Below are 107,055 nucleotides of genomic sequence, written 5' to 3'. Positions count from 1 at the left end.
TTTAACGTGTTCTTATTTGATCCCATTCTCTATATCAATATTTTTTCCTCTTCAGTAAGAAAAATGTGCCCTGTCAGCCTGTCAGTGGTGGCAGGGGTGCCCCTGAGGGGACACGGGGCTGGAGCACAATACCAGGGTGGAAAGACAGCTGAACTCAGGAAACCCGTATGCTGATTCCTTGTCTGCATCTACCCCTGAGTTGTACTGTCCTGGGCAGCCACAACAGTCCAGAGAACATCTTGGCAGGTGCAGCCCCAGATCCAGGCAGCCCAGCACCCCAGTCCCAGCAGTCCCAGTTGCCTGGGGAAGAGCATGGATGGAATTCTTACAGGAATTTCCTGAGCTGGATGCTATTTGTCCCTGGAGGGGACAAATCTGAACCTTGGAGTCCAGGGCTGGTACCACCACGTGAAGATCACAGCACTCCTCTCCCTTTCCTGTCCCATTTTCTTCTGGTTTCAAGGCCAGTTCCTCTTGCTCTGTCTCATGGCCCAGGTTTGTTTCAGCAGGAGCAGGGAGGTGTGAGGCATTCGCTTTAGTTCATTCCTGGGTCTTGAGGCTGCTTCAGGGAGCTGGAGGATTTTAAGCCTGGTAAGTGGCAAGCGGTTTTTCTTCTGCTTTCTGTGCTGTTTGCCTCATTTTCCAAGCCTTTTTTTCAGAGTTGGAGAGGTCTGAACAGCTCTCCATCGAGTGCCAGTGGAGATCCTTGGGTGAATACCTGACTCCAGGAGCCAGAGGTTTCATAAAAGAGTCACATAGAGCAAGAGCCTTAATAAATCACAAAATCTGGTTGCGTAGCAACTTAAACAGCCTTTTTTCCCCCTCGATGGTGTTTTCCTCAAGTGTTCTGTCAAATATTTAGTGTGAGAAAATTAAAATGCCCCTTTAAAAGTGAATGAAGTCACCGTATTATTTTGTTGATAATTACATTAAGAGCAGAGCTGGAAATGAGCAGCCACAGCCCTGCAACAGCTCCAGAGCTGCTGGACAAGCCCCAGGGGAGAAAGCCCAGAGGGAAGGGGTGCAGGAACCCCTCAGGTGGAGGGTCCCAAATTTCTGCTGGGGTCTGATCCCTCAGCAGGGTCAGAGCCAGGTGCTGCTCCAGGGATGCAGCTGGCTGTAGTGGACGTGCAGAGGCCAGCACATGGAGTGATGAGCTGGGAATCCTGTGGGAAACAGCTCACTTGGCTTCCAGCTGAGAAGGAGCTCTGCCAGTTCTGCAAACATCGATTGAAACCAGATGCTGCAGGGATGGTGCTCCAGCTCCACCCCACCCTGCAGTCCAGCCTCTCCCAGGAGGAAGGGGACACTGGATGTCCCGAGGGCGATTCCTTGGGTGGGTTCTTTGTGTGGCCAGACCTTGAGTGTGTGTCTTTTGCTGGTGGGGGGCAGGGGATGAGGTGCCAGGATCCCCTGAAGTTGTGGTGGCATGGAAACCAAACCATTCTCCTTCTCTCCTGCCTGTCCCAGGGCCTCCCACCTCAGCAAGCACCAGACAGCAGCTTTTAAGCTCTGAAATATTTGCCAAAGCACAGGCGTGAGACAGCTGCTGACTTGGTCCCCCCTTTGCTCTCAGCCAGGAGGAGCAGTGGGATGGGAGCAGGAGACACATCCAGGAGCCACCTCGCCCTGACGTAATGCTGGGCTGGACGGGGGGGAGGGGACACACTCACATTCAGCAGCTACCAGATGTCTGGGTTGGGATTTCCACCACTTTCTGCCTTGCCAGGGACTCCTGCAAGATGCTGTGTGGCCACCCAGCCCTGGGTCCCTGGTGGTACCCTGATGGCACGGTGGCCATCTGGGCAACGTGGGGGTCTTGGTCCTGCCCTCACCTTGCAAGCCTGCCCAGGAGCCTTGAGGCTGGCTGCCAGGAAAAGGGCAGGAGGGTAAACGCCTTTGCCTTGTGTCTTCTCCCTTAACATCTGGTGATGTAAGGACCTTGACACAGCTGTCCACCCCAGATGCTCTCCAGGAAGCCTGTGGAGCCAGAGCAGTGACACCAGCTGGGATGACACTCGTAGGGCTCAGCATCCAACAGCCAAACACATCTTTTGCAGGAAGTTTCTTACTACACCAAGACCTCGATCCTGAGGGCAGGGCTGGGCTGAAGCCTATGACCACGGGATGAATCCAGCTTGTGCTCCCCCTGGGCAGCATCGGACCACGCTGTGTGTGCAGGCTCTGGGAGCTGCTCTGCTCCCAGGACCTTTCGCCCCGCATGCCTCCTGTGCCGTGTCCAGCCAGGGGTTCCCATTGGCCGCTCAGTGCCCACTGGAGGGTGCTCTCTGCCAAGGTTTGTGCCGCGGATGCTTCCGAGCAGCCCTTGGTGAGGAAAAAACCAGGTGGAGGTCGGAGTTCTGCTGGGATTTGCAGGCCAAGCCCCTTCCCAGGGAGGAGACAGGGCTGGAGCCCACCGGATGCAGGGCAGGACCCTCGCCGGAGCCACACTCCCTGCAGCTCTTGATTCCATTCCCTGTGTTTCTTGAGTCACATGTGAGATCTCCAGGACTTCATCTGACTTAGCAGGAGGTGTCCCATGCCCAGGCCCACAGCTGCCGTCTCCTGCCTGCCCCTCTCCTCCCACTGAAAACTCATCCCCCAGCCAGATAATCCAAGAGCCTCTCCTACAACCAGGTCTTCTTCAGTGCCATTCACTATCAAACCTGAGTACAGCGTCCCCGGTTCTCGGCTCACACAAGGTGCTGATCTTTATAGCAGCTCTTTTTCTCTTTAAACCATCCCCCTTCTCCCCTGGGAGGGACAGCTGGATGCTTCAGCTCTGGGCTCCATGCTCCCTGAAACTCTTCTGTGCACAGGTTTGTTCGCTGAAGAGGATGTTCAGCTGCGAGTTCATCACCCAGTTCTCTGGCTTGGGTTTCTCTGAGGTGCTTATGGGCTGTTCTGGATTCAATTAACTTCTGTGTCATCTGTGACCTGGGCTCTGCTTCCAGCTCCTTCTCCTTTCCAGATTGCTGTGGAAAACATTAACAATTGTTCTCCCACCCTCTTGCCTCTTTTTGGAGCCTCACCTTGCTCAGAACTCTGGCCAGCCCAGATCAGCCACACCTCCAGCTGGAAGCGGGAGCAGTTTCAGGGATGTATTGGAGAGACTGATGCATTTTCCTTCACAGAATATGTGTGTAATCCATGTAATCCCATCTGTGCTCCTTAAGTCTATTTTTAATCATGATTTTAAAACATTTTCCAGGAACAAATACAAAGCTCACTGGCCTGTAACTCCTCCAGTCCCAGGTGATGTTTCAGGTCCAGGTTCAGGATTTGCTGCCAGGTGGAGCAGAGGCTGCACTACAGAGCTGCATAGGTTTGCAAGCAGATCAGCAATGAAAGCCCCAGTGGCATCCACCTTGTCCTCTTCCCAACAGAAACAGGATGGTCCTGTGCTCCAGCAGGGACACAGGGAACACCCCCCCACGTGTCCTAACAAGGAGGCATAAGTTTGCCCTGAAAATGAAAATCATCATGCAGCATCCAGCTGTGCCTAGGAAATGCCCTATCATTCATGGGGCATGTTAAATGTTAATTAAAAACTTTGTAAAGCCCCACTCTTTCTTCCCCTGCATTTTGCAGGGTGTTGCTGTTTAATCTTTGGGGACACAGAACTCATTATTTGATGTGCTGGCAGTGATGAGTAAATGCTTAAATAAGCCAGTGCAAAATAATTATTATCTGACAAAACCCACTGGCAAAATTCAATCCACAGGGCAAAGAAACACAGTTCATCCAACAGAATCACTGCATGTGTTTGTGTCTGTACAGAAAGGACACTTGGATGCTGTGTGGACCCCTGCAAATGTTGAACGAACCCTGATATGGGGGTCACCCAGGTTTCAGGTGTGCTGATGCTACACAGTGCTCTCCACAGCCACCTTCTTGCTTCTTCTCTATTTCATCATTAAAGTAACTTACTCATGCAAATGAAATGAGTTGTTTGGTGGTGGTTCCTCCAGAGGAAGGGGATGGACCCCTGCTGGACCTGGCTCATGACCAGCAGCTGGAGACATTTCCCCTTCCACCCACAGCTCCAAACCCCTCAGCCTGGTTCTGAGCCCCAGCTCCTTATTCCTATGACTATGTGGTGGTGAGAGGAGTGTCCCTGGGGGGGATCAATCACTGCCACTTTTGATACAATAATAAATGTCTCCCAGCCCCTAATTTGCTTTGCTGGTTCCATCAGCCACTGCCACCTTCCCCACCCGTATTAAACGGGTGACCAACATTGTCATTATTGCTCAGGTCCTTCCCTAAGTGACTATCTGCAAGAGGGCTCCTCTTCGAGCCGGGGTGGGGGGGTCTCTGTTCCCAGTCTGCCCCCTTGTCCTCCCCCCTGGGGGATGTGTCCAGCACGGGAGCAGAGCACAGACCGGAGCTTTGCTCTCACCTCCATCCCGCTGGCTGTGCAGAGCTTGCCCGGGTCACTGTCACCATCGCCCACGGTGACAACTTTCGGGACGTGTCCTCTGGGTGTCACTGTGCCATCGCGCTCGGAATGCTCAGCATCGTCACTGGGGGAGGAATTTGGCCCAAAGGAAGGAAAATATTTCTCATCTCCTGCAACGACCGCAGCGCTGCTGATGGTCACGGGCCGGGGCTGGCCTCGGGCTCTGTCCCCCCTCTTCTCCTGCTCCCTTTCTCCCGGCCCCCTTCCTCACCCCGATAGGCATCTTTCCCCCCTTACATGTACAGGTGAGACCAGGCTGGGCTCCAGCTGCAGGTCTGCTCCTGCCCAGTAGGACCATTAAGAGGAAGGGAGCACAGGGTCAGAGCAGAGTCTGGTGCTCAGCATTCCTGGGAGCAGGGTCTCCCTGGGTCACCCCCTCCCCAGCCTTGGGAGAGCCCTGCCAGAGCCCTGTGAACAGGAGCTCAGGAGCCCAAGTCACAGCTCTCTATGACCTGCAGGGTCTCACAGGCTGGAGGCCCCTGTGGCACCTCCCATTTTCCTCTCCTGTTTTGCTTCACCTCTCTTACCTGGGAAGAGCACAAGGCAGCAGTTCCTTTTCCAGGGCTCAGGCAGTGTCCAGACCAACCTGCCAGCACAACCCTGTCATGGGTGGAAAGGGTGGGCTGGGAGGTGGGAGGAAGGTGGGGTAGAAATACTCTTCATTGCCTTTCACAATCAGCTCTACCTGAGACAAAAGCTGATGCATGTGATTGCTTCTTTTTTCTCTCTGCAGTTAAATAAATGCCTTTTACAGCCCACCATTTTCGGCCATTTCAGACTCAGAACTCCAGGTGAAAACCATCAGAAAAGGTGTTTGATGGTTTAACTCTTGACGGTTTAATTCGTGGTCCCCAGTTAACATTAGCTGGTTTTAGTTTCAAAATTAGCAATTGTAATTGATACCCGAGCAGGGGATAACTGCTTCTGGATTGAGCTCCTGACAGCCTTCGTGACAGTTCACTCAGTCACAAGATGATTTATGCAAGCTCAGGGCCTCACAAGTACGATGTTCTGTTTCCCTGCCTGTGAGCTGCTTTTATTTAATTTTCTTTGCCTCTCATTCTAACTTACAAATTGATGCTCATCTTCTGTCATTTGTTTGTCTTAGCTCTGGACTGGGTGCACACAACAGTCATTGAGGAGATGAACACAAACAGGAGACATATGGGCACACACACACATCTGGAGCTGTGGCAGGAGGCTCCATCCACGAGTAGACTGGGAATTCTTTAATCAATTCTCCCAGAGACTCCAGGGTGCAGGTGGAGTTCTGCCTGGATGGGTTCTGCTCCAGACACAGCCCCTGGACCCACAGCTGCCCCTGCACCCCAACTCCAGCCCCAGGCCCAGCCCCAGCCCCAGCCCAGGCTCACAGAGGCAGATGTTGTCTCACAGGGAGCTCAGGGGGGCTCAGCTAGCAGCACAAGAAGCCCCAAGGAAATGCTCTCCGTGGTTAACACAAAGCCAAGAAGCCAATAAAAGGCCCTTTGTGCTCCTCCTCGTTAGCCCATGTATCTCCCCAGTGCGGTAATCATCCCTCCCTTGGTGCTGCTGTGCAGGCTCCCTGGGTTTGTGCCCCAGCACCTCACTGCAGGGTGGATTTCTCCTCCCTGCTTCATCCCCTGGAAGGGCTCAGTGTTTGCTGGGAGTTGTTTTTTCCTTTTTTTCCTGCTGGTGCCCACTCAATTAACTGCTCTGGGGCAATTTTGCCTTTAGGGAAGGGATTTATTCCTCTGGCAGTGAGCAGCACTCTGCAGTGTCCCCTTCCCAGGCTGTGTGGTGCCCAAGCAGGTGTCCCCTGAAGGGCTGACCATGGGACACGCTCCTGGGACTCGTGTCTCCAGGCACAGAGATCCCCCCACACAGAGCTGGGCTCCTGGGCTCCTCTCCAGAGCAACCACCACACTCCTGTGGGCCGTATCCCCAGGAAAAGTGGCTTGGGGTTATGGAGATGAAATCCCTGTTCCCTCCCGTTGGTGGCTTTGAGCAGTTTGCCCAGGGGAGCCCAGTCCTGGTGGTTCAAAGAGCAGGGGATGGTTTCCTGGGGTGCATCTGGCAGTGGCTGATCAGCCTCTCAGCTTAGTCTTGAGCTCTTAAAAAAGCACCTTCTACCTACAGGTAATGGCTAATTTGGAAGATGCTCTTGGATTAACACTCTTGATGTCACCTCCTGAAGGTCGGGTTGGTAATAAAGTCACGGGATAGTATTTATGCTAATATTAAAATTAATTACCTGCCATTTTTATGTGTAGTGCTGACTTGTTTGTGATGCTCTTTATAGCTGTAATGGAAGGCCAGGGACTGATACACCTCTGCTCTTCATGATTGTAATTACAGAGAGAGCACTTGAAGGCATTTCCTCACAAATAACACCCACCAGAGGCTGAACCTCAGGGGTGAGACTGATCCACAACATTTACTGAATGTCACCTGCACAATTAGGGGCTTCCACACACTCTGCCACAGGGGGCTGGGGGGGGGCAGTGGTCTCTGGGCACGCTCCCGAGGGTGAGAGTCACAGTGGGGGACACAGAGGGACATAGAACCAGGCACAGCAAGGACCACGATAAAGGGATCAAGGACCTCCACCCAGCTGTGTCCTCGGTGCACTGACACACACATCCCTTCCAGTCCTGTGGCTGAAGGATGTCTTGACCTCTTAAATTCAGAAACTGAAGCCTCAGAGCAGGAAATGTCAAGCCTGCTTTCTGCTGACATCCTCCCTTCACCATCAGAGTCCACCAGCCCACGCTGGTGTTTAGGACCTGCCTCAGCCTCCGTATCCAAAAGGGACATTGAAATCCAGCAGGTTTGTGGGGGAGAACCTCTCCCATCTCTGAGCAGGGAGGTCATCTCCAGCTTCCAGCTTGTCACCAGCCACCAGGGACTGAGCTCCCCAAGGGCTCCATGCAGGACGTGTCACTCCTGGGTTTCCTTGCTTTGGGTGACAGTGCTGGAGCTGTGCAGTGATGGTTCTGCCATCAGTCCTGGCCTCAGCTGTCAGCCACCCCTTCCTGATGGCTCCTCCAGCTGCCTGACCTCCTCCTGCAGAGACCTCAGTCTGGGTGTCAGAGCTCTCTGCCCAGGTGCTGCTGCTTTTCTGTGGGTCAGTTCCTGCTGCAGGGGAACCCCTGAGCTCCCTGAGCTTCCAGCTGGAGGAGAACATTGCACAGACCTGGTTCTACCTCCCCAGCAGAACCTCCCCGGTGGTTCTCTTCATGGGACATGTCCCCATCACTCCGGGCAGCTCACCCAGGTTCTCTGCTGGGGCAGCTACAGTGCTTCCCAGTTTCCACAGAGGAATGTTCCAGGATCCCAGCGGATCTGGCCACAGGCCCCTGTGCAGCCTGGACAGAGGCATGGGGAAGCAGGAGCTGAGCTGTGGGGAATGGCTCCAGACCCTTCATTTTGAGGCAACGTGACAGTTGTCTGTGCAGAGAGGGAACAATATTCTTTGTGTCTGATTAGCATTAAATATTTCTCAGCTCACGCAGGCTCAGCGTGCATTAGCATATGGCAGAGCTGCCTCAGTTTTGGCTACTGCGAGAGGGGATGATTAATTAGTAAGACATTTTTATGTATGAAAGGAAAAACATTACAATCTTTGTGGCTGGCAGCATGCTGATGTTTTACATTTCTGCAAGGAATAGGAGGATACGGTTGCTGGCACACTGCCCTGAAATGTTTACCAGTAAACATTTATCCTTGTTTTCCTAAATTAAAAAAAAAATTAAATTGCATGTTACAAGTTAGAATGATGGCAGATTGGAGCTGGGCCCTTTGGAAGTGGGACAGTGTTAGCTCCTGCTACAGAAACTCCAGCTCTAAATGGAAACACAAATTGCTAGGAGGAAGGGAAAGCCTGGGAGAGGAAGAGAGGCAAAGAAGGGTTTGGAGTGCAGCCGGGATCCCCTGCAACTGCTGGAGGCTCTGTCCTGCAGGAACCCCACTGCAGGGATGTCTTTCCCCCCAGGTGCCCCCAGGAATGCATCAGCTCTCAAGGTCCATGTGCAAGGAGTTCTCTCCACTTGCTTCTCCCCTGTTGATGAAGTGGTGACAAATGAGGTCACGGAGCTAAACCGAGCATTAACTACTCTCCCCGCAGAACCCGGCCGCAGCCTCTCCGGGGAAATGAAAACTGCTTCAAAACCTGTTTTGGATGAGGTTGCTTCCCCTCCGGTGCTGGAAGGTACACTGGCTGGAAGGTGAGGTGGGATCAGTCCCCTCCGGAATCTCCCCAGGTGAGGAAGCTGCTGGGATGCTCCCTGCTGGGGCTGACCCCACTCGCAGCTCCCTCCGTGCTCCCCCCCGAGTCCTGGGCTCCCGGGCAGCGGCAGCACCACCTCCTCCCCAGAGCACCCTGTGTCACACAGGGCGTCCCCAGGGATGGGGTGACCCCCGGGGAGGCCGCTGTGCTCCATGGAGAGGGGCTGCAGAGCCAGAGCTGTCAGCAGCAGCTGCTCCCCTGCCTGCAGATCAGCCCATCAGCCCTTCCTCTGCGATCAGGAGCCTGTCTTTTGGGCAGAAACCCAACCTTGGCAGCCGAGGAGAAGGAGCATCTGCTAAACCAGACACATACAAAGATTCCCCTGTGCCGACGATCCAGCCCCAGGCTGGGTGCAAACGCCCCGAGCTTCAAAGGCACCTGGAGCCAGGGATGTGCAGATGGGGCAGAGTGGGACCTGTCCTCCTCCCCTGGAAGGCACTTGTGCTGGGACTGGTGCAGAGAGCCCAGGACATCCGACCAAGAACTCTGGGGTCACTATTTCCTAAGCACAGCTCAGGGGGCTGAGAACTTCTTCCTGGGACCTCCGGGGCAAGAGGTTCCATACTACAGGAAATGGCCCCAGCAGGAAGGAAAGGGTGAATCTGGGCAGAGCTGGGTGCCAGGGAATGGCTCCAGAGAGGTCAGGCTGGGTAGGATGGACCCTTTGGGTACAGGTGCCAGAGTTACTCTCTGGGCTCTCCTTTCCTTCCCACTCTTTTCCCAAGCTGCCCTCCCCAAAGGGCCTGTCCTGACGTGCGGGTTCCATGAGTTCCAGGTTAATGACACCCCAGAGCTGCTCACGCTTTGGCACGGATGAAACACCACCCCTGGGTGCAAGGCAGCAATAAACTCACCAGGGCCAGCTCAGTGTGAGACAAGCTGCTCATGCCCTTAGCAAAGCCCCACCTCTGGTGTACCTTCTTTGGGGCAATTTTTAGAGTAAAAAGGTCAAAACTCAAGGTACTGTGTGTGACTTCTCTGCTGTTTGCCCAGGCAGCTGCAGATCCTGTGCTCCAGGAACTCCACTTCTCTCCTTCAGATTCCCAGTATCCCTTTTCCCACTGCCCAATATGGACCACGCCAACCCAAACCCCCCCCCCCCTCCACTGAGACCAGCACTGATAACTGGGCTTGGACGGCTGTCAGGACTCCTGACCCTGCTCCAGCAGCCCCTCTCCCTGGTGCCCCAGCTCCCACCCCCCTGCCAGCAACACAGCCCTCCACTCCTCTGCCCTGCATGGGCAGCCAGCAGCCAGTTAACAACATGTAATTTACTGCCCGGGTGTTTATTGCCAGGGGGAATTAGTCAGATTAATCACAACTGCTATTACAAAGTTCTGTAATAAAAACCTAAATGAAATAAAAGGTGGCCAAGTGATTCATTGATGGAAATCCCTCCCTTGCTCCCCATGAAGGCTCCCTCTGTAATCTCCCTGGCGTCGTCTCTTTCAGCTCCCTAACTTTAATGCATAAAACATGGGTATGGCTCAGAAATATCTTACAGGCTGATGGAGCTGGGAAGGGGATAATTCTTGCCAGGGACATGGTGATGAGCCCTTCAGGGTCAACAACTCAGGCATGTGTCTGGTGGGCCACCTGAGACTGCCCCACCAGCTCAGCCCCCTGGGACCTCTGAGCAACTTCAGGAAAACCCTTTACATGGCTCCTGTACCTACAAGCTGAGAAAGCCACTGAAACTCAGAGGACTTCTATGCCATGCAGAGGAGAGAACCCTGAGGAAGTGGTTTCATCCTCAAGGACCTGCTGATGCCCTCTAAAAGGTGGTTTCATCTCCCCTTGATGCTACTCACCCGGTCCTCACTGCCCTGCTCAAGCACCCAGGAGCAGCAGGACCTGTGAGTGTGTTTGATGGGGGTTTGGAAGCCCCCAGAAGCATCATCCTGGTGCCAGGTTGGGTGCTCAGGCTGGTGGCTGGTGGGTTACAGACGAGGAGAGTCCCAGAGCAGGGCTTTGACCCACAGGTCAGAGCTTCCCATAGCCCTGGGGGCTTGAGGCAAATTCCTCCTTTGCCACTCAACATCTGCAGGCAGTGGGAATCTGCTGGGACTCACCCTGCTGTCCTCTGTGACAGGCAGCTGAGCCTGGGCAGCAGTGCAGGACCTCTCCTTGCCCCCAGAGCACCTCCAGGTCAGGGACATCCATTGGGTTTCCCCGGGATGCCCATCCCAGCAGCTCCAGCAGGACAAGGTGCTGGCAGAGAGAGGTCCTTCACTCCTCCTGAAACCTGGAAGCTGCAGGTACCTGGGGGGCACGACTGAGCAGTGGCCTTTTGGGAAAAACATTCCTAAAAGAGCCTCAGGGCTGAGGCTGGGGTGCAGTGCAGTGAGGAGGGAGCCTGGATCCAGCTGGTTGAGCAGATCCTTGGCACTGCCAGCAGGGCCAGGCGTGAGCAGCTCCCAAGCTTCTGCCAGCACCAAATGCCTGTTTGCAGAGCCTGGAAAGGTTACCTGCTTCCCCTCCATCTGAGATGGGTTATTTACCATAAATATGTTTGCACTGGAGTTGTGAAAATTCAGGCGTGTTGATGGAAAGCCTGGCAGCAGATGTTGTCTTGGCATCCCCCAGGAAACTGTCACCATCCTCTGCTGCTGACACTTGCTTCAGAAGCAGCTTGGCAGAGGGGGGGGGTCTGCGTCGTGCTGCCGGTGGAATATCACTGTTCCTGTTATGCATTAAGCAATGTGTAAAAAATTGATCAAAACTGCATGTATTATAGATAACAGTGCAAAGAAACTGACAGCGAGGGCTCCTGCCACTCCTGAGCTGCCTGGGAATGGCTGGAGAGAGGGGCAGTGCCTGTGCTAAGCACAGGGGCTGGACAAGGACAGGGCTGGGAAGGGCTTTACCATGGGATTTTAGGTGGGGGCATGACAGCAGCTTTCAACCACAGAAAGACAAAACCAAAACAAAACAACAAAACAAAACCAAAAAAACCCAGCAAAAATCAGCTAATGCAGAGAAAGAAGCAGGGGAGCTCTGACTGGGTAGAAAAGGGGTGAGCCTCCAGCCAAAGGGATGGGCAGAGCAGGGCAACCCCTGGGCATGCACAGGACCTTTCTGGTTTAGGGGCTGGGGTTAACAGTGCTTACAAGTGGGATAATATTTGGGAAAGGGCAAGGTACTTCAAGAGGGTTTGTTTGGTTGTTTTCCCAGCAGTAAAAATTACATGGTAACAAAAAACCGAAACAAAACAAAACAAAAAAATCCCCAAACAAAAACAACAACAAAAAACCCCAGACAAAACCAAAATACAAAACCAAAGCCAAACAAGAAGAAAAACAAAAACAAAAAAATGCAAACAAATACAAAAAAAACCAAAAACCAAAAAACCAAACAAACCCCAAATAGAAACAGAAGAGAAGAGGAAATGAAAGCAGAGAAGCTGGCGGGAGGAAAATGGATCTGGAAATCAGGTATCTCGGTATCAGGGAGAAATGGTTCTCAGAGGGAAAATGATTGCAAAATACTGCATGAAGAGGATTTTACCCTGCCAGGCAGCAAGAGAAGCTAAGGGAGGGGCTGGGCTGGCTGGAAGTGTAATAGGGTTGGAGTGCAATTTCAGTAGGGCTGGGGCTGCTGCAGCAGGGCCTGGCAAAGGCTGAAATCTCTTGCTCGAAAGAAGAGCTGGTGGCATGCTGCTGGGAAATGCCTTGGAAAATGGCTCTGAGAAAAGTTATTAAAATGCCCAAGGTAAATTGAAAAGTGTAACTGTTCAGGGAAAAGCTGTTTCATTCCAAGGTTTTTAAACCAAATAATCCCATTTTTCTTTGCAGAGTGATGATCTGAAATGTGGAATGAGTTTTGTTCAGAGTAAAATGAAACAAACATCCTCCAAATGAAATAAAATTGAAAAAAAAAAAAATCAAATTTAGTTCAATTAAAAACTGCCATGTTTTTTGACTTTGGGGAAATCCAGAATAGGTTTTGTTTATTTCCTGGGTTTAATGCCAGGCTGGAAAATAAATACCTTGCAATGCTGGGGTGTGTGTGCTGTCAGAGCACATGGGGAGCAGGGCAGGAGACCTTTTGTACTGAAGGGGAGAAAATGTGGATTACAGATGTGTCAAGCAGTTGGTGAGAGGTTGTCATTGTTGTGGGTGCTGGTTGTGCTGCCAGGGAAAATCAATAATAACTATGTCCCCCATGCCTTAGCTCCAGCCCGTCCATCTCCTGCAGCCCCATGCGGGTCAGCGGGCACCTTCACCCACCTGGATTTAAACACTGGGGAGGGTTTGGGGAAAAGGAAAAATTCATGTAAAGACAACACAAATGGCTTTGAAATGTGTTTGTCCCTGCAGTGTTTTCCCCAGAGCTGGGTGGCACTCACCATGCTGGGGTTGGTCAGTGTCCCCCGATGCTGGGGACAGCACGTGGCGGCTGCCACCTCAGGAGGTGTTTGTAGTGATATGGATCTGGAGTTGGTCTTGTTCATGGTTGATTCCCTTTGCTGCTGATCTCCTTTGCTTTTCACACCTTTGTTCCTGTTCTTCTTTCCTGTGCTTTCCCCCAGCCCTGTGCTGACACCAGAACAAGCTTCCTGACAGCTGCCGACTTCAGTGCTGCTGCCTGTCACTGTCTGCATGGCAACGGGGACAATTTCCCTCCCATCTAATTGCAGGTGATCGTGTGCCTCCACGCTTATCCTCCTGAAAAATAATAATTAAAAAATAATTATCTCGGAGATGGTGAGCTGGTCTCCAGGGGAGGGTCTTTGGTTTCATTCAGACCCCACAGGTGCCCCGGACACAACATTTTTAGGGGCTGTTGCTGGGGCACAGGAGGCAGAGCTTACCCGGATGATGGGTTCAAAAAATGATGAGCCAAACACAGCTTAAATTGGGATGAGAACACGTGGACATTCCTGGAAAATCCTATGTGGCTGGCACATCCTTGTTCAGGAGCAAAACAGATCTCATTCATCCCAAAGGTTTTCTTTCCCAGCAAAACCCCCCAGAGAATGGAGATGAGGATGTGTGAGCATCAGAGCCCTGGGAAACTCAGCCTGGCTCCAGCACACTCCTGGGCACCACTGCAGGGGCTGCAGAGGATCCCTGGATTTCCAGAGCCATGGGGCCACCTCTGCAGGGCTGTGCCAGGCAGCCTGTTACAGGCCTGGGAAGACAAGGAAGGAAAAAAAAAATTCTTAAATTAAAACCTTGCCATAAATGCTGAAAATATTAACAGAATGCTCCCAGAACTCTGTAGATATCTGCATATTTTAATGAGGAACATTACAGCAATGGCTCATATGGAAAAAATGTCTCCTAATTATTTCTGGGCAGAAAGAACACTTCCTGATCTGGGCTTTTTTTTGGCTTAAATAGCAACCCCCAGTGCAATGGCTTCGGAAGAAGCCAGACTGTTTAAAAACCATCCAAGTGCAGTGAAATCACCTGGTACCAGGTGAAATCCCTGATTTCCCAGGTTTTTTTCTGTTTGCTTTCTTTCCCCCCCGTTTGTTTCATTTATATTTCTAGGTTTGTGAGGAGCTGACAGAAGGGAGAGCTGGTCCCCACAGCTGCAGCTCCAGCTCCCCCTTGCCTGCAAGTCAATGAAAACCACGATTTTTTCATTTTATTCCTTTCTTGGTAAGGATGGAATAACCATGGGAGCAGCAGCCTCTGTTCAGAGAGCTGTGTGTGGAGCTGCAAGGGAAGGGAGGGGCAGGGAGGGAGCGGGTTCTGGACCATGCTGCTTTCCCCTTTTCTCAATTTAAAAATACAGATGCCTGAAGATGCCTGTGCAGCTTCTCTGATTCCTCCATCTGAAAAGCTGCTGAGTGGATAAATGGTTTGAAATGGTTGGTATGAAAACTGGGTCTTGGCATTTTTCAGGAGGAGGAATTCCGATGTCTTTTCATTTTAAAAAGCACTTGACAATGAGTTAAAAGACCAGCTGAGCTGAAGGGAAAATGTTTGAAGTTCCTTAAATATGTGTGTGTGTGTGTGTGTGTGTGTGTGTGTGTGTGTGTGTGTGTATAAATACACACACACATAGAGAGAGAAAAAAAGGGGTGAAAAGGAGAATTTTGATTTGAATTTTTTTCTTTTTGCCTTAGGTACATTAATTTTATTTCAGCTCTTCATCTGGTTTTGTAATAAGGCTTTTACTGTTTTTTAAAATTATTTTTTGAAGGTGTTCTGGGCTGAGGATACAGCTTTCTCCTCAGCAGCCTGGGAAGTGGGGGAAGAAGCCTGGCACAAGTACCCTAAAGCTGGCAGTGATGGAAAGTTACCTGTGCTGATTTTTATGTGCTATGGAAGGAAAATAAACCTTTGTGCCACACGAGTGTATCCAAAGCCCAGGGCTGCACTGCTGAGGGGTGATGCTCCTGTGCAATTCCCCTGCCAGGGCAGTGTTTTACAGCACCGGGCTGAAGAATTTTAGCTATATTATTTCCTTCCTGGATAATTGTTCAAGTCATTAATCTCACCAGCCTGTTCCCTGTAGCGGGAGGAGCCATTCTTGCTCCTGAAGCTCGACAAGCTGCTGGTCTCTTCCAGGACTCCAGCCACCACACAGCACTTCCAGGGTAGAAGTGTAGCAGGAAGAGCTTTTCTTGCTCCAGAGGCTCGACGAGCTGCTGACCTCTCCCTTGCCTCGCACAGGAGTGAGCTGAGCTGCCTTCTGTGGGTGTGTGTCCCACCTTTATTGGCCCCCTGGTCTTGCTCATGCCCAATAGGGGCCTGTCCTAATCAGGCACAGGTGGACTCACACCCACTCTTTGGCAACTCAAGGCACCTGGTTGACAGTGTTTCTCTACAGTTCCCATCACCTGGTGTGACCTCCTGATCAATCCTGGCTGAGCAGCTCCAGAGAGTGGGCAGGGGGATTTCAGTCCCTCCTCCTGTGGGAGGTTTGGGGTCTCTCTAAAGCACATGTCTCCCCAGGGAGCCAAGATGTGCTGATAAAACCTCATCTTGGGTTTGTTTGTTTGTTTTCTAACAGGGAAGGAGATAATAATGGCATCAGGAAGTTGCCCTGGCTGCCTCCACTGGCAGCCCCACACTCCTCACCACCCTAACACTGTGTGGAACCCCTGCCTGTTTTCCTCTGCACAATTTCATTTAAATTCCCAGCCAGAGGGTGCTGCAGGTGTGTTTAACACTCTGTGAACACTCTCTGCCTTTGGGAGCCCTGTTCTCCCTCTTAGCAGCCCCTCTCACAGCATCACAGAATGTCAGGGGTTGGAAGGGACCTGGAAATATCATTGAATCCAACCCCCTGGCAGAGCAGGATCACCTGCTGTGGGATGACCCCAAAGAGCTCACCTGGGGGTGATCCTTGATGGGAGCTGCACACCTTGGGATGGCTGGGAGGCAGGAGGTTTTCCAGGACACAACTCAGTCCTATTCCCATTTGCCATCGGCCCTGTCCACGCTTGGAGATTAAACAGAGACCAGTCTAATTAAAGCCAAGACAAATCTGAATCTCTTAAAATACAGCTGAATAATAATGTCGTACCCTCTGGCAACAAAGAGCTGCAAAGCAGTGCCAGGGACACCCAGCTCCTCAATCACCCAGCTCGGGTTCATCTCCAGCAGACCAGAAAGGCTGAATTCTCCCAGCTCCATAAATAATGTGTCTGCCTCAAGACACAGACAGTCATTCACTGCCCCCCTGTAACAAGGAGCTCCAAGCTCTTCATTTAAAGCTCTTTATAGGGAATGACTCTCAAGTGCTGGCATGGAGTCTCTTATTTCCCAATGACGGGGCGAAGCCTGGCCCTGGTTAAACCTGGCCATTAATTAGAGGAAGTAATTGCCATTCCGTGTCTCTCCAGTGACTCTAATGCAAAGGGGAAGAGTCTGGTTGGGTTGCTGGTGGACTGATGCCCGTGGCACTTGGCTCTAGGTGGGTTCCAACCCTGGAAAAGACAGACAGACAGACAGAATTTGTGTCCCCCTTTGCCAGGGGAGGGGAGAGGGCTCTGCCTGGGGAGGGGCAGTGGGAGAAGGAGGTTGGCACTCAGAAAATCAACACGTGCAGAAAAAACAGTCCAAAAATCGATGAGAGAAAATTCAATAACAACAAGTGTAAAGTGTTGCACTTGAGCAAGGAGGAAAAAAAAACCCAACCAGTGTGACCAGATTGGAGGAGGAATAATTGTCTCTGGAGCAGAAGCACAGGGCTCAGCAGGGAGGGCCCCCGGGGATGTCTGGGAGCAGAAGGCTCCATCCAAAGCTTCCCCATCACGGACTGGGTGGTCCCACGCGGCCATAGCTCCTCCTCAATGAGGCTCTGGTGGCTGGGGTGTCCTCCTGGGGACAGGCACTGGGGCAAGGCTGGGGGGACCCTTCCAGAGAGCTCTTTGAAGCTGGAGGAGAGTGTGACGGGTATGAGCAGGCACAAGAGGCTTTGCAGTTCTCCCCTGCCCAGCTGGTCCAGGCTCCCTGTCCTCAGAGGATGGCACCCAGACACTGAGCTGTGGTTCCAGCAAGCCATGGTTTCATCCAGCCTGCCTGAGCAGAGGCTGGACTTCATGAACAGCAAGCAGGATTCAGTATGCTTTAGTATCTGTTTGAAGAGTCAGGAAAAACTGGGACTATTTAAGTGAAAGTAACTGTACAAAACCCCAGAATTAATTCTAATTAAACATCCACAATGACATTTTCTTAAGTGGAAATTAAACAGGGATTAAGGTGGAGCCTCCTAAGACTCTCCCTGGTATGGCCAAGAATATTTTTAAGGCACCAGGCTGTGTTAAATTTGAAGAAATGAGCTGATCTGGACACACTCTCATACAAAGTGGAAGCAAACCCCTTCTTTCAGTCTGGGGCGTGTGGGCAGCTCTGCTGCACCAGCACCCGGACAAGGAGGACACTGCACCTCCCTAGAAAACTCTTCTGGGAGTTGTCTTGGCTCTCATAACCCTCCAGTTTCTGTCTAGGACCCACCCGCATGAGACAACACTTCCCACAAGTGGACACCCAGCTCCTCATCATCCCTGCGTGCTGAGCTCTGCCCAAGGCTGACCATGGGGGAGCCCAGCACCTCCACCCATCTCAGTAAAGGTCAGACCCCATCTGAGATGGTTGGACTTAGTGATCTTAAAGGTCTTTCCCAACCCAAATGATTTGATGTTTGAGAAAGAAAAGGGTGGAAGAGTTGCCAAGAGAGACACAGGGTCAGGGGAAGGAGCTGAGCACCTTGGAGCCTCCATCCTTCAAGTGCAAGCTGGGCAAGCTCTGGTCACTGGGGAAGAGCTGGGAGGGAGTGAAGGAAACAGAAGCAAGAAGCTCTTGACAAAGAGCAGAGCCAGCTGGAAGATGAGCATGGGGCTGGAAATCAGAAGTTAGTTCTTGCCTATCAGGGCAGGAGAGCTCCTGTGGGAGTCATACGGACAGGAAACCTAATTTTTTTAATGATGATGCTTAATAAGTTCCTACAAGAGGTTGTATGAGAGAGTGCCCAGAGCTGGAAGGAGATGACCACCACCCACAAGTACCTTTCCGCCTCACTCAGCTTCCAGGCTTGTCCATCACCTCTCCTCACACAGTGTGCTATTCAAGTAATTAAATATTCTGTCCCACAGATTGCTGGCTGAGGGTGACACACGTTTAATGAACAGCTGCAGGTCCCTAATCACATTGGCAATTAGGAATGTAATTAGAGCACTTGCAAATGGTTTTCATGCTGATAAAACATGACAGAATGGAGTGTTTTCACTCACTGTCAGCTGCCAGACAATCTGTTACCCATCTAATGGCAATTTAATTACAAATTCCTTCACTACCTTTGTTTCTGATCCCTCAGGTCCATGGCTTGACCAGCAGCTCTGGGAGCATGTGCAGTGCACCCACCATTCTTGGTCTGCAGTGGAGAATGGAGAAGCCCAAGTTCAGAAGAGAGCTTTCAGAGAAGAGGTCCAAGAAGCTCCTGGCTGCAGCTGAGCCAGGTCAGAGCCTGTCCAGAGGGGCAGTGACTTCTCACAGTGAAGTTTCTTAACAAGCTGAGCTCAAAATCACCATGGGAAGCCCTCTTGGAGGAGGTCCTGGCTGGTGTGGCAGCCAGAGAGGTGAGGACAGGGCCATCCCCTGACACCTGAAGAGGTTCTGAGCTGCCCTGGGGCACAAAGGGACTGAGGAACATCTCATGAGGCAGCACAGAGAGCACAGACAATCAGGTGTGAGAGCTGGCTCTGGAAGATTTCCATTCCAGGGCAGGTGGGAGAAGAGCTCCCTGGTCTTCTTGTGCCACATGAACCTGATCCTCACCTCCTCTCAGGCCCTGGACAGGACCTGCTCAAACCCTCCTACTCCCACTAAGCACACATCACTTTTTTTCCCCCCTCTGGCCCCATTTTTATCTTCCCAGTGCCCTGTGCCCCCTTGGCCTTTTCTCTGAAGCACAATCCCTGCATGTTGTGAACAGTGACAGCCACAGGACAGCCCTTTCCTTCCCAGACAAACCCCAGCCCAAGCTGAGATGGTGTCTGGAAGCCACCAAACTCCTGATCCAGCACATGGTGCTCCCAAACACGGCTGTGCTGGGGGCTATACCAGCTCCCACTGAATGCCATCCATGGGAGGATGTGCTCACCTGGCTGTCACCTCATCCTGGCCCAGGGGACAGTCCAGCCTGGCCGTGAGCCCTCAAGCCTGATGGGCTCCAGCTCCACCACAGTGCAAGGACCGAAGCTCGAGGGTGTCTCAGAGGATGCTGCTGTGTCCATGCTGTCACCATCCAGCTGCAATGACACCAATCTTGCTGTCAACAGCACTGTCCCTCTGCTCTCGAGGAGCTGGGTGAATGTGAAGAGTGTTTCATTCCTTGCCAGGTGGAGCAGGACTGAGAAACTGCGTTTACAACTGAAGATGCTGCTGGCGAGCAGGAAGGTCACACACTTGGACAGCAGGCACAGACCTCAGGGGTTTCAATGACAAGTGAAGGGCAAAGATCTGACAAGTGACTGCCATGCTTGTGGTACATAAAATATCAGTCAAGTCCAAGTGTCACCTAAACCCTTGGATCACGTGAAAGTGGTGATGCTTCCCCTGTGGCTGCTGGAGGAGCAGCCCGCTTGGCTCTGCAGGTAAAAAAGGCCCAAATTCCATCAGAAGGGACAGGAAAGCAGGTCAGGAGAAGGTGTTTGGCTCAGCGTGGAGGAGAAGCAGAGGAAGGACACATTTCCAGGCACAGCTGCTGGGAAGCCAGGCAGAAGCCCGCGGCCACCAAGGGCTGTCTTTGCTGGCCGTGCTCAGGAACCTGACAAGCTCTGGCTTGGTGCAGCTGGGGTGGACTTCAGGAGCATCCTCCAGAGCTGGCACAGCCTCTCCCCATCCCCCCATGGCTCAGGGAGTGCTGGGTGCCAATCCCCCAGCTCCTGGTACCTTGCTGGATGTGTGTTTACTTTCAAAACTCCTGGGAGCTCTTCCCTCCCCGCATCCCGCAGCTGACCCAGTTCTCTCTGGTTGCCATGGAGAACTGGGCTTCTTTCCATCTGACAGGCTTTGTGCTGCTCCTGCCTTGACCGGGGACCCACTCCAGGGTGGGCAAGATGCTGACAGGAGCCTTCCTCAGGAGAAGGGACCAGCTCAGCTTTGCAACCCCCACACAAGGGTGGGAGGGCAGCTCCTGGCTGCCTTTCTCCAGGAGGATCCACACAGGTTCCTGGGTGATGCTCCCTGGTTTGTTGGTCCTCTCCCGGGAGATGTTCTCCTGGGAGAGCTTGGGGATGTGGCCAGGTCCCATGGGTTCACACCTTGTCACCACTGGCCTGGTGTCCCTGGACACTGGTACCCACTGGTCTCGGTCCAGGTATCATCCACCATCCCATAACCAGGCCAGGAGAATATTTCTGTGAGCATTGCTTTGGCATGTCTAGTGATGAAGAGCAGTCAATTTTAGGGGCTGGAACTTCAGATGAGTTCAGATGAGTATTTAAAATCTCAATTAGAGTTCTATTAAGCAGGACTAATTTGGGGCTAGTTCAGACAGCATAGCACAGACACTATCAATCACTCACCCCACGCAGTCTATGGATGGCTCAGGGGGGTAATTTTGTTCTCTCCATTTCTCAAGCTGTTTTGGTGGGTTTTTTTCATCTTTTCTTTTTAAACCTGGAGTGAATTAACAAGTTAAAGGAATTTTCACTCATGAATGGAGGACTGCAGCTCTGTGCTCCTGGCTGGGATTATCACATCTCAGTGCAAGCCCTTGGCGTTGGCAGACAGGAACAGATGAGGCTGCCTCTTGATGTCACTTGTGATACACAAGAAGTAATTTGTCCTGTCTCCTTGCTTTGCAGCTTCCCAGAGAAGGGGTGAAGCCCCGGGGCTCCCATGAAATCAGTGGGATTTTTGAGCTTTGGCAAGGGTTCTTTTCTGAATTTCCTCTTTCATGTACTACAGAGGAAATACAAAGAAAAAACAACAACAACAAAAAGCCAACATCAACCTTTTCCAGAACGTGCCAGGAGCCTTCCCACAGCCACACAACAGCTTCAAACCAGCTTCCTCCTGCACCCCTGGCTCTTAGTGTGCCCCCCAGGACCGGGCCAGGCCTCAGGGACAGGCCCAGTGTCACTGTTGTCACCCCAGCAGCTGGCAGGCTGAGCCTTCCCCTCCCGGCAGGGTGAGGAAGCCATTTCCAATGTGATTTGTGGCGCTCCTGGCATCCAAGCCTCGGGTGTTTAAAGCACATTCCTGGAAAGCTCATTTCATCTCAGAGAAGTCTTTCTATGAAGCAACCTGTCACGTCAGTAATGGGTTTAAAGTGACTGTCACAGGTGCCCATCAACAAGAGAGATCGTTTCCTAGAAACCAGAGGTTAATGGGGAAAGGCACCAGAGAAAGCAAGAAGAGAAAAAAGCTCCATCCTGCTCTCTGGCCAACACCAGCTTTGTAAAAATAAAGATGAGCAGCACTTACATCCTTTTTACAGTGTAAAACCTCCCTTGCCTTCCAGGAACTGTGGCTGGAGAGCCCTGGTCCATACCTTGCTTGCCAAGGGGCTGGAAACAACCTCTCGAGCTGGGGCTGCTGCAGCCCTCCAGGGGTTGCCCTGGCTGGAAAGCAGGAGAAAGGAGGGTCTCATGATGACACTTGTTCTGCAGAGGACTCAAGAGGAGACACTGACACAGTGCTGCCTGGGGCAGCCACCTCAGCATGGGCTGATCCCTATCCACATGACCTCCCTTTGCTCCATGTCCCCCTCAGCCCTTCCCTTCTCATCCCTGGCCTGGAGTGAGCCAGGTGCTGCCCACACAGTCCTGGTGACAGCGAGCCTCCTCCCTGCTGTCCTGGTGCTCTTCATCCCACCTAGACCATTTCCTGCTCCCACGGTTTATCCCAGACATGGGGGTTCAGGGCCAGGCTGATGAAGCTCAGCTACAGGATGCAGCTCTGAGGATCCTGCGGTGCCTCCCCCCACCTCTCAGCCACATCTCATTTCCCTGATTAATGCAGTCATTACACGGACAATAAACCAATCTCCGGAGTGATGGTGTGGAGTTTCCCTTCATCAGCCCGTGGAGGGGGGACGGGGCGGGTGTGATTCACAGCCCCCGAGGACGGTGGCTTTCCAGGGGCTGTTTCCCGGCACAGCTTCTGGCCCTGCTGCTGGGCAGACACCGGGATTGAAGACCCGCCCTGTGCGGTGCTGAGCCTCGCCCTGCAGCAGGGGCAGGGACACTGTCACAGCAAGGCCCCGTCCCCATCCCCCCCACCCCTGCCCTGGTCCCCCGGCTGCACCCCCAGCCCGGCTCACACCCACCCAGGGCTTTTCCTGTTGTGCCGCTGATTTATTGCTACGCCCGGGACTCGGTCACCTTGAGGGTCACGGTCAGCGATTTTGTAAAGGAGTTTGGAAGATGCCAAGCTAAGGGCATCCCAGAGACAGGGCTGCCACACCCTGCACAGGCTCCGCCACACACAGACGTATCCAGTAACGTATATATATTATATTATATTTTATATATATATATACACATTAACAAAGAAGTTTCAAAAAAAAAAAAAAAAAATCAAACGAAAACAAAAAAGGGAAAAACCATACCAGGAAGAACAGTCCCGCCCGGGCAGAGCCCAGACAAAGATGTGACACGTGGCAGAGGAGTGGGGTGGTAACGGGGGTTCACGTCCCAAGTCCACGCAGCGGGGTCACCGGGAGCACAGGAGCCCACAGCATCCCCTCCCATCCCCCCACCCCCCCCGTGTCCTGTCCCCCCGGGGCCGTGGGAAACGCACTAATTGATCCCCAAGGGCTGCATCCCGCGGGCTGTGATTGGCTGCCAGGACCACGCGTCATCAGTCACCGGGCAGCTTTGAGGACAGAGGGGCGTCCCGGCCCCCGCAGTGACACTGGGGGGGAGAGGGGCTTCACTTCCCCAAAACCAGCGGAGGAAAACGTGGGTGAGGGGAAAGGGCTCCCCGGCCCCCACCCACCCGCTGGGAGCTGCCCGGGGGTCCCCACTTTGCCGGCGAGGGGGCGGGGGGGAGTCCCACCGCCATTAGTGCAATTTCATCAGGTGCAAATGTGACGAAAGGAGCTCGTGGGCCGGGGCAGAAGCCTCCAGCACACGGTGGCCAAAGCGGTGCCGGCACCCACCCCGACACCCACCTCAGGGCCGGGGCTGAGCTGCCCTGGATGGACCCACGAGAGGGGAAAAGACTCCAGTGACAGCCCCCCACGGGTCTGGGGAGCCACCCAGCTGGGAGCAGCTGCTGCTCTCCAAACCAGCTGTGCTTGTGTGCTGGGAGCAGCCACCACCCCACCGGGCGCTGGGGCCAGGAGGAGCCTGTGAAGCCACTCGGTCCCCCTGGCCCCACCAGCCCTGCCCAGCACCATAGGACGGCAGCTGGGATCAGAGGAACATCCCTCTCGGGTGGCAGTGCAGGTGACAGGTCCCATCCCTGCAGGTGGCATCCACCTCTCTACCCACAGCATCACCAGAAATGTCACCCAGGTCAGGTGCAGGGACACTGTGCCAGGGAACAGGATTTTTCCTGTCCCTGGACAAAGCTGTTGCCGGGCCGCTGCCACCACCGGGCTCCAGGAGGAGTGTCTGGTGAGGAGCACCTACTCTTGGACAAAGCTTCCACCAAGTCCAACCAGCCTCTGCCACAGCCCTCTGGGACAGGGCTCCAAGTGCTGTCACCCTGCCTGAGCCAGCCACCTCCCCCTGAGGCTGGGCTTTGAGGTAGTTCCCTATCAGCAAGGTCCAAAGGAAAAAAGAAAGGGAAAGGCTGGCAGAGCTCCGAGGTCTCAGCCTGACAGTCCCTGTGCAATGCCACCAAGCCATCGTGCCACACCACAGACAGAAGAGAAAATGGAGTCTTCAAACACCATGGGACACAGCTCAAGCTTGGGCCATTGTGCTGCTCGACCTCAGCATCATTCCCTGGCATCCACCCGTGCTTATAAAGCCACAGTGGAAACCGAAGCTTGGCTAGGGGACTCGGTTACTGGGAGCACTGGAGGCCACTGAAGAGCTCCCAACAACCAGGAGCAAGCAGGACAGCTCCATGCACACACCACCATGATGGAGAACAAACCAAAAGCCAAGATTTGGGGTCAGAAATTGAGATGCTGGGTCATATAGCACCGAGAGGTCTTTGGGCAGGACCTGACCCTCTGCTCAGCACGGGGAGGTGTGTTTTTTCTGCAGGGACACCAGACAAGAAGCCTGTGGAGGTCTACACACAGCCACATCTGATGGGCACATCTGGCTGGACCCTGCATCAGGAAGGAGCATCTGCCAAAGCTCTGTGTGGGGGTGAGACGCTCCTTGTTGTGATCATAAGCTCCTGAAGGAGAAGACATGGTGGGGAGGGAGTCCACAACCAGCTGCCCTCCACTGTGGGACAGCAATCCCAGCCAAGCACAGGGCCCACAGCCAGCATGCACCAGGAGAGGTGGTAGGACCACCCCCAGCACCGCCCTTGCTCTCGCAGACCATCCACTGCAGGACCACCACCCAATAAAACCATCATCCACTGCAGGACCACCACCCAACCATGAAAACACCACCCACTGTGTAACCAACGCCAACACATGCTGAGTGCCAGGGGTCTGTCCAATATCACCTCGGAGAAGCTGCCAGACTTCAGCCAAACAGAAAGTCCTCCCCGGAGGGTGAAGCTCAGGTCCCACCTGGCTCTCAGGACAAGCCACCAGCAGGCTCCAGGAAGCCAACCCAACCCCTCCTGCTCCAACCCGGGGACATGCGAGGTGTCCCCCTGACCACAGCAGCACCTCGGGAGGTCACCTGAAAGCCCATCCCAGCTTCTCCAGCACCTGAGGGATGACAAAACCATCGAGGTGACAATCAGCTGCAGGAGAGAGGGGAGCAGAGAGCCAGGGGCTGCGGAGCCACAGGCGCAAGCGGAGCCAACCGGAGTTTATTTTCGGCCATCTCAGAGGTTCCTCCTCTTCCTCCTTAAATGAAAGCACTGAGCTGTGTGCAGGATGGTACCGCTGGCTGAAGCTGCCTGGTGGTACCTTCCCAGTGGACCCCCTGGCAGGGCTGGTGGCACCACGGGGAGCCTAGTGACAGGCTTTCATCCCTGACACATACGGGGACTCCTGGGGCCTGCAGTTACACTCCTGCTGCTCTGGGTAATCTATGAAGTCCGGGGCAGGCAGACCCGAGAGGATCATCAAGGATTTGTTCCAGATGGTGAAGGTGGGACACACCGGGAGGACGAAGGAGACTTCAAAGGTGTGGAGGTGGAGGGAGTTGGCCGGGTCGTAGAAGGAGAGTGCATTGTTGTCATAATCCAGGAGGACGCCGAGGCGCTTCATCTGGGGGTGGACTTCTACCAGCATCTCCTTGTTGTTGTGCCTCACCACGAAGTTGTTGTTGCAGCGGGAGAAGACCCAAGAGGAGGAGTTCTTCCCGATCCACTCATTCTTGGGGGCTGACTTGTAAGCGACACCGATGGCGTACCTGCAGGAGAGGAGAAGCTTCACTTAGTGACCTCCAGACTTGGCACGGGATGACATCCAGCCCCAGCAGCTGCTGACCCCCTGCTTCAAGTCCACCTGACTATGGAATCAGCACGGCAACAGCTTCAGTGACTGAAAAGGCACTCACAGAGCCTTGGCAGGGGAGCAGCATCACTCCCTCCCCGCGCAACCTCCTGCTGCATCTCTGCCCCATCATCGGGTGAGATTTGACTCTGGCAGGCTCTAGCATGTTCTGCAGCTAAGGGGAATGAAGATACACGTTTCACCTTCAGCCTGACTGGATTAGACCCAAAAGCTTCTGCCAGAGAGAGGAGAAACTCATAAATCTCTTGGAAGCCACAGCCACCCAGATTTAAGGTCTTGATTGACTCTGTGCCCATGAGCAGCTCTGCCAAAACCCTGGCCTTTAACCCTGGTGTGTCCCACAACATCTCTGGATAAATCTGAGTCCTTCTAGGAGGGGGAGAGAAGGTGACAGTGCTACCTACCAGGTTGAGGAGCCCACCACCACCTCCCAGTAGTGGCAGCCACTGTCAATGAAGACGTTGCCTGCTGCCCCATAGCATCCTGTCCCACTGAACCTCTCGGGCGTGTGGCTCTTCTTCAAGGAGCTCTCATCCTTCTCCATCTGCAGCCCATCGTTGGAGATCTTCAACTTCTTGTGAGCCAGCTTAGGGTCTAGCTTAAATGGCTGACCTGTGAGAACAGGACACACGGGTTACAATTTATGATTGTTACCACCATCATGTGGGCAGAATGTGCCAGGGAATGTCTGCCCCAGGCTCTTTGGACATCCTCCAGGAGCCAAAGGTTACCTCAACTGGCTGAGGACAACAGAAGAGGGCTGCAAAATCAAGCTTGTCCCCAGATCCCCATCAGCAGCTCTTGCAGACTGCTCCCTGCAGAGCAGGGGCTGCTCGTACATGTTAGAGGAAGCACACCCAAGGTTTTCCAGCCCTTCTCGGCTGCCAAACAAGGTCTCAGCACTTGGAGCAGACAGTCTGGGCTGTGCTGGCAGAGGTGGCTGCTCTCTGATACCTGGTGGTGGCTCCTGTTGATTTTCCTTGGAGCCCAATTTGCTGGATAATTGAGCTAAGAGGCCTGAAAGTAAAGCTGCAAATTGGCAGTGACCTCCCCCCTCTGCTCCTCCAGCTATTTCACTATTTCTGCAGCAAGCTTTTTCTGGCAGTAATGCAAAGAGACAAGATCTGAGGAAGTGAGGTACAAAAATAACCAGCTGTGTGAGGAGAGAAGAAGTCACAGCGCTGCTCAGGGCCACCAGCCCTGCTGAAGGTCACCACGGGTGCAGCCCCTGCCACTGGTTTGTGCTGGATGGAGATGCAGGGTGCCAGCCTGGCTCCCCCCTGGAGCAGATGCTGCTCTTCAGGGACCCTGGGGATGGGGGGATTGGGCTGCAGGAGACAGCGTGAGCAGAGCAGCCACCACATCCCTGCTCCCTGCCCAACACCTCCTTCACCTTCCCCTTCCCTCCCAGGTCACTGCACCTCTCCAGTCCCACCCCAGAATGAGAGTGGGAGTTACTGGTTCCTCCTGTCCCTTTCCATTAACATACCCTGGGCTGGTCACTCAGGTAACTTTTATCTCATCAGTTCCTCTGAGGAGGAGCCCTCAGCAGTAGGACTCAGAGCAAACCCCCATACCCGGGGAGCTGTTGCTGCAGCCCACCCCCCTCTCCCCTTCCCTCACATCATTTCATATTTCCCAAGCCAGCACCTTGCAAAGCACGGGGAAGCACTTAGAAACAGCCACAGCAGGAGGGATACATTTTTAATCTACAAGGCAGAATTAGATTAGAGTTTATTTCTTGGCAGCTTGCCCCAGCCCCACCACCTTGCTTTAATTTCATTTGGTTTAAAGTCGTGCAAAGAAAACATGGAGGTGGAGGAGATAAACCCTTCCCAAAGCCCAGGGGTGATGGCAGCACTGGGGGAGACCTGGCCATGGAGCAAAGCCTCAACCAACCTATTTCCCCCTCTCCATTCCATGCCGTCTGCCCTGCGATGTCCCCAGGCAGCCCCGAGGTGCCCCCCCGCCCCCTCCCCACTGCCCCAGAGGCACTGCTTATCATGGCTCCCTAGAACAGCATCTCTCTGTGAGCAAAGCCCCAGCACAAAATTGCCCCAGAACTCCACACCTCAGCCCCCACAAGCCCAGTGATGTGAAGCCACCAAGCAGATGGACCTGCACCACCTCCTAAAGCCCCAGTGATCCCAGGGACCTGTGGGACGGGTGCTGATGGGAGCAGGGAGCTGAGGGGAGCCCCAGCACTGCATGGGGCAGCAGGAGATCACCCCCTGAGGCAGGGAAGGGGCTGACACACTGAGCAAGACAGGAACATTCAATAATTTAAATAACATAGGGGTCTCCATCACCCTGCCAGGACCCACAGGCTTGGGGGTGTGTGTGGCTTGGCCGTACCCCTGGGGGCTCAGGTGCTGCTGCAGCTGTTCTGCCCCCACCCACCACAGCCAGGAGCACCCAGGTACCTACTGTTGGTCTTGAGCCTGGCGGGTTCACTGTTCCTGCTGCCTGCCTGGTTGATGGCCTTGACCAGGAAGATGTAGCGGGTGCCACTCTGGAGCCCATGGACTGTGTAGTGGTTCTGCTTGATATTGGGGACAATCATCCAGCTGTCCATGGAGTTGTAGAGACCTGGGGTATGGAAGAGAGGGGAGAGGTCTGTGCCCAGGAAAGGGCAGGACACAGCGACCACGAGCTGCTAAGGCAGCACCCACCGGCTGTGCATCCCTCGTGCTGAGATTTCTGTGATAAACCCCAGCGACCCCAAGAGCCTTTTTAATCATAACATGGCTCCCACAAAGCCAGGGGTGGGGTGCTGGCATCTCGAGATGCTGTTGTGGGAAGTGGTGGGGAAAGGGCACAAAGAGAAACTCAAGCAGTGGGACCTTCCATCCAGGGCTGGGCAGTGCTCCCCATCCCCTCTGCCGAGGCTGGGGGTTTGGTTATCCCTGGGGTGGCTCAGCTGGAGGACAAGGGCAGGTTGCAGTCCTTGTCATCATGGATTTGGTCTAAAATATACATGGAGATGGCCTAGGGTGGCAGAGCAATGTCTTTTGAAGTAGAAAATAAACCAGATGTGATACTGCTCACATCCTACAGGCAGAGCTGCTCCTGTCAGAGCCAAGCACTGGTAGGTGTTACCCCCCTGCAGACACGGACCAGCTTTGGACAAGGTGATTGACAAATGACAGTCTGAGAACAATTTGGCCTTCCAAGCAGGTTTCTTTCCCAAAACAAACAAGAAGTTTTGAAGACTGAGGGCTTCTATCTTTACCAAAGCTTAAAAAAAATTATTTCTTGCAGATTTCATCATCCTTAAAAATGTCCAAGTCGTGCTGAGTTCTTGGCTTTAAAGAGAACACAAAGGGGATGGTTTCCACAGGCCAACTGTGTGCTCCTTGAGAAGATATTTCCTCCCATGGAAGCCTCCTCACGCTCTGCTACGTCAGCCCATACCATTTCCAGCATCTCCTCACATGTGAGTTCAGCCAGGATTCAAACGCTCTCATCACCCCAACCCAACTGTGTTATTGCAAGTGACAATATTTTACCCATTTTCTCCTCTGAGATGTTAACTGATGATTTCTTTACTCCTTCTATGAAGAGCTACCAAAGATGGCCAAGAAAGACACTCCTGACAGGGGACACTCCTGACCCAGAGGACACAAACCATTTGTTTGTCCCACCTGGGACAGAAGTTTTATGGGCTTTAAGTCACAAGCAGTAACTTTCTCCAGCAGCTTCCTGCATATTGCACAGTGCACCCAACAGCCTTCCTGAGCCCTGACACCAGCACTGGCATTCTTCCCACCAGGGAGGTGAACTGGCAAAAGTCCAGGGAAGCATTTTGTCAGCTCTCTGCTACTCAGGAAAACCAGGGGTGAAGTTTCCTGCAAGAGCCCTGCTCCAGGGAAAGCTGAGCTCTTCCCAAAGCATCACATCAGGATGGACAAACTGAAGCTGTATTTTGTTCTTCCATTAAAATACCTATAATTTATTCCTGCATGAAACAAGCAGTTTCCCTGGACTCTCTCCTAGCAACCAGCCCATAAGTTAACTTTCCTCTGGAATGCAAACCCACCCCAATTGTAGGAAAAAGGTGAGGGGGACAAGACTCACAACCGGGATGTATTCCTGACACCTCCAGGACTCAGTGGGTACCCCTGTGGCTGGAAAATAGCTCCGAACCAGCCCACAGTTCCCCAAACCCAGGCAGCACCCAGGGACTTACTGATGAAGTTGGCCTGGCCAGTGAAGATGGTGTACTGCAGCTCGTAGGAGCTGACACTAAACTCGTCCTCCGAGATCCAGTGGACGGTGATGGTGTCATGGGAGGCTGTGCACAGCTCCTCCCGGACCGACGGCGGGTTGGGTGCTGTGGGGCAGAGCACAGGCAGCAGTTCTGGTAAGTTTGTGCCTTCCTTTTCTGCCCGTACCCAAAGGCTTTTCTGCTCCCTGAAGGACAGGGACGGGCTCCCGCAGGGAGCAGAGTCTCTCAACAAAAACAACCATCCAAGCTTTATCTGTGATTTGTGCTTCCCTTTCACTGAACCTTTCACTGTGATGACAAAACCCCCCGGGACCAGCGTGTCCTCAGGTTGGGGGGGGTTCCACCAGGTCTCCACCCTGCAGCAAGCCAAGAAGCCACTGCCAAACCCAGCTGGTTCTTAGCACGGGTTGTGGAGTTAAGTATCACAAGTGCTTCAGAATCACAAACCTGGTTCATTCACCATTTCCTGCCTCCACTCCACCCTCTCAAATCCTCAAGGGCACCAGCCTCCTCCCCAGGGCTTGGGGGGCCAGACCCTCATTTTTGACCAGCTTTGTGGACTTTCCCACCTACCCCCCAGGCTTGCAAACAGGAGGAGAGGGACATGGTCCCTGTGCTGCTGCAGCCCACCAGGCATTTCTTAACAGTGAGAGTGAGTGGCAAAATCATTTGCTTTAAAATCCACCCAGCAGGGCCACAGAGGGGCTGCAGGGGGCTGGGGGTGGGCAGCACACCTCAACACTCACCCGTCAGGTAATCCAGCCCCTCCAGCAGCTTCTTCTCCCTGGAAAAATCTAAAGCAAAGTTTTCGAAGGCATCATTAAAATTGATATCTGGTATCAGGACTTGAGAGGATGCAGTTGCCATGGCGACCCTGGAAGAAAAGAGGAGACCATCAGTGCCTGGTGCTCCTCACACCCAGCAGCTGGGGATGGAGAAGGTGACAAGTAGTGGTGACATCAGATGACATCAGGACACTGACCATTTCTCCTGCCCCAGGAGAAGCCCCAGAGAGCTGGGGGTCCCAGTCCCCACTGCCTCCTGAGCCCCCTTTGGGTTGGCATTTCACCACCTTCCTCCCCAGGGAACAATGTCTGGTCCCCCAGCAGATGTTCAGCTTCAGGAGGACCCTCCATGCAACTCCTGTGCTGCACAGGACAGGGACACCCCTGACCCCAGCAGTTCTTTGAGGCTGCTGGGAGGGGAGTGAGGTTTTCCTGGGCAGGGAGCTGCCACCGGGGGACAACTCCAGCACCCTCCCCCCTTGTCCCAAGCCAAGGGTGCCATCCCACCTCTCAGCCACGTTCCTGGCTGTCTGCAGGAACCGTGCGTGGTCGTTCTCCTTCAGGATGTGCTCTGCCTGGTTGATGAGGACCGTGGAGCGCTCCAGGCACTGCCGGCAGTTGGCAACCTGCTGGGCCAGCTTCCGCAGCTTCATCACCTGCCGGAGGGGCAGAGGAGCTCAGGAACCAGCACCAAGCTTGGGAAGCACCGAGCAAACCCCCTCCTAAGCCAGGGGCTGCTCAGGGGAAGCCAGGACCGGTGAAACAGCACAGGAATATCCCCAGAGGCTCTGGGTAGGGAGAGCAGCAGCCCACATTCAGGGTTAAATTTGTCTTGCATGTAGGAAAGCCACGTGGGCTCCTCAGCATCTCATCTCTGGTGGGTTTCCAAAGATATGTGTCCAGGAGGTGCTCTTTTCCAGGGCTGTGAGAGGTTTTCCTACATCAAAGGTGGGTTGTCCAGGAGCAGGGCACATCTCTCCTTTGCCCAGCTGCCACTTGGTAGGAAAATGATAACACAGAGCCTCCCAGCTCCCTGCCAAGTATGGCTGGAACTGGACAATGTGATCAAAAGATGAGGGTGGGAAGTGAGAGGCAGACAGACAGATGGACCAGCAGAAGGCACTGTTACATAAAATCTGTTCCCTGAAGCAGCTGGGATAAAAGCAAGGACGGGTTTGGGAGCTGCAGCTGCTGCTGGCTCTGCAGTGCACACACTCCCCACAGCCCACCTTCTGCCTCCACAAACCCTGTGCCTGGGGTGCTGCTGCTGCTGAGCTGGACCCAGCACCTGCCCACGCTCAGCCCAACAGTGCGTGTGCCCTGTGATCCCACAGGACCACTCGGAGCTCCAGCCCATCCCTCCAGCCTCTCCCATCACATGGAAACCACTGGGGAAAGCCAAGAAACCTGGAACTGCTGGAGGAAGGGTGCAAACAGACCCACAAAGCTGCGCTGCAGTGCAGAGCCCGCAGCCTCCCCCTCCTCTGCAGTGCAGAGAATTAGCACTGTATTCTTGTCTGAGCAGCACAGGGCTGGAAAAGCCCCCAGGAAGCTGTCTGGAATGGCTGGATCCAAGGTCCTGCACCAATTTGTCATGCTAATCAACTTGCCTTCCCTCCCTCCAGCCATGGCAACTGCTGGCCTTGACCTCAGCAGAAGATGCCTGGGGACAGCAGGAGTCAGGGTCACCTGCACAGGGCAGGGAGGTGAAGCTGTGTGCCCAAAACCCTTCCATTGCCAGCAGCACCTCTGCAGGGGCTGGGACATCCCACCACCACGGGCTGCCCAACTGCTGGGCTGTGCCATGGGGGGCAGCCCCAGCAGCTCTCCTCACCTTCGTCTCCTTGATCTTGACAGCAATGACCTGCTTGCGCTGCCGGATGATCTCCATCAGCTCATCACACTCCTCCATCAGCTTGGCCTCGTGCATGGCGGTGTTGACCTGCCCAGGAACAGCAGGAGCACACGCTGTCAGGGGACACACTGCTCCCCAAGCCCCCCAGATCAGACCAGGGGAGGTACGACCCATGCCCTCCATGCTGGGCCCTGGTTCTGCTGGGTGTGAGCTGGGCAGGAGACACCATCCCTTCAACACCAACAGGGGTGAGCTGGATCCCTGCACTCCAGCCACTCCAGCTGGAGGAAGGAAAAAGGCTGGAGAAGGGCACAAAGCTCTCACAACCAAGGTCAGAGCATCACTTCCCAACACAGGTTGGGCACCCCTCGGCAGTGCTGGCCTGGGGTGCTCTGGGATCTCTGGGCATCCCTTCCCTGGGCAGGGTGCATGTTCTGGGGTGCTCTGCACAGCCTGTTCTGTGGTGTTGTGTGCCACAGCTGCCTCACTGCCCTGATTTCCAGCCAGAGAACAGTGCTCACAGTGCCTGGTGGCCACCCCTTGGGAGCACCTCTTTCAGCAAAGCCCTTTACAAACAGCCATCTTTCCCTCACATCAAAAATAATGAATAAATGCCAGATGCTGCTGCAGCACCTGCTGCTGTACAAAGCCCCATCTCCAGTGCAGGTCTGGCAGGATGTGTGCCCAGCCCATGAGAAGTCTTTATGCTTTCTCCAGCTCAAGGCAAATTTCTCACAGCACTTGCTGTTCACTTCCTAAACTGGGGCACTGTCCCCTAGAGGATTTTGCTCTGGGCTCACAACAAGGGAAGCCTGGTGATGCTCAAACCCAGAATCTCCATCCTGCACCCTCCCCTCCCATGGTGGGACACACAGCTTCACTGGAGCAGTCTCAGCAGAGTAACAGAGTGAGCATCAAACAGCCTTTTCATGATCACAGCCATCTCCAGACTCTGCTGATATTCCTCCCTCCCTAACCCCTTTCCCAGTATTTACAATTTAGTGGCAAAGAAACCCAGCACAGCACAGCCAGCTCTCCCTCTCCCCTGCCCTCCAAAATCACAGCATCAAGAGGAGGAACTTGAGCCAGGAGACGAGGAGACCTCGTGTAGACCTGGCCACCTGAGTTAGTCCCAGTGGGAGACTGCAGATGACACAATCAGACTGGCAAGAGCCTCCCAAAAGTCACCTTCAGGTCTGATGGCAAACCACCTTGGACACAACCTGGCCTCTTCCAGACCTTGCCTGGTCTCCTCGTGGCTTCTGCCATGTGGAGGGTTGGCTAGAATGGTAATTTTACTGCTCAGCATCTTCCAAAAGACAACCAGAGGAAGATGACAGATGCTCCCCCTCCACTGCTGTGTGGCTCTCAGCAAGAGAAGGCAGCAGGACACAAGGATGGGCTTGTCCCACAAGACTTTAGAGAAGAGCAGAGAAGCAAAGGAGGAGACACACTGACAATTTTCTTCTTCACAAACCTCCCCAGGCCATGGGTCCTTCTGCACAGCACACTGCCTGCCCCAGGAGGCAGAAGGAAACAGTGGCTTGGTTCTCAAAAAAATGCTGCTTGTATCCTGCTTAATTTAGGCTAATTAATCCCTGCTGGGCCCACTTTTCAAGCTTCAAATGCACACTTTGGGTTTTTTTTCCCTTTTGTTTTAAAGCTGAAAGGAAGGAATGCAGTGACAGCACAGGCAGAGGCTTCAGACCCCTGGCTCCAGGAAAGACCAACATCCTCAGGGGTCTGGACAGGGAAGGGGGGAGGCACTTCACAGAAGGGGAATTGAGCCCTGTCCCTTAAATTAAACAGTGTACTAGAGGGCATAAATGGCTTTTCTTCATTTTGTACTCTCACAGCTATGTGAAAAATGGGGAAGTCTGAAGGCAGCCCAGAGTTAAACACATTTCATACAAGATCTCATGGGCAAGTGCCTGCAGTCCCGGTGCTTGCTACTGCCAGCAGCAGGGAGCTGAAAACCTAACAGCAAGAAAGCTGCAGCCCAGCCAGCATTCTCAAGGAGACTGGCACTCTCAGATGGAGGTTCTGCATCCCTCCCCCTCAGCACCAAGGAGCTTACTGAGTAAGCCAAGAGCAAACCACTGGTGCTGCCTGCAGACATCCAGGGCTTGGGACCCTAATTCTTGTAACAGAGAGGCTTGGTCACTCTCTGGGATGTGGATGGTGAAGCACAAGCTGCAACTCTCCCTGCAAGCACATCCAGTGTGTGCCACTAAGGGCAAAGGACTGCAGTCAGCATCAGCTGCAGCCTTGCATCCCACCGATGCAGGCCGGTGTCCCAGGCCAAACTTGGGGACATCATGTGGGAAGTCACAGGGCTTGCATGTCACCACCTAGAGCTGGAGGGATCAAGGGGGAAGCAAAAAGCTCTCATGTTTCCTCAGGCACAGGCAAACTGTCCCTGAACCCCCGGCAGCAGTCCCTGCAGCAGCCTGGTGGTTTTATTCTCTGGAAAGGTGCTGGCTCACGGAACTGCTGCTGAATTTAGCAACCAAAAAATATCAATAGCTCATTAAAAGCAAACTAATTGCGACAGCCTCTCTCTGTGTATCACTTCAGCAAACAAAGCTGAAAATTAATCTGCTATTAATTGGCATGTGCAGCGTGAAACACCAGCAAGGCATTCACCGCCCTCTTCCTCTTGAACCCCTGCCACCTCAGCTCTGAGAGGCAGCATCAGGCTGCTGGCACAGGCTCCCTGCACAGCACAAACTCTGCCAAGCAAACCAAACATGCCTGATTGCACACCAGGAACACAAAGAGCCTAACAGATCAAGTGGTCACAGCAGCAAGGTCACCCGAGCCCCTCTCCTTGGGGAATTAGAGGTGATCTCTGCTCCTCCTCCCCTGCTGTAATCCCCTCCACAAAGCCTCTCCCACTTGCTGCTGCTGTGAGCCCAAGAGGTGCCACCCTGCTGTGGGGGACAGGAAGGATCCCTGCCACCATCCCTGCCAGCTCAGAGGCAAACACATGTGTTTGGGAGAAGGGGGGGAAAGTGAGGAAGATGACAGCCACTGCAAACCAGGAGAAAGGCTGGAGGTGGCTCCCTGAGCCCCCTGCAGTGTCAGGATGCTTGGTGTCACCCGGGCTTCACCCAAAAGACTACACTGTCCCAGATGTACAGCACAGCCAGCAGGTTCCTCCTCACTGAGCCAGCCTGGGTCACTCTCCAGCTGCTCCCAGTAGTGCCACCCTCTCCCTCAGACCCCTGGGAACTACCCCTGCATCCTCCATAATTTGGGACTAAACTCTCCTCCTGCCAGCCCCTCAGCACCAGTGATGCTTCCCACCACACTCAGCTCTGCTTCTGGGGACAGGACATAGGAGCAGTCCCACCCAGCCCATCCCTGGAGCTTCCTGGGGCACCTTTCATCCCCTGACCACTCTCACCAACCTCCACTTGCTGGCAGATCTGGATCAGCTTGGCCATCTGGTTTTCCAGTTCACTGTTGCGTTTGACCAGGTTGGTGAGATTTGTCTCCAGGGTTTGCTGCGAGCCCAGAAATGGCAGAGAGGAGAAAGAGAAAAAACAGATCAGCAAAGTTGGAGGATTGACCCTGGTCCCCCCCCCCCAGCAGCTGAGACCTTTTGCCACCCAACACAGTGCCAGAAGGAGAGACAGACTGGATAATTTTGGTCAAAGGCTCCTGGGTTTCTCAGCAGCTCCTGCCCATGCTGGTGGTTGTGCAAGTGCTGGGCTCATGACGGCACAGGGGTAGCCCTGAGCAGGTCACCTGCTGGAATATTCACAGAGCAGAACAGGATCCATCAGAGACAGAGCCCATTGGGAAAGGTTTCAGTATCTGTGGACACACAGTGGACTGGTAGTTTTTTGGGTATCAATAATTTAAATGACAGCACATTTCCATTAAAATACACGCTTCCACTAAGAGGAAATATTTTATAACAAAATGCTCACTACCTGTTGCAAAGCTTGTCAGGAAAATGATATCCTATTAATATTTTAAACTTCAGGGCTGGAAGAGGATCCCTGCAGTGTTTTATTCATCCCTGGTGAGAAACTGCAGCCCGAGCTTTTATCAAGACTCCAGCAGACCCATAAACACAGCCTCTCTCTGCATGCACAGATAATTTGGGGGCTAGTTAGCCAAGAGAACTTGAATCACAGTCATGGAGCACAGGCAAAGCATTCATTCCTGAGAAACCACTGACTCCTAAAATACTCCAAGCTCGTTTGCAATCCTGCAAATTGCTAGCCAACGGTGGGTGAAGCAGAACACAGGAGCAGGCTTGAAAAATGAACTAAAACCCAGAGTGCCTTCATTAAGGGAAAGTGCTGCACACAACAACACGGTATCGATAATGAAAAAGCCACCTGCCAACCCTTTCTGCCACCCTCTTCCCTTACAGCTCAATATTATTAAAAATAATTTGACTAAAGCATTGAACATTTAACTTTCTCATTGAACATTAATCTTTCTCATCACCAACTTGGCTGCACTGAAGTCGCAGCTTGAAATTGCAGCCGATTGGCTTTAATGTTCCTGGGCTGTCGATGGCAGGGAGATGAGCTCCAGAATCCCTCTTTGAAGCACAAAACACATTCGCAGCATCCCACAGTCTTCCAGGGGATGGCAACCCTCCTCCTCCACCCACAAACAAGCACAAAACCCATTCCTGAGGCCTGGTCCCTCCTCCCTGAAGCGCTTGCTGATGCTGCAGTACCTTCACTGCAGGCAGCTCGGACCCCTCAGAGAATTACAGAATTATCAGAGCTGGAAGGGATCACCTAGAGAAAACATGGTCCAACTCTCCCACTAAAGAAGGACCACCCCACACCCCAAATTTTTCAGGTTTCCTTGGGGAGGCTCCTCCAGCTGCTGAAGACCCTGGTGCAGCCCATGGAAATGCATATGGAACCATTTCCTTCTGCTTTGCTTGCTGAAACAAACAAAATGTACTAGAAGCTTTGATTACATCAGCTGGTTATTTTGTAGGTCTCCATAAATTACAGCCATTACAGGGGTTGTTCGTTAGTTGCATCAGAAGATGCTCATTTTTTTCCCAAACACTCACCCATGCTTGAGCCATTTGCCACCATTGCCCCTGGCAGTGACACATCCCTCTGAGATGATGCCTGCCATCAATTCCCAGCCCCCAGCCAAAAAACAAAAACAAACAAAGAAAGAAAGAAAGAAAGAAAAATCAGGTGGAAAATCTGCTCAGCCAGTCAGCTGTCTGCCTCTGCTCCAGAGGAATGTCCCCAGACAATAGAACAAGTGACAAGAAGACAGGACTGAGCTGCCGAGGGCTCCCACCTCGTGACACCAATGCATTTTAAGTCACTTTGGAGCAAAACATAACAAGTAAAAGCTAAAATAAACCACTGACTTTCAGTGCCTGGTGTCACCTGAACTAGCAGACCTGACCTGGAAGACCAAGCAATGTGTTACCAGGAGGTTCTGGTGGCCAAGAGGGAGGCAACTGGGCTTCTCCAAAGCCGTCACCCGAGGAGGCAGAAGGTTTTTCCACCCTTTGCATAATTGCGGTCGTTTTTACTGCTCTGGACATGGGAGCTGCAGGTGATTTTTTCAGCATTTCCCACAGGGCCTGGCTACACATCAAGGTAAAAGTCTTCACAGGAACGCAAGCTCCCTCACCCCAGCTGGGCAGGGAACACTCCTTGCTCAACACCACCCTGCCTGCTAGGAAGAAAATTAATTCTGTCCCAGCTGAAACCAGCACAAAACCTCCAGCCAGTAACCTCTGGCACTGCAGAGCAACAGAAAAAAAACATCTCATGAAACAGTTCAATGTTGCCCTTTCTCCAGAGCTGCTGATTAGTTCAGGCTGGGTCTGGAGCGTGGTTCTGGCACGATTTGCTGCCTGGTGCTGAGCGTTCACCTCCAGGACTCACAGTTCCCCGTTTGCTCTTTCTGTCCCTGAGCTACTTAACACAAATGGGGGCTTTGCTTCTGAAAATATTCCTTGGGGCCATGATCCTGTAGGAGCCCCAACACCTGCAAGCCCTTGGCCCGGGTTGTTCCCTCCTGGCAGGACAGGCTCCCCGTGGATGGAAACCTCTGGCTGCTGCAGCTCAGCCGCACTGCGCCTGGACCGAGGAACGAGCTGTTCCCTGGCAAGCCCCGTTGATCTCTTTTCTTGGGAAAAATGAGAAAAAGGAGAACAAGCCAGCTGCTTCCCCTCCCTGATACTTCTGCTGAGTCACCACAAGGCACCAGGGATCAAAAGGCACAGGGGCTCCAGCAGTGTGACAGCCTCCAGAGCACTGATAAGGTACAAATAGACCAGGAATTCAGATGAATAAGAGTTACAGCTGGTACCAAAAAATCTTTGAGGTCCAAGGTAGCCACACCTGGGGAGAAGCTGGACACAAAGCCTGGGGCAGCTCCAAGGGACAGGTTGTGTCCCAGCTTGGAACATCTCCCTGCCCTAGTGCTGGCTGCTTCCCTCACCTTCCAGCCAGAAACAATCCAGGAGCTAAGGAGGCACTGCCAACCTCCCTTAACAAACATTTCTGCAGAAATATGGCACACATTCGGGTTCTTCTGTGCTTATGGCTTTTAATCTTTCCAAAGCGGTTCTTATGCTATTGGATATTATCAAGGTTTTCTGTATCATCGCAGCAGTGTTGAAAATTGTTTAATATTTTATTAAATTCGTCCTGACTGTGACAAGCCAGTTTTCATTCCTGAAGCCATCTAACCATTATCTGCTTGTTTGAGCTCTCCTATTTAAATACTCTGAGACTTTACTCCCTGTTTCAGGCTGCATGCTTTTCAGCTTAAAAGAATTGATTTTTAGACATCTTATTAAATTTGCTACATTTGATGTTAAATTCTCAAGCTACACCAAGTCCTGAGCTTATTTGTTTATCCTCCACTACTTTTATTTCTTCCTTTAAAAAGACAGAGCAGAGGGAAAAGATTTCCACTGCTCCAAGCAATGCCTTTTTCCAGGAAATCTCCTCTAGCGAGCAGTTTCTGGTTTCTTCCAAACCAGGAGATCTGCAGAGGTTGTTTCCTGGTGCTCTCCTGCAGCCATGTCTGGCAGCCACATCCCCAGGGCTGGGGGTGCTGGGGAACAGACCTCCCCATCTTCCCCCTCCCCAATCCCCACATGGGGCTGAGAGCCAGCAGCACCCCCAGGGGTCCCTCCTCGGCCACATGCACCCACGCCAGCCCCAGAAAGCCTCAGGGCTCCTCTCAGGGACTCTGGAAGCAGCTCTGCTGTCCCCACGGCACCCCAGCATCACCCGCATCCCTGCTGCACTGACAAATCCCATCTGTCAGAAAAATGAGCCACTAATAACTATTCTGTATTATTCTGCCACAGTTACAAACCCACAAAAATGGGAGAGGACGAAAGCAGAAAGAAGATACCAGAGATGTCCACCTGCTCCCTCAGCCTTAATTCTTCAGCCCTTTCATGTTTCTGTCTCTGCATTGCTGCAAGAGCGACTCAGGACCTGAGCGTCCCTCTGGAGCGACCCTGGGACACAGCATGGAGGCAGCTGAGGAGCTGTTTCCCACTGTCACCTCATCCCCTGCACACGCCTGCAGAGGAAAAAGATGGAAACCTTCCAAATCAAGTGATTTATGATGGATCTTCTCTGTCCCAGCTCTCCCTGACCTCTGGGCACTGAAGCACACAGCCATGGCATCCCTGTCCCTGTCCCCTTCCCTGCGTGCTCACACGGGTGACAAGATGACAACTCTGACAGCTGCTAGAAACCCAGCTTCATTTAACCAGAAAGCAACAGCCTGACAGCTCTTCTTCACAACTCTCTGGAGGCTGCAAGGGAACGAGCCCCTTTCAGACTCCTGGAGATGCTGCTGCAGGTCCTCACCCTTGGGCATGGGGGATCATCTGGTGGCAGCCTTGGAGGTTCATCCCTGAGATACTTGGGGTTTCACAGACACCTGAGGTGGACAAACTGCTCCGAAGGGCACGCTGGATCTCCTGGGGTCTGCGAGACTCCAGTAGGGTGGGAGGTTGTACCCAGAGAGCTACAGCAGCAGCAGCACATGGGCCAGATGGAGGAGAAACCTTGACCCCTTAAGGTGAAGGCCAGGCAGAAGTTACACACATAGTCCCTGGAGGACACAGGGTTGAAGGATCTGCAATGAACCCCAGAATAACAGCTGCAGCCATGGAGAAAGGATGAGGACCTGGAAGGCACTGAGTGCCTGAAAGATCCCTCCTGAGCACAACGGAGCAACCAGAGGACAAAGCAAACAATGATGCAGCTCAACAGCAGATCAGACCATGAGAAAACAGCTGGCACAGCCACTGTGCCTACAGCTGAAGGACTGTCAGACATGAGCCAGGCGTGGGACTGCAGCTGGCAGCACCCTGGTATCGTCGGCTTTGAAGCCAAAAGTGAACAAAACTCCTTTCAAACTATAAAAGATCAACACCGCAGCTGTGCTCCCATAAATATGTATATCCTGGTGGAAACATCGACTGGTGGAACAGAGGATGCATCCTTTGAAGAATTTATATGAAAACATGGTAGGCAACGATGCAGAACAACAGAGAATTGCCCTTAGTAGCCGCCCTGGAAAGGATGTGAAGGGAGAAGGTGGGTGGAGACCAGCTCCAAGAACATGAGATTTCATGGGCTCCCTAATGACAGTGCAATTATGTTAACTGCTCCTGCTGCAGAGATCGGTGTGGCCATGAAGAGCCCTTAAGAATGTTCCTATGGGTAGGTGAGGATCTCACACAGAGATGGGATTTCCAGGGGAAAAAAGCCTGACAAAAACTGATCTGAGCCACACGGGGAGCATCAGAATGGCAGGAGACTAATTGTAACTGATAACGTTTGGGATCGATTGTTAAAGGCAGAAGAAAATAAACTAACTAAAAAGGCATCAAACATTTTTGCAATTAAAGCTTCCTAATGAAAAAAAATAAAGATCATAAATATCCTTGAATATGAAACACTGAAATTAATTTGGACTACGAGGAAGGACAACACGTGGAGAAGATCTGAGGAGGAACTGTAGGATGTCTGCAAAGGAACAAGCACAGGCAGTGAAGTGGGATCCCAGTGGCTCAGTGGGGCAGGACAACACCAAAGGCCTGGGCTGAGCATCCTCAGGAGCTCCTACAACCTCCAAACTGGTAGCATGCCAGACAGAAAACACAACCACAACCCATGGGAGTTTTAATGGAGGAAGAAGTAGGAAACCCTACAGTGAATTATGAGCCATAGGGGAAATGTGCCCTTGAGAAACAAAGAGACCAACAAAAGGCACGGAGGGGTACGGGCTGAGAGCAGCAAGGCTGCAGGAAGGAGATGTGGAATTTAGCATGTAATTTGTGTTTGCACTTAATAAACAATCAAGCTTCTGTTGCAGAACTGAGGAGATGAAATTCAATGAGTGCTCACTTAACAGAAAGTTCAGGAAAGTGCTAGAGAAACTCGTGGAAGATTCCTCTATTTCCAAGGAACATCTGCTTTCCATTCAACAATAAAAAAGACGCCTTACAATTTTCACCAGATAGATAACGGTTTTATCAAAGATTCACTAATTACTTCATTCAGTTTCTCTCACACCTCCCAAACCAAATTAGCAAAATTCAAACAAAAAGTAATGAAAAAGGGCAAAGAAGGTACCTGTTACACCCACCTGCCCTCGCTGCCTGGTCTGCATACCAATATTTAGATTCAGCTGTTACAAAACTGAATATGAAATGCATAACATGAATTAGAAGCAGAATTTATGCCTAAACACCAGGGAGATATATGTTTGGAGATATACGTTTGGAATTACAAATACAAAATTAGCTTGAAAGTGAAGCTCAAGCTCCTGCATTTCAAATTACTGCAGAAAATGTATTGAATTATGCAGAGATCAGAAAGATACAGCGTCAGAGGTCGATGATGAATGACGAGGGAGAAATCAATTTGAGAAGAGCTTGGCTTGTGCTATGGCCACAGCCCAGAGCTGAGCTTTACCAAGGCAGAACACCACAGAACATGATTTCAATTTAAAATACTAATTACCAATAAAACTCATAAACTGTATCTGCACCTGGCTTGCCCCCCAGCTCACTTGTTTGCCCCACCCTGTGAATTGCTGTGGTCTCCATCCTCCTTGCACCAGTGGCTTTTATTTCCTGAAAGGCCCTGTGGATGCCACCCCCTGCACACCCTGCAGCAGGAGGAGGGATGCTGGGGACAGCTCAGAGCCCAGCACAGGGCAGCAGGAAGCCCCAGAGAGCTCCCCCCCCTCACACCCTCCTTCCTGCTCCCTCTTTTGGGGTCTTCTGCTGGAGGGGGGGACACCAAGGGAGCTGCAAACAAATGATAATGAAACACAGAGCCTACTGTTTGGTGCCTTCTCTCTCTCAGCATGCCCTAAAAAACTCAGCTCCCAGCTCTGAGGATCAAACAAGCTGATCAAACGCTCCAGCAGCTGCTTTTTAATTCCCCATTGCTCCAACTCCTGCGCACACACCAGAGATGTGTGCTGTGGGTTTTTTTTTCCTTCTCCCTGTCTCTGCAGCAGCACCAAGGGGAGTTTGCAGCCGCTGAGCAGAGCAGGCTGAGAAATCAAACGCATCTCTTCCTCTGCCCATATAGTGAAGGGTTTATCTCGGCTTAAAAAACATTCTCTGGGGGTGGGATGGGTGGGCAGAGTTGAGGTGGGACCTGGCTCTTGTGTTCTCACCATCCAAGTGAGCATGGTGACTTACAGGGGAGGGAAAACACAAGGTTTCCCCAGGTTTACTTTTTTTTTTTTTTAACCAAGCCACAGCAGATCTGCAAAGTGCAAGGAAAAGGACTGGAAAGCTCGTAGGGTCGGTGCCCACCACAGCCGGGCATGGCTCGTGGTTCCCACCACTTGGTGGCATCGTTCTCAAAAGCTTCGGGACAGTTTTTGCCTAATGGGTATCGCGGCGATTAGAAACATCAAATTATCTTCCGCAGCACACAACAAATAACGCTAATGGCAGGGATAATGTCAAGCAGAATTACATTGGATTTTAAACATCACTGATAGCACATGTTAAGCAGACATATAATTAGCACTGTGGCGCCTTGATAATATTAATAATGTTGCTAATTATACTGATATAAATAGAATAATTGTCACAAAACATTAGTATCAGGCTTTGAAAGGCATCGCCAACCCTTGCCACTGTTTGTCAGCACTCGGGCACCATGGCCATGAGGGATGGCAGCCAAACTTCCTGGGAGGTTTGATCCATCCCTTGCCCAAGCTCCATCCCACACAGCCCCCCAGCCAGGGGAGGGGCTGGGCTGCCCACCCTGCACAGCATGGGGACAGCCAGGGACAGCCGGGGTGTCCCCAGTCAGCCCTTGAAAGTCTTGTTTGCTTTAGATTTACATGGCTCTGCTGAACAGCTGGCCTGAAGGAAACAAACCCAGCTGCTCTCCCTTCTAATAACCCGGAGACAAATGGCGAGAGGCCTCGTGAGCCACTGCAGGGAAATGTTTCTGCATCGGAGCATTTGCTGCACCCCTGCTGGTTGGGAGCACACCGAGCCCCCTGGGATGATCCAGAGATCCAGCATCCCAGTGCTGTGCAGAGGTGGGATGGTGACGAATGGGAATGATTGAGCACAATGTGCCCTTTGGGAGACTCAACCTCCCATCTGCAGTTGACTCCTGCCATGAGGCTGCTTGGTGAGGCTGCTTCGGAAGGGCTGGCACAGCACCATGACCAGCAAAGGACGGGCTGGAGGGCGGCTGTGGCAGCCAAAGGTCTCTCCTGATCCCTTCTCTTTGTGGGAGAACAAATTTGGAAGATAAAAATAGGATAAGGTGGGCAGAAGGGGCACAAATGTAAAGCTCGTGGAGGCTACTGTCTAAATAACTTACAAATTCCTGCTTGCCTGTGCTGAACAAACTTTTCCACCTTTCTGGCACCAGCACACAGGAGCCTCCAGGGGCACATTCAGGACCTCCACAGTTAGCTGAGCCATTCACCATTTCCCAGGGAACTTGTCCTGAATTGTCCCCCAGTGTCACTCCAAGCCACCCCGTGGGGCTGTGCGGGTGCTCCAGGCTCCCCCAGCCCAGGGCCATGGGGAGGTGGAGCAGGGGTCTGGCTCCTCTGCTCCCCCATCCCCTCCTCAGCCGAGCTGCTTCTGGCAGAGCACATCCAGAGCTGCTGCCAAGGTGCGAGGCAGGATGCAAACCCGCAGGTTTCTCTTGGAAGCAGATACAACACACCAACCAGCTGCCTGGGATGGGGCTTGTTTTGGCTGATTTGTTGCTTATGCTGAGGCACAGGGAGACTATTAGAACCAGAGCTGGAGATGGTGAGATAGACACACACCAGCACAAACTCAGCCTGGGGGTAAACACACTGACTTCAGCAGGGTTACCAGCCAGAAGACTTTAACTCCTTGTGCAGATGTGAGCACCAGAAAATCCAATTCCTTCTGCACAGTTTTTCTTTTGCTGCTGTTTTGCTGCTGCACAAAACATCACTAAGCAAGTGGGGCAGGCAGCACTTTTGGAGTTTGTCCAGTGGAGGAGCCCCTTTACCCTGCAGTGGGTGGGATGTGACGCTGGACTTCATCAGGGATGTGCAGGGGACATTGTGCTTCCAAAGTCCATGCACCCAAAGGTGCTGTCGGACTGGAGAGCACATCCCTGCAGTCTCCCTGCACAGCCCTGTGCATCCCTACAGCCTCTCCATGCATCCCTGCAGCCTCCTTGCAACCTCCCTGAGCATCCCTGCAGCCTCCTGGCACTGCCCTGGCTGAACACCAGCACCAGCCTGGGATGCAGAGCGCATTTTTTCTACCTTATCCAGCAGATCTCAGGCACCAGCCCCACGGATTACACAAGCTCAACTGTCTAACAGCAATGGGCACGAGAGAAAAGGTCTGAACAGGTTTTTCCTCCCTGGAGAAAACAGCCCTGCCCATGACAAGCTGCCCTCCCCAGCCTGTGCTGCTGCTGCTGCTGCTGCCGGTGCCGCCCAGGAGATGGCAGATCCCCAGGTGCCAAACCAGCGAGTTTGGGCAGTGTGGGTAAAGCAGCCCCGTGCCCAGCCCTGCCTGCAGCCATTCCCACAGCCCTGCGGATCTCTCCTCATCCAGACCCCAGGGCTGCAACCCCACACACCCCAGGAACTCCTCACCCGACTCTGTACTGCCCCGGGGGCCCTGCTAAAGCCTCTCTGAAGGCCACCTTGAGGAGAAAGTCCAAAAACTGAGCAAAGACAGACTTTTTGGAAAGTTATAACATCTGGAGAAGGCAGAGGGGAGGGACGGCTGGAGCCTCCCAGCCAAGCACGAGGGTAAGGGCTCATGCCAAAACCTGTTCCAGCTGCTTTGAACTTGGCTAAAATTTCACCCAGTGAAGTGTAAAGCTCCCATCAGTCCTTGTTCCCTCCTCAAGAACAGGAACGTCCGTTTTTGATAATAAGGAAAGGAAAAATTCTCTTTCCTCCTCCGCAGTAGGAGGGAAAGCCTGAAGAATTCAGTTATTTCCCTAGAAAACTCAAAGGCTCAGTGCTCTCAGTCAAAACTGAAGTTTGGAGGGAAAGGTTAGCTGTTCTGATGGAAAAAACCCAAATGTACCACAGCAATGAGCTTTTGCAAGGCTTCAGTGCATCCCTCGGGGGTTTTTGGACATCTGCCCCAGAGCTCTTCTCTCCCAGCCCCATGCACTGCCCAGCATGACAGGCATTGCCTGCCTGCTAGGGACCTGAGAGCCCTGAGAGAGGGACCTGTGAAGATTTTTGATTTTAATCACCAAGAATTTGTCACTACCAACCTCACAAAAACCCAGGGATGGAGCAGGACAATGCAGAGGCTTTAATAAAGCACAGAGGAGCACGATCCGAGTAGCAGCTGAACATCCAGAACAAAGGCAAACCCAATCCTTGGGCCTGTGTTTGCAGCTGGGCTGCCATAACACATCAATGAAAGAAATAGATCATCAAGTTCACAATGAAAGCCCCATGGAAAGCATCAGGCTGCTCTGGGAAGCACTGGGAAGCACAACATTTCTGAGCGCTCGGGGTGGAAAACCCCACTGGATCTGACGTGGGGCTGGGGCAGCTCTGAAGGGAGCTGTGATCTGCCAGCAGCATTCAGCCCCTGCACAAAGCCACCCCTGTGCTTCAGCCCAGCCCTTGGCAGCCTCTGCCTGACAAACTGGGATGCAGTGTCACCCTCAGACACCAAACTGGGATGGAGTGTCACCCTCGTGTGACACCCTCGTGTGAGAGGTGTGTCACCTCTCCCTCCCACCACCAGCCTGTGGTAACCATCAGCCAAGTGTCCCCCCAGCCACAGCTTTCACAGAAGCACAGTGCCCAGGCTGCTTCCTGCCTTTGGAGTCATTAAAGGTCACAAAGCTGTGTGTTTAAAAAGCAATCTGAGCTTCCCCTGCAGCCCAGGGATTCCCATGCATGTTATTGCCATGAATAACACAGATGCCCAGAGATGTGAGCAGGGGTGATCCAGCAGCCACCTTGCCTCCATCACCCATCACATTACCCTCACCTGCACTGCTCTAGGGGGTCTCAGCAGGGCAGGACCCTCAGCCTGCCCCAACCAGGGAGCCCTCTCAGCCTGGTGCAGAGCCAAATGCAACCCTCCTTGGCTGCCAGGAACACAACCAATGCATAAATCCTGCTGGTTCTGCAGGACCCAGTGGCTCTGCAATACACTAGTTTTATTGCCTGAACTGGTGGCTTGGAGAACAATGTTTTTCCAGCACAGGCTGGCTTCTATCATTTAAATGAAAAACAGGTCTGGGTGGAAACCAATAGAAAAGAAACGAAAGCACCAGCACCTTTGGAGTTGGAGCTGAGCTGGAGCCAGCACTGCTTGGGAACAGCAGTGGGATGGAGACCCTGAGAGGGGCCTGGGGCATCCTGGGGGCAGCAGGCAGGATGAGGCTGCCAAGCCCAGGCATCCAGCCGGGGTGAGTCAGAGCCCAGTGAGTCAGGAGAGGGGCTGGAAAATCCCAAGAGTTTCAGGAAACAAACACACACCTCGTGGGTACTCTTGATGTGCCTCCCCGGGTCTGTTTGTAAGCTTGGGGACTGGACGTGAGCCAGCTCTGGAGCTTCTCTCCAATAACACAGCAACCAGCCCTAGGCTGCTCTGTGCCCAGGCTCTCTCACCCCTCTCCTCCCCTGGGCTGGGCTTTTTTCTGAAGGTCAGCAGCAGAGCCATGACCCGGGAGAGCTCTGCTAATGGCAGGAATCAGGAGAGTTCCCACAGCCCTTCCCGAGGCAGCAGGAGCCCCTCTGACACCCCCGAGAGGTTTCTGCAGCAGCTCCAGGCAGTGCAGCCCCAAGCCCTGGCAGAGCTTCCTGCACCTCCCTGCCTGCTCCTTCCCTGCACATTCACCAATGGGTCAGAAGACTCTTTCAAAATTTAGCAGTGTCAAGGCACAAAAATAAAACAACCACATTGATCTTCCTGGCAGAGCCCTCTGCAAAGAGGGTTACTCAGAGAACCTTTATCTAGTTTTCCTTTCTTCCCTTTATTTTTTTTCCCCCGGTCCCCTCATCTTTCTTTAAAAGCTAATCTTTGCTAACAGGAACTTTTTGTTCCTCCTGACACTGCTAATATATGTGTTGGCAACCTTGTCTGTGAGCATACATCTTCTGTAAGAGGCCTTGTCACTGGCTTTGAAACCAAACCAATTAGCATTTTATTTTTATTTTTTTTGATTGCAATGCTTTACAGCAGTTTAAAAAGCAGATATTGAGCACTAAATAACTCTCACAAACATATTATTATAGGTGAAAGTCATCGTTTTGCTTACCCAGGAAGAATTACCCAAGGTTAAACAAAGCTCAGCTGTGGGTATCTTATAAACTCCCTGGCAGGGCACGACTCGGATTTAAATCATTTCAGAAGCTGTCACTTTCATTTCTCTGTTCTCCTCCTTCCCCCCTTTCCTTGTGCCTCAGCAGTGCCTCAGCAGTGAATGGAGCTGAGATGGCCCCTCCAGTAGCAAATGCCTCGTCTTGGGGAAAGACCCTGAGGTGCACAAACCCATCTGACACATCCACTGCCACTGCCCCTGCCACAGCCACTGCCCCTGCCACTGCCACTGCCCCTGCCCCTGCCACTGCCCCTGCCACTGCCACAGCCACTGCCACTGCCCCTGCCACTGCCACAGCCACTGCCACTGCCCCTGCCACTGCCACTGCCACAGCCACTGCCCCTGCCACTGCCCCTGCCACTGCCACTGCCCCTGCCCCTGCCACTGCCCCTGCCACAGCCACTGCCCCTGCCACTGCCACAGCCACTGCCACTGCCCCTGCCACTGCCACTGCCACTGCCACTGCCACTGCCCCTGCCACTGCCACTGCCCCTGCCCCTGCCACTGCCACAGCCACTGCCCCTGCCCCTGCCACTGCCACTGCCACTGCCCCTGCCACTGCCACAGCCACTGCCCCTGCCACTGCCCCTGCCACTGCCACAGCCACTGCCACTGCCCCTGCCACTGCCCCTGCCACTGCCCCTGCCCCTGCCCCTGCCACTGCCACAGCCACTGCCCCTGCCACAGCCACAGCCACTGCCCCTACCACTGCCCCTGCCACAGCCACTGCCACAGCCACTGCCACCAGATAAACCCCAGGATCTACAGACAGTACCTCCTCTGCCTTTAGAGGTAACTGCTTTTCCCCACAAAAATCATGGATGTGCCACCATCCCAGCCATGCTGGGAAGGAACCACCCTTCATCCCTGATAAAACCAGCCAGGTTCTTCCCAAACCAGGAGCTCCCACAGCCCATCCCACGCTTTCCAAAGGTTCCATTGCAAATGAGCTCAAGACCACAATTAATTCATAAATTGCCCTGAAACTGTTGGGTGTCCAAGCAGCAATTCTCCCTGGGACACATCCTCCACCCCAGGGAGATGCTCAGCTCCTCCTAGAAAGAGCACACACTGCACCAGCAAGAGTCAGGAGAAAAAGAAACAAAGATAAAAATGCAGATGGCTGCAGACCTGGATCAGAACTGCACAGCTCTGTGGGGCATGTTTTGAGAACCCCCTTCAAAAAGACTGGCCTGTGCTGTCCTTCAGGAGAAGGTTTGGGCTCCCATGAGAGAAGCCCAACATCCCCAACACCTTCCGTGTGGCCCCGCTGGCCACAGCAGCACCAGAACCCTCCTGGAGTCCCTTCACCAAACCTGAGTGCAACATCAAATAATGTGGCTTGGGTCTGAGGCACAGCTAGCACAGCCTTGGGCCAGAATTCAGCAATAAAATGAAAGGGGAACACCAGGAAAAAAAAACAAAGAAAAAAATAAAGGGGGGGGGGGAACTGATTAAACTCCAGAGTTCAGCAAGTGATGTTTAATTGCTAATGTGGGTTGGGGATTATTCTTTTTAAAGATGTTTTACCAGCCCAGCTGGTGTCATCCTCCAATACCCAGAGAGCAGCAAACAGCTTGCAGACTACTCATCCCCTCAGCTCTGCTTGCTGCTAAAAAAGAAAAGAAAAGAAAAGAAAACAAAACAAAAAAGATCAAAGAAGTGAAAAAACCTCCCAGTAATTTTTTTCCCCTCTGCTTCCCAACCAGTCCCAAACATTTCCTGCTGGGGCTGACAAGGAATGCTGTCAAACTAAAAATCACAGCTTCAGGGACCCAGAATAAAGGGAAAGAGCACATTTTCAGCACGGTGCAAGGGTGTCCTAGGGATGCCCCTCTCTGCTTTCCTGCTTGGTACTACTAACAGTAATTCTTTATTTTTTGAGCTGACAGCAAACAAGCTAAAGAGGTGGAAAGTACCTCACTCTCCTACATGCCCTCCTGGGTGCCACCTCTTAACCAGCTTCACCTCTAGAAAGTGGAGAGATGAACAACAAGACTTCAGAACAAAAGTTGAGACAGCAAATCATTAACAGCATGGAACGTTTAGAGGGAAAATGACAACTCAGTTTGAAAACAAGGTAAAGAAAAATCAATAGGTCTGATCTCAGGAGATGGCCTTGCCCTTCAGGTAGAGCTCCTCACAGCCATCTCTGCCTTCCAAACTCCAGCCTCACCTAGCAAGATGGGAAACTGAGGCAGAGCAATTAAGAACTTGCCACAGGCAAGCAGTGAGATATTAAGAAATTAATTTAATCAATCTTAGCAGAGATAAAGTTCTTACTGCAACTCAAAAGGCTCTTCAAGGCTATAGGAGGCCTCAGGGAACAGAGGATTTCTCCAGGCTGCAGTCCCAGAAGATCTCCATCTCCAGGAGCCCCGTCCCCTCTTGGGAGGACCCCCAGAGCCAGGCCTGCTCCCAGCAGAACCTCTGCTCCCCAAGGGGAGAATCGAAGCCCCAGCACAGGAGCAGGATGAGGCTAAGCACACAAGGAGCCACTCTAGGAGCTGGTGCAGCAGGAGAGAAGTTCCTGCTCCAAACTGCCCAGGTTTCACAAAAGCAAAGACCTTACAGCTAATTTCCCTAGTGAATGCTCATCAGATCAAAGTTCATTGGGAGTGAAAAGCTGAGCCAGCCATTGCTTTGTGAGAACCAATTTAAGCTGCTGGAATGGCTCTTGCTGACATCTCAGCATAGCTGCTCTCCAGGTGGATGCCAAGGTGGACCAGAACAGGGCCAGCCCATGCCTGCAGACCCACACTGCAAGGCCTCTGATCACCCAAGGCCTAAGTCTGGCAAACCTTTATTATTTTTTCTGTGATGGAGCTTCAGTGATTTGTGAGCTCCAAGGGAGGGATGGCATGGGGGTGATCTACTGACCCCTGGAGCTGACAGTTAGGGGTCCCAGGAAAGACAAAATTGCCTGCAGCTTTTGCAGCAGGTCCAGATCTCAGTGATGGATGTGACAAGCAAGGCTCGGGAAGAGGCCATTGCCCAAGGTACAAGTTCTAGCAGCCAAATCAGCAGCACTTGAGGAGTCAGCAAAGATAAATCACTTTTCTGGAAACAGAGTAAATGCAGGCCCCAGGAGTGACCAGCAAGCACAGCCATGTCTCCTTCACCAGCCCTGCCTCTGGAGGACAACATCCACCACAGCTCCAAGCCAGAGAGCTTCTGGGAGGACAAGGCAATGAAAGGACCACACATTTCCTTCAACAGACACCTGGTCCTAGAAGAGGCACCTACTTCTGCACCCAAAAAAAGCACAAATCTCCACCAACCCTCAATAAAAAGTGCTTCTCTACACCAGTTACCCAGGAAGAACACCATCTCGAGCAGTATGGAAATACTCACAGCAATTTATTTTGAGATAAACCTTCACAAACACACTTCAGAAAAAGCTCCCACTGCTCCCAGACACCACGCTGCAGACCCCATTCCTGCTGAACCACTGCTTGTGGAAACATCTCCTTCATACACAATGCTTTCCTTAGAAGGCCAAAGAGGGGGCTCTTTTTTTGTTGTTGTTGTTGGTTTGTTTTTGGTTTTTTTTTTATGTTTTACATCACAGGCTCAATTTTTATGGATCACCACAGCCTAACTGTCAGCTGACTGCCAGGACACAGAGCAGCAATGGGTGGATCTATCAGGCTCCTTTGCCTTCTGACCTTTATTTTCCAATCAGCATCAACACACCCAAAGCCAAACAGCAGAGACTGACAGAACCCCAACCCCTGCATGTTTGCTCTCGGATGCTGGATGTTGGGTTCCCAAAAGCCCTTTAGAGAAACAAGGAAGAAATCCAGACTTGTTGCTTTACCACACCTCACATGCCTTTTTGCACATCACTTTCTGATCCTGTCCCTTAAATCAGCAATGCCCATGAGAGCAGAGTGGGGCTGGAAGGATAGGGCAGGTAACTCCCATCCCTCATGCTCCCAAGTCCATTTCTACTCCCAACACAGGAGGATTTTTAATCAGAAGATGTGCTGCTATTGAACATTCACTTCCATAAAAGGGCACATCAAACAGTGCTGACAGGATATTCGAAGCAGGTTTTAATAAAAAAAATAATAAAAAAAATTAAAAAAAGCATGTCAGCCGTCATGGTAAAATCACTTAATAACACCTGTAAGCCTATTTATGGGTCTAATGCGATAATAATAGCAATATTCAGCATCTCAGAGCATGACTTCGAGCCTGCTAAGAAATTCATGTGACACTCGCTCGCCGGTGCACGCAACCACTGATCCAAATTGCTCCGAGATCCGGAGCGTTGCCGGGACACGTTTCCGAACCCGAGTACGCGCCGGGAATAGCTGAGAACGGGCCTGGCGAGAGCCTCCCCGGCTGCGCAGGGAGCGTAATTAACCGAGCTATGCTAATTCCCCCTCCTGAATATTCATTGCGCATATAAGGCAATAGATCCTGAATATTAAACAAGAGCGGTTCGGGGCAGGAATATCAATCTCCCGGCAAAGCCGGCGGCTGCTCCGGCAGAGCGGAGGGATAGGGATGGGGATGGGGATGGGGATGGGGATGGGGATGGGGATGGGGATGGTGGGGCAGCCCTGGGGAGAGGATGCTCCAGAAGGGCTGCGGTGACATCCAGCCTGGCCTCAGGGGGTGAAAACAAAGCTCTAAAAACTGCTGGCTCAACACTCCTGGTGGGGCAGGAGCTGGAGCCCGGGGCTGCGGAAGGAGCCACGGGCAGGACACACCGAGCAAGCTCTGAGGGATTGGGTTAATAAAGCAACGAGGAAAATTCAGAGTAAAAGCTCAGAAAAATAAGGAGGAAAAAAAAATAAAGTAGCAGAGGTAGCATGTGCTTGCTGGAAGCAGAAGCAGAATAGCTGAGAATAAACAGTCTGGAATAGCATCCTGCCCTGGGGCAAGGGTCAGGTCTGTGAGCAAAACCATCTTACAGGAACCCAAGGAAAGGGATCAAGAAGTGGAAAATGGACCCAAGCACCCCAAGAAGAGCTGCCTGGGGTCTGGCATCACCTCCAAGGCAGAGAATCCTCCACCACTGCAGACCTCATGGAATTCCACTAATTCTTTTTACTATTTTTTTATTATTAAAAAAAAACAAACCAAACCCTATTCACTCAGAACTGAAAGAGCTGAAGTTCATTTCACACCCTGAAAAAAAAATAAAAATAAATCACCGAACAGAAGCCTTGAAAAAACAACAGCTTGCAGTTGTTTTGGGAAACAAAAGTACCTGTTCTGGGAAAGAAACCATACACAAGGGGGTAAGTTCTCCCTGAAAGAGTTTGTGTTGCAGAGAAACAGCAGGAGCATGTGGAGAGAAGAATGAGGACAAAATGGAACTGCAAAAGTTAACACATATTTGAGGCATCCAGAGAGATGCCATAAAGGAAACTATAACATAAAAATATCTGTATTGTTAACAAGTCTGTTAAGGGGTAGAGGGGATAAATCTTTAAATCACATGACAAGGGATGAGTAGAACAAAAATCAGGTTGGATGGGAACAAATTGGCTTGAAAAATTATGGGCCATGGCTTAAGAACTGGCATAGATTTGTTTATGCTGGAAAGCAGTATCATGTATTAGATCTCAGAGATTATTCCCCTCCTCCAGAAATAGCACTGAAAACTCAACTGCTGAGCCTCTTGCATGAGCCTGTTGATGGACACCACACTAGATGAGGAGGAGCCCAGTAAAAGCCTCAGATGGACTTTGCAAACGTTTAAGACCATTTCTTTTTGCAGTGTTTGAATACAGTATTTCAGGACCAGAGCAACCACCACCTGATGGACTCATGCAGAACAGCATTAGGCATAAAATCCATTTGCACGACCATCTTTCCAAATCAACCGTGAGCCAAGGCTGCCAGACCCCTGTCCAATGACCCAGGCACCCATGCTGCTAACATTTTCCTGCTCATTTTCACATCTCTCTCCTCCCTCAGGCCAGGGACAGATCTGTCTCCAAGGGACTCGGAGCCAGAGACTTCCTTCTGCTGCTCATTAGTTTTCTTGGCGGTCTTCAAGCCCCAAGGTCTATGACACAAGCAAGAAAACATTTATGAAGGGTCATCAGCCACAGGTTCTGGCTGCAGAGAGAACACTCCTTCCTTTGCAATGCGCCCCAGATGCTTCACAAGCCCTTCTGGGCAGGAACTTCTGTACCTGCATTTCCCTCCCCAGCCTGCCCAGCACTGGCAGCACAGGCAGGAGGCACGAGCAGCACCTCCACACAAATTATTCCTACCCAGCCAATCACTGTGTAAGAGTCAATCACTGTAAGGTATAAAGTTCAGCAACAATTTAATACCTAACGATCTGAAGCTGCTGCACTCGTTCAATTTGACATGCTCATAAATTTTTCATTTCTAATTTACTGGCGCAACAACTTCTGCCAAAAAAATTCCCTGTCCCCCTTCAGTAACTTGGACATGATTTCCTCCCTGGTTCACTCCCAATGAATGCACCACAGGGGTAGAAATGCCAGGTTTTGAGCCCTGTTTCTTTACAGAGAAATGACAAAATGACATCATCAGCAAAGCATCCTCCAGCTGGGTACCCAGCAGTACCCAGCTGGGTACCCACCAGTACTGCAGAATATACCAATACCTTCCCAACCTGGAAAGCCTAAGTGGGCTCAACTTGCTGATGCCAAAAGGTTCAGGGACTTTCATTTTATTCTTTATGTTTTTGAAAGCAACTTTTTGCTGCTGCCACCCCCAAAGCCAGCCCATGGAAGAGGCTGTCTGGTGCTCCTGGCAGCCCCTCTCCCATCCAAAGTCCCTGGTGCTGTGTGTAGGAGTCACAGTGCTCACAACCATAACCTTTGTTCTCAGCTCACTCTTCCTTGTGTGTGGGAAATATATATATATATATATATATACACAGTTCAGCCCCATGGCAGTACAGTAAATTATAAATTAAGCAGCAATCTCAGTGACTCACACAGCACAAGTGAGAACACGTTCACAACTCCCAGCTCCCCAGGCGAGTAAGTTCTATGTTGCAGTGTAAAGGAAGGATTTTCCACATTTTTCTACCCCACCACTCTCTTAAGAGCCTTGGAATAGCCACCAGCTTCCTGCACACGCTGTGTCTAGCACATGGAAGGGTTCTGGGGTTTTTTCCAGGTCCCACCCAAACAAACCCTCTGGAGGCCACGCACCTCTGCAGCATTGCAGACAACAGGCTTTCCACATGCCTTTAGCAAAAAGAAGATATAAAAGTGTAACAAGACACCTATTTATTTTTTTTTTAATTGAACCTCCAGCCTGTCAATCAACAGAAGGAAAGGTTTCCTCTGAGATGGCCCTTACCTGGTTCTAGCAAAAGGAACTGAGCAGAGAGAGAAGCAAAGGACAGCAGCAAATAATGAAGACAAAATCCTGGCTCTGAAAACTCCTTCCACTGCAAATCTTGGACAGGAGGAGTCGGGCAGAGCTCCCCAGCCAAAGCCTTCCTTGCTGCCACCTCTCCCTTGCAGGAGTCCCAGTGTAACCTGGTGCCCAGCCCTGGCAGCATCCACAGAGGGATCATAATTACAAGTTTAGAGCAATCTGAATTTATAATTGGCCAAGATTTCACTCGGCAGATAATGCACTGCTGTCTTGGGTTCTTGCTTTATCTAGGGCAAGCCATTAGTTTTGCTCTTAATCTACACACATTTTTAATTTGATCTTTAATGTTGATTTTCAGCCAGCAAGGCGAGCTGCCGGGCTGCCCTGCCTGACCCTGCTCAGCATCCCAACCCCTCCTGCCCATGCAGAGGGGAAACACGAGCACCAAAGCCCTGCCAAGGACAGGGGAGCTGGGAAAACCCCCCCAGTGCATCCTAAGAACATGTGCAAAACCTCAGTGATATTCATGGCTTGGATTTACTGCAGCTCAGGAAAACTGCTGGCACCCATCGGCTGCTTCGTAACACAAATGAGTGGAGCTGAAGATGCACAAAATAAAAAGCCATAAAATGCATCACAAGTGTTGAAGATGGGTCCTAAAACACCTCGAGATGTATGCTGTGGTATGGATGGATCACTGTAGGCATGAGATGAGTTCAGGGTCTGGGCACACCGGGATGGTTTTCAGGCATGCTGCTCTTCTGACAAGGGAAAAAAAAGAATCCCCTCAGCAGAGATTTTTGTGGAAAGCACAGCCCGTTTGAGAAAATGAAATTACTTGGTTCAAAACCCAATTTCCATCAAAAAAGCCAACCTGAAAGGTGTTTCCAGCTCACTGTAGCTACAGGATCAAAGCTGAAGACTGAGAGCACCCAAGTGTTCAGCAGCTCTTGAACACCAGACTGGCTGCAGATAACCCCTGATAAATGAGGGAGAGGAGAGGCAGAGCTCCCTGGAGGGTGGGGGGGCAGCAGCAGGCAACTCCACAGGTCCTGGCCAGCAGCATCCCACCAGCACTCCCATCCCAGCGTGGTTTTGATGATTTAAAGTATTTCAGACACTGGCAAGGATTTCAAGCAGTGCCAGAGGGAGCAGTGGGGTCAGAACTATAGACTGAGGCCACACATGGAAGACAACACAAAATACTAATGCAAATATTGACTCTGCTGGCAAAGCTGGGCATGGATCCCAGGTGATTCTTGCAGTGGAGCATCAGGAAAAATGCCATCCAAAAAAAGCCTGGCTGATGCAGAGCCAAGGGGCAGGGGTGACAGACCCCTAACAGAGGTCCCCCATGTCCCCTCCAGAACCAGCTGCAGCTCCTGCAGTGGATGAACAGCACAGAAGGGATGTTTCTACAGAGGAGAGCTTCCCTCCTTGTCCTAAACCACTTCGGACTGATATTTAAAAGAACATGAAAAAAAAAAAAAAAAAAGAGAAGAAAAAAGAATTGGTGTTCTGGCAACCTGCAAAAACTGGCTGGCTGAAGAAGCAATTTTTGTCTTCAGATGACTGCCTGATAGCTGACATGGACCAGGTTAGGGGGAAAATATTAAAAGGTTTTTGATTTCTCTTCCCTGGGTTTATTGCATGCAAACACACACGGTCATCTCTCTTTCTGAGGTTTCCAATTTGCTAATTGAGACATTTCCTCATGGAAAAAGAATGTCCTGGACCAGGGACTGGGCTGCTGGCACTGCTCCACACACCAGGGGAAGCTTAGGTGAGGCAAAGACGAGACAGGACATCAAGGTCTGGAGAAAAACATCAGCCACCAACAACCCCAGAGGCTTCAAGGGCACATGGCAGCAGAGACAGTAAGTTCAGGACATCCTACAGCGCATTCCTCCTGCTGCTGCAGATGTCTAAGTCACACCTCTTGGGAACTCACACCAAGGTTAGGGAGATTTTTGGAGAAAGGCAGGTGGGAAGCCAGCCCATCTAGAAAGATTTATTTCCAGGCATCAGTTTGTTTAAAAAAAAAAAAAAAAAAAAAAAAAAAAGAGGAAAAAGATAATCTGGCCTGCTCATGAGAAGAAAAAAATTAATCTTCTGTGTTTTTTCTAAAGTGAGAGAAGTATTTCTGCTGCCCTCAAAAGCACAAGAGTCGACAAATTGATTTTGTTCAAAAAAATATTAACAAGACAAAGAACCAAGAAAAGCACTTTTGGGTCAGAACGAGCCCAAAACATGAAGGCAAAAGAAGCAAGGAAGAAGCTGCTGGAAACACATGAGAAGGGCTATAATGGGAATATGACTGCTGCCACAGTTAGAGCCTTACCAGCCTGACCTCTGACAGGACCAGCTATATTTTATTTTTTTTTAATATTGGAAGAAAGGAATTAAAACCATTTTGCAGACTCATGCGGGATGCACAGGCGACGGGAGAGGGATTTCTAACTTTATACAGGTCAAACATCATCCATAAGGGTTCACAAAACATTCAGTACAACCACAGCTCCTGCATAAAAATCAAGTCTGGAAGTGCTCTGGAGGGAGCCCAGGGAAGTTTGCTCTCTCCTACCTCAAGAGCAGCAATTCAGTTCAGTTCAGATCCATGTGTGCTACAAGGGAAGGGTTGGAGAGCAATTGCCCATTTCTGCTGCTTCAGTTGGAGGGATATCAGGAAGGAAAACAGGGTGTTCAGAGGGAAGGGGCTTCCCACTACAGGGGAATATATACTGAAAGGATACACTGAAGTGTTCCCAAAGCCTTCACTTCTCCAGGATGAACCCCAACTCTCTCAGCCTTTCTTTAAGCAGAGGGGTTCCAGCCCTTGGACAATCTCTGTGGCCTCCTCTAGCCCTGCTCCAGCAGCTCTGTGTCCTCCTTGTTCTGGTGACCCCCAAGTTGGATGTGGTGCTCCAGGGGTTTCCACCAGAGCGGAGCAGGGAGGACAAGTCCCCTCCCTCAACCTGCTGGCCAGGCTGTGTGTTGTGCAGGATACAGTTCACTTTCTGGGCCCATATTGTCAGCTTTTCATCCACCAGCACTCCCAGGTCTTTCTCCAGAGGGCTGTTTTCAACCCATCTATCATGGGCCTGGCACACACACCAGGAGGAGGAGAAGAATAACCAGCAGTGCTCTAATTGTGCAAGAGAGACCCAGCTCAGCCTCCTGGTATGGGTGTCCCAGGGAGCTCCATCACACGTCCCTTCTGGACTGGTTTGGCTCAGATAAGAGGTGCCACTCGGGGCACCCGGGACCAGCTGGGTAGCCACCCCCCAGCCAACACCAGCCCCAACCACCAACCTGGCCCACAAGCTCACCGTGCCCACGCGGGGTTCTTACCTTCAGCTTCTCGAACCGGTCGCTGAGGGACGCCACTTGGTGGTCCCGGTGGCGTCCCACCAGTTTGCATAAGGCACAGATGAGCTGGTCGTCAGCCACACAGTACATGTTCACCTTCTCGTTCTCGTGCTCCAGGCAGGTGAGGCCTCGGAAGTGGGCGTCAGGCACGGGCTCCACCAGGCGGTGGCTGGTGAAGGGCTTCTTGTTGGGGTGGGTGGCCCGCAGGCAGCGGTCGCAGTAGGAGACCTCGCAGGTGATGCAGGTCTTGATGGCGTCTCGGGGGGGGTCCTGCTCACAGAACTGGCAGGCGATCCTCTCGCCGGCCACGGACATGGTAGGGCTGTTGCGGAAGGTCCTCTGGCGGCGGCTCTCGCTGGGGGAGTTGGGGCCGCTGAGGGACGCCTTCTGGAAGCGGTCGATGATGTTCTGCAGGGTCACATTGCGCTTGAGGCCCTCCAGGCCCCGGTGGTTGAGGGAGATGACATAGCGGCAGGTGGGGCACTGGAAGGCGGTGATGGGCTCGATGGACTCCCCGGAGGAGCAGCCGGACACCAGGATGCGGTGGGCGCAGCTGAAGCAGAGGCTGTGGGCACAGGGCAGCAGGAGAGGGTCCTCAAACAACTCCAGGCAGATTGGGCAGGTCAATTCTGACTCCAGTGTTTCCATCTTTAGTTAAAACGATCCTGAGTCAGCATCAAAAACCAGGGACGGTGGTCTGGTACCTGGGGGAGAGGAGAGCAGAGAAGTGAGAGAGCAGCTCTCCTGGACTGCTCCTCTCCAGCAGGAACAGGCACTGGGGCAGCCAGGGACATCACCCCAGCCCCTGGGGCTGAAGGGTCCCACCACAGCTGACACCACAGATGCCATAGGACAGGAGAGGAGGAAAGGAAAAGGGGCACCAGCAAGTTCCTCTTCATCTCCCTCCAGCCCAGCCAGGGAAGAAGACTTGGGCAGCAAGGCTGGAGACAAAAAACAGGAGAAACCACATGAATTTGTGTTTCTTTTAGTGCACGCTGCCCAAGACAGGACCAGGGAGTCATGTTGGCTTCCCATGCACACAGGCTGTGTGGCATAGCAGATAAACCTCTAAATAGCCCCTATAGCAGCTAGTCCTGTCTTCTCTGGTGAAAGGGAAAAGGTGAATCACGTCCTGGAAACTCTAGCAAAATGGGTCAGGAGCTCCCACATACCATCCTCCCGCTCGGTCCCTCCCAGCCATCAGGAGCAGGGTGGGAAAGGAAGAGCGGCAAAATCAGCATCAGCAAACTTCCCTCTCTGGGCTTTCCTCTGCTGTACTCCACAACAACCAGGGATGCCCAAACTGACTCCAGACTCCAGCTGGAGGCAAACCCATTTGTATTTTTAGATCCCACCACCTCTGCCTAATGGCCCAAAATAGGACCCATATGTGCCTGGAAGAAACAGTGAGCTATTCCTTGCACCCATGCAAGAGGCTTGGAAAATTAAGCAGCTGGATATTTGGATATGTTAGTACTGCAGCAACCTTATCCAGGCTCGCCAAAATGCAGCCTTGCACACACACACACACACACAGACACACACACACACATATATATTTTATTTTTTTCCCACCCCCAAGAGAGACAGTGGAAAAGCAGCTGCAACCAAAAGAGCTGAGGAGTGCAAAGGCTCCCACCAGCTTCCTCTCTGTGGCCCCCGGTGCTTTTCTCAGCCCACGGCAGCCCTGGGAACGCGGCGGGGAGGAAACGCTCCTGGCTGCCTGCCCGGCAGCTCTCACACACTCGGCAGCAGCCCCTGACCCAAGCCAGAGGGGACTCAGCGGGGGAACCATGGAGCTGCTGGTGTCACCCCCATCCCAGCTACAGGCAGCTCCATGAACAACTCCACCATGGGGAGCAGAGCAGCGGCATCTCCCCGATTCATCCACAGGTTGTCTGCGTCCAGCAAAACCCAAAGGGAAAATAACAAAGGGAAAGAACAGGATTTGTTTCAGAGTCTGACCAATGTGGAGAAAGGAATTTAAAAATAAGGACTGGGTGAGAAGCTCCCCAGCTCCTGGCCAGGACAGGCTGCTGGGAAGCGGACACCGTGCATCTCTGCCATCCAGGTGGAAAGATGCAAGCAGTTTGGGCAGCCTTTCGGTTTGAGGGCCGTTCTTATGTTAATTTTGTTTTCTATGCTGGGACAGCATCCTTTAGATCTGCAATAACTGAGAGGAGCCTCAAAACCCAGGCTGGAGCAGAGGCAGGGACAGGGACGCTGGCTCAGAGATGCACCTGGGTGAAGCAGTTGGCGCTGCCTCCCAACCCTTTCATGCCTCTCACTTTGATGTTTGCTTTGATGTCCAGGATTGACGTGGCACGAGGAATAGCTGATTAGATTAAAATCTGCTTTATTTTGAGTCATTAACTCCCTAAATATGTGTGGTATAAAATATGAACACAGTTTACAAACAGCCCCATGTGTCACCTGTGCCCAGGGGTCAGCTAGCCTCAGAGGGAAGCTGCCAGGAGCCAGGCAGGGCCGTGGCTACAAGCAGCACTGGTTTAACAAAGCAGGAACATCAAACCAAACACTTCTGCCCTGGAAATCCTGGGTGGGATTTCTCCCACTGCCTAACCCAGGGAGGCACCCAGCCTCCTCCCAGCATGCCTGGGGACACAACCAGTGGCTTCTGCAGGTGCCAGTTGGTCCAGTGAGCACCTGCACAGCAGGTGAGATGTGGGAGAAGATCCCAGCAGCATCCCTGGGACTTGACCCTGCACCATGGGTGACACCATCCCCACAGACAGGAGGAGAAGGTTGCTCACATCACCCCATCTATGCCTGGGAGGGGACACCCTGGTGTACATACCCAAGTCTGCGGTCAGCCAGCACAAAACTCTTCTGGATCACTCTGACCATCTTTAACCAGCCCAAATTCCCTCCTGCCCTTTCTGCTTGTGGTTTCCCCCTGGCTCCTGGGGCAAAAAAGCTCCTTTTTTTTTTTTTTTCTTTCCCCCCCAAAAAACTTCAGCCCAAATTGCTCAGACGCTTCCAAAAACAAGGCAAGGAGGCTTAAAAAAAGCTATGTTGCTCCACCCGTTAGCATAAAAAAAAAAATGGCAACCCTTTCCTTAATTGGCTTCACGACAGCAGGATATAAAATCTGGGCAGCAGTTGTCTGTGTGCTCAAGAAATTAGCTTGAAATTGAAATGCTGTTGAGGAAAAATGAAAAACTAAAACCCTCTTCCCCAACATGCCCTGTCTCCCCGATGTGAGGGGACAGAGGCTCCTGCAAACATCAGGGACTGTCCCTCCATCTGTCATGAACAGGGGTCCCACAAGGAAAACCAGCCCAGACCCTGCAATTAGCAACAGCTTCCTACCTAATGAAGACACTTGATGGAGAGAGAGTGGGGAGGTGATAGGGCTCCTCCGGCCAATTTAAACCAAGTGCTACCTTGTTTTTCTGTGCTTGACTTGCAGCCTGGGTACAGGGTGTGTGTGGAGCTGCTGTGCATATTTCACACCAAATTTCCAGCTTAAAGCCCCAGGGGGTGAAGCGCATCCCTTGGCCAGGCCATCGCTGCAGCACCCGCCTCCTCGCCTGCTCTTCCCTCCCAGTAAATCTGAAAACATCAAACAGAATTTGGCCTTTCCCTCCCACAGCTCCTGCCTTAACAGTTTCCTTAATAACTCAGCGAATTTGTCCGAGGCTTTCTGAAAATCCAGATAATTCCTCTCCCAACTGCTCTCCCCAATCACCTTATCACAACACTGAAAAAAGATTAAAAAAAAAACTGAGTAAACTGGATTTCCTATATAAAAGCCATGTGTTGCTGTCCTTAATCTATCACACTCAAGTGCAGGCATTTCCACAAGAGCTTTAATTATTTTCTCAGCCAATTTGCTTGGTGCTAAAATAAAGCTGGCTGCTCCGTAATTCCCACAGTTCCTCTTGTACCTCTTTAAATTAAGGACAGAGCAGAAGAGGCTGCACTCCATGCAGCAGTTGCCTTTAATGAGAGATTACTTTTCGCTGGCAGTTCAGCTGCTTCATTGTTAAATTCCTTCAGAAGCGCTGGCTGGAGCCCACCGGGCACTGGTGATTTGTTGCTCTTTAATTCCTCCTTTCGCACAGTACCTTATTCCCCAGGGGAATTTCATCTTCATCGCTGCCTGCATTGTCTCGACTGATGGGATGAAACGGTTTCACTTCATCACAACATCCTCTTTGTCCTGAACTTCTCCCATCAGGCTGCGAGGATGGAGCAGAGCTCCAGTGACCTCTCCCTGCCCTGGCTGTTGGTGCCTGCCCCTGCAGCACCTCTGCATTGCTGTTTGCACATCTAGTGTGCTTGGCTTTCCCCCTCCCAGCCTAAAAACAGGATTATTACCAAGGCATAAGTTCTGCACAAGCCTTAGGGACTCAGCCCCTAGTCAAAGAGCCCCAGCTCCAGCTCCAGCCCGCCGTGCTGGAGCCTGGGACATGGGCAGGGCCGCAGCGATGATGGGAGCAATGCCACCTTCTCAGGACCAGCAGGGCTCTGAGTGGACTGCTTCCAGCCCGGACACCAAGAAAAGCAGCTGGGGACCTGGGATGCCACCGAGCTGGCACGTCCAGCACCCGGTGGCCCTGGCAGCCACCCCCCCCCCCCCCCCAAACCCTCCTTCCCTCCTCTGCCCCCGCTCTCGCCACCTCCCTGCATCCATCCTACACCTCTCCTGCAGTGATCCGCTCTCCAGCCACCCCCATCTCCCCGTAAGGCAGGCGACACAACAGCAGTCGCCGCAGCACCAGCAGCTCCTGAAAAAAAAAGAGACCTGCTCCCGGCTGGCCCCTCACAGACCACACATGGCGGCAGCTTTTTGATCCAACCCGTTCCCGCAGCGCACCCCGCAGCTCTGCCTCCTTCCCCGCGTCCTTATTGCCGCCTGCAATGCAGCTCCGGCCCCAGCAGCAGCCAGAGGCCGCCGGCCCCGCAAGGACGAGGGGAGGGCAGGGCTGCCAGGCAGCAGCGCAGGCAGCTGGGGCTCTGCAACAACTCGGGCTCAAGAGGGAGGCACGGCTTTTATCCTTCCCCAGATGGATGCTGCGGAGAGACATCCAGCTCCCCCCAGACCTGCTGTGGGCAGAGAAGCGGGTAATGTACCCCAGAGCCCCGGGATGCCACCGGCATCACCCTGCCCTGCGCCCGACCCACACTGAGGAGCAGAACCGGGCAGGGAGGAAACTGAAACGGGGCCGTGCAGGCTCCGCAAGGCTCCGAAAGGACCAGGAGTCGGGAAATTCAAAGGCTATTGTGCTGCTCTGTGCAAGTTTAAATATATCTGCACAGGCTCCTTGAGGTTGCATTCCTGGTGCAGCGGGTAAGATAAACAAGGCTTCCTGCAGGAACTGAAGACAATGAGGGAATAATTAGCATTAGTCCCCAATGCAGAACAATGCAGGTAGCAGATATTTTGTACTTAAACACACACACACACACAGCTCAGGAACAGGCGCCCAGACTGGTGTAACTCGGCCCGCGGATTCGGCTAAATGACACAAACCATCTGAAAGGGGTGAGGAACATGACACCAGAGCAGAGGGATCAACCCAGGCCATCACTGCTTTGCTTCCAGCCAGGCACAGCCAGTGATGCCGGGCCGGGCCAGGCACAGCTCTGAGGAGAGCACCCAAGCTTTCTGCATCTCGCTTCAGGCTCCAGCTCTGAGGGTGCAGCCCAGCTGCAGATCCCACTCCTGTCTCCACCAGCAGCCAGAGGGGGTCAGGGATCCTCTGTTGTGACAGTTGCCACCTCTTCACTTCAAAGAGTGACAAACCAAGGCTTGCTTTCCAATCATTTTCAGAACAATTTTCCTACCCCAGTTCCTTGCTCTGTACATGAGCCAGATCTCCCAGTCCCCCTCCCACCTCTGCAGAATGACAGAGGGACATCAGGGCTCCCTGGATGTTTTGCCAGAGCATTAAACAGGTCATTTGAAGCCTCTTAAGATGAAATGCTTCTGCTTTCCGAGGTGACTCACAACCATTAGCATCCTTTTGGAGAGGCATCTGCAGCCTTCAATCACTTCTGTAATTTTACTCTTCATCTTAGGGAAGAAGAAGAAAAAAAAAAAAAAAAAAAAAAAAAAGCACTCATCCAACTGGCTGAGTTTTCCCTCGGCTGTATTCCACCTAAGATTATTTTGTAATTGTATTTCCACCACTTCACTGCCACGCTGGGAGCCTTTGGCCCACCAACTGGGGAGTCCAGCAGCCACCCCAGTCCAGCAGCCACCCCCTGCCCTGAGCTGCTCAACCTACGGATTTCTGACCCAAGCCAGGAGACATCAGCAGGACACAGCCAGGCTGCACCACTGCAGGACATCACCCACCCCATCCCATAGCCTGCACCAAGATGAGCATCCATCACCTCCATCACGGCTCTGCCACCCTGCTCCATCCCCACTCCAAGGAGCTCATCCTGCAGCGTGGGGGCAACCATCTCCCTGCCAGCTCTCTCATTGCTCCTTAGATGCAATTCATGAGCTGAAGCAGGCACCTACAAAGGTACTTTCCTCCTGCAGCTCCCGCTCCCTGCCTGCCAGCGGGCTGCCAGAGGGAAGCTCTTAGCACAAGAGGCACAGCACAGACCTTACCTAGTGTACAACACTCAAGTGTTTGCCTTACGAGCTGAAAGAAAACGCTCCGCATTTTGCATTTGCGATAATCACAGGCTCTGCAAAAGGCTCGCTGGAGACGGGGTTTTACAAGCAGAGGCGCCTCCGAGAGCATCCGACTGCCGAGATTCCCTGCGGGAAGCCGGCTGCTTCTCCGCAGAGGGACGGCAAAGCTCATGGCTGGCAAGGAATAACAAATGCAGCCAAACCCCGCGGATGCTTAAGGGAGAGCAGCACCCTGGAGGTCACACAGGGATCGCACCCGTGGCCAGAGGATTAACAAAGTATTGGCAGGAGTTAAAAAAATAATAATAATTGGCAGGGTTCAAAATAATAATTAAAAAAAAAAAATCTAAATCAACTCAACCCAGCATGCCCCCAATCTTTCTCAGCCAAGGACTGGAGCATTGAGCAGCTTTTTCAGGCAGCAGGGAGTAGCCTGAGCCCTTTTCTCCTTGCCCCACGTCCTCCCCACTCAGCGATACCAGCTGCGGCAGCCCCGGGGTGGCAAAGGACATTGTCACCCTGTAATGTGAGGACACACTGGCCCTGTAACATCTCGATGGGTGACACTCATCTCCCTGCCACTAATGGCCCCTGCAGACCAGCCCCCATCATCTCTGACAAGCAGGGCAGCAGAGCTGCTTGATGATTATTGGTGAGATGAAGTGGTGCTAAAATATTTCAGATTAAAAGGATGAAAAAAGGTTGGAATATTTCACACCAGTAAAACGAAAACTTGTCTCGTGGAAACAGGGGGGCCAGGAAAGCAACAGCAGACTTGGCTGTGGGGCCAGCAGAAGTCCCAGAGGACATCCTTCCACCCACCAGCCATGGAGGGGAAGGAACACACCAAGCAAGAGAATGATTATAGCCAGGATTGCTCTTCATAGAAAAGGCCCTTGGTTGTGCAGCTCAGCACCTACCCACCTCCTGCAAGACAAAGCCCAGCCCGTTCCTCCTTCCTGCAGGCACACAAGCACTTCCTGAACTGGGGAGCAAGAGATGGAGCCAGCCATAGCCAGCCAGGGAAAACCTCCAAGCAGAAAGAAAAAAAAAAAAAAAAAAAAAAAAAAAATCAGAGCACATTTCTGGGAGGGAAAAAAGCAACGCAGGCAGACAGAGGCATCAGCAGGGAGAGCTGAGGCCAGGTCCCAGCATGCTGCAAATATACCATGATGCAAAGCGCAAGCCAGAAGAAATCAGGGCAAATTTGCTAAACAAATGCAATTGGGTTTGGCTCCTTCTTCAGCACTCTGCTGAAGTTCAGGATCTCACAAGCAGTTTCAGAGCCTTGCACTGTGCTCCAGCCCCAGTACAAACTGCCTGGTACTGGGGGAAGTGCTTGCAGCAAGGAGGAGATCGTGCCAGAGCTGAGTCCAGCAGAGGAGCTGTGGGCACCAGGAGCACTGCCCACTGAGGCCACTGTGTTCACAGACAGGGTTCAGGAGGATGCTGACGTGCAGACTGCTCCTGAACGTGCTGCCAGAGGAACCCTAGTGCTCCCGAGAGCCAGCTTTAAGAACACATCAGATGCCTTAACATAAACAAAATGCCTTTATGTGGCCTGAGCCAACATCTCTGCAGCCATTCAGAGTTTCTGGGTGTTTCTCTGCACCTGGTGGATCCCACCACCCAAAGCAGACAGAAGGAACCAGTTTAGGTTTGCCTTGGCACTTCTCCCACTGCCCAGATGCTTTTGGAACCCAGAGCCCATTTCTGGAGCAGCACCACCACTCTTTTTTACAACAATTCATCATGCAATGAAACTCCATGTCTTGCTTCTCATCTGAATTCCCCAGCTGTTCTGGGGGGAGCTGAGCAGGCAGCAGAGTCAAACTAACCGTGCAGAACAACTCCTCCAGTCACCACTGCTGTCTTTATGGGCTAAAGGATTGAAATTATTCCTTAATGCAGGATGCTTTCCTTGCTCAGCTCACCTGTAACTGCCTGGAAGAGCTCTCTCTCTTCTGGCAGTCTGCCCAGGCCCACGACCTATTGGGTTTGGAATATCTCCATGGATGGAGACTCCACAGCCTCTCTGGGCAGTGTATGCTAGTGTTTGACCAATCTCACTGTACAAGAAATGTTCTCTTTCATGAGATGCAAGAAAATTCTTCCTGAATGCAAAAAGCAAGAGGTGCAGACACTGCACCTGAAGCTACAGTGGCAAGGCAGCAGTCACCCAGTGGGTACCATCTCAAGGGTAGGAATGACCAGAATAAATCCCTCTATGCAGGATTTCTGAAGCCTGGATCCACATCTGCTTCCTTGCACAGACAGCAGGTCTGGCTCCAGGGGTTGGAGCATTTACAGGAAGGGACTGAAGTTCCTGCACCTCTCCACCTCCCCTGCATGAGGAGGGAAGACCCCTGCCTTGCTTGCCCCCTTCCCTCCCTCCCAAAGCACCTGCTTATGGCCACTGATGGATAGAAGCTGCTGAGTAAGCGCCTGCCTCAGCCCACCCCCTGCCTGGGTACTTGAGCATCATCAGATGGCCTTACCCTGCCTCATTTTAATCAGCCCAGTTACACAGCCAGATTTAGAGGGTTTCTTCTGATGATTGTCCATGAAATACATTTAACTTGCTTCGTGCCTCTTTGAAAAAGCAAAAGCTAATTTATTACACCTCATCTCTGACTTGCTGCTGAAGGATGCTGCACGGCTGCGTTTCAGAGGGCTGTGCGGGTATGAGGCTCCTCTTTACTCCCGTGCAGATCTTCATCCAGCTCACATTTATTCGGCTTGAATCCTGCTTCAGGAAGATCTCTGCCTTCTCTTCAAGGTTATTTTTTTCCCCTTCGGTCAGCCAACTCAAAATTGGGTTTGTGTATTAAAATGAAATTTAATTTCTAGTCCATTACCCCACTGTGGTCTAGCTCTTGTGTCTGAAAAGTGAGGAGTAAACAAACAGCCCAAGCAATTCATTTCCCTCTTCAGCATGAATTCCAGTTATAAACAATAGTAATAATATTCTGCAGAGGCACAGAGTCCCTTTCATTTCAGGGTCCTCAGCCACGTCATGGAAAGCAGGCAAAGCCTCGGGACTCCTGACGTCCACCCAGCTGCTCACGTGCAGAGCTGGCACACAGACCTGCTAAGTGTTTTCTTCCACAGTCTGCAAAAAGCATCTCTTGAATTTGCCCTCAGTTTCTCACTGACATTGCATGCTTCCTCATATTCTCATGTTGGCTTTTCACAAGCTACCGCGTTTTCCTTTTCCTTCTCAAGTAGGGAGTCCAGACAATACAAACACAATACAGCCCAGGGATACAAAATGCACAGTTTTGAGACCCAAGAGCTTGCAGCATCCAACTCTGCAACAGCTCTAAAAAACTAGCAACAAAACAATGAACACAAAAATGACCAAAAAAAGGAGAAACCTTTACAGCAAATCCCTGTTCTATATAGCCTTTCTACTCTTAAATTTTGAGAGCAAAAAAATCCAGCATCCTTTTTAATCTGCAGAGGTGAGAGTAAGCATCCCCACTCCCCCACAGGGTGCTCTGGCTGAGGATTGCATCCAAACCAGATCCTATCTGCGCCCTCTTCCTTCCCCAGTGCAGAAATCCCACGGGAAATGCCCAAAAGGAAACCAAACCAGCTGCCAACACCCAGCCAGGGAAGCGCAGGCCCCCGCGGATCACGCCAGGTTGCTTGCAGCAGGCGACTGAGCACACTCTTCTGCTTGGACACATCCCAGCCAGCACAGATTTAAATAATAAACACGATTTTCACAGGAAACACCCTCCAAGTCCCATACGCCGTTTCCACTCCTCTGGTTCAGCACAGTCCAAACCATGCCCAGACCATCCCAGGGGAGAGAGCAGCCTCCAGTATACCAGGCTTTTCTCCTGCACTTGGGGGGCAGGGGAATCAGTGGCATCTGCCACTGTGCTGTGCCCCCTCCCTGGCTCTGGGCCCTCACGGTGGTCACTGGTGTGACACAGGGGGACACTGGGGCAGCCCACATTTCCTATGAACACCATGAGGGGAGGGAAAGGGGGACATTGCCAGGGCTGAGGGGGGCATTATAAGGACAACATCTTGAGCCTGGCTGCAAGGAGGATCCCAGTGCCATGAGAGGAGCAGGAGAAAGGGCGGCAGAAGGATGACGTCCCCTGCCCTTCCGGTGCCCAGAGGCACGTCAGCCCTGTTTGCTCGGGGAGGAAGCCAAGCCCAGCTGGTGACGTGGGGACAAGCGAGCTGTAAGACAGCGGGACAGCACCACGAGCAGTGAGAGGGCATGGGGAGAGGACAAAAACAGCTCCCAAATCCCAGGCAGGAATGCCTGACCCTAACACCAAACCCTGTGCCAGCTCTGGGTGCACCCCAGCCCAGCACAGAGGTGCAGCACCCCAGGATGCGCAGGGCAGAGCTTCAGCCCAGTGGATAAGGGACATCTTTTTGTCACCAAGCTTTTTTCACCAAGCCCTGTCCCCAGCAGGGGGGGTGGCCCCGAGGGGAGGCACCCTGCTCCTCTCCCTGCTGAGCTGGCAGGCATTGCCAGGGTGGGGGATGCTGTTTTCCTCCCCCAGCAGCCAGTCGGGAGCTCCAAGTGGGACAAGGATGTCCCTGTCCTGGCCACTGGCTCTGGGGCACAGGACCCACTTGGACCCAGGGCCTGGGTGCTGCGGGCAGGGACAGAGCAGAGGCAGCAAGCAGAGGCTGTGCTGGAGCCTGGCCCTGCCAGCAAACACAATAAGCTATTTCCTGAGAAAGGCCGGCGTGTCCAGAGGCACAAAAGGAGCTATTCTGCTGCTGGCCCTGCTCCCCAGCCTGCTGGGGATGGGACCAGGAACAGGGGGTAGGGCAGATGCCAGACCCCTGAGCCAGCCCCAAGGACAAGGCAAGGCTGGGGCTCAGCACCATCCCCATCTCCACACCCAGCAGGTCCTGAGCAAAAAGAGGGGACACGATGGGGGTCAGGGTCTGTAGGGAGAGAGGCTCCCAGTGCTGCGTGGGCAGCCTGACCCAAGGCAGCCCCTGCCTGGCAGGGCACAAGGCAGCAGCTTTCAGCTGCACACAGATGCTCCATTCTCTCAGCCATGACCTCCCTGCCCTGGTATTTTCAGCAGCCCAGGCTCCTCGATGGCACTGGAAGAGGCAGCTGAGGGAGAGCAGTCATCAGCTTCCCCACTACGTCCTCTTGTTAATCGGAGAGGCTGATGGAGTTGCTCATTTGCAAAATGATAGTAAAGCGAGGCACTCATTAAGCTGCAGCACTCGTTTTCCAGGGGAAGAACATTAAAAACAAGCAAAAGCAGCAGCACAAGCCCTGGCAAGGAGAGCAGACCCTGACCCCACACCTCCCCAAGGTCATTTGTCCCTTCTGAAACACTCCGCTAGCTCACCCAAAGTGGGGAGCACCAGCCCAACAAAGATTTCAAGCGAGAGGAGGTGGCTTTGTTATCAGAAGCACTAACCCCCTCCAGAAGTATAAAATAATCATACTGCTTGTTAGCTTCTTTTAAAGAACTGACTGTGCAGCCTGCAGAAAAAGTTGTGGTTCCACTGTCTCTGGTGGAACAGCCGACAGCCACCATCCCTCCAGCAACAGCCTCCAAGATGTGACCCCAAGTCCTGATGGCACAGAAATCTGCTCAGAGCCACAGTCCAGGAGCTCAGGATGAAAATCCAAGCGCAGGTTCAGAAAAACATCCCCATCCCCCAGAGGGGATGATCAAGAGACAAGACAATCCTGATTTTAAAACCAAGTCATTTACCAGTCTCACGTGTTCTCAGGGACGATCCCACGCTGCTCACAAACACGTATGTATTTGTAACAACACACAAACTGTGAGCACATCCCTTCCCAGAGCTGTGCCTGTGCCAACAAGGCCACCGGGGCGCAGTCCGCCTGCAAGCATGCTCTCCAGGGAGGGAACTCATCACCCACTGCAGCTCCACTTTTCTTTTTAAAGCAACGTTTACAAAACAGGCAGTGCAGCTCTTGGGACCGGGCTGTACACAGGCACTACTTTCACCTGATGCCACAAAAGGCTCCGCAGGGCACAGACCTGTCTCTGATTGCTGGGGAAGCAGCCGGCACACCCAGGGCTCTGGAGCAATAATACCACCTGTCTGAACCCATGCAACTGCTCCTGTTGCTGCTGTTCATTCCTCCCCCTCGTACATCTGTCCCACTTGCTGTCTTTTCCCAGGACCATCCTCAATGAATGGCCCCTTGGGTGTGAGAGCATCCCAACACTGCTGCCTGGGGCAGGGAGACCACCACAGCCAGCCTCCTCTCCTCCTATGTTCCATGGCTTGTTTTATTACCCCTTTGTTAGGGGCAGGAGACGCAGCAGGGAGTTTCGACTGTGCTGCTGGCAGGCGAAACAGCAGCAACAGACCCAGCACAGAGCCCACAGCACCTGCAGAAACTAGAGGGCTCTGCCCAGCACCTGCAGGCAGCTCCATCACACCCCACAGCTACACATCCCTCCTCACCAGGGCAGGGGAGATGTAGAAGTATGGGCACCACCAATCTCCTTATAAGGGTCAAGGCACAGCTCGAGCCCCTACTTGACCCCTTGCATGCTGGGTGGTGAGCTGGAGATGTTTCCTGGGGGTCTCCTGGCAGCAAAGCCCATGCCAGCCGGGACGCAGTGATGCCCTGGCACAATGGGCAGGCACTGGTGGGCAGCTTCAGGCTGGCTGTGGCTGCTCCCCCAGAAGAGCTGGGCTCCTTGAAGCAGCCTTACAACAACAAAGGCTCAGTCGAGGTTTCAGGGCTCGCTCGAGAGCGTGAGGAGGCCTGGGCCAAAGCCAGGCAGGGCAGGCAGAGCCGGAGCCATTAACGTCCCTGCGTGTCAAGACTTGAGGAAATTATGGAGCAACAAGAGCCATTTGCCCTCTCCAGAAACTCCACAGCCCGCTCAGCAGAGTGGCCCTTGGCCGCCCAAGCGAAGCTGCAGCCATCTCTAGCTATGCACATGAGAGCAGCAAAATATGCGGTTGATCTGTTTTTGGAGGCAAGACACATAAAAAAAGCGCGAGGACGAGGAAATTCAGCTCTTGCATGTCACTCCGGCACATTTTCTAACAGCTCAACAGATTCTCAGCATGAGCAAAGCAGTGCTCAGCTTCAAGACTTGCCATAATATCTCTACAAACACAGGCAACAAAATACCAGAGCCATACACCCCCAAAAAAATCCTGCCCAGGCTCCCGGTGCCACAGAGATGTTTGCATTAGCAGACACAGGCACATCCCCACAGGAATCCTGCGTGATTCCTGGAGACGCCAGCCTCAGGAGAACCCGTTACAGTTAACTTCCATTTAACTAAACTTTACCAAGACCAAAGCCGAGCCGGGAAGGGAAGCGGGCCCGGGGGGCAGGCAGCGGCCCCGCACCGGCAGCCACGGGAGCCCGGACCCAGCCCGGCGGAGAGGAACCGTGCTGCCACCAGGATGAGGGCAGGAAGGACGCGACTGAGAAAATGGGGGGGTTGGGGGAGGGCATTAACTAGCAGCAGGAGAGCTGGGCTGAGCCCGGGGAGGGGGGAGCAAGCTGGCCCCTCTCCCGCCGGGTCGGGAAGCGGCGGTTCCAGGCAGGCAGCAAGGGCCGGGAGGGACGCGCACAGGGACGAAAGGGCCGGGGCCCTCCCAAGCGGCGGAAGGTGCCGGGGCCGGTTCGCAAACGCGCTCGGCAGCCGGGAGCGCTGAGCGGGGGCGGCGGGAAGGGCAGGACCCCCCCTTCCCCGCCACTTGCTACAAACCCCGAGGGCAGCCCCGAAGAAGCCCCGCGCTCCGGACCCCCCCCTCCCCCGAGCCCTCCCGCTCCACCGGGGCCGGTACCTACCAGCGGGCTGCGGCAGCCACCCCGCCGCTGCCCGGGCATCTTGGAGGCGCGGGGGAGACGGCGGCGGCGGGCGGCGGCGGGCGGGGGCCGGGGGGGGCGGTGCTGGTGCGTGCTCCCGCCCCCCGCACCCGCCCCTCCCGCCGCAGGTGAGGCCGCAGGGTCCCCCCCCGCCCCCCGCCGGACCCCAGCACCCACCCGGGGGGCGTCCCCGGCATCCACCTGGCGTGTCCCTGTGTCCTGCAGGACAACATCTGTCCCGCTGTCCTGGAGAACAACATCTGTCCGTGTGTCCTGCGGGGCAGCATCTGTCCTGGCGTTCCCGTCCAGCCCCGGCTCGCTGGCAGGCAGCCTCTCTACGTGTTTGTTTTTCCACTGGCTGCTACGACTGAAAAACAGCTTGGCTGAGGGATTTTTTTTTTTTTTGCTTCCTACCTCAGTGAAGCGGAGGGGTGTCCGGGTGTCCTGCGGGGGGAGGTGATGTTGTCAGGCACAAGCTGCACATAAATACGTATATTTGTGTGGATATCCACGGCAGTAACATCAAAGGGAAGCAAGGGAGGGGGAAACCTGAAGTGTAATTTATTCCTGGGTAACATGGATACGTGCTGTACAGGTTATTTATATTTGAAGACTGCCCAGAGTCTTAAATAAGCTGCCTCTTTGAAATAAACATGAGGAAAAATATATCCAGGCTCCTTGGTGCTCCTTAAGGTGGGGAGGGGGAGATCCTGGAAGATGCTGGAGGAGGCTTGTGGTGTGCCAGGACCTGCAGCCAGTTTGTTTTCTGCCCTTAGCACGCTGTGATACCATCATTGCTGCATACACACACACGCACAGAGAAACGTGCTGTATTTTTACAGCCAGACACCGAGCACATGGTAGCTGTCACGCTGTGACTTTCCAGCAGAACAAGACATCTGTACTCCACTGAGCAGTGGAGGTCGGCACCGCAGCCACGGATGGCCTTGTCCTTATCCAGCTCACCACATGGAGGAACTACAAATCCCATTTCCTAGGAGGATCTGACAGCGGGGTAGTTAATATGCACCACTTATTCCACTTTAAATCCTACCTCTGCTTTTCTGGCCATGAAAGCACAACCTGCATGGCCGTGGCCAAGTCAGTTCATTCCCAGCCATCCTGGGACTGGCCCTTGTCATTTACATCTGTGCAGCACGACTGAAGAGAGAGCAAACAGCCAGATCAGAGCCCTACAGGGCCTGATCCTCCTCCGGTGAGACAGGCAGGAAATCAAAGCCATTTTCCTTCTCTCAGGGCTGCTAGCAGGCTGCAGTAGGTACTTGGGGTACAACCAGGCTGCTCAGCACATCCTGAGCTGGTGTCCGGGGTGAAGCAGGGAGGGTGACAGCACAGATGTACAGCCCTGAGACAAGGCACATCAGGCTGCAAGAGAAACGAGGCCACTAACAACTAGCAGATGGCTGGAGATGACAGCAGAGCACCACTGGGTGGGAGCCGGGCTGCACAGGGCTCTGATAGCCACAAGGTCTGGTGCTGGAGGCTGGCAGCTCGGCTCACACCCCTGCTTGAATTCAGGCTCTCAGGATTCCTCCCACAGCACGCTGGGGAGAAATAAAGCCCAGGCAGCAGGCACCACTGCTGCAGAGCCCTCCTCTGCCCCCAGGAACCAGCCAGGGCTCAGGCTCAGGAGCCGGGGAGCAGTGCTAGGTCTGCATAGATGTGGCTTCATCTGCAGAACAGAGCTCGAGCAAGCTGGCAGACACCAAACCCTAGCTCAGTAACAGAAGTATATTCTTCTTTCAGTCTTCCTCATGGTTTTCCTAAGAGATCACCAGCAGACAGCAGCCCCACGCCTAGCCAGATGAGCCCTGAGATTAGCTGGGCTTCTGCATTAGAAGCTAGAGGTGTCAGAGGTGACCTTGGGCAAATATTTACAATTGCAGCAGTGCTGTGTCTGTGCATGTGTTCAAAACACAGGAAGGATCAGGTTCAAATGGCACTTTAATTGAGCAAGCAGGGCAGCAGGAGGGTAGAGCTCCTTATGCTAACGTGCTCACCACTCCAGAGTGAGTCACAGCGAGGAGGGGTGGGGAGATCATCTCCCTCTGCCCTCAGAGCCCTGCCAGGAGGACCTGTGTGTTTTGAGTAGACTGCCTTGATTTTTGTAACATGTGGCAGTGAGCGTGTTGCTGGGACTCGGGGAAGGGCGATTCTCCTGCCCAAGGCTGGTATGTGTTAGCATCTGCATTTCTCAGATGGGGAATGAAGACGCTCGGGTTGTGCCGCGTGCCTGGGATGCCTGTTGAATAAATAACACAAGGTTATACAGCAGGATTTCCCCTCGAAAATTTGTTCTTACAGTGGAAAGCATAAGGAAGAAAGAAATCCTTTTAACTTCTGAATGCCTCTTCCTGCTTCTTCAGAAAAGCAGACAGGCAGCTGCAGAGAGCAGGGATGGATTAATTCCCTGAAAAGAATCTCTTCTCGTTTTCTTTTTATATTTTGATGACTTCATTCCTCTAGCTTTCATTAGCACCTCCTTTATCTCCATTTCTTCCCCACAGGCATTCAGTTCTTCCTCCTTGCTGCTGCACAGGGACCAGCAGCTCCCTATGGTGGATGGGAAGTGGATGCTTTGCACCACCTCATGTTGAGGCCTGGAATTTCAGAGCCTGATCCGAACTCCATCTCTCTCTCCCATGATGAATAAACTGGAGGCCTCCCCTGCCCCAAAACAGGCTCTTCTGGCTTATCATCTCCTTGCCCAACACCTCTATCTCACAAGTCATTGCTCCACATCCTCCTGCAGAAGCACCAGCAGCTGGGCTGAGCCACCCCCACAGGGGCTGAGGGATTATTTCCAAAGAGGGAAAACCGTTCAAGTGCCTGATGTACCTCTTCTCTGCACACAGATCAGTTCTTGAGGCTCCATCGGTCCAGCCCAGCTTTTCAAGGAGGGTTAAAGGGCAGGATTTTGCACTTGCTTGTGAGCAATCCCACCCTTCTGCCTCCCCAAGACCCCTGGAAGGGAAATTCTCACCTGGGTGAGGATCCAGGGTGTTATCAGCAAGGGCTGTTTCGCCAGGTTTCCAGCCATCTTCTCAACATCTCCATACTTCATCTGCCTGCTTGCATTCCCCTTACACCAGAGCTCAGCTATCCCAGTTAGCTGCAGGTAGAGCAGCTTTGCTCAAGGCAAACACAAGCATTAGCAAAACCAGTCCCTGTCAATAAGGAGCCCTCTCTAGGGAGAGCTCTTCCTGCTCTCCTCCCGAGGAAGAGGAGGCCTCCAGGAGGAAGGTGAGGCAGGGTAGAGCCCAGAACTTTCCCACAGAAAGAGAGCATGAGCAGTCTCCGGTTTTACTCGTGGGGAGCAGCAGTGGGGTGGAACGAGGGCCTGAAATAGGACACCCATTACTTGGGAGCATAGGGTAGGCAAGACTTGAACTGAAAGTAATCAGGAAACTCCCCACAACACCACCTGCAAGAGCTGCTCCTTGTTTTGAAGCTCCTGGGCTAGTGTGGGGATGGCGTGTGTCCCAGACTGGGTTGGACAAGTGCATTACACAACATGGCCCAGCTGGGTCTCCCCTGCCCTGACAGGGTCAGGGCACTGAACTCAAACACTGCCCTCCCCATGCTCACAGAGGGACCTGAAGCCACGCATCCCTGAGGAAAAGCCTGCAGCTGGATTTTAAAGACACGTGGAAAGGCTCCTGCACACCCCTGCTGGGTCACGCCAGCAGCTGGGACCCTCCACCAAAATCAAGGACAAGTTCACTGGCTCACATTTCTTGTTCCATCAATTCTTCACTAACCCAGAGTCCTGCTATACAAGTGTGCTTCCCCCCCAGTGTCTCCGGGAGGAAACTGCTGCTCAGCTCACTTCAAAGGTTCAGCTTCGCAGACCTCCCACTACAGGAGCTTTGCAGGGCGGGTGGAGCACAGAGCAAGCAGCAGCAGCCTCTGCTATTTTCCCTTCTGGAGCCCAGGAGCTCCCAGTCTGACCCTCAGACCCAACAAACCCCTAATCTGCTGGGGATGAGCAAAGAGAGGGCAGCAGCCCCTCCAGCAGCATCCAGGGCTGGCTGAGCCTCGGCTCCGCAGGGTGAACAACGTGCTGGCTGCCACTGGGGGCACAGGGTGGCTTCACCTGATAATTCGATTTTCCCCGTTCAGAAAAAAAAAACCCAAAAAACCAAAAAAACCCAACACAATACACCACACAGGAGCCCTCCAAGCTATGAAGTTTGGCAGATGAAAGGGCCATCTCTGCCCAGCCACCTCTCGTGACACTTCCCTGATTCCGCAGGCTCCCTCATCCCTCCTTGCCACGGATGCTGCCAGGGAGGGGTGGGAGGTGTTACTGGATGGGGCTACTCTCTGCAGGGACCTCCTCTGCTTTTTGGTGAAATGGAAATATGCCCGGTGGCTGCAGGCAGAGGAAAGCAATGCAGCAAGGTAGGGAAAGTTGAGTGCCCTGGAGAGCTGGGTTTTCTCCTCAGCCAATACTGCAGAGCTCCTCTTTGGAAGTGGCCACTCCAGTTCTGCTCATTCTCCAAGTTCCACTTCAGGATTGGAAAAAAGACCCCAAGTAGCTCAGGCCAGGCACAGAGAGGGGTCCTACTGTCCATGCATGTCCCTAGTATCTTCAGGACATGGGTCCCAGCTTTCAGATACTTTAGAAAAACATTTGTTATGCTTGCATAGCACATGGATAAGTTATAAGCTCCAGGGGAAGCACACATTAAGACACCCTTAATTTTGCATTCAGCACAGTGTTTTACCAGAGCTGGAGAAAAGCCTGGCTAGAGCCTTGCATTGGAGAGCAAGCAAAACTGTTACATGAAAACCCTGGCCAAGGGTAACAGGTCCCAGAGAAAAAAAAAAAGTTGATGACAATCTTGTAGTTAAAGAGTACCTTGCCATACATATGCATGAGGGGAATTCTTGTAAGGTGGAAAGTTTCCCTCCCCGGTATGTACAAGCTGATCCTTGCAGCCCTGAGAACATGCTTTTAGAGGCAGTGGTGAAACAAGCCCCAGTAGAACACTGGCATCAAGAAGGAAAGTGTAGGAGGGAGCTGGGGTGAGTACAGACCTCTCACTGTCCTACAACCCAGCTGTGAGGACTGCTGGCTGGGGGCAGAAGCTGTGCAGTCACCCCATCAGCATGCTAGAGCATCTGCCATCTAAAAGCAGTGGAGGGTTAGTAATAACCACAACAGGAGGTGAGCATTTCACAGGCCACGAGCAAGTAGTTGGAACTCCTGACAGCCCTGAGTGAGGCTCTCCAGCCTGCTGGAACTGGGCTCAAGCCACCCAATTCCCAGCTGCTTTAACTTATTAACTCTGTCTCCCTCCACACCAGTCCTCAGTCAGCCTCCTCATGTGCAGCCAGAGCTCTTCTACCAGCTTTAAACCTGCTGACCCACCCCACAGGTAGAATGGGCTGAACCTGTACCAGCCCTTGGTGGAGGGCTGGGAGGAGGAGGAGGTCAGCACTGCTGAAACACTTCCCCAGGAGCTCAGTTTGGGCCCGTTGGAGCTGCTTCACATGGAATTGTCCCCCAGGGCACTGAGACTGTCCTGGGAGCAGCTTTTACTGCAGTTTCTCCCTCTGACACCTCCAAAGCTGCACAGGACAAAGCCCTCCCAGACACACCACCCCCAGCACAGGCACCACAGGGAACCAAGGTGACACTGCACCTGCACTCCCAGCCTACAGCCTGCACCACATGGTGCTGCTTCCAGGTGCTCCAGGGTACACTTGGTGCCTTGCAACAGGAAAACAGGATCCCAGCAGCTTAAGCAGCTCAAACAAAAGCTTCTCCCCACTCCAGCATCACAAACCTTCCTGACCTGGCAGGATGTTCACACACTTCCCTCTTCACTAATCACACACTTGGAGCAGCCCTCCAAAATTAACTTCCAGCTCTCCCTTTCTTTTAGGCTCACACACCAACAGGCAACACACAACCCAGTGCTAGTGCTTTTACCATTAGGCTGACTTAGGAATTAAAAACCCCACACATTTAGCAAGACCTAGTACAGACTTACCACCAGAAAATGCAACAGATTCATTACAGAGCACTCAAAATCTCTTTGACATCCATCTTCTGCAATCCAAGGACCTTGAAAATCCAAATCCTCATCCTGCCACTCCTCCCTTCTAAAAAGCAAAGAGCTCCTCTTCCAGCTTTTATATTCTCCCACCCCATCACTAATAGCAGTTTAAATCCTCTTCGTGGGTCCACCTGGGTTTGCCTGGAGCACCCAGCAAATGATTTCTCCTCCTTGTTCACATTTCATCAGCTGGGAGTTGCACAGGGGAAACTAATTCAAAGCCCAAGGGAATTTAAAGAGGAAGAAATGACAGAAGATCTTCTCTTGGAGTTCAGAGCAACACCTTTGGGCAAGGAGCAAACAAGGAATGGGGGAGTAGGGCTGGGGTTGGCCAGGGCAGGGTGAAATCCCTGTTTGTGTCTGTGTGCAGTGCACATGGGGCTGTCCTGAGTCTGCTGCTCACCAGCAGAAAGCCATCCATGTTCCTGGACATCCCTGTCTTTGTATGAGGTAGAGGAGGGAGCAAAAGGCACATTGAGGTCATTTACCAAATTAGGATGTGAAATCAGAGGCTGTTGCACAAGGCATCATGGACTCAGCAGTCCTTGCCAGGAGCTGCTGTGGGCTGACTTCCCAGGGTTTCTTCTCAAGAGGCTGGAAGCAGCAGAGCCTCTGCCCAGCAGCAGGCGTGGGGATGAGCAGAGCCTGTGGCTGCCAAGCTTGGATGTTAAATGGGGAGTGGGTTGGTGCTGTGGGCAGGAGCCCCCTCTGGGGCAGCCAGCTTTAGGAAAAGGCACTCTGCATGTCTCATGTGGCTGAAACCTGGAGAAAAGCAGGCTCGAGATGGGAGGTTGGGTTCTTTTCCAGCTGGGAGGCAGGACAACAGCTTTTACAGAGCCCAGGGAGAGCAAAACTGGGGCTGTGATCCACCACTGTGAGCCAGTTGGGGGAGATTTGGGCAGGTACAGGGCAGAAAATAAAATGCAAATCAGAGCAAGAAAAGCTCATCTCAAAAATAATGTGATACACTGCTATTCAGCAAGAGGCAAACGGGAGAGGCAGTGATGCTGAAAGAAACAGAAGCACAATAGTGGAGCCTGCAGGATGAGGTGACAGGAAAATGATGGATGTGCCTGGGATCCTGTGCACCCAGCAGTGGGTGGGAGCATGGGGCGGTGACAGCCCCGATGGCTGTGGGGGGACTCTGCACAGGGAGGATAATGGGGCTGGGAAGAAGGGAAGGCGAAGTGAAGCAAGAGAAGCAGTTGTTGCTCCAGAGGGAATGCTTTAATGGGAGAGTTAATCTATGCAGTTTCACTAAATGGGGCTGGTCCAGTCTGCAGGCTCCTGCAGGGCCAGAATGATTTGGTGGCATTGGAGCAGTGCAGCCACCTAGATGAACTCTTCCCCTGTGCTCTATGACTTTCTCTGTGTGATCCCCTTGCACCTGGGGATGCACCAGGCCAGGGAAAACCCCTTGGGAGTCCACAGAGCCTGGAAGGAGGAGACCCTCCCAGGGACTATGGCTGCCGCCTCCTAACAGGGTGTCAGCCCCATGTCCCCATCCAAGGTGTGAGCGATGCCTTCCCAAGCTCCATCCTCCTCCTGCCCCCCCTCCCCAGTGGGCTGTGGGACCTCCTCGCAGTTCTAGGATAGGACTGGACCACGCTGTGCCCAGCAGGTCCAATGGGGAGCACCACCAGCCCCTCCACCCCAACCGCTGTTCTGATCAGAAGGGAGCAGCTACATGCTCTAAAATAATGCTCAGTTTAATGGGAAATAAAGTCTGGAGGAGGAGGAGGGCTCTGGAGCTCTGCTCCACACACACATTGTCTGTCCAGTCCCTCTCCTGCAGTGGATGTGGCAACAAGCACCAACACCAGAGAGCTATCCTGGGGCTGGGAAACTCACTACTCACTGCTGGCTGCTTCTCCTGGTATCATCTTGTGACACCAGAGACTTTTCAGATGATGGGCACAAGGCTCTGCCAGGATATTCTACAGAGGTCACATTTCAAGGTCCATCAGGTGATAGATCATGAGTAAGCTGATAAAGTGAAATAACTAATGACAACCACCACGCTCATAAATAGATTCTATCCACCTTTCTTTTCAAGCACCACCTCAAACCTAGTCAGAAACATTCCCAGGAGAGTGCCAGGGCTGCTGAAATCCCTCCGGATTGTTAGGACACTGCAGGGCAGTGCACATCCCCCTCTGGACCATGTGCCATAAGAACTCTCCCTTCACAGCCATGTTAGGAACAGGCTCTGGTGCACACACTTGCAGGAACCTCAGAGGACACGTTGGTTCCACAGCAGAGACTGACACTGAGGTGCTGGACCTGGGTCCTGTGTGATGCCAGGATGAAAAGGCTGCAGCCACCCTGGGCATGGGGACCAGGAGTGGGAGGCTCTGGTGCTGGTTCTGGTGGTGGAGCTGGCGGCTGCTGCCTGGCCTCTGAAGGAAAACTGGGAAAGCAAAGGAGCTACCCAGACAAGAGCTGTAATTGCCAGAGAGGCTTAAAGCATCCATGAGACTCCAACACCTCAGTCGCCCAGTGAAGCTGAGGCTCTGGGTGGCTTCAGCCCAGCCCAAGAAAACCTGTGTGGGGAGCTGGCATGGGGTAGGAAGAGATTCTTTCATCTAATACAGGTCTAACAGGAGACCAGAGCTGGAAGTTTCACCCAGAAATTCAGATGAGAAACACGACGCACACTGCTCATTATGAGGGTGATTAGCTATTCAAACAATTTACTGAGGGATGTGGTGGAATCTCCATCATCAGAGATTTGAAAGCCAGCCAGCTCACTCTCCTTTCCCTGCTGAAGGGGACCCAGAGCAGAGCTGGTGTGTGATGGAGCACCCAGGTCATCTGGCTGCCCTCTGGCAAGGGTTGATAGTCCACCCAGCTGAGATGGCAAAACAAAAATATTTTAAACTTGGATCGAGATAAAAGGCAAAAACTTCTCCTCTAAGAGCTGTGAAGTGTTGCTGTTGAGGTGGTTTATCTCCTTGTTTTTCTGAGAGGCTCCTGTGAGACTGAACCCATGTGCAGCTATCAGAGGATCTCTGTCTCCAGCCAGTGCCAAATTGGAAAAATATTTCCACCAACCCAGGAGGAAGAGCTGACAGCTCAGGAGGCTGCTTCCCCAGGCAGGATCCTGCTGTCAGAACAGAGCTGTTCTCGGTGGTCCTGGCAGAGGTGGACCCCAGCATCTTCCCAGGGTGTTTTGCAGGATGTGGGAGATTGGGACCTTCCTGGGTCCTCAGGGTGCTGCTGGGTGGGTGCAGCAGGCAGGGGAGCTCTGCAGAGCATTGCCACATGCTCCATGGTCCTGATGGGAGCAGCAGCACAATCCAAAGAGGTCCTGAGGTGTGTGCAGAGCAGGAGCATGGGCAGGAGGCAGGAGCAGGGAGTGCCACCTAGATGGAAGTTGCTGAAGCTGAGGAGCACTTGTGCTTCACCCTCAGCTTTCATCCCCAGTCACGTGTGCAAGGTATGGGAAAGCAAAGTCTCCTTTGGGCATCCCAGAGCTGCTGCAGCCTTTGCACGGGGATGCAGTGGCTGGTGCTGCTCTGCAGGAACTGAAACTTTCTGGAGGATGAATGGGGTGTGAAAAATAATCCCCAGCCTGGAAGTCAGCAGTAACTCCACTCTGCTGTCATGTGGTGATGAAAAGGACGGGGCTCTTCTTTCCCATTGACTCATCCCCCTGGCTATGGATAGCTTTTGAGTCCTTCCAAATTTAGCAAGATTCATGGTGTTTTTTGGTTTTTTTTTAAATCATTCATCAAATAACTTCTGCAGATAATTATGAGTTTGTTGCTCATTTATTAGCACTAGGCTATAATTATTTGGTATCCAGATGATTTGTTGCCTGGGTCATATGGTGTTGAGTAGGTCAGATGAGTACAAGGCTCCCAATAAGGATTTTCAAGTGTGTTTTCCCAGGAAAGTCTGTAACACATCCATAAACTCTGCTGTGTTGTCAACAGCATTTTGCCTTTTAGTGTCCAGATCCAGCAGTGTGGAAGCACTCAGTGGAAGATTTCTGTAGGTCACACACAGCAATTAAACCAATACAGCCATTCTGTGTCCTCCCTGTGCTGATGGCACTGTTGGTGGCAGGGAGCCCAGGCAGGACATTGCATGTTAGAGCCATGTAGGACCCCTCCCCATGGTGGGGGTGGGCAGTGCCATCTGCTCTGCCTGCCAGGGAGGAAGCTGATGGCTCCCTGGGGTCCATCTGCACAGCTTTGGCCATGCTTAGCTGGGCTTTGCTGCCTGCCCTTGCCCAGCACCACAGCAGGAGATGGACTTCCTCACACCCGTGTCTGTGGCACCAAAGGGGACTCTGGGCTGGATTTGAAGCTCAGGCTTATTTTTCTTTTTCTGCACCCGCAGTGGTAGTTGGACATCCCATGTGTCCCAGACCACAGGTTGTTTGAGGGGGACCAAGGAGAGATGGGAGGAGCAGATGGGGAGTGGATAGCCTGGCTCCATGTGGGATGTGCTAGGCTGAGTTCCAGCACCTCCCAGACCCAGAAACTGGCCTCATCCTGGAGCCCACATGGAGTTTCACTCCCTGGAAACCATCTTCGTGGCTGGCCACAGCCATCCCAGGAACTTCCAGCACGGGCTAGTCCTGCTGCAGTGAGCCCTGTGCATCACCTTCCCTCTCAACACCTTTCTCTGATTGTGTGGGTGGGAGACGTGGGGTTCAGAGAGCCCCTGAGCAGCTGCAACCCTGGCCCTGCTTTGCCTCCTGAAAGGCACATTAACTTCTGTGAATGGCACAGGGAAATCAAAAGCAAACCACATGCCCCAGTGTAGGAGTTGACCTCCCTGCCTGTATCTCCCTCAGGACTCCTCACTCTGCTCTCCACAGTATCACCCTCCTCCTCCTCCCCCCTGGGCAGGGGATGCTCCACAGCTGCTTTTCCAGGAAGGTCCATGAATGACCACATCAGCTGCTCTGGGATGTCACAGTTTCCTCTGCCTTGTGCAGGTGCCCAGCCAGGAGCTATACTCCTGTTTGGATGACTTGTCTTTAGCTGGTAAAACCTGGCCAAAATCCTGAGCACCTCAAAATCCTGGCGGGCAGATACAAAATCCCTTCAGGAAACCCAGCATGGGCAGTGATGGGAGTGATGCTGCAAGAAAATCTGTGGGCAACAGGAACCCCTGAGCCCAATAGCTCCAAGTAATCAGTTTAGCCACTTGAAAATGGAGACCAGAAGACCACTTCCTACAGCTCCTGGATGAAAGCTCTGACAGCAGCTCCTCTGTCTCTTGGATAACCAGGAATGTTGCCTTCCCTTACTCTTCAATCACACCATATCCATGCATCATCAACAGACCAGCACTGCCTGGGGTTAGGGTGTCTACTTTGCTGGGTCCTTTTCAAAACATAGTGAAGAAGAACTGATGCTAAGAGCTCATTGTCATTACCTGTGTCCAGAAATAGGTAGGGAGGTGGTATCCTTCCCCCACGGTGCCTGAGCTGCCCTGGGAGACACTTGTCCTAGTTCTCTTCTGCAGAGAGACAAGGATAGTGGCTCCCTGGCCTGGTCCTTCTGCATCCCAGTAGACACAAAACCTCCATTCATCCTTCTCCCTGGGCAGGAGAGGAGCCTCCAGAGCAGCTGGCCCAGGGCTGGCCCAGGGCTGGCGCAGTACCGTCTGTGGGAGTTTTATTACTAACTTAAAAGAGACAAAGCCTGAACACCCCACCCACCAGAGGCTTTGGGCTCCTCTAGGGTGAAATATGAACCCCAGTCATTATTAATCATCTGTTCTTTCCATGCCAGTTCCATGCAGCCCTCGGGTTCCTGGCAGGGTGCAGACATCTCCTGTGGTTGGGCTGGTCCAGCTCCCCCCGGGCAGCCCCCAGCTGAGAGGCTCCTGAAGCCCAGTGCCTGCTGGACCCTTTCCCACAGCACCCATGTCCCCAGGGCATGGGAGGGCTGGCAGGGAACTCCTCTCTCTGGGGATAGCTGGAACCATGGGGCAGCTCCCAGCCAGGGGTCACCTCAGTGTGGCACAGAAACTTCAACCAGCCGTTATTATCATTATCATTATTATTTCCATTTCTTACTGAGCATCCCCATTTCCAAGTGGAAGCTGCCTTGGAGGGGGAAATGTGGACATGGCTTCTGGACATGTTTCACACAGCTGGGGCATTTTCCTGTCAGCTTTTTCATCCAGATTTCTGGCTTTAGACACATCTCAGCAGGCTGCAGGTGACAACACCCACCCACAAGCAGAGATATATCTTCTCCAGCTGCTGAGCAGCCACTCCTGACTTCTCGTGTTCACACAGACCCTCCCGGAGCAGAGCTCTGGGACCAAAGCAAAGCAAAGCAAAGCTCCCTCGCAGGACCAGACACTAGAGGGCAACGCGACCACGCAGGCTATTAAGCACCTGGCGCAGGAGTGCTGATGAGCTTGGTCCCGAGCTCAGCCTTTCGTCAGGGAGCTGTGTGTTGGGGCTCAGGGACACAACACGAGGCTGTGGGCTCTGTTCCCATGCCAGTGTCCCAAGGTGCAAAAGGCTCCAGACTGATTTTCTGCAAGTTTTGCAGAAAGGTTTTTTAGTTGCCTTTTGTTCAAAACACTTCTTCAGGCCAACTTAGTCCTCCAAGGGACATAAAATAAGTCCACTGGAGGGATGCTCACTGTGCATGCCTCATGCTGGCTGTACCTGAAACACCAGTGGGAGGCAAAGACCCCAGCTAACGCTTTGGCTACAGCCGGTCCGTGCCTGGAGGGCAAAGACCGCACTAGCTTCATAATCCCCTGCTGAAGCCAGCGCTGCCTTTGGCCTGTGCTGGCTGCTTCACATGGAGCACCAGAACAGCCCAATCCCTCTGGCTGGATCCGGCTCTAACCACAGGCAGTTATTATGTAAGTCAGAGTTAACACCATTAAAAAGAGAAAATGTTTACCCGTCTGAGCCAGCAGCTGAGGAGAGAAGAGGGGGGGAGGTGAGAGTGGTCTGGGGGCCTGGGCTGGGCTGGGTCTCCGTGGGGTCCTGGCCGCGTCCCGGCGTCCTCGGCTCCACAGAGAAGTCTGGGCTGACACCTTCGTGGAAGATAGGAACCTGTCAAGGAATGAAAAAAGGAGGCTTGCCAGCTTGATTGGTCGCCTGGGGGAATCTTCCATTAGCGGCTTTAAAAGACACGTGTCGTTTATTCTACTTCTGCTTTTCTCTCTTTCCGGAAGAACTGAAACCTTCCTGGGCTGAAATTCCTGCGAAGATCCCCTTCCCGCTCCGTGGCTTTAAAGCTTATCTGTCTGTAAAAATTCCTCCCTGCATTACACATGGAGCCTAACCTAATTTTTTTTTTTAGAATTGTATTTATGGTTTCCTAATTAGGGGAAGAATCATTGCAGAGAAGGATAAAAAAAAAATAGATTCGGATCGGGCAAAGTTAGCGTCCTGGGGCTGTGCATGGCGGGTGAATTCATTAGACACGAATGCCCATAGTCAAACACCCTCAGAAGTCCTTTGTACCTTGGCCTCGGGGGAACCCATACCCGCCGAACCGGGTAACCCGTCCTTACAGAAATTGGCACTGCCGTTCTGCCTCAGAAAACCGTAGGATTTTCAGTCTGGAAAGTTGATTTGAGGAGGTTTTTGTCTGCAGCTCTGGCGCACAATCCACGTCCCGTCCCCAGCACTAATCCTGAGCGATCAGCTGCATTAGAGCTGCGCTTCTCATTCTGTGCTTTGAGGAAAAGAAAGAAAGGGAGAGAAAAAAACCCCAAAAGCAGAACAAAAACCCGAAACCCGGTACTGGGAATAAAACCTGGCTAAATCCCTGAGATACACGGAGAGCAAACAACCCTCAAAGCGACCTCAGCTTCCCCGGGTTCGGAAGGCAGAGTGCCCAAGCTTTCCCTGCGGAACCCACGGCTCTGCCCCCGTGCCGGACCCCCTGGCTACGGGGCCGTTTCGCTCCCCAGAGAACCACAGGCTGTGAGAAAAACATCACTGGTGCTCCTATTTGCTCGGGCCAACGCTCTCAGGACACTGCTGGCTCTGGGGACTCTTGTATTGGTGGCCCGTGGCTTGAGATCAGCTTCAGAGCAGCACTTCAAAGGCAGGATGTTTTCATTTCCACTGTGAAGTTTGCAAGCTGCGGGGCAGAACACGGTTCCCTGGCTATGAAGGGATGCAGAATGATGTTTACCGACCTTGTAAAACTCCTCATCCGTGGGGGTGAAAGTGGGAGGCAGCAGTTCTCCAGCCCCTTGTTCACCGCTGGACATAATTCTCCTTTACAGCTCACGTCAGCTCCTCTGGCACCTCAGGACCATTTAACCCTGTTTACTTCTTTTTTAAACCTCTGGGTCCCAGAACAATTTTTTTCCCCTCAAAATATATTTCATTAATGAGGGTAGCGCTATCCCCAGCTGCAGCCCTTTACCTGGGGCTGTTGTGTCACAGCCAAGATCTCGTAGCAATTTGCAAGGAATTTGTGATTTCCACTCAGTTTGGGGGGAGAAAAAAATGGTGGAAAGTTTTAAGCAGCTGAAAGCAGATTTTTGTCTGACAGATAAAATCTCAGCAGCTCAGGCTGAGTTCCACCTGGGCAGGCAGTGATGGGGAGGTTGCTCACTCCCGTCCTGGCATGTTCTGCACGTGGCGTGGATCAGAACCCTCCCTGCTCCTTGGTCCGCGTTATCTGCTCCGGGGCAGGAGGAAACCACCCGAGCAGACTTGTTTCAGCTCAGGCTGCTGACGCACTGGAGGGAAAATCCCAGACGGGCCTCAGAGCGGCGAGCGCAGCCTCACACCCTGCCGGGACGGTGTGCCAGCAAGGCTGGTAGCCCCGGGCAAGGAGTAGCCACCGGCACCTTCCCTCCTCCCGCACATTGTGGCCCACCCTGCAGAGACCAGTGGGCCTGTGGAGTAAGGTGCCAAATGGAACCATCCCAGCAGGCAGGGCAAGCCCAGCCAGGGTGACCAGGTACTGCCCGATGAGGGTCCCCGTGTTCCCCTTGTCCCTGGCCGGCAGCAGGATTTAGCACACCCCTTCTCATCCCACAACCCGGTGTGACACAGCTCCATCTGGTGCTTGCTGGGGACAAGAGGGATTCCTGAGGGCTATGCCTCCAGCTTTTGGAGAGCCAGCATCAAGGGAAGACTCTGGATGCTGGGAGAAGGGAGGTCTGCATGGCATGGGGCAGCTGGGGCAGGGAGCATTCCTGGGGGCTGCCCCATGGACCTAGCACCCACCCGTGGCACCGCAGCATCAGAATTCAGCCCTTGCCACAGCCATCTCATCCCTGTGCGTGTCTAATTATATGGCTGTTTGTATCTGTGGGCAGCAAGTGAGTTGGGTTTTTAATGAATGTGAAATTCTCCTTCTTGCTGCAGCACTTTGCCAGGGACCATGTTATCATGTATCTAGGTCAAGCTTATTCCTTCTTTTGTAGCACATTTCAAGGACCATGAAGTGCTTCCCTTCCCTGCCATCTAGCCATGATCCAATTCTGGTCATCTTCCTTGCAGGATGCTTCCTCGGGCCAGAACTCTCTGTGGATGTTTTCCTTCACAAACAGAGGCCTCACAGTGGGAATTTCAGGCAGCACACCTAAGCTCAAACCAAAGTTAAAGGCACACAAATGCATCCCTGATGCCCCCAGCACAGAGGGACAGGGGTTGTCCAGGACTTAACACAGTTCACTCCCAAACTCATTGGCAGCAAGGAGGAGACTGACACTTTGCTGATGCTGGTCTGGGGCACTGCACTTTCCTTAGGAAGAGGTGGGACAGCCTAGCATGGCTGTGGGCAAACCTCTCTAAGCAGAGCTTGTTTGCAGCAGCCCAGAAAGGTCTGGGGTGCCATAACCTTCCTCATCAACATGCTGCTCCTTTCTCCTGCAGCTTGTTGTGGGGAAGCTAAAAATAGAGGGGAGAGCTGGCTTTCATTTTGCTCAGAGAAATTAGAAGAAAGTGTTGGGTTTCCGTTCATTGAAATGCATTTCCAAATGCTCTTGTGTCTCTGTCAAAAACTCTAAGTAATCACTGTTCTTCAAAAGAAGGTGTTGACCACCAGGAAAGACGTGTGGGGCAGGCAGGGTGGGCTTGAGCAGATGGCCTGGACACATTACAGTTAGTGCTTGTGAGCCATTCTCCCCAGCGCAGTGAATAACCCTGGGCTGCAGGGTGTTTCTGAGTGAGATTGCTGCAAAGTACAAATGACATCTAGACATCGCATGCTGTTGGGGTGGATGCCTGGGAGGGACGTGGGTGCCATGGTGCAGCCTCCAGTTGCTGCCCCAGGTCCATCTGGCAGCTGTGATTCAAAGTCATGGCTCTGACATTTGGCTTGGGAACAGCCATGATCATGTTGCACATTTTCTTCTGTTTCCTCAAAGAACCCTTCGTCCACACATGCTAGATCTGTAGCCAGCAGCTTTTATTGGACTAATCAGTAGAGCTGGGGGAAAAAAATTCTCCCAGGTAGGCCTACACCCTTTTCCCAGCTTGCTAGCAAATCTCCTTCCCGAGGTGTGAGAACATTTGTAAAAGCAGGTTTTCCCACTTCAGGAAGCCATTGCAGGTTGTCATTGGGGCAATCACAGGCACTCAGCTCCTCAGTTTGTCACACACACACATGGCCTGCTTGGTCACACCTTCCTCGTGTGAGAAAACCTTGTAGAGAAGCTCTGCAGCCAGGATGGAATCCTGTCTGTTTGCCTCCTGCTGCTACTGATGAAGTTTTGTGCAGAATTCACGGCCAGAGGCCCTCTCAGGGGGTGACCCAAGACCCCATGATGCGCTTGACATGAGGGCCATGGCCACAGCAAACAGCGTGAAAACTGCACAAGTGTTGGTGTAGCAAGATGTCCTCTGGATAATTGAGAATAATGAAGACGTTTCTCCAAATCAAAGCCTCTCTGCTGACAATCTGCAAATGTAATTGCTGCCTGAATTCATCAAATGAATCACTGCCCCAGACAAGCCTGCGTTGCTCTAATCCTCTTAGTGAACCAGAATCAAAACTGGTTTGGAGAAATGCAGACAGGGCTCTGGCAGGTAAGGGAAGAACAGCTTCTGCTTTCCTACAACTGCACCCTGCTATGTGGTGAGCATCACGTCCATGGGCTGATGTTTACTTCTCTCAGCCTGAGCCTCTACCAGATGTGGCTGCCCATGTCCTGGCTCCAGCTCTTGGTTCCTACTCGCTGACCTCTGCTTAATTTGACCAATGCTCCTTACTGAGCTCTGCCCAAGTATTTCAATCTACAGCCAATGCTGCTGTTTCTGTCCTGGATCTTCAGCTTGCACTGATGATGGGCCTTCTTTCCACTGTTCAAGAGCCCCTGCTACTCCCATCAGAGTCAGTTTTTATTAGAAGACATCTGTAAAAGTGGATGCCAAGCCGTGGTGGGACTGGGATGAGCTGTTGTGTTCTCTAATGCCAACGAGTTCTCTGGGATGCTGTTGGACACAGGTTATTGACATGACAGAGCTGGTCAATTCAGCTGCCACACAAACAGATTTATAAGTTGAAAAGCCTCAGGGGAGCCATGAAAAAAAAAACCAAACCACAACACAACTTGTACAAAATAATTCTCTAACATTCCCATCATCTCCCTCTAGCCCCAAAGTCTCCCAGCAGCTCTGTTCTGCACTATGAACTAAGAGCTTGACATTTTTCATCCTAAAGATGAACCAGTTTGGAGTCAAATATCATCAAAAAAAGCATCTGTAATAATAATGTGTAACCAGTAATAGCAAGAAACCCAACCAGACCTCAGGGACTGTGTCCTGTGAAAGCAATAGCTTAACTGGGCAGGAGCATCTGGCCTGGGCCAAGCCTGCCCTGAGTCTCTCCAGGGATCACCCTGAGGTCATCTGGGATCTCATCCCAGCTCTGGGAAAAAAAAAAGAAAATAATTGTGGGATCTGTCCACTGAGCCAACATCTCCAGACAGTGTGAACACAGAAGGAGCTTTGGCAATATTGTTTGTTAAACTTTGCAATCCTGCTTCAGCCAACGTGTCAGTAGGTCTGGGTCATGTCTGTTTGTCTGTTTGTCTGGCAGCCTTGCTGCTATCCTGCTGCCCTGCCCCAGGGGACAATCACCCTGGGGACCTTCCTCACATTCACTGCACGGAGCATCGGGGTGCCTGACCAATGCCTTGAGGCTGTCTGCAGACCCAGACACCTACAGCAAGTCCCCCTCTGCCCCACATCCTGCCTACAGAGGGCATCTCCTGCAGTCCACATATCCTCAAGGATTTCCAGCCCTGAGGGATGTCCCCAGAGCAGTATGGGGACAGAGGGGACGAGGTCTGGAGGAGGAGGGAGTCGTGTAAGTGTTACAGTGGAGCAAAAATCCATGGGGACACCAAAGTGGTTTGCAAGGAACCTCTGTCCTGTCTGCTGCTGTGAGCAGAGACTCTGCCTCCTGGACTTAGAGAACCTGGAGGTGAAATAGTCCAGCAGCACCCAAATACCCCAGGAGAGGAGGGAGACAAAGCAGCAGGGTTGAGGGAAGGAGAGAGGAAAGCAAGGGGCTGGCTGGGGGGAACTTGAGGGGTCCTTGGGGACACCATCCCTGCCTGGCAGAGCTGCCACTGCTCCACGGGATGAGCAAGGTACCATTAACACCCCATGGAGCTGCTGATCACAGCTGGGATTTAACTAGCAGAGAAAATTCCCCTCTTGTTAATTACAGGAGCTGCTCTGCAGCACAGACACGTGTGTTAATACCCAGAAAGCAGCTGAGATGAACCACAACCAAAAACCTTCATGGGCACCACATCGCAGTAGCTGCCTGCCGTGACAGGGCTCCCCAGCAAGACTCAGAGGCCCTCACCCCCAGCACATCCGTGGGATCGGGGTGGTTCGGAGGGATACTTGGACCCCCAAGGCTACACCAGAAGGGAACCCAACCCCTGGAAAGGGTCTTTGAGCCTCTCCCAGACCCCCCGGCACCTCCCACCCAGGCTCCAAACCTTCTCCACTGTTGGACCTGCTCTCGTGTTTGTCCAAGAGTATTTGCAGAGAAACATATTGTAGAGCCAGGCATTTCCCTGACACCTTCTGCCCAGGTCTGGGAGCAGAGCTGTGAAGCCCACCTTCTTCTTCAGCCCCGTGCCAGATGGGACCTGCAGCAGGGACACGTCTGTCCCTGGAGGGGTCTGGGGGTGATGCTGGTGGCTCTGCATCATGGAGCTGATAACCAGAAGAGTCATTTCCAGGCAGCAGCTGTTTGGGGGCATCCCCACATCCCTGTGACATGTGCTGAAGGCAGTGACACCTCCAACACGGGCTCCAGTGGTGGCTGAGCCTCCTGGAGGCTGGCTGCTAAATGGCCCGTGGATAACCAGCTGCTTCCCAGCTCTCCTCCATCAGGGCTGAGGAGCTGGAGAAGGAAAAGCCCACCAGCTTGTACCTTCTGCCAGATGATGGAGCCTCAGCACTTCACCTCTTCAGGGTGAGCCCACCCTGAGCCCAGCTGGCAGGGATGCTTTGTCTGAAAGCCCACTTCACCCCAGAGCTCCCCTCTTTGGAAAAGTTGGGCAAAGCACCAAATTTAACAGAGCTTAAAATGAGTTTATAATTTGCCCAGCCTCCACCCACCACCAGCAGTAAAAATCTCCCCTGCCTCCTGTCCCTCAGCCCAGTGGTTCTGGTGTAGCCCAGGTCTCCATCACACCATCCCCTTTCAGCATCACCCAGCTGGTCCCACCCCACAGCCCCCAACAGCTCAGAGCTCCAACACTCCACAGCAGCCTCTGATGACATTTATTATGGTCACTTCTTGCTTCAGCAATTAACCCCCTGCATTTTTTTTTTCTTTATTTTTTCACAGCTTCTGTAGTCACGCTGTGAAAGGAGCAGGGGAGAGGAAGACAGGAAGAGAAGTTCTCATTTTTAAAATTTTTATTCCCCAAACTTTGCCTATTCTGGGCATAGGGCCAGAAAGTAATAAAAATCTGTTATGTTTAGAAACAGCCAGAAATGTATAAATAACAGCAGCTTGGTGTTGCAAGAGCTACAAATAAAGTGAGTTGTAAGTTCTTGGATTTATTAACATCTGAGGGGGATAACAGGAGTTTTACAATGTTTAATTGAATTAAATACAGTACAGTACAATTTGGGGATATAAAATTTGCAATCATAAGGTATAATTAAATACCTTCCTGACTCTGTTGCTGTTGGGTTTTTTTTCTGTACAAGCTAAAAAAATAAAATTAAGTGGATTTTAAATTGGTGCAATGCATGAATCTGTGCCCACTGCTGGCTTTATAAATCCAGGGAGGGGGACTGTAAGAAGCGTGGCGGGGAGATCTGAACCTGCGACTCCCCCAGCAGAGCAGGATGGGCAGGGGGCTGCCTCAGGCAGTGGTGCAAGGAGAGGAGGGGTGGATTTCCCCATGCCCTCCCCCCCTTTTTCTTGGAGCCAGGGGGAAGGCTTTGAGCTGTTTCTGGCTTCAGTGGACACTCAGGGCAGCCCTTGCCTCTGCTGATAGGAAAAATACTGAGTTTTTAATTGCACTGCAAGAAAAGTCCTCATGAGTGGGTTGCAAATGGGCCAAACCCTTGGAAGCCTTTGTGAGAGCATGGAAAGGCGGGGGGCAGCCCTGGAGTAGGGGAGAAAACAGAGGAATTCTTGTAAGGAGGAGGAAAGAGGAGGTAATGCCAACCAGAGCTGAAAGACCTCTGCCACACGAGCCCCAGGAGAGCTCCCCTTGCCACAACTAAACCTGGTGCTGTTCTGGAACCAGAGCAGGACCCAGCAGAGCTGCTCAGGAGGGGTGTAGGAGAAGGAGGAACATCTCCCACTGCTCTGTGGAGAGGATTTGTCTCTGCTGGAGGTACGCAGGGAGCCTGGCACCAGGTCCCAGCACATCTCTGCACGGTGAACACCCCACGGGACAGCTCAGGGTCCTCCCACTCCTCTCTGGTTTCATTTCTGCTCTCAACCCACGGGGAAACTGAGGAGAGTGATGGGGTCTCTGCTCGTGGCATGTGGGCCTGGGGAGTGAACATGGCAAAGCTTCTTAGCAGGGCTCCAAATGCTTGGGAAAAAGCAAGGATGAAGGCAACAAAACCACACCACTCCCCTGATTAGATTTGGGATTCTATCCCCCCAGGAGTTCATTGGAGAGGAGCAGCAGAAGGCTTGAGCCTGAGCTCCTGGGTCTGAGAAGGTTCCTCCCTCCACAGGAGAGGCCAAGACCACCACAGAGAAGCTGGTTCTGTAGACAGGAAAAGTTGCAGGTTTAATCCACATGGCATCTGGTCTGGCACTGTCCAGGGAATGAGCTGTGGGAGCTGGGACAGTCAAGGACAAGGACATCAGGGTGCTGGCTGGGAGGCCCAGGCTGGGCAGGACATCAGCAGAGGCAGCTCCAAGCTCCTGGGACCCAGAGGAGGAGGAGATTCTGTCTGAGCAGGGAAGGGCACTGGGTGGGAGCTGTGATTCCCAGAGGTGAATGACCCAGAGGTGATTCCCAGGCAGGAGCAGGAGGCAGGAGGAACCTCCCAGGCTGCCTCTGACCACTGGGAAAGCTGCAGGACTGGATGGAAGGGAAAGGCCGAGAGGAGAGGGAAGGGGAAAGCTCTGATCTGCCAGGGGCAGTGGTGTCACACTTCAGATGGCACGTGAGGGAACGGTGGCTCTCTCAGCACAGACTTTCATCAGCTTCTGAGAGCAAAAATAGCTTCTGCTTTGTTGGAAACAGACCCTCCTGAACAGAGAGGAGGTCTAACACCCTGGACTTCATTTTCCCTGGCCCACAGCTTCTGCAGCCCCCAGGACAGGCTCCTTCCAGACTCTTTGGAAACCAACACACACCAAAGCCAAAAATCAGGGATCATGTCTTTGCATCTGTGCCGCTCACCTGTGTTGCCTTTGTTTCCCTGCAAACTGGTGCCTGACATGCCAAGAGGGTGAGATGAGGAGCAGCCAGCAGGTACAAAGTGTCTGTGTCCCACTGCCAGCCCCGTGCCCTCCCCCCCAGCATCCCCAGCAATGGAGCCAAAGCTGGAGAAGCCCTGGGATGCCAAGACAGGGCTCGGGGAGCTGGCTGGGAACACTGCCCCATCCCACAGTTACCTCTCTTTGCACGCCCCTGGTCCAGAAGAACACTTGGTGTCAGGGGTTGGGCAGAGAGGCTGAAAGCTGAACTTTCTCCTGGCTTCTATTGCTGTTGTCCTGGCACTGCTTGCCTTCCATTCATGCAGGGCAGAGCAAGCTCCTTGTTTCCCACGGGCTTTGCAACACAGTGTTGGACCTCAGGGTTAAAATAAATAAATAAATACTGGGTTTCACTCTAGTGCCTCAGTTATAGTTAGGTTTCTGTTGACTCCTTTTAAATCAACATTCTGGTAACAACTCTTCCCTTTTGCAAGGCAGACCCATTACCCATTTTTCACACCTCAGCATCCCCTCTCCTCCCCCCTTCCTCAAATTCTCTTAAAAAAACCCAAACCATTGGAAACATGCCAGGAATCACACAGCTTCCCAGGAGAGAAGGAGGGACCCTGGGTCCCCAGTCTGGCCACCCTCGTAGAGGACACGAGCTGCCCAGCCCTGCCTCTCTAAATAAAAGGTCTCCAAGACCTTTGTGGGAGGATGTGTCAGGGCTGGGGGCTGGAGATGCTCTTTTCATGTGTTGGGCACTGCACAGACCTGGCAGGACCTTTCTCCCTGCTCAGAGGTTGTGTGGGGGCTGCTTGGTCCTTCCCCTGGGGCTCGAGTCCTCAGGGCAGGGAGCAGCTCTACCCACTGCAGCTCCCACTTTCCAGGGGTCCTTGGGCAGAAGGTGCTGAGGTGACCCCCTCAGGGCCTCTGCCCAGGGTGTTTCCATGAGGGAAGGTAATGAGGGAGGTGAACAAGGGGGAAAGCAGTGACAAAAACACGGATGGAAGCAAAGTGGGAGCGATGACGCATCCCTCAGTGCAGCCGTGCCCTGTCACATTAATCTTGCCTCGTGCTTCTGGGCTTTTGCAGGCTGCAGTGAGTCCTTCTGACAAGACATCCGTTTCTAATCCTCTTCCAGCTCTCCGGCCTCTAGAGCTGGGGAGCAGAGCCTCAAGCCACCCCAGCAATCCCACCTCACCTCCAGCCCTCAACCCTGCTGTAACTCTGATTTGTTCCTATTAGTATTTAAAACCCTGGCACCCCATCCACGCTGGGCCAGAGGACCCCAGAGGTGGATCTGAGGGGGGCAAGTTGTGTGGGCTAATGCTGGGCGTGGTTCCTCCTTTTTTAGCTCAAATAAACCCAGCCCAAGGGAACATCAAACGCTAACTTAGCACAAGTGCTTTTGATGTTTTAAACTAATCCCCTTCAAATAGAGACTGGAGAGGGGAGAGCAACACAGCCATCAGAGAGCCTGCAGAGAAGCCCCCTCCTCCTCCTCTGTGCTGAGGACATCCTGCAGCCTGCCCTGCTCCCTCCCAGGGCAGCTAGAGCAGCGCATGTACCTCTCTGAACCATAAAAACAGTGATACTCAAAGGCAAAGGATTCTCCTACTTGCCGGGTAGAACTCCTCATCTCATGCAAAGAAAGTAGGACAGACTTAAAATTAATAATTCACACCCTCTGGTCCTTCTAAAGAGGCCTGTCCGTGTTGATGCTGCTCAGATCTTGCCAATAATTTTCCTCCAGCTTGACTGTGTATTGACAAGGTCATTCCTCAGAGCTCAGTTGTAGTGTATAATTGGTGCTTTGCAAATTTATAAACTCCAGCTGTGATGTCGTTCCCATGCAACCAGCTAATGATGACCAAGGGGCTTGCTCTTCTGCCTCCCAGGATGCTCCCTCGGCCTCTTCTGCAGCCGCTCTCGCAGCAGAGTGAATTTGGCTTCACCCTTCCAGCCCCTGGAGAGGCTGTGCCTGCCCAGGGTGGGGGTTTGCTGGATCCACATATTGCTTGTCAGATGGTCTCGGGGTGGTGGGCAGGCCTTGGTGTGTGAACAGAGGAGAAACCTCTGACCAAAAGCTCAGATGACATCTTCGTCTGTGACCGTTCCTGTTGGGGGCTGTGGTGCCAGATGTGTTCTCTGTTGCAGTACCAGATGTGCAGGTGCCCCTGCATGTTGGAGCCACAGGTCTTGATCACGTCCATATCACAGGTGCTGCGTGTCACCCACAGCCACGTGGCTTGTGGCAGTGTTTAGGAAGAGGCTGGTCTGTGAGGGATTTTTGCTTTGCAAAGCCCTGTCCTGTTGCTTTGAGGAGGTGCCCCGGCAGCATGTGTTGATGGGGATGCTGAGGGCAGCCTGCTGTGGGATATCAGAGGTGCAGTTCCTCCAGGGATGACAGCAGTGCCTGGTGAGGCCAGGCAGGGTCAGCTGGCAGGGAGTGCCCACAGATCGCTGTGTGCTCCTCTCTGCTCTTCCTGAGGGCTCCATCAACAGGCAGAGCCCTGCTCAGCGCCTGCAGATGACAAATCCCCAGCCAAGGAGGGATTAGGTGGCAGTCAATGCTATCACCTGCTGCAGGAGGTTGCTCATTTCTCCAGGCACAGTGGGCTGCCCACTTCCAGCTTCAAAACATACAGCAGTGGGGTTAATCTTACAGCTCTCGATGACTTTCCTGTGACTGAGCTCTGCAGAGAGCAAATAACAGATGGAGACAGGGCAGTGCCTTCCCCATGGGGCTGCTGGGGGTCCTGCAGCCCAGGGCACATGGGGCTGGGACTGTGAGGTAGGACCCTTTTGCATGGGCAAGGATTGGGGAGAATAACTCGACTTTGTGGGACAGGAGAGCCCCAGGCTGCACCCACTGCCCAGGCTTGGTCTTGCCAGTGCCCAAGGGAGGGAGGCATTCGTGTGAGCTTCTTTAAATCAGAAGTTTCACAGAACAGTCCTCAGAGTTCACCTTGCCCAGCGATCATCAGTGGGAGGAAAATCTGGGCTTTAACCATCCTGAATCAGCTGCTTGTAACTCATGATGGGAGTGTTCCCCCTGAGGGGCTTCATTCCTCACTGGTTATTAAATGCCGTTTCTCTGCACTGCTCTTGGGAAGGAACCACTGACCAGCTCTCTGCCTCAACCCCTGCCAGGGGAACCAGGATCCCTGGATCTCATTTGGCTGCACGTGGACAGATTAATGGGGGGTAACTCTCCCTCCCCTTTTGAGAAGGGAGACCTTTGGACTGGCTGGTCAGAGGGGATGTAAGTTTCTGAGCCCATAAGCCCAGCACTATAATACCTAAAGCTAAATATACCTGGAAGCTTCAGAGCCTGGGATTTTTCCATCACAAATCGTCCAGGACTTCAAAGTCTTTGTCAGCTCTCTCAGGCTCTCACTTGGAGGAGCTGTCAGCAGTAATTGCATCGAGCCAGCTCTCCCTTTCAGCCCCGCTTCAGTCCAGAGTTTGCATTTTTGATCATGGCTCTCTGGCAGCAGCTCCAGCCTGATGTGTCCAGGATTGCCAGGGAAGGATGGCTGGAGCCCAGCACAGCTCCAGAACTGTTGGGAGTTTTTTGGAAGAAAACGGGCATGTGAACAATCCTGACTAATTAGCGTTAGCCAGAGTGAGCTAAGGGCCTTGAGGCCCAGGTGTAAGGTTATTAAAAGATCAGCTATGTGCAAAAGATAAAGGGATTGGCAGCAGAAAGAAGAATAATAGTCTGGAAAAGCATCGCATAGACATCACATAAACAGTTGTATTTAACCAGTTCTGAGCCCTTGAGAAGAAGAAAGTTATGGCAGATAAAAAGTTGCAAACAGGATGCCTGCGGTCAGCAAAGCAGGACAAGGACGATGAGCAGCACCCTATGGCAACATGACAAGAGGTGTGTGAACAGCTACACGCAGCCAACCAACATGAGCCACGAAGGTGCTAAGACCATATAAATGTAACGCTTTGCTTAATAAAATCGAGCTTAGTTGCTAACTCATATTGAGTGGTCTCTTTGCTCCGTAAGCCCGCACCCTCTGACACAGAACCTCATCAGAACATCTCACACCTGCATCGGTGACTTCAGCTACTGGAACAGCTGAGGGGGTGGCATAAAGAAACTGTGAATTTGCTTTCTAGAATGGCCCATGTCTGGCTTTTCCAGAGGTAAAACACCCACCCCAGAGTCTGACATCTCAACCCAGTTCCCTAAACTCTCCACCCACTGCGTCCATGGAAGGGATGCTGCAGTGGCAGGGATGCTGAGCTGCCTGCAGATCAGAAGAAGGTGCAGGATGTGGATCTTGGAGCTGTTTCTGGGTGAAAGACCATAAAATTACACTTTTGGCTGCCCCTTGCACCTGACTCTGGGACACTGTGTGAGGGAAGGCAAGGAACAATTCAGGCTGGGTCCTCAGGGATGGCTGTTCTCCTCTACCTTTCCTCTTATGCCTTAGGGAAGAGCTGCAGAGCTTGAGGAGTCACAGGGGTTCTCCAAGAATGAGAAGCAGGTGGCAAAGCTGGTGACATTCCCTAAAATACAGCCCATGCCTAAGAGAAGCCCTAGAAGGGATTTAGTAACTTAGATTCTAAGGAGTTTTCTGGTAGCAGGGACAGGTAGACCTCAGCTGGCACCAGAGAGGTCCTGTGGAGGGGGGTTAAACCAGAGGATATGGGAAGGCCCCAAACAGGACACTTTGTTCAGACCAGTCTGGTTTAAGGGTGGATGCAGCAGGAGCCCCGTGTACCCCTGGGGTGCCTGGAGGGAAACACAGAGGCACATGAAACAGGCAATGCAAATCAGGCTGCCTGGGGGGAAAATCCCAGACTTAATAATGACAGGGCTGGTGTGGAAAAGTTAACCCAGATCAGAGGAACTGCAGAGTTCAAGTGGAAACTGACAGCAAGAAGCTGCCTCCTGCCTTGTCAGGTGCAAACAGATGCTGAGGTAACGTACCCAGACACAAATCATGATCCCTGAACAAAAATGTCTAACCCCCACAAAAAAAAGATGCTGTTCTTGACTTGGTGTGGAGTCACAGGAGCTGGTTCAAGCTATGCTGGTGGGTGACCCACTTGGGGACAGGGACCATATTTTTTTATGGTCCATATTTTAATATGGACCATTAAACCATCAGGTTTAATGCTACAGGGGGAGAGTGCAGTGCAGATGTACTCAGTGTTAGTAGGGAAACTATGTGAAAATGAGACAGGTTGTCAAAAAAATAGAAGGAGCAGAGGCAGGAGATTCTGTTCATCTTGAGCTGCTCCCACGAAAGGGAGGGGAAAAGCAGCAGCACCATCAGACCTGTGGTACTGGGATGGAGACCTGGGACACCTCACCTCCTGCTGCACAGGCACCAAAGCCCCTTGTGGGCCCACAGAAGGTCTCAGGGTGGGGGGTGGCTCCCTTGGCCCCCCGTGTCCCTTGTGCCCCAGGAGCCACCTGTTGCCACAGACAGTGTTTTTTATGAGAAAATTACGTAGAGCAACACTCTTATCCCCCACAATGTAATAGCTTTTCTAATGCCAAAATAATAATAATAAAAATGCTATTTCATGCAGTAATTGCAAGCCATAAAAAGAGCTGTGCTGACAGATATGTAGCACCCCAGTAAGTGCCTCTGGCAGCCATGCCCCACTGACTCTAATCACAATAACCATCCCAGCAATAATTAGAGATAAGAGTCTCCCTGCCAGCCCCAGCTCCACACCTGTCCCTGCTGGTGCTGGCAGAGCCTGGGCTGGCCGAAGAAGGTGATGACCCCTTTGTTGGGGTGAGTTTTTTAATATGGTGTGTTGCCCTGGGGCTTTTTACTCCATTTCCCCCAGTTTTCATTGCAGGCGGGGGATGCTGCTGGGTCTGAGAGTGCATCTCACTGCATGGACTTGAGCTGGAAGGTGCTGGGAGGCCAGACTCTTAGGACTGGCTGCAGTGACCGGGGGCATCTCTGGAGATACTTGAAAGTTTGTGTCCTACAGGGCGTGCTGAGAAATATATTCTAGGACAAGAGGGAAGTGCTGGATGTGCCAGCCCGTTCTGCAGCTCACAAGCACACAGCAGAGCTGTGTGTCTGAGGGTCCCACCAGCACAGCAGAAACACAACCCCAGGTGCAGGTGTTGCCAGCTCCAGGTCATCTCCTGCAGTCCCACAGCTCCTGTTGTTCCTGGTCCCTGTTTGCCAGAGCCAGGGGCAGGGTGTCCCCAAGGAGCAGGGGATACTGGCTCCAGCTCTGCCTGCTCTCTGCCTTGCTCCTATGCCTGTCTCACTGCCTGCTCCATCCTTCATTTGCATGTCATGCATATTCATGGAATGTGTAGCTAATTAAATATTCATGTACACAGTCATTGAACTTACAATTAATATGAAACTTGCTGTACTTCTCATATCCACCCAGCCCAAGAGGAGTCACGAGCAGGCTCTGGCTGACAGCGGATGCTGTGCTGGAGAGAGAGGCTGCTGCACATCCCTAACCTCTAACTGACCCACTTTGCCCACATCCAGGCTGTTTTGCAGAAAGGAGGATGAAAAGAAACCTGGCTACCCTTCCTGGTCCGCAGGAGGCTGTGGTGCTTGACAGAAGCACATAAACATGGCCACAGAAATTCAGGAACCCTCTGTCAAGGCCAGTGAGGTGTCACAAGTAATCACCAGTGTTAGGGAGGAGGTTGGTGCCAGGAGCTGGGCAGAGGGAGGCCAAGCCCTGGGGGTGGGGGACAGGACCAGAAGGACTCCATTCCCAGTGCTACCCACAGTCTGGTTGCTGGGGTGACAAGGAAGAGCAGCAGTGCCACAGCTGAGGTGACACTGACAACCCAACCTGGCCCTCCATCTCTCCCAACACTCAGGAAAGAGATTTGCATCCAGCATTTCCATGGATTCACCATGACACACAAGCTTCCAGGCCCTTTGCAAACTGCATTTCCACCTCAAACCATGATGAGGACAGCCCCAGGCCCCTCTGGCTGCACCAAGGTGTGAGCCCACCAAAAGAACCACAAAGCCTCCAGCCCCTGCCTTTGGCTGGCCCTGGGGAGATCCCATCAGAGCCAAAGCAATCCCAGGCTGCAGGATGATACTGATGCTCCTGGGGGTATTTCGGCACTTTCAGGCTTGCTGTGGCTTATAAATAAATATTTATTAATGTTATTCCTTCTCTGGTGCCAGGGTGCGCAGGATAAATCACTGTCACTCTGTGATAAAGGGTTGAGGAGAAAATTTTTAGCCTTGCCTGAGATTTATTCCCCTTTAAAAACAAAGATTCTGACAAAAAAGACGTATTTCCTGGCACAGAGCAACACTGTTTAATTAGAGAGATGATTCATGTTTTCAATCACTCTTTAATACCAGGCCCTTTACAGTCAGCAGCAAAGCAGGAGACTGCAGGTCTGCTAGGCCCTTCAAAACAATCCCATCTTGGTGGTGGCACCATCAGCACAATGCTGTGCAGGAAGGGGTGACAGTGACAAGGACTGCCACACACACAGCCAGCTCTGACTGTCTGGGCAGCTCCCAAAGCCAGAGCCTACCCTGCTCCCTGTGATCCCTACAGCCCCATCCCAGGCATCGATTCAGAAATAAAGCAAATGTGGCAAAGGACCATAACTTTAACTGGCTCTCACTTTAAATTAAGCATCTCCAATGGGTGTTTCATGGAGATGTAATGAAAATCCTGGAAGTTACACCAGTAAGCAGCAGCTGGATGGGCTGTAGGCATGGGGCTGGAGGTGGGCACCACATCCCTGGCTGTGTCAAAGGGTCACAGGCAGTGAGGAGCTGCTGCTGTCTCCTTCTTTCTGTCACTGTCCCCTGCCTTCTGAAGCTGGTCCTTCAACAAACATTGGCCAAGGGCAGCCCTCACAAGAAGAGATCTGCTGTCACACCATGTCCCCCTCCTCCTGCTCTGCCAGCAGGTCCCCTCCAGCTTAGCCCTGTCAGGATTCCATGTGGCTGCAGTAAGGTCCCAGATTGTGGCAAGATGGTGTTCATGGTCCCAGCACACTGCTCAAGCTTGATGCTAATGAAGAGGAAGAACTGGAGAAGGAAAAGAAGGTTATTTCCATCCCTGAGGAGCCCTGAGGTTGCTTAGCAGTGTATCCAAGCAACACCCCTTTCTGATTAGAGAATTGACTTGTGCCCTTCATCACTCCTGCCTCCAGATTCTCTGTGAAGTCAAGACAAAATACTGGGAGCACACAGCAGAAAAAAACAAAAACAAAACAAAAATCCACAAAAAACCCACACCACCCTCATTTCCCAGCCAGGCACATTTGTCCCTAGATACCCACAAACTCTCACAGCTGTGCAGGTTCAGCTCACACCTGTTAGCCATAGCAGACCTCATCCCAGACCAGACCCCAGGAGAACCACAGCACTGGTATCAGCCTGGGACTCTCCACTACCCAATGGAACCACAACGATCCATCCCTGTTCCATGGTGTCCTCCTGAGGTCAGCCCTGGCAGGGAGGCTGTACAGCCCGGCTCAGTTGCTGTTTTCCCTTTGCTTTGGTGTCACATTCTCATTTGAGGTCCTTCACTGTTTACATTGAAACCCTGCAAGTTACCAGCTGAAACCCAGGCTCCAGACAGGGCTATTTTTTCCCTGAGGAGCAAGCAGGCAGCGGGCAGACTCTCCTTCCCTCTCAGTGCTGAGCACCACTGGCTCGCTGCCTCCCTGAGCAGTGTCCAAGGGGTAAGAGAGGGGCTCCCCCAGCCCCTAGGCTGCCCAGGGGCTGGCAGCTCCCTGAGGCTCCATGGTCTTGGCCAAGCACCCCTGCACTGCCCTGGCCAGCCTGGCACCCAGCAGCACAGAAGCCAGGGAGCTTGTTGCACCAAATCCCAAAGGGAAAGGGTTGATCCCCAGATTCAGCTAACCCCAAAACAGCCCCTCAAGGCCTCCTGGCTCCCCCATTCCCAAGGGGCTCTCTCTGCCACTTGGGGACTGTGTTCCTTAGATGAAACCCCACGATGGGTGAAGAGATTTGGGCTGTGGAGTGAGGGGAGAGGGCCCTTTGAAGTCTGCCTGGGGACTCCAGTCAAGGCACAACTGGCTGCGAGGCTTTCCTGTACTACATAAACTTTATGCTGAAGATTCTGCTTTTAACATTTCTCCCAGGAGAGTGCTTATTCTGGAGCCTTGCTGGTTTTTGACACTCTGCTTTCTGGAAAGTGAAGAGGAGCCTGGGTTTGAATAATCAGGCTTTGACAGGAAAACATCCTGCCTTGCTTCCTTCTTTGGTGCTGAAAGCTGTGCAGGCAGCCCCATTTGGGTGAGGTGATGGAGAGGACACAAGTCCTATGGGTCAGGTGCAGGTGCTCCCCCCATGCTCCCACCTCCCTGCACCCCCTGCTCAGCAGATGAGATCCCAGCAGCTCTGACTCACAAAGGCCACACACATAAGACAGGCCCAAGGGATGTTGTTAACTGTTAGTGTCTGACCATTGTGTAATGGCTAATTTACCTTAATTATGTTAAGCTCATAACAAACTTTTATTTTATCTCATTCTCAAACTATTTATGCTGTTGGTTTTTTTTTTTTTTTTTTTTTTTTGGCTCTGGCCCAGTTTTCTGACAAGCTGGTTGAACATTGGCCCATTCACACCACAGCCTGTTGCTACCTGGCTTATTTCTGCAGTGCAAAGATGGATCTTTAAGATCAGAAGCCATATGCTACAGAATCTCCTACATAAATTGAGCTCTAAGGACTGCTCTCCCTACTGTGTTTATACAAGTGGCCGCCGCAGGGACTGCAGACAGTGTTGCTTTCATGAAGTCTACAATAATCAGCACCAAAGGCTCAAGAGGGTGCTCGATGTGCCAAACAGGAGCATCTTTTCCTCGACGGCATCTTCACCACTTGCACTTGTGCAGGCTGGCACAGTGCCCACCGCTCCGGGGGGAGCTGCCAGCACTGCGGGGCTGTTTGCGGCAGAGTCAGCCCCATCCCCGCTGACCTGCCTCCCCCTCTGCCCTTTTATTTGCTCCCTAAGAAGTCACAGGCTCCATGTGCCACAGGAAAAGCCCTTCTCCCCCACCCCGAGCAGCTCCCGGGCCCTGCGGGTGGATTGCCCTTCTCTGCTCCCCACATCCCCCTGGCTGCTCCCCACAAGCCCCCCCAGCCCCCCGCCCCTCTGCTGGCAGCTGTCGGCCCCGTCCCGCTGGCTCAGCGCTGGGGACTTGCTGCCATCCAGTGGCTGCAGAGACAGCTGCCAGCCCCGCTCCAGCTGCTGCCCAGATGTGCGCCTGCTCCCTACCCCACCCCCCCACTCCTTACCTCTGCTTTGCTCCCTCTCAAGCCTTCGTGCAATCGATGCTAGAGCTGAGCCGTGTTTCACCCAAACTTTTGAAATTCGACTGCTTGCCACCCAGGATGGCTGCTGCCTTGCCTTGCCTTGCCTTGCCTTGCCTGCCTTGCCTTGCCTTGCCTTGCCTTGCCTTGCCTTGCCTTGCCTTGCCTTGCCTTGCCTTGCCTTGCCTTGCCTTGCCTTGCCTTGCCTTGCCTTGCCTTGCCTTCATCCCCTGACCCTGGGAGGCTTGTCCAGAACGAGGCTTTGTCCCTCAGTTTGAGCACTGATTGGGCAAGCACTGAGCATGATTAACTCCTCTTCCACACGCAGCTGAAAGCAATGCAGCTCCATTCGTGTTAATAAAGCCCTGATCTCCGAGGTCACTCAAATGAGTCTCCCTGCAGGGGGGGGCAGGGGTTACTGAGTGGCAGCTTCCGGCAGAGCTACAGGTGGGCAACCCCATCCCCGGTGTTAATTAAAGGTGGAATTACCAATTATAACTGTGGAGGTGCTGCTTCTGTCTGTTTGATAAATTATGATATTCCATAAATTAGTAAGGGTAGGCAAGAAGCAATCCCATAACTGCAGGGGAATGATGTTCGGGTTTTTCTTAATATCCCCAATTACCTGGTTTTGGAGGCCTGGCTGCTGTGTCACCCCACCTCCACCCGTGACTGTAAACAACAGCAGCTCTTCCACTTTCCTGGGAGAGACTAGCAAGGGATGGGGACACTCAAGAGCCCCAGGACAAGGAAGGGGAAGGATTCCCTGGCAGGACCCCCTCTGGAGCAAACAGTAGCTGTGGGCTGGTGCCACCACTCTAGGAGCAATGGGATGGTTTTGTGAGGAGCCCAGGACACCCCAGCAGGTTCCTGGGCTCAGCATGGTGGCCTTGGCTTTTTCAGCTGTCCCTGCAGAAGTGGTGGCCCCAAGCCATGGTCACCCTCTCCCCCAGCCCCAGGGGATGCTGCCATTGCTCTGCAGCTGCTGCCCAGATTCCCCGAGCAGGTCCCTGTGCCGGGCTGCCTCCTGCCTGCCACAGCACGCAGAGCCCTTGGCCAATGTGCAACCCCAGCAAGGTCGAGCAGCTCCCACTGCTTCACAGCTGAGCAAACAAGTGCCTCCCTGGGGAGGATTAGCTGTGCTGCAGGAGTCAGGGCCTGCTCAGGTTGGCACTGGGTGCAGTTGCCTGCAGTTCACCCTTCAGAAACTCACTGAGCTTTGGAAACAGAGACTGTTGCCTCCTGCCCCTTGA

At 52.7% G+C, this 107,055-nt stretch overlaps 1 protein-coding gene across 1 annotated transcript; it reads right to left on the bottom strand.

The window, feature by feature from the left end:
• Positions 1 to 22,650: 22,650 nt before the first annotated feature.
• On the bottom strand, positions 22,651 to 73,657 carry MID2 (midline 2). Its single transcript, XM_030449273.1, has 10 exons — positions 73,574 to 73,657; positions 59,136 to 59,857; positions 36,027 to 36,122; positions 32,593 to 32,700; positions 31,266 to 31,414; positions 30,720 to 30,847; positions 29,935 to 30,078; positions 28,173 to 28,334; positions 26,150 to 26,357; positions 22,651 to 25,641 (listed from the first exon to the last, which is right to left on the bottom strand). The coding sequence occupies exons 2-10, from the start codon at positions 59,799 to 59,801 to the stop codon at positions 25,239 to 25,241; spliced, it is 2,064 nt and encodes a 687-aa protein (XP_030305133.1). The 5' UTR covers positions 59,802 to 59,857; positions 73,574 to 73,657; the 3' UTR covers positions 22,651 to 25,238.
• Positions 73,658 to 107,055: the final 33,398 nt, after the last annotated feature.

The sequence above is a fragment of the Calypte anna genome, chromosome 4 (assembly GCF_003957555.1).
Source record: "Calypte anna isolate BGI_N300 chromosome 4, bCalAnn1_v1.p, whole genome shotgun sequence".
NCBI lineage: Eukaryota > Metazoa > Chordata > Aves > Apodiformes > Trochilidae > Calypte > Calypte anna.
Note: the sequence above shows the minus strand (reverse complement) of the source record. Positions and strands in the feature narration are given on the sequence as shown.

Excerpts from the sequence above, each read along its gene's own strand:
- MID2 (XM_030449273.1), bottom strand. The coding sequence starts at position 59,801 with ATGGAAACACTGGAGTCAGAATTGACCTGCCCAATCTGCCTGGAGTTG. Across the intron at positions 30,848-31,265 it reads GCCAGGAACGTGGCTGAGAG|GGTCGCCATGGCAACTGCAT; the intron begins GTGGGATGGCAC and ends CTTTTCTTCCAG. Across the intron at positions 30,079-30,719 it reads GGGGCTGGATTACCTGACGG|CACCCAACCCGCCGTCGGTC; the intron begins GTGAGTGTTGAG and ends TCTGCCCCACAG.